Source organism: Cervus elaphus, chromosome 32, assembly GCF_910594005.1.
Source record: "Cervus elaphus chromosome 32, mCerEla1.1, whole genome shotgun sequence".
Taxonomy (NCBI): domain Eukaryota; kingdom Metazoa; phylum Chordata; class Mammalia; order Artiodactyla; family Cervidae; genus Cervus; species Cervus elaphus.
Genome location: NC_057846.1, coordinates 26,869,398 through 26,994,446, shown reverse-complemented (window position 1 = coordinate 26,994,446; position 125,049 = coordinate 26,869,398). Strand labels below are relative to the sequence as shown.

At 41.1% G+C, this 125,049-nt stretch overlaps 4 protein-coding genes, 1 long non-coding RNA gene, 3 other non-coding genes and 1 pseudogene across 9 annotated transcripts; all 9 read right to left on the bottom strand.

Annotated features, from left to right (window-relative positions):
- Positions 1 to 17,284: 17,284 nt before the first annotated feature.
- ASAH1 (N-acylsphingosine amidohydrolase 1) lies at positions 17,285 to 59,438 on the bottom strand. The gene is made up of 14 exons (XM_043893386.1): positions 59,270 to 59,438; positions 34,928 to 34,974; positions 32,928 to 33,018; positions 32,112 to 32,198; positions 28,922 to 29,000; positions 27,090 to 27,164; positions 26,206 to 26,251; positions 25,344 to 25,488; positions 24,754 to 24,808; positions 24,546 to 24,627; positions 20,446 to 20,577; positions 20,215 to 20,338; positions 19,748 to 19,804; positions 17,285 to 17,846 (listed from the first exon to the last, which is right to left on the bottom strand). Exons 1-14 carry the CDS (start codon positions 59,345 to 59,347, stop codon positions 17,757 to 17,759), a joined length of 1,188 nt encoding a protein of 395 aa, XP_043749321.1. The 5' UTR covers positions 59,348 to 59,438; the 3' UTR covers positions 17,285 to 17,756.
- LOC122687766 (protein SET-like) lies at positions 46,565 to 48,173 on the bottom strand. 2 transcript variants are annotated; one of them, XM_043893388.1, is made up of 2 exons: positions 47,301 to 48,173; positions 46,565 to 47,259 (listed from the first exon to the last, which is right to left on the bottom strand). In XM_043893388.1, exons 1-2 carry the CDS (start codon positions 48,112 to 48,114, stop codon positions 47,252 to 47,254), a joined length of 822 nt encoding a protein of 273 aa, XP_043749323.1. In that variant the 5' UTR covers positions 48,115 to 48,173; the 3' UTR covers positions 46,565 to 47,251. The 2 variants fall into 2 exon arrangements, with proteins under 2 accessions (XP_043749323.1, XP_043749322.1); XM_043893387.1 differs by having other exon boundaries at positions 46,565 to 48,173.
- Positions 51,813 to 55,132, bottom strand: LOC122687771. Its single transcript, XR_006339233.1, has 3 exons — positions 54,868 to 55,132; positions 54,613 to 54,617; positions 51,813 to 53,555 (listed from the first exon to the last, which is right to left on the bottom strand). It is a non-coding gene; the product is annotated as an uncharacterized LOC122687771 (long non-coding RNA).
- A 3,250-nt stretch (positions 59,439 to 62,688) lies between the features above and the next one.
- LOC122687769 lies at positions 62,689 to 63,306 on the bottom strand (annotated as a pseudogene).
- An 8,982-nt stretch (positions 63,307 to 72,288) lies between these two features.
- On the bottom strand, positions 72,289 to 72,778 carry LOC122687770 (40S ribosomal protein S15a). The gene has a single exon (XM_043893390.1). The coding sequence runs from the start codon at positions 72,728 to 72,730 to the stop codon at positions 72,338 to 72,340; it is 393 nt and encodes a 130-aa protein (XP_043749325.1). The 5' UTR covers positions 72,731 to 72,778; the 3' UTR covers positions 72,289 to 72,337.
- Positions 72,779 to 79,226: 6,448 nt separating this feature from the next.
- On the bottom strand, positions 79,227 to 94,952 carry FRG1 (FSHD region gene 1). Its single transcript, XM_043893389.1, has 9 exons — positions 94,647 to 94,952; positions 90,571 to 90,641; positions 87,144 to 87,269; positions 85,862 to 85,919; positions 85,418 to 85,532; positions 83,700 to 83,804; positions 81,348 to 81,439; positions 80,538 to 80,648; positions 79,227 to 79,331 (listed from the first exon to the last, which is right to left on the bottom strand). Exons 1-9 carry the CDS (start codon positions 94,706 to 94,708, stop codon positions 79,295 to 79,297), a joined length of 777 nt encoding a protein of 258 aa, XP_043749324.1. The 5' UTR covers positions 94,709 to 94,952; the 3' UTR covers positions 79,227 to 79,294.
- LOC122688164 lies at positions 84,823 to 84,895 on the bottom strand. Its single transcript, XR_006339381.1, has one exon. It is a non-coding gene; the product is annotated as a small nucleolar RNA U2-30 (small nucleolar RNA).
- On the bottom strand, positions 85,012 to 85,091 carry LOC122688165. Its single transcript, XR_006339382.1, has one exon. It is a non-coding gene; the product is annotated as a small nucleolar RNA U2-19 (small nucleolar RNA).
- Positions 94,953 to 103,495: 8,543 nt separating the features above from the next.
- On the bottom strand, positions 103,496 to 103,602 carry LOC122688141. The gene has a single exon (XR_006339359.1). It is a non-coding gene; the product is annotated as a U6 spliceosomal RNA (small nuclear RNA).
- Between the last annotated feature and the right edge of the window lie 21,447 nt (positions 103,603 to 125,049).

Sequence of the window (125,049 nt, the reverse complement as noted above, 5' to 3'; positions counted from 1 at the left end):
AATAAGGGCTAAGATTTTCCTCAAGCTTATACAGCTCAATAGTGAGGTTTTTGCTTCCTTTTCAGTGTGCTAACTGACGTAATTTAAAATCTATTTCCAAAACAGAGTTTTTAAAAGTACTTAACAGAACCTTTTCTGATATGTTCTGGTTGTATACTCTTAAGTAATTTTTCCTTCTTTAGGTAAAGAGGCAAAGTCTAAAGAGCCTTCATTATAATGGATTTTAGATGTGGAGTTTTCCCAGTGTCACTTTCAGCAAGTTATCTTCCTTCTACTACATTTTATTTACTCTTCTTTCTATTCCCTGACTCTTAACTATCCCCAAATCGCTCAAAATGTTGAAGACACAGTAAGAGTAATGGAGTTTGTACTAAAAAATTAGTATTTCAGATAGCTTTTTGGTTTTTGTGTTTGTTCTTTACTCAAGTGTAGTTAATTTACAGTATTAGTTTCAAGTGTGCAACATGATGATTCATTATTTTTATAGATCATACTCCATTTAAAGTTTTTATAAAATACAGGCTGTCTGCCCTGTGCTGTACAGTATGTTCTTGCAGCTTATTTATTTTATACATAGTTGTTTGCACCTCTTTATTCCCTACCCCTGGCTTGCACCTCCCCCTTTTCTTCTCCTTACTGGTAACCACTAGTTTGTTCTCTGTGAGTCTGTTTCTGTTTTGTTACACTCATTTCTTATATATTTTAGATTTCACATGTAACTGATAAGATACAGGTTTTGTCTTTCTCTGACTTATTCTACTAGGCATGATACACTCCAGGTTCATCTGTGTTGTTGTAAATGGCAAGATTTCATTCTTTTTTATGGCTGTGTGTAATATTCCATCGTGTGTGTGTGTGCGTGTCTGTACCACATTTTCTTTACCCATTCATTTATTGATGAGCATTTGGGTTGCTTCCGTATCTTGGCAGTTGTAAATAATGCTGCAGTAAACATTGATGTGCATGTATCTTTTCAAATTAGTGTTTTTGTTTTCTTTGGGTATGTACCCAGAAGTGAAATTGTTGGTCATATGGCAGGTTGTTTGTAGTATGTTTTAGTATGTTTAGTATGTTTTAGTATGTTTAGTATGTTTAGTTTTAGTATGGAAAAATTTCCATACTGTTTTCCATAGTGGCTGCAAATGTGCATTCCCACCAACAGTATACACGGTGTTTGCTCCACATCATCAACAACACCTGTTATTTGTTGTTCTTTTTGATGGTAGGCATTTGACAGGTGTGAGGTGACAACTTGTTGTGGTTTAGATTTGCATTTCCCTGGTGGTTAATGATGTTGAGCATCTTTTCATGTGCCTGCTGGCCATCTGTATGTCTTTGGAAAAATGTTTATTCAGATTATCTGCCTGTTTTTTAATTGGGTGGTTTGTTTTTCTGTGGTGAGTTGTATGAGTTCATTGTATGTTTTGAATACTAACCCTTTATCAGATAAATCATTTGCAAGTATCATCTCCCATTCAGCAGGTGGCCTTTTCCTTTTGTGTATAGTTTCCTTTGCTGTGCAAAAACTTTATAGTTTGATCTGGTTCCATTTGTTTATTTCTGCTTTTGTTTCCTTTGCTTGAGGAGGAGACATATCTAAAAAAATGTTTGGGGGGGACTGATGTCAAAGAGTATACTACCTGCTTTCTTCTAGGAGTTTTAAGGTTTGTGGTCTTACATTTAGGTCCATTTTGAGTTTATTTTTGTATATTGTGTAAGAAAATGTTCTAATTTCATTCTTTTATGTGTAGCTTTCTGGTTTTCCCAGCACCAGTTATTGAAGAGACTGCCTTTCCCCCATTATGTATTCTTGTCTCCTGACCTTATGCGTGTGGGTTTATCTCTGGACTCTGTCTGTTTGCACTGAGCTGATGGGTCTGTTTCTGTGCCAGTACCGTGTGCTTTTGGTTACTGTGGCTTTACTGTGTGCTCTGATGTCAGGGAGGGCGACTCCTCCAGCTCTGTTCTGTTTTCTTAAGATTGTTGTGGCTGTTTCAAATAGGATTAGGTTTTTGGATTACAAAATTATAAAATTTACAAAATTATAAAATTTTCAGTTTTATTTGGGTTATGTCACATGTGATTGCCCTTTTCTTTTTCTTCTCCCTATCTGCCTTTATATTCTACCACTACCACTTGCCAAATTTACGTTATACAGGTGTCTAATAGATTAATTTTTAATAACCCTTTTTTGTTACCCATTATTTAATTCTATTGTATTTCAGTATAATTTCTGATAATAGCTGGAAAAATAAGGTGTATTTCAGGATGTAAATATTTTCTAACCAAAGAAATGTCTTCTATTTCTTGTTTCATGTGATTCTGAAATTTATTATTTGATAGTGTCGGTGGTCAGTCTTAGATTTTCATCTAGAAAATTTCTGTACCTTTCAAGGAATTGTCGGGGTTTAAAAGCTCGGCTTCATATAACATTGTGTAGTTTAACTTTTTTTCTTCTATCAGTATTAGCAGTTATTTAAATATATTAGAGCCTTTATATTCTTTTTACAGACAGTATTTGGACAACTATTCTAAACAAGTAATAAAGAGATAGTATGACTGACATTTGGAAACATACGATGCATAAAAACATACTGTTATAGCCCCTTCTATTCCTTTTTCCTATCTGCAAAATGAATTATCCTGGATCCAAGGATGCTCTTAGTAATTACATTAGGTCAAATGGTAACTGTTTACACCTTTCAAAGGAAGATTTATGAAAAGAATTAAAAATGGAAATTAATAACCATTTGTCACTGTGAACAGGAAAGTGTTGAAAACCTGTAGTCTGTTTTTGTTGTATAACAAAATTGGGATTATGTTACAAGGGTCCATGTGACCTTAACTTTTTTCAGTCATTTCATCATCTGTGAGACTCTGGCCCCTTCCATTGGCATGGTGACAACCTGAAAAGAAAGTATCCTTTTTTGTTGTTACTTAATAGAGGCCTTTCTGGGCATGTTCCCCAAGACAAACTGCAGGGGATGGGAGAAAGGTGCTACTACAGAATAACAATTTTTCTGACTACTCCCTTTAGGCTTTGTAAAACCAAAGTCAGATGGTATATAATCTTATCCTGCACCTTAAATGCAAACAACCAAATGATGTTTAAAATTTTTAGTCTTCTGACTTTGGCATTCTAGAATTTCTGTATGGTGAGATTTATGAAATGCATATGAAAGAAAGTACATAGAAGTTCTTAGAACAAATGTTGTTGGCACTCCCTGAGACCTAATATTTAGATTTCTCAGTTACATTTTGTAACCTGGGTGATCGCATCTGTCCTCATAACTTGGTTTTCATTCGTAATCTGCCTGCTTCTAAGTTTATATGTCAGTACAACCTCCCTCACGTCTCAAACTCTAGGTTCTTCTTTTGACTATCTGGTCAATTCTTTGAACTTGATGTGTCCAAAACTGAGCTTTTGGTTTCTCCAAATCTGATTTTTCTGTGGTTTTCCCATTAATTAAATGGCATTTCATCTTACTTTCTCAAGAAAAAATCCCTGAAATTATCTGTAGCTCTACGCCCAGATCCAACTAAACAGTGCTACCTTTAAGATATAACTAGAATCTAACCAGTTCTCAGTACCTCTTCTACTACCATCTGTATTTAAGACCCCCGTATCTCTTGACTGGATTATTATGGTGGTTCCTCAGTGGGCCCTACCCCTTCCTTCCCTGGCTTTCTGTGACCTAGTCTCATCACAGTAGCAAGAGTGTTTCTGTTCAGATGCTGGTAGCTTTTTCTATTTCATTTCAAATAAGAGCAAAATAGTCTTTCAAAGGCCCTACAGGACCAGTTCTCAACCTCTACCTGACTTCTCAGTTTCCCCATTATTCATTCAACTTGAGTCTCAGACTTTTTGCTGTTTCTCAAACATGTGCTGTGGGCCTCCTTCCACTTCTGGTCTTTGCGTTTGCTGTTCTCTCAACCTAGAATGCTTTTCTCAGCAATTTAAATGGCACACATTTAGTGATGTCTGTGTGTATCCAACTTAAACTTACAACTCAAACAGATGACTCTCCCTTGCCACTGTCTTTTTTTTTTTTTTAGTCTATTACTTACCAACTAATGCTTTTTTACTTACTTTCTGTTTTCTCTTTACCCTGTAATTAAGGGGAAAGGGCAGGAATTTTTCTCTGCTGCTTCTGTTGCAATATAACTAATTTTTAGAGCAGATCTTGGCATATAGAAAGTGTTTACTGTCTATGAATAAATGATTAAATTCCGTTAGTGTTTCAAAGAGAGGTTCAAGTTGTTACATTTTACTAAGTAGGATTGGCTATCTCATTTAATTATGGCAGATTCTTTTCCACTTCAACAATTTTGTACAGAACAGTGTAATAGTCCTATAACAGTATATTTCAGACTGAAATACACTATAAAATAGTGTATTTCCACAAATATATTCCTAGCTATTATTTTTCAAATTTGCTAATAGGTCATATGCCTTGACAGATATGATCAAAATGAATATAGAATCATTTATAAAATGAAGTGAATTCAGTGATAACGACAGTAGATTTTAAACCAGTCATTGGAAAGTCATTCAAAAAACCAGGTTTTTATTCAGATTTAAGAATATCTACTAAGGGTTTCTGGGAAGGGACTGAGAGACACAGCTACCCAACCCCCTCCGCCTTACCCATTTGGTACCACCTGTAAGTTTGGCAATATGCACCAAGGTTTTTACATATTTATTTATGTCCTTTGACAGAGCAATTCAGTTTCTAAAAGTGTATCCTGAAGATAAGTTGTAAGAATTCCTTTTATATTCTAGATAATAGTCCTTTGTCTTATATATTTGTTTAAATTATTTCCTCCCAGTCGGTGGCTTGTATTTAATTATGATTTTTTTTTTTTAATGTTTGGTACTTTGTATCCTAAGGAATATTTATTTGCCTGTGCCAAAGTCATTGAGATTTTTTTTTCCTACTTCTAACGGTTCTACAGTTTTAGCTTTTACATGTAGGTGTATTGTTCATTTTGAGTAATTTTTTATATGATGTGAGGTAAGGATAAGATTTATTTTCCTCCCATATAAAGATATATGGGAGCAAACACCATTTGTTGACAAGACTGTCCCTCTCTGTTATGAACTATCTTGTCACCTTTATGGAAATCGGTTGGCCATGTGTGGATCTGTGTGTGGAATCTCTGTCCCACTCATATATCTAGTCTTACTAGATATATCCATGTCACTATTGAAGTTTTTTAGAGTAGGCAATGTAAGTCTTCTAAGTGTGTTCTTTTTTTTCTCAAGAACTTTTGGCTATTCTGTGTCCGTAATCTTGCATTTCCAATTGTAGAACTGTCTTAGTTTTCATAAAAAACAGGCCGGGATTTTAATTGGAATTGCATTGAATAAATAGACCAATTTGAGAAAGTTAAGAATGTAAACGATACTGTTTTCCATTCCATGAACACTAGCTTTCCAGTCGTTTAGGTTTTCTTTTGGCTCCATACAGAAATTTAGTTTGATTGTATTTGTCAACTTCAGTAACAGGCACTACTTATGTAATAACTCAACTGACCTATTATTTGCTGGACTTTGGCTGCTTACAGAATTGTGGCATTGCTGATTTCAGTGTCACCAGTTTGTGAAAAGGGCAGTGGTTAGGTAGACTTTTGAAAGAAACTGTTTCACCAACAGAGGGTAATTATTGTTAAATCACCATGACAGTTTACTGCTTGGTGGCTAAATTAACCCCCATGTGGGAAACAAGAATAACTTAATGTTAACTCTTCTTCAAAGCAAATGGATTCCATTCTGTCTACCTCTCTATAAATAATAGAGGCCAAACATCCCAAGTGTTCAGTAAAGATGGTTATGAGGATACAAGATGTAGGAAGAAAAAAGGGCAGGGCCAACCTTATCAGTCGATTCTAACCTTAAAGGCAAATGGAACCTTGCTTGCCTTGTCATCTTCCTGTTATTGCCGAGAGTGGCCAAGCAGGCAGAGGAGGAGAAGCAGTACGAGTGTGGGCCTCTCCCGCCTACAGTAATACGCTGGTCATATAGGAGGTCGGAGAGCAGGACAGTGTAATCATACTCAGTTCAGTTCAGTTCAGTTCAGTCGCTCAGTTGTGCCTGACTCTTTGCGACCCCATGAATCGCAGCACACCAGGCCTCCCTGTTCATCACCAACTCCCGGAGTTTACTCAAACTCATGCCTATCGAGTTGGTGATGCCATCCAACCATCTCATCCTGTGTCGTCCCCTTCTCCTCCTGCCCCCAATCCCTCCCAGCATCAGGGTCTTTTCCAATGAGTCAACTCTTCACATGAGGTGGCCAAAGTACTGGAGTTTCAGCTTCAGCATCAGTCATTCCAATGAACACCCAGGACTGATATCCTTTAGGATGGACTGGTTGGATCTCCTTGCAGTCCAAGGGACTTTCAAGAGTCTTCTCCAACACCATAGTTCAAAAGCATCAATTCTTCGGGTGCTCAGCTTTCTTCACAGTCCAACTCACATCCATACATGACCACTGGAAAAACCATAGCCTTGACCAGATGGACCTTTGTTGACAAAGTAATGTCTCTGCTTTTTAATATGCTATCTAGGTTGGTCATAACTTTCCTTCCAAGGAGTAAGTGTCTTTTAATTTCATGGCTGCAATCACCATCTGCAGTGATTTTGGAACCCAAAAAAATAAAGTCTGACACTGAGTCCACTGTCTGGCCATCTATTTCCCATGAGGTGATGGGACCAGATGCCATATCTTAGTTTTCTGAATGTTAAGCTTTAAGCCAACTTTTTCACTCTCCTCTTTCACTTTCATCAAGAGGCTTTTTAGTTCCTCTTCACTTTCTGCCATAAGGGTGGTGTCATCTGCATATCTGAGATTATTGATATTTCTCCCGGCAATCTTGATTCCAGCTTGTGCTTCATCTAGCCCAGCGTTTCTCATGATGTACTCTGCATATAAGTTAAATAAGCAGGGTGACAATTTACAGCCTTGACGTACTCCTTTTCCTATTTGGAACCAGTCTGTTGTTCCATGTCCAGTTCTAACTGTTGCTTCCTGACCTGCATACAGGTTTCTCAAGAGGCAGGTCAGGTGGTCTGGTGTTCCCATCTCTTTCAGAATTTTCCACAGTTTATTGTGATCCACACAGTCGAAGGCTTTGGCATAGTCAATAAAGAAGAAATAGATTTTTTTTTCTGGAACTCTTGCTTTTTTGATGATCCAGCGGATATTGGCAACTTGATCTCTGGTTCCTCTGCCTTTTCTAAAACCAGCTTGAACATCTGGAAGTTCTCACAACTAAACCACAAACATCTTGTACAGTTTGTCAGCAAAAACAAGGCCATTTCCTACTTGGTATTTTGCAGAGAATTCATTTCTTCACGTTTTTTTGGGGGAGGGGGGTGGCGGGGTGGAATACCATGGGGTGTATAGTTATATATATTCATTTTGCACCACCTCTCGTGACATTGTGTATGTTGACAGCAAGGTTTATTTTTTTTAATTTTATTATTATTAATTGTAGTGGTTTTTGCCATACATTGACATGAATCAGCCATGGATTTACATGTGTTCCCCCTCCTGATCCCTGCTTCCGCCTCCCTCTCCATCCCATCCCTCTGGGTCTTCCCAGTGCACCAGCCCTGAGCACTTGTCTCATGCATCCAACCTGGACTGGTGATCTGTTTCATCCTTGATAATATATGTTTCAATGCTGTTCTCTCTGAACATCCCACTCTCGCCTTCTCCCACAGAGTCTAAAAGTGTTCTGTACATCTGTGTCTCTTTTTCTGTTTTGCATATAGGGTTATCGTTACCATCTTTTTAAATCCCATATATATGTGTTAGTATACTGTAATGGTCTTTATCTTTCTGGCTTACTTCCCTCTGTATAATGGGCTCCAATTTCATCCATCTCATTAGAACTGATTCAAATGAATTCTTTTTAATGGCTGAGTAATATTCCATAGTGTACGTGTACCACAGCTTCCTTATCCATTCGTCTGCTGATGGGCATCTAGGTTGCTTCCATGTCCTGGCTATTATAAACAGTGCTGCGATGAACATTGGGGTGCACGTGTCTCTTTCAGATCTGGTTTCCTCAGTGTGTATGCCCAGAAGTGGGATTGCTGGGTCATATGGCAGTTCTATTTCCAGTTTTTTAAGAAATCTCCACACTGTTCTCCATAGTGGCTGTACTAGTTTGCATTCCCACCAACAGTGTAAGAGGGTTCCCTTTTCTCCACACCCTCTCCAGCATTTATTGCTTGTAGACTTTTGGATAGCAGCCATTCTGACTGGTGTGTAATGGTACCTCATTGAGGTTTTGATTTGCATATCTCTGATAATGAGTGATGTTGAGCATCTTTTCATGTGTTTGTTAGCCATCTGTATGTCTTCTTTGGAGAAATGCCTGTTTAGTTCTTTGGCCCATTTTTTGATTGGGTCATTTATTTTTCTGGAATTGAGCTTCAGGAGTTGCTTGTACATTTTTGAGATTAATCCTTTGTCTCTTTCTTCATTTGCTGTTATTTTCTCCCATTCTGAAGGCTGTTTTTTCACCTTGCTTATAGTTTCCTTTGTTGTGCAAAAGCTTTTAAGTTTCATTAGGTCCCACTTGTTTATTTTTGCTTTTATTTCCAATATTCTGGGAGGTGGGTCATAGAGGATTTTGACAGCAAGGTTTAAATGAGACATCAGTGATTGGCCAGGCCCTCTGAAGGCCATTTCTGCTGAGTAAGGATATTTTTTATATTAAAAACACCATGAATTCAGCAAAGCATCAGATCCATCAAGGAAAATTATATAGATAATTTTGGGTAGAGGAGATTAATTTGAACTCTTTCTGTTCTTATATACAATTACTGATGGTTTAGTATTACAGTGGATGCCAGCATATCTGACAAGTTGGTTTTCACTGATATGTTTTAAAATCTACATCTGTCACTGCAGAATGTTAGGTCAAGTTTATTTCCCTGCCCTTATTACCCTTTCCTCACACTTTAACTACAATTCAAAGGAAAGGATGAAGAAAAGAAAGCATATGTGGATATTGTTCAAAACGTGTATACTTCATTGTTACAAAAACTTTTAAAACTGAAATATAATCATTTACAATATTGTGTTAGTCTCAGGTATATAGCAAAGTGACTTTTTTATTTGTATATGCATATTTTTATATTTTATATATATATTTTTTGGGGGGTTGGCGCTTCCCTTGTGGCTCAGCTGGTAAAGAATCCGCCTGCAATGTAGGAGACCTGGGTTTGATCCCTGGGTTGGCAAGATCCCCTGGAGAGGGAAAGGTTACCCACTCCAGTATTCTGGCCTGGAGAATTCCATGCACTGCAGAGTCCATGGGGTCACAAAGAGTTGGACGCGACTGAGCAACTTTCACATATTTTCCCTAGTTATTACAAGGTATTGTAGCTCCTCGTGCTATACAGTAAGTCTTTGTTACTCATTTATTTTATATATAGTAGTTTGTTAATGCCATACTCCTAATTATCCCTCCTGCTGTTTTCCTTTTTGGTGACCATAAGTTACTTTCTGTCTGTGAGGCTGTTTTTCTTATATATAGATGCATTTCTAGTGTTTTTTTAGATTCTGCATGTAAGTGATACAACATTTGTTTTTGTCTGACTTACTTCACTTACTGTGGTATTCTCTAGGTCCATCCATGTTGCTGCAAATGGCAGTATTTCTTTTTTATGGCCAGTACTCCGTGTGTGTGTGTGTGTGTGTGTGTGTGTGTCCATATATGCTAACCCAATCATCTGTTGATGGGCATCTGGGTTGTTTCCATGTCTTGGCTATTATAAAGTGTGCTGCAATGAACATTGGGTGCATGTAGCTTTCAAATTAGTTTTCATTTTTTCTGGATATATGCCTAAGAGTGGCATTGCTGGATCATATGGTAGCTCTATTTTTAGTTTTTCAAGGAAACTCCATACTGGTTTCTGTACTGGTTGCGCCAAGTTACATAACCACTGACAGACCAGGAGGGTTCCTTTTTCTCCACATCCTCTTCAGCACTTATTATTTGTGGGCTTTTTGATAATGGTCATTCTGACCAGAGTGAGATGGTACCTCATTGGAGTTTTGACTTGCATTTCTAATAATTAGCATTGTGGAGCATCTTTTCACGTGCCTATTGGCCATCTGTATGTCTTTTTTGGAGAAATGTCTTTTTAGGGTTTTCTAGTCATTTTTTAATTTGGGTTTGTTTTTTTTTTTTTTTTTTTTGAAACTGAGTTGTGTGGACTGTTGTATATTTTGGAAATTAAGCCCTTGTTGCTCACATCATTTGCATATGTTTTCTCCCAGTCCATATCTTATCTTTTCATTTTGTTTATGGTTTCCTTTGCTATGTAAAAAACTTTTATGTTTGATTAGGTCCCATTTGTTTATTTTGGGGTTTACTTTTTTAGCTTGGGAGACTGATTTAAGAAAATACTACTACTATTTATGTCAGGGAATGTTTTGCCTATGTTCTAAGAGTTTTATGGTGTTACGTTTTACCGTTAGGTCTTTAAATCATTTTGAGTTATTTTTAGATATTGTGTGAGGGAGTATTCTAATTTCATTGGTATTCATGAAGCTGTCCCACTTTTCCAGCCAGCACTGCTCGCTGAAGAGACCGTCTTTTCTCCATTGTATGTTCTTGCCTCCTTTGAGGAAAATTAATTGATTATAGGGGTGTGGGTTTATTTCTGAGCCCACGATTTAACCCGGTGCTGGCTCTTCTAAGGACAGCTAGACAGCTTTCCTAACAGCACAAAAATAGATGTCACTGTCTCTACAAACAGAGGCCAGAGAATTCTATCCAGTTCCAAGTAGTAGCCAAGTCTAGCTTCAGGCCCTAGGATAACTAACTCTAGCAGCCCTTGCCTGAAGCAGTGATCCAGTAAATCCTTTTGATGCCAACAGCTTCGTCCTGTGACACTGTAGGCACCGAGGGAGTGTGCAGCAGGGAGCAGGAGCTGAGGGAGAAAACGGGACAGGGGATTCTTCATGTCTTCAGATCTGCAAGACCTTGCCTTTTCTTTTTTGCTCAACATGGTATCCACAATTGCTAGCAGACCACCCATGTTGTTGAATGTGCTCCCAAGTACATTTTTAACCTTATTTGAGGGATTATTGTGAACTCTGTGCAACTTTCTAAGTTTTTACATAGGTGTACACCTGTAAGACCCTTACCACACTCAAGATAATAAACATATCTGTTGTCCCCCAAAGTTTCCTGAGGCCTCTTGGGAATCCTTCCGTCTAGCCTCTGCCCCACTTCACCTCACCTCCAGGCAACCACTGATTTGCTGACACTGTTGATTAGCTTGCATTTTCCAGAAACTTACATAAATTCAACTATACGGTATATAAGTTTGTCTGGCTTTCTTCACTCAGGGTATTAGAGATTCATGTTGTTCAGTTGCTCAGTTGCATCCAACTCTTTGTGACCCCATGGACTGCAGCACACCAGGCTTCCCTGTCCTTTGCTTGCTCAAACTCCTGTCCATTGAGCTGGTGATACCATCCAACTATCTCATCCTCTTTTGGCCTTCTCCCCCTGCCCTCAATCTTTCCCATCATCAGGGTGTTTTTCAAAGAGTTGGCTCTTTGCATCAGGTGGCCAAAGTATCGGAGCTTCAGCTTCAGCATCAGTCCTTCAATGAACATTCAGGACTGATTTCCTTTAGAATTGACAGGTTTGATCTCCACACATGACTACTGGAAAAACCATAGCTTTGATTATACGGACCTTTGTCAGCAAAGTGATGTCTGTTTTTTAATACACTGTCTAGGTTTGTCACAGCTTTTTTTCCAAGGAGTAAGCGTCTTTTAATTTCATGGCTGCAGTCACCATCTGTGGTGATTTTGGAGCCCAAGAAAATAAAGTTTGTCACTGTTTCATTTTTTTCGCCATCTATTTGCCCATGAAGTGATGGGACTAGATGTCATAATCTTTAAGGTTTTTGAATGTTGAGTTTTAAGCTAGCTTTTTCACTCTCCTCTTTTCACTCATCAGAAGGCTCTTCAGTTCCTCTTCACTTTCTGCCATTAAGGTGGTGCCATCTGCATATCTGAGGTTATTGATACTGAGATTCATGTAGCATGTATCAATAGTTCATACCTTTGAATTGCTGAATGTTACATCGTATGGACAAAAGGAAACCACGAGGTGGCGTTTGGGGGTGCTTCGAGGAGCGCTGGTTCTCCAGTGGAGTTTTCTTGGCCATGCCTGGTCAAGCTGTGACTGTTACGGAGCAGTGGAAATGCGCAAAAGGGCAGTAACTAAAAATGCTAAATCATATCAGGTTTTAGTACAGTGTAGCCTTTTCCTTATATTTTAGTTTTTAGTGTGCACAGAGGAGTTACCCTGGGCACTTACTGAGCTCCCTGGGCAGGGACGTGGGACTCATGCCACAATTGTTTTATTGTTTGGGGGCATGTCCCCTGCTTGTGTTGCATGGTTTTGCTGCTAAGCAAACAAGCTTTCTTGAGTGATCTGGAATTCAATGACTCAATAGCCAAAATGGTTGAATTAGGTAGTTACTATCTCCAAAATGACTTAATTTACGAAACGATAATTACAGCGCCCTGGATCCATCACTCAGTGTTGAACTTGATGACTTATAATGTGAAGTGAGTTGGTCACAAGCTGTTTATTCTGTCTAGGTGGAAAATACTGTTTTGGCACATCGGGCTATAGCCAGGAGTCATAATTCTTGATTTCTTCCCACCCTTTCAGATTTTTTAGGTTTAGAGGTCTTCTGTTGGGTGTCTTCCCTCTCCTTTTCAGTTGCCCCAACACAGGCACCTGTTACCAGTACTCATAGTGGACCCCTCGCCAAGTTGGGGAGTGGTAGGCCACCTGACCCCATGTCCCCAGGGATGTCTTTGCAGAATGTGCCAGGGATTCTCTGAAAATGGATCTGGTAGTAGAAACAGAGGAATTGTAGCCTCACCCTTACAAATGTGTTCACTGATGTCATTTAACTACAATTACTGTTTGCATGTCTCAGGAAAAGCCATTCTCCCCACTGCTGGTGGAAGTGCATAAAGATTCAGACATCCTGGAAGGGACTTCAGTACTGTCATACAAAATAAGTGTGCACCTAAACACATCTTTTATCTGTTACCTGCTTTTTGTAAGCTTTCATTCCAAGTATGTTCACTACAGCATTACTTATAATTGCAAAGCCATGAAAATAAATGTCCACAAATTGTATTTTAGAATCCTACAAAGAATTTTAAAATATGATGAAAATTGATAGTGACATGGAAAGAAATTCATACTGCTAAAGAAACAACGAAAATGAGCATAGGACATGGACACAGCAGAGTTTGTGTGAGGGGTTACCTCCTGGGAGAGAAGCAGAATTAGAGTGAAATAAAGAGATTTTTGTTTCTTTTGTTTCACTGAAGAAAATAAACTTTACCAAAAGGAATAAATTACTATATTGTTTGTATTTATTTATTTATTTTTTTAAAAAAATATTTTTATTTATTTATTTGGCAGTGCCAGGTCTTAGCTATGGCATGTGGGATCTAGTTCCTTGACCAGGGATCGAACCCAGGCCCTATGCATTGGGAGCATGGAGTCTTAGCCACTGGACCACCAGGGAAGTCCCTATTGTTTGTATTTATAAAAATAGTAAGATAACATAACCCAGTGGTTATAGGAGCCATGAAGTAGTTCAGTGGTGTAACTGAAAAAAGTAGGTCTGACAGAAACTTGATGTGGTATCTGCACACAGACAAATCTTTTATTTTATATATCTGGGTTACATAACCTTACTAATAAAAATTTTAAATTATTATTAAATCTTGTGGCCATATCTAAAGCAGAACATGAAAAGAGAAAACATCCTTTCTAAATAAATTTGTTGTTAATGTCATGATAAAAAATTGACCTAATTTTTTAAGCTGAACTCTTAAAATATTAACTCTGTAAAATACTGTTGTTCACAGTGCTATAAGTTTTAAATGTGTTTTAATTTTAAGAGGGAAAAAGTAACTCTACCTATAAACTAATGGAACTGTCAAAAGTAAAATTATAAAAAATACTTCAGTAAAACGTACACTTCTGTTTTCTAACTACCTTAGCAAAGCTGCAGTTGGTTTTTTAAAAAATTTTATTTCATGGTATTTTACACAGAATAATACAACAAAGGATAATTACTTTGGTTAAAATTCTTATAAATGACCTGAAAATTTTACTAGATCTTCTGTTTTTAATGGCAAATTTATCACTAAGTAGCTGAGTTAAAAAAAATTAAAAGCACTTCTATTCAACCCTTGAAATCTAGGATCTAGCTGGATAGTCTATCAATTCTATGATTTAAAAGAAGAAAATAGGAGCTGTAATCTCTTTTAGATAATCACCTATGATTAAAAAAAATCCTGGCATATTGAAAGCTTTAAGGAGATGATAGAAAAATATATTCTATATCAGATTGCTTTGGCCATGGCAGATTTTCTACATGGAAATGATTTGAAAAATAAAAATTTCTACTGGTTTCCAAGACAACAGTCTTGTTCAGTACTTATTGATTTGTTAGATTCCCTTATTCTTTTGGTTATAAAACAGCCAAGCCTCATTCCTTGGTCTGTGGCTGCCCTAAAAATTTGGCAAATATCAAACATCTTCCATTGGGCCTTGATTTCTTCCTATTTTAAATACAGGGAAAGGAAGCGGCGGAGCGAAGACTAGAACCCGAGTCTCGTAATGCCCAGGGATGCCCCTTCCCCTATGTAACATAATCGCTCACTGGCAATGAGAGTTATTGCCAACTCTCATTGGCAATCGTTTCAATATTGAAACTATTACATAGATAATAACTCAGTATCCTTAAAGGCAAACAGTAGTGAAAATTTTACTCATTCCATCTAGCAACTGTAAATTAACAGGAAAAAATATATATAATCTATTTTCTATAGTTCAGACAATAAACTTAATTCTCTACTGATAATATCAGGGCGAGCCAGTGATTAAGTGTTAGTTACACAATGAAATACTTATTCTCAGTAACTAAAATGAAAAGTCTTACTTATTCCATTTGGTGATAACGGTCCATTGTAGCTTGAGTACATGAAAAAACTGTTATTAGCATCAAGGTTTTCTCTTGGTCATTGGTCCTGCAAGTAATGAGGTTGCACTCAACCCACAAACACCTGAGCATACATGGTCTTGCACTTGACTTGTTAGAATTCCTCTCTCTTATCATTATACTTTGAAATAATGCTATCAACCCTGTTTCATATCTTGTCTATATGTGGGAGCTGAAATTATTTAGCCCAGTGGGCTACTGTAGGGCATAACTTGAATTAACTGTTTTCCTGAGATTGATATAGTGTTGGTATTGAACTTAGGAGTTACATGTTTTCAAAACATATTTACAGCCTGTGTATCCCGGTGTTATCTGTGTATAACAACTATTTGCAACTGACAGGCTGTTTGGAGGCATTTGAGCTACTGCCATAATTGCTTTTAACAATGCACGTTATTTTGCTTCCTGCAAATTGTCATCATTATTTTGAAATATTAAGAAAATGTTTGATTAGATTCATCCACTTAATGTCTGTGAATAAAGCAAACTACACACCTGGATATCAACTGCCTGCTAACCTGAGATGCAGTTTTAAGTCTGGATTCATAAAGCTAGAAGAAACCTTGGGGGAAAACTGGGTTTAAACCCTCACTGACAAAGGCAGGCCCGAGGGGGCAGAATGGTGGGGTGGCTTGTCCCAGGGTGCGCCACTGGGTGGTCAAGAGTCAGAGCCCGGCCTCCGGGTTTCATCCAGAGCTCTGTGATGCTGCTTTCCCCTTTGCTCATGTCGTGGCACACAGAGAAAATGACATGGTCCTAAGACACGCTGAGGAAAACTGCAGGGGACATGGGACTTCATGAAAAATTCATGACATTTTCTATTAAAAAATTATGAAACGTGTAAATGACAGAAAATTGTTAAAAAATCCTATTTTTAACACACAACCTCCTGTAATTATCCTTGCTTCACTAAGGTAACACTAGCATCGCTGCAGTTTGGTGGAAGCACCTCCTCTGTCGGGTGAGAAGCTGGCTTTGGACACCTACACGCTAGGTTGATAACCAGTGAATTACAATGAGTCATGTAAGACTGTGATCACTTAGTCATAAGTTCAATAACCCACTTACCTAACCCTGTAATGTTAATTCAAATATACTCAGCTTGGATTTCTCCATAGCCGCCACCCTCAAACCAACACATACATATACACTCAATCAGCATACATAACTGCTGACGGACACTTCTTCCAGTGACTACTGAATGTCACGAAGACAGCTGCATTATGCAGAAATGAAGTGGCTACAGTCTTGCCCAGCTGGCATACATTTCAAACTTGACTGTGAAAATATGAAAGGTGAACAAGTTCTATTGGCACTTATAAATAGACTGATTTCTGTAAAGCATTTTTAGTAATTTACCTTTAAAAATATACATACTGAGCACAAGGACAAACTAAAAAAACGTATTCAGTGATATGAAGAGTTAAGTAATGGTTCGTCTCCTATTTTCCATTTGTCTTTTTTTTTTTTATGTTCATTTTTAAAAATTTTATTAGAATATAGTTGATTTACAATATTATGTTAATATCAGGTGTACCACAAAGTGATTCAGATATATACATTCATATATTCATTCTTTTTCAGATTCTTTATCCATATAAGTTATTGCAGAAAATTATTGAGTAGAGTTCCCTGAAGATTTTTTAATCTTCACCTGGGCAAATTCTCTATTTGCTTATGAAATACAAATTTCAGTTATTGTATTTTTGCCCAGTCCATTTGTCTTTGACCTGTTATTTACTGTTGATTTACAGAACCTAGGACTGTTTTTGAAATTTAATAACTTCCTGGGGTTAGTTGGAGGCTAATTATGAAAAAGGAAACACCTCAGTTCTGAGTATAAAAGCCTGCCTTGCATACTGGTTACTTCAAGAACCTGTGCATGCTAAATAAATAAGTCTTTTCAGTTGTGTCTCTCTTTGTGACCCTATGGACCATAAGCTGCCAGGCTCCTCTGTCCATGGGATTCTCCAGGCAGGAATACTGGAATGGGTTGCCATGCCCTCCGTCAGGGGACCTTCCCGACCCAGGGATTGAACCCGCATCTCAACATCTCCTGCATTGGCAGGTCGTTCTTTACTACTAGTGCCACCTTCTATTCAGAATCAATGTGATGTTCATGAGGAGAAACATACAGCTGAATGCCTGTCTCATCTCCAACCAATCAAAATTAGTGAAATACACAGCTGTCACAGCAGAGACAATGGTGTACTGACTTTAATAGTAGTTAGAGCCAGGAGGAAAAGACAAAAACATACAACAAATACGTAGATAAAAGTGAAAAACTGAGTAACGGGGGCTATTTAACTTACTCACACGGAGGTACAGGACTCAGTGCTCACAGGGAATCTTGGCTTTATTCCATGGAGGAGGGTCCCACCACAGTTTTAGTTGCCTATCCCTGCCCCCAAAGGTCAGACCAAAGTGAATCACGGTAAATTCTAGATGACTGCTGTACTTCACCGAAAGAAGTTATCTGTTACATAGCAATCACCTACATTATGGCAAAAACAGCCTGTGAACTATAAACATACTCAGCAGGACAAGCTCACGCCTCAAAGAGAAACTGCCCCGACTCTCTGGAAGGAGATCGGACGGCCGCTCCGCTCAGCCCCACAGGAGCTCCCGTCCCGACGTCACAGAAGGCGCGTCCTGTAGGCCAGGTGTGTGCTCACCACCCGATGCAGGGGTCTGGGCAGTCCCGCAGGTACGTCTCAAACTGACCTTTGGTAACATCTATCAAGACTGTGTATACCGTCAGCTGAAAGAAAAGTCAACTTTTATTTTAAGGATGTTTTCAGTTTTAAGATGACTCTACTTGTATTAGCATTTCTTATGGAACTGCTTATGAAGTTACTAAACATTAAATTTCTTGTTGCCCTATCACTGAGTTGTGTCCTACTCTTTGTGACCCCATGGACTGCAGCACGCCAGGCTTCCCATAATGGATATATATGTGTGTCTGTGTGTGTAAAGACACAACAAATATAAAGATCAGCATAATAAGTCAATGAAAACAACTGACTTCAACAGAACCATTACCATGTCATAAATATAAACAGGTGTGGGAGATAATGTTCACTTCTTTACAAGGTCTTAATTCTGTGCAGTATACTGCTTCACAAGCAATGTTTTAAGGCTCACTTAACGCTCCTCATGGGAAACAGATGGGGAGACAGTGGAAACAGTGTCAGTGTCAGACTTAATTTTTTGGGGCTCCAAAATCACTGCAGATGGTGACTGTAGCCATGAAATTAAAAGACACTTACTCCTTGGAAGGAAAGTTATGACCAACCTAGATAGCACATTAAAAAGCAGAGATATTACTTTGCCAACAAAGGTCCGTCTGGTCAAGGCTATGGTTTTTCCAGTGATCATGTATGAATGTGAGAGTTGGACTGTGAAGAAAGCTGAGTGCCGAAAAATTGATGCTTTTGAACTGTGGTGTTGGAGAAGACTCTTGAGAGTCCCTTGGACTACAAGGAGAACCAACCCGTCCATCCTAAAGGAGATCAGTCCTGGGTGTTCACTGGAACGACTGATGCTGAAGCTGAAACTCCAATACTTTGGCCACCTCATGCGAAGAGCTGACTCATTGGAAAAGACCCTGATGCTTGGAGGGATTGGGGGCAGGAGGAGAAGGGGACGACAGGATGAGATGGTTGGATGGCATCACCGACTCAATGGACATAGGTTTGAGCAGACTCCGGGAGTTGGTGATGAATAGGGAGGCCTGGCGTGCTGTGATTCATGGGGTCGCAAAGAGTCAGACAAGACTGAGCAACTGAACTGAACTCAACTCAACGCTCCTCAATGCATACTTAGCAAAGACCAGTGGTGAAACTGTGGAGTATAAAAAGCGTAGCTTTGGCTTTCCTTATCCTGGAAGCATTTCTCATGCAGTAAGGGAAACACTGCAGACAAGCAGGTTAGAAGGTACACACCCAACTCACACAAGAATCTGTAAGTAACCCAACTGTGAACTCAAGTAAAGATGGTGTGGGCAAAATGAGATGTTAGGGTCAGTGGGCAGAGGGAAAGCTTCCCTCAGAAGCCAGGTTCTCATCAAAATGCTAATGGCCAGGACACATGGAGGCACACTCATCTTAGGGTTCAGCAAAAGAAGGCAAGGAACAAATGGGAAAAATCAGAGGGATCAGAAACACGCAGGAGGGGGGCTATTAGCAAACTGGATGATCAGAAGACTTTTGCATATTTTAGCTGAAGAGAAGGGAAAAGGCTATACTAACGTTTAAGGAAAAAACCTAACCCACTAAGACAGAAAGCTGTCTGAAAATAACTTCAGACTTCGTTTTGTCTAGTATTAGGTGTTAGTTGCAGCATACAGCATTCAATTCCTCATGGACGGAGAAGTCACTGATAACATGCTAAATTCAATCCAAATGCCATGTAAGTAATACTGGAAATAATACTCTGACCAAACTGGATATCAAGCTGCAGTGACCAACTTCTTTGTTACACTCCAAGAGTTTCAGTTTTGGTCACACAAAAACATTTTAAAAAAGCAGCCTTAAGCCGAACATGACTGGGAATTCTAGCTCTCATTGATCCAAGACAAAGGGGAAAGATAAAACGTGGGATCAAATTCTTTTCCTAAAATCAAATACACACACACACACACACATATATTTAAAAAAATACCTTGTTGAGGACAGGTTTTGTTGACAAGACATCATACATGGTTGCAAATGAGATATTCTAAAACACAAAAATAGTTAGTACATTAAATACAGATGTTGGCAGCTTTATCCACACAAATGGGTCATTAGACCAAGATATTCTTCAATCAACCTCCCCCAACCCCCGTAAAAGAATTCCCCTGGGGTCACTGTTGCAGGTGATGATTCTGATATAACACGCTTGCTTTCTCTTCCTCCCCTCTTGAATTGCTGACATTCAGCCCCACAGAGTGGTAGCCACCATTAACAAGGGGAAAGCACGGCAAAATTTTGCTCTTTACATTAAAAACAAAAACTCGGTGGAAACTGTCCAGAGACAATGACTGTTAGGAGGTTTATAAATTCTTTAAAGGCCAGTGAAAAATGTCAGAATGGAGATAATCTTCTGTAGTCACCATTTCTCTCATATGTATGACACTGGGAATGTACCTCTTGGGTTGTCTGGTTCAGACACATCTTTGCAGGTGTTCTGCGATCATCAAGGAAGAAGGGATTTTTCCATCGGTCATAATTTGTTTGTACCACATACCATCTACCCTGCTTGGGGTCGAGTCTAGATACAAAGAAAGAGATTTCTCCTAGGTTTCACGCCTTAAACCGACACATACGTTCTGTCTATGCTTTAGTTTCTGCTTGTTTTGCTTGAGTAAATGTACTTACTCATATATATCCAGAGACTGTGTTCTGTCTCGTGTAATCACACAACCCTCCCCAGACTGGTTGCCTCCCAGGATAAAGTATGCTGGGGCCAATATCTTGGTTTTGGTCAATATATTCTTGGTTTCTTCATAACTACAAAGAAACATTTAGAATAAAGGAAACACTTTTAGTTGACCTGAAATGGAAATTTTTAGCTGTGGAAACTAAAGGAAGACATCTGAGGAACATTTTTCTAAAAAGGATAGTGAACAATGGCTCAAGGAGAAACAGTCCCTCGCTCCTCTGCAGTGAAACAGTGAGATCTGAAATGTTCCCTCAAACGTGAAGGACGAACGAAACATCCTCAGGAGATCATCATCTACCCTTACAGTCTATATACCTTTCACTCAACAACAGGACTAGGGAAAATAATATAACATATTTTATTACTTGAAAATCAGAGCTATCAAAAATGGAAATGGATTTTCAAAGAAGACTACTAAATTGTACGCCCTGGAAATCATTAAAAATAGGACTCATGCCCACATTTCCTCTAGGTCATTTGGATGGTAGTACTGGCTAAAGGCAGTTTTGCTACTACCAGATTTCTATACCAGCACAGAATATAACTTCTAGATTAACAGGTATTATGAATTAAATGAAGATTTTTTATATAAAATTCTTTTCTGTATGGATGGGGAATTGTTTGTATAACAAGAAAACTTCACAGATGCCTTTCACAGATACACTATCCCTAGCATGTTTTAAATAAGTAATTTTCTTGCTGTAAACACACACACACACACACACACACGAAGAATTCCATGTGAGTGTCAAAAAGGTTCACCTAAGAAATTCTGAAATAATTTCTCAATGGAAGATAAAGCTCTGAAGTATTTTAATATTAGTAATTTAAAAGAAACTACATTAAAAGGTTCATGTACCAAGATGCAAAAATGGTTTCAACATCCACAAACTAATCAATTTGATACACCCATTAAAACAATGACAGATAGATGAATGGATGAAGAAGTTGTGGTACATATATACAATGGAATATTATTCAGCCATAAAAAAGAATTTGAGTCAGTTAGAGTGAGGTGGATGAACCTAGAGCCTGTTATACAGAGTGAAGTAGGTCAGAAAGAGAAAAACAAATACTGTGTATTAACACATATGTATGGAATCTAGAAAGATGGCACTGATGAACATCTGCAGGGAAGGAAGGAAGACAGATACAGAGAATGAGCCTGTGGACACAGTGAGGGAAGGAGAGAGTGGGACAGGTGGAGAAAGCAGCATCGGCACACACACTACACCTTAAAGCAGAAGCCGGTGAGAAGCTGCTCTATAACACAGGGAGCCCAGCGTGGTGCTCTGTGATGACTTAGATGGGGGTGGAGAGGGAGGTTCAAGAGGGAGATGCTGCTGCTGCTGCTGCTGAGTCACTTCAGTCGTGTCCGACTCTGTGCGACCCCATAGATGGTAGCCCACCAGGCTCCCCCATCCCTGGGATCCTCCAGGCAAGAACACTGGAGTGGGCTGCCATTTCCTTCTCCAATGCATGAAAGTGAAAAATGAAAGTGAAGTCGCTCAGTTGTGTCTGACTCTTTGCAACCCCATGGACTGCAGCCTATCAGGCTCCTCCATCTGTGGGATTTTCCAGGCAAGAGTACTGGAGTGGGTTGCCATTGCCTTCTCCCAAGAGGGAGATGATATGTGTATAATTAAGATGAATTGCATTGTCATATGGCAGAAAACAACACACTATAAAGCAATTTTCTTCCAATTAAAGAATAAAAAAATGAAGGATAAAAATATGATCTTAACAGATGCATCTGACAAAATTCAACATCTCAAAAAAGTGTGTGCAGAGGGAACACACCTTAACATAATTAAAGGCCATATAAGAGAAACCCACAGTTAACATTATACTCAATAATGGAAAGTTAAAAGTTTTTCCTCTAAGATTAGGAACAAGACAAACTTGTCCACTCTCACTATTTTTATTCAATATAATATTGGCAGTATTAGCCAGAATAAGGCAAAAAAAAGAAATAAAAGGTATCCAAATCAGAAAGGAAGAAGTGAAACTGTCACTATCTGCAGATGACATAATACTATAATAAAGACTCTCCACCAAAAAAAAAAAAACTTTTAGGAATAATATATTCAGTAAAGTTTCAGGACATGAAATCAGTATACAAATATCAGTTGTGGTTCCATACACTAGTAACAGGATCAGAAAGAGAAATTAAGAAAATGGTCCCATTTACAATCACATTCAAAAGAATAAAATACATGGGAAAAAATTTAACCAAAGAGGTGAAAGACCTGTACACTGGAAACTGTAAGACACTGATGAAAGAAGTAGAAAACGCAAATAAAGATATTCCACGGTCATGGATTGGAAGAATTAATGTTAAAATGTCCATACTACCCCAAAGAAATCTACACAGATTCCTTGCAACCTCTATCAAAATTCTAAGGGCATTTTTCACAGAAATAGAACAAACAATCCTAAAATCTGTATGGAATAACAAAGGCCATGAATAGCCAAAGCAATCTTGAAAAAGAAGAACATCTATATTTCAAACTGTATTACAAAGCTACAGTAACCAAAACCATGCTTCTGGCATAACAACACATTGATCAGTGAAAGAGAACGGACAGCCCATAATTAATTTATGAAAAAGGAACAAAGAATACACACTGGGGAAGAACAGTCTCTGCAAAAGACGGTGTTTGGGAAACTGGACAGCTACACACAAAAGGATGAAACCAAACCACCATCTCACACCATACACAAAAATCAAAATGTGTTAAAGATTTAAATGTAACACCTGAAATCATAAAACTCTTAAAGGAAAACAGGTGATACGCTCCTTGACACGGCTTGGCAAAAATTTTTAGATCTGCCACCAAGACAAAGTAACAAAGACAAAAATAAACAAGTAGGACAACGTCAAACTAAAGAACTTCTGCACAGCAAATAAAACCTTCAACAAAATGAAAACGCAACCTACTCAACTGGATAAAATATCTGTAATTCATACATCTGGTAAGGATCTATTTTCCAAAATGTATATAGAACCGACACAACTCAATAGCAAAAAACAGACAATCTGATTTAAAAATGGACAAAGGGTCTGAACATTTTTCCAGAGATGAGATACAGGTGGCTAACAGGTACACAAGAAGTTGGGAAATGCGAACCAAAGCAACGATAAGGATCATCTCACATCTGTCAGACTGGCTATTATCAAAAAGACAAGAGATAAGTGTTGGCCAAGATGTGGAGAAAAGGGAACCGTGTGGAATTGGGTGGAATGTAAACTGGTGCAGTCACTACGGAACCACCAGTATGGAGGTTCCTCAAAAAACTAAAACTACCACACGACCTAAGCAATCCCACTTCTAAGTAATGATCTGAGGACATGAAAACACTAACTCCAAAAGATATTCACACCCCTACATTAACTGCAGCATTATTTATAATAAGCCAAGTTATGGAAACAACCTAAGTATCTAAGGATGAATGGATAAAGAAAATGCAGTATATATACAACAGAATATTATTTAACTATAAAAAAGAATGAAATCTTGCCATATGTGACAAAATGGATGGGCCCTGAGAGCATTTTGCTAAATGAAATAAATTAGACAAAGACAAATACCATGTGATCACACTTAGAAGTGGAATCTAAAAGCAAAAAATAAAAAAAAATTCACAGGTACAGAGAACAAACTGGTGGCTGACAGAGGTGGGGGCAGGGTGGTGAGAGATGGGTGAAACGGGTGAAGAGGGTCAAAAGGTACAAAATTCCAGTTATAAAATAAGTCCTGAGGATGTCATGCACATCATAGTGACTATAGTTAATAATACTGTGCTGAATATTTGAAAGTTTCATAGAGAATAAATCTTAAAAGTTCTCATCACAAGGAAAAAAACCCTAACTGTGTGGTGACAGATGTTAACTAGACTTATTGTGACCATTATGCCATATAAACAAATTATCTAAACATTTTATAGTGCACTTCTTATACTAATATGTCAATTATACCTCAAGGAAAAATTAAAAAAATAAAAAATCTGATAATAAAGCAACCAAACAGATTACCTTGTGCTATTTTCTAGAACTGATCTAATGATAAACCCTATCCACTGGGCATCTTTCTTTCCCAAAATCCATTCTATGACACCTGGAAGAGATAAAACACACACAGTGTCACAGGACCTAGAAGAGATTAAACTGTTAATCATAAAGCACAGCCTAACCGTCTTCTTAAAACAGCTATGAAATTCCCATTTAAGAACTGTCTACTCACCCATAAAACCACCATCCATACTGAAGCGTTCATTGAGCGTAACACTAAACAGTCCCTGAAAAGAAAACGAAGCAGTGAGGTCAGAAACCTGCACCATCCTGTTTAAGGCCCTCTCACTGTGCTCTTTTAATCCTGTTATATCAGGGCCTAGATTGGGGACTTTGGGGTGTGGGGGAGAGAAAAAAAATCAAGGCATGATACTCTCACCTTCTGTTAACAGCTTTTTTTAGAAGGTCAAAGCATTTTTCACATGTAGTGTGTGAGATAAGTAGATGGATGTTATCGGCCACACTTTTCCAACAAGGAAACTGAAGTGCAGGGACTTAATGACTAACTCACCTGAGGGGCAGAGCCATGGCCAGATTCCAAGGTTTACGCTCACAGCCCTAGAGACCTACCATGGGCTTTAGCTCCACAAAAGGCTCAAAAATCTTCACTTCCTCCTACTCTTCTCTACCTTGTGAGCTAAAGGTAACAAGAAGTACAATGGGACGAACTGGGGCTACACATTCTTTTCAGGTTCTCATTTCCTTAGACTCCATCATGCACACAGAGCTCCCTGTAAAATCTGGTAACAACAGATTCCTTACTGGTTTGAATCCTGTTAACATGCCCACATAGCCAGCAAAGGCTGTTGCCTTGAAGAGAGTTTTATTGTTCCTTTGGAAGTCCAAATTCACTGTTAAAGGTTTTAGTTCCTCAGTTACGACCCAAGTATCATTATTTATATTCCACCTACAAAAGACAAATTTCAGTGACATTTAATAACAGTGACAATAAGGATGAGGAGATGGTCAGGCATGATGCTGTGTGCTGGGCTTAGTCGCGTAGTCATGTCCAACTCCTTGCAACCCTAAGGACTGTGGCCCACCAGGCTCCTCTGTCCAGGGGAATTCTCCAGGCAAGAATACTGGAGTGGGTTGCCATGCCCTCTTCCAGCAGATCTTCCCAATCCAGGGATCGAACCCAGGTCTCCCACATTGCAGGTGGATTCTTTACTATCTGAGCCACCAGGGAAGCCTGGTCAGATATTATACCAGATGCTTTACCGACCTAATCCCCAATGATCAATATTCACAAGGATTTTCCAATATAGGTAAGCTTTAGCTTCCATTTTCCGTAAGATAAAACAGGATCAGAGAAGTTAAGTAACTCCCCCAACATGACACAGCCTATAAATAGCAAATCCCAGATAATATTTAGGTCTCCAATTACAAAGCACTGTCATATTTTTTTTCAGGAAGGTAAAGAAGACACATGAAATAGAATGCTATTCTTTTACTCTCAACTGAATAGGAGCATGCTTAATCTGGTCTCAAAACTAAAGAATCTAGGGTTTTTCTTTCTGGTCATATACTGGGAATGACTTGGTACTTAACTTTTTCATCAATGTAATACTACCTACTGTTCTTAGGGATTGAGACATACCACATTTTTTTTTTTTTTAGTTACCCAAGAAATAATCCAAAATCCATGTTTCGCCCATGTAGTAGATGACCTAAATTGAAAGCAAGCAGAAGAGACATGTAACAGCAATTATGACAGGATGATTGATTCTAAACCAAAGCTGGACACTTAATTTTGGTTAAGTGATATTCCTAACTGTTCAATTCAACAGTAAGAATTAAGTAGCACCTAATATCACAAGCCTTAACAAATGAAAAGGCTGTCTCTGTCACACTGGCCAGATTCCCCCTCAGTACCTGAGAGCACAGGGCTGCAGGTAAGGTTAGAAGATGGGGAAAGATCAGCAGCCACGATTTTTGGTTCACCGTGACACAGTCCTCCTCAGACGAAGCTATCTCGGCCTCACCTAATACGACTTACCAACACGCTTCCCTTCAGGGATTGTCACCTACAGCTATACCCAGAGTATAGGTCAAAAAATAACAGTGAATCAGGGTACATCACCCTGGGCCTTATAATCTAAGGACTTGCCAGGAAAAATGTGGAAAAGTGAAGCTGGTCTACACAGGGTCCCTTGGCCGGAAAATGATGGGAGAATCTCTGTTCTGCCCTGTGAGTACTTAGATCAAATTATAAATAGGCGTGTAAGTAGCCTATGAGGGAAAGTAAGAATGTTTTCAGCACTGAAACAATTCGTGCAAGGGGTGTGCATGCCTAAATTAAACTTTAATAGCCGTTACAGTGATCTTAAAATAAGAACAGTTTTCAATTCACTTTCAAAAACTTAATCAAGATCTATAAAACCCTATGCAACATGCACATATATGTATAGCAAGTCTGTGTTTTACAAGTTCTAATTTCATTTCAGTATTTTTCTTCCATTTTGTTTCTTTGTACCACCCACCCTCCCCCAGTACACATTCATTTACCTTCTTTGTCTTCTGTTATTATTGAAGTACAAATGGTAAAAAATTCATAGAAAATATTGAATAAAATAATCTCTCCTATGAGAAAAAAAAGGAAATTTTCTGGTCAATACACAGAACCATGACATTGTTAGAAAATTCTTTTCTAAGAAAAGGTGTAACTATTGTCATCATGTGAGTTTTTGCTTGGGCAAATGTTAAGTGTCTGCAGATAATCTGAGTGAGCCTGCATGGCTGGTGGGGTAGGGGTCTCTCTCTCTCTGTCAAAGGCACTATGGGAATTCACTGAGGGAAGGATAGCCTTTTTAGTAAACAGTACGGTCAATTGGAAAGAACTTGAACTTTGATCCCTAACCAATACCATATGCAAGTTAATTCAAGATACACCATGGGCTTATATGTAAAAAGTAAACAAAAGTCATAGAGAAGAAAACACACAAGAATTATGTTTTGGGGGTATGCAAAGATCACTTATGTTAGTCGCTCAGTCATGTCTGACTCTTTGCGATCCAATGGACTACAGCCCACCAAACTCCTCTGTCTATGGAATTCTCCAGGCAAGAATACTGGAGTGGGTAGCTTATCCCTTCTCCAGGGGATCTTCTCAAACCAGGATCAAACCCAGGTCTCCCGCATTGCGGGCAGATTCTTCACCAGCTGAGCCACAGGGGAAGCCCAAGAATACTGGAGTGGGTAGCCTATCCCTTCTTCAGTGGATCTTCCCAACCCAGGAATTGAACCAACTGGGGTCTCCTGCACTGCAGGAGGATTCTTTACCAACTGAAACACTGTGGCTCAGCTGGTAAAGAATCCACCTGCAATGTGGGAGACCTGAGCTCAATCCCTGGGTTGGGAAGATCCCCTGGAGAAGGGAAAGGCTACCCACTCCAGTATTCCAGCCTAGAGAATTTCACGGACTGTACAGTCCATGGGGTCGCAGAGTCGGACATGACTGAGCGACTTTCACTTTCTTTACCAACTTGAGCTATCAGGGAAGCCCCAATTAAACCATAATGAGTGAATATAACACACTCAACAAAATGCCCAAATAAAAGAGAGTGACACTATCACACGGAGAATCAGCAAGTGGAAAAAAGTCTTTTATCAATACTATGCTAACTGTCAATGGTTACAATCGCTTTGAAAAACTGGTTGGCAGAGACTCCAAGGCTAAATTGCTCAACTACCCTATAACCCAGGTCATATCCCAGAGAAATCAGTGTACATGCCCATAAAAAACATGAACAAGAATGTTCACAATTCAAATGTGAAAATGACAAATATCCAAGTCATACTACCTATAATGGTATGTGCAAGAAACCAGACAACAGTTCACATTGTTTGGCTCTATTTGTACGACGTTTAAGAGGCAAAACTAACCTAAGCTGAAGTCCAAATAGTGGTTACCAAGAGATTCAGAATTGTGCAGAATGGAGCAGGCTGGATTGCTGTAAATTGTTTCTGTATCTTGTTCTGAGTTGTGATTAAATGCAAGTATGCATGGGGAGTCCCAGGTGGTGCAGTGGTAAAGAATCTACCTGCCAATGCAGGAGATATGGGTTTGATCTCTGGCTTAAGAAGCTCCCCTGGAGTAGGAAATGGCAACCCACTCCAGTATTCTTGCCTGGAAAATCCAGACAGAGGAGCCTGGCAGGCTACAGTCCATGGGGTCACAAAGAGTTGGACATGACTGAGACACACACACTCCTGGATATTAAAAATTCTACTGATCTGTATTCCTAAGATCTGTGTACTTCACTGTATGCATTACCATACCCCAATAAAAAATTGGGGGTACTTTATTAAATTTTGTAAAACTGCAAAGTGAACTTTACCTAAAGGGATTTCAGTAATAGCTGCAATTCCCTTCAATTCCTCCTCGAAAGGGCCAGGCAAGTTGCCAAGCAGACCAGGCTGAAAAACAAACACATTAATAATCATTCAACCTCAAGTGTGGCTTTGAGATTTGGTTCTTTTACATATACTCTGTATTAGCCATTGTTGCCACAATAGGTGATCAAAGCTTATTTTTTTTTGCCTAAGGGGTTAAAACCCCTGTGTTTTTAAAAATTAATTGAGCCAGAGCTCTGGGGCAGGCAGAGCTGAGGGCTCAAGCTCAGGGCTCCTGGAAGCGGGTCTTCCTGCTGCATTGTTTCAAAGACCCTCAGAGGCAGAGTCAGGTAGCCCAGAAGTTGGGTCCCTTGCCTCTTGTGAATTGTTCTGGGGCTTGGTCTCTCTAATGCGAAAAGAAAGAGAACTCTCAGGGTGGTCTGCAAAGAGAGTGGGGAAAGTGAGCACCAAACCCACGATGTGATTAGCGTATCAGCTTAATCTTGATTACCCACTACAGCTCTGAGACAGAGGAAGTCAAAAAAGAGCTCAGAAAAGGGAGAGAGAAAGCAGAAGTCGTTCTCTTCCTTTTCACTGCAGCAGCTGAAGGTGAAAGAGCTGTGTGGATGCCTTTAAAGGTATTTTCTCAGGCTGTGTGCGAGTGTGGGACATAATATCCCCAAAGAAGACGCAGAGCAGGAGGCAGAAGACGAGGAAATGGCAGCTTCTCAGGGACAGTTGACATTCCGGGATGTGGCCATAGACTTCACTCAAGAGGAGTGGGAATGCCTGGGCCTCGGTCAGCGGGCATTGTACACAGACGTGATGTTACGGAACTACGGGAACCTGGCCTCCTTGGGATTGGACACGGATGAATCTCTAAGAACACAAATATTCCTTTCTCTGATGAACAGGACTTGTAGTCTCTGGGCTGAATCTGGTCACCTTTCTGGAGCAACTGAACAATCCCAGGAGTATAAGGAGAGTGGAGACAGCAGCCAGATACCAGCTGACTCGACATCAGCGAATTCATACTGCGCAGAGACCTTAATCATTGTGTGAGTGTGGCCAAGCCTTTATTTGGAGTTCAGCTTTAACTGCACATCATCAAATCTATGCTGCTGCTGCTGCTGCTGCTAAGTCGCTTCAGTCATGTCCGACTCTGTGCGACCCCATAGACGGCAGCCCACCAGGCTCCCCCGTCCCTGGGATTCTCCAGGCAAGAACACTGGAGTGGGTTGCCGTTTCCTTCTCCAATGCATGAAAGTGAAAAGTGAAAGTGAAGTCGCTCATGTCGGACTCTTAGCGACCCCATGGACTGCAGCCTACAAGCCTCCTCCATCCATGGGATTTTCCAGGCAAGAGTACTGGAGTGGGGTGCCATTGCCTTCTCCGCAAATCCATACTAGGGAGAAACGATACACATGTACAGAATGTGGCAAAGCCTTTAATCAGAAATCAATGCGCACTACATGGCTGCGAGTTCATACTGGAGAGAAACCTTGTAAATGTGCAGAATGTGGCAAAGGCTTTAGTTACAGTGGCCGTCTCTCTAAACAGCTGAGCGCACACACTGGAGAGGAAACCCTAGTAAGGGAACAAGTGATGGAAGGGGTTTGTCCTAAACATACCTCAGAAAACACGAGTGTTTAATACAAGAAACCTATGGAGATGATGTAACACATATGTAGAAAGGTATTTAATAAAAAATCAAATGTAAATAAACATAAGAGACTGCATATTAGAAAGTATTCCATCAATACTTCTTTTCTGAAGTTTCTCTGAAGGAGAATTACTGCAGGGAGTACTCCATAGTTAAAACTCACAGAAAATGGATATATTAGCATGGATCATGAGATGAAGACTGATGGTTAGAAAGTTAGAATGAATTATTAGCAATGTATGCTTGTTTATAATGACGTGATTTGAGATTATTTGAAATGAATGCAATACAACACTCAGATAATCCATACTATGCTTCGTTTCTAGTGTGTATGCAAACATGGGTTTTTAATGGTCTATGCTTCAAAGATTAACCTTTTTATATTGTGTTGCAACCATTTCTATCTCTACTCCATTAGAAGATGAAGGATACCAGAGTGTAAAATGGACAATGTGGAGGTGTTTGTCATTGATCTGAAATATCTCTGGAGGTTGCCATGATGTAAGTGCTCATGGAATCTTTTCATGTCTTAAAGTAAGACAGAAGTTGGTTATAAATTTTCAATAGTTATATCACTTGAATTGTAAGAACACAATCACATTTCACTATACTATTGATGGATCTTTATAATAAAAACACAAGTCATGAATGTTATATAACAATGTTGAAACAAAGACAGGTTCTGTGATCACCAAGAGATGTATTAGAATCCCTTCCTGGAAAAGCCACGTAATTAGTGTATATCATATTTCCTAAGTGTTTCCTAGGCTTTGTTTTGTAAGCCATAAAAATCAGAACCCTCACATCATTATTTCAGAAAAATGAATATCTCTGTGCTTTTGATGTGTATTTATTTAATCATGGATCATACCATAGATTTATTTCAACTGTGTGAAATTAACACATGGCTGTTAATAAAAGTGAATGGTTTGTAAAAAAAAAAAAAAAAGAAAAAAAAATTAATTGATTAATTAATTTTTGGCTTTGCTGGGCCTTCCTTGCTGAGCTTGGGCTTTTCTCTAGTTGCGGCAAGCAGGGCTACTCTCTAGGTGCAGTGCGAGGGTTTCTCCTTGCGGTGGCTTCTCTCGTTGCGAAGCGTGGACTCGAGGTGCGAGGGTTAGGGTAGCGGTTGGAGCAGCAGATGGAGCAGCAGATGGAGCAGCAGACGGAGTAGTAAATGGAGCAGCCGTTGGAGCAGTAGACAGAGTGGTAGTTGGAGGAGCTGTGGCCTGCAGGTTTAGTTGCCCCATGGCATGTTCACCCACAAACCATTTCTTTTATAAATACATTAAAGAGCAACAAACTGCCGAAAATTACCATGCTACTTTATGTCTTGTAATACTACCAAGCACCAGAATTTTAAGTCCCTCTGAGGTTTTAACAGTAGTCTGAAATAAAAGCAAATTTGTCCAAGCTCCTTAGAAGAGGCTGTCAAATTATGCCTTTAAATAAGTACAGAGCCTTCGCTGAATCGTGTGTACATGTGTCCATGTGTGTCTTTAACATTTATTGTAGGAAATAATATTTCTTACCAACTTTTGATCCACCAACTGTACAATTTTTCCACTTGGCACAAATGCATTTATTATATTCTTCATGGAATTCACTATAACTTTCAGCTGAAAAATAAATTTAAAAATTGATAAGAGACATAAGGAAGTGTTGACATTTAACATTAATCTTGATATAGAAAGTATCTGAAGACCACTTCAGAAGAAGCTTGTAATTAATGTACATCCATGTTTACTAAATGATTAGCCCTGTTTTGTAAATCACAGTAATCATAATTGTCATTATATCACACTGATCTGTATACCTAAGAACTGTGCACTTTACTGTATGTATACCATACCCCAATACAAATTTTCTGAAAGCCTATAATCTGTATTTTAATCAAGAACCACACAATGAGTTACAGAAGGTTTTATTTCGACTATGTATGCAATGAATATATATTAATAAAAAACTGAATGCTTTTTAACCGTTAAAAAAGATTAATTTTTGTGTAACAAAAGACAGATATAGACTTTTGACTTATCTACATGTAGCTAAATACGAGTACTATTTAAAAACATATGTAAACAAGACATATCTTTAACATGACATGTGATTAACTTTAGATGGTAATATATGATATGAGATAAAGAAACAAAGGCAGAGGCTAGTAAAAATCGAGACGCTACAGAGAAATGACATCCTCTTTTCTCTACTATCATTTATTATAAATGGCAGAGAACCATGGAAAGCAGATTCTTAAAGTACGTGGTACATAGTATCATGATGTGTTCTTTTAAATACAATTATATTCAGTCAAGTCAGAAATAAAAGATTTAAGAATCACACCCTACCGCTGGTGCTTTGACCACCATCAATTCATGCCATCTTTTGTACGGTGGTAAATCGAGATTTATGGTGAACCACGGAACTGGACCCCTGTAACTGCAATGAGAGGTGTATCATCTTGAAATGTTTAAAATCAGTTTCTTGATGATGGTTAGATAGTTACACCATTATAGGTATGTTAGAGACATATTCTTAATAACAACAGAGAAGTTGGTACTCAAACCAAAATTTGCAAAAAAGCTCCTTTTCCACTCAGCGCTTCTGTCCTGGGTCATTTATACAATGCCATTTTAGAAATCCTAAAATGGAATTACAGCATTATAGGAAGGTTAACACATAATGGTGATAGGTAAAATAATCAATTTTGGCTCAATAGCTTTATGTAACCTGAATATCACTGCCAGGAAATATATGCCTTTCCCCATCCTAAATCTCTACAAAAATTAAGCCTAGGCTCTGGGCACTTCTCCAGTTGGTTTCCCAGTCTCAGAATTCCCTCTCAGACAGTCTCAACACTGTTGTCAAATCATTGACTCTAGAGCTGGCTTCAGTAAGGTCCCTTTTTAAGCCCCCAGAATGGCAACACAGTATATGAGCTTCCCACCATTTTCTTCAAGAACCTCACTACTGACTCAGCCATGCTACACTTCCTACCACACATCCTCTCTTCTCCGTTTTTGTTTGTTTTTTGCTATGCTGTGCAGCATATGGGATCTTAATTCCCCAACCAGGGATCAAACCCAGACCCCTTGCATGAAAGCACAGAGTCTTACCACTGGACCACCAGGGAAGTCCCCACATTCTCTCTCCTCACTCTTCTTAGTAAGTCCAAGCCAAGTCACTGTTCATCATATCCATTCCCCGAAGTCCTACTCTTCAATTTACACATAGCCATTTCTACTGTGAGGACAGTAGCAACATCCACTACCTGATGAGTGGAGCCAGGGCTGAAACCCTGATGGATGAACTCTGCAACTCTCCTGTCACCACAGAAACATGATCCCCTGGCACCTCTCACTGGTCTGAAAGAGCCCTTACAGGTGTGCCACTCAGTGACTGCTGAGCTCAACGCTGCCCAAAACCAGCCCGCATTTGCTCCTTCACTGCCCTGCCCCGGAGAAGCAAAAGGTGCAGCCTGGTGGGAGCTGCAACGTTACCAGGCTCTTAAACATACAGACATAAATCCAGACTGATTTTCCATGGTGGGGGTGGGTTAGGAGGGGATGTGTTAGTTCCTACAAGTCACAGAATTGGGGTCCTACTTATACTTCTGTAGTCACGAATAGGAATAACCCTTCGGTTAAAGCATGCCTTCTGTCTTCCTTTCTCTGCGGCAGGCTACTTTCAGTGCAAGGGAAGAGCGGGGAGGAAACGGTGACTCTTCCTGACACCTCTTCCTTCTTTTTCACATTCTGTACCCGCTGGGGTGGTGAGCCATTCTTAGGTTTTTCCCTATTTAGCCACGCAGGATTTGAAAAGGCCAAAACCCTAAACTAAAAACATTAATGTTCAACACACTAAAACATGTTATTGGCTATTCCTATGTTTTCCAATCCTGTTTTGGCCTCAATAGTTTTGATGATCATGGGCAGGGTTTATTTTTTTTTAAAGTTTCATGTGAGATGCTGCACTCTTTTGCTTCAGCATGATGGGGTGGTTTATACTCAGGCATCACAGAAAATCACAGGTCACCTCTGCATTTGTCAGCATGAGAAAAATACTTAGGGGAAGATAGAAGAATTTAGTGGAGAATGCTAATCCTTTTTTTCTCCCTGATTTTGATGGGCTCAAAATGGGACATTTCATCATGGGGTATTTTCTTCACATTTGTTCAAAGTCTTAGCCAAATGCATACCACACAAACCTCAAGGGAAACAAAATCATCTCAGGATAGAAGACATGACTTAAGTAACATGATCTCATTACTTCTATGAGATCACACTTAACATGGAGAGAAATCTCCAGGAAGGTCAGAGTAAATCCTGCTCGTCTGACGTTTACTCACGTGGGCCCAGAAGGAGGATAAGTTGATTTTCTGCAGTCTTCGGTCCACTAAAAAACAAAGACAAAAGTTTCAGAAAAACAGAGTAGGAAATCTGCAAAGACAGCTGGCAAAAACAAAATCAAGCATGATTTGTCATTTTAGACCATTGCAATGCCTCTTAAAAGTCTTTTCCTCCCATGAAAACTTCTAAAATCTCAAACTTAACTGCATTTTCAGTCTCTTCAATTTGCCCTATTTGCCAGGTATTCTAGTTTGGCTTTTCGACTGCAAATACACTGAGTTAAGCGGAAATACAATACAGATGGGGACTTCCTTGGTGGTCCAGTAGTTAAGACTCTGCACTTCCAATGTTGGGGGTGCAGGTTTGATCCCTGGTCGGGGAACTAAGATCCCACATAAATGGATGTAGACCTGAGTCACTCTGCTACATCTGGAACTAACGCAGCATTGTAAATCAACCATATGTCAATTTTTAAAAAATTAAAAAAAAAATGCAGATGGAGGGAGTTCCCTGGTGGTCTCGTGGTTAGGATTTTGGGCTTTCAGTGCTGTGGCCCAGGCTTAATCCCTGGTGGGGGAACTGAGATCCCAAATGCCCCGTGGTGCAGCGGAAAGAAGGAAGAAGAAACTAGAAGAACGTTTATGACACCCAGGTTGATTTATCCCTTGCCAGGATCTGATATTACTTATGAGGTAACTCTACTGCAAGAAATCTGCATCCTAAACCAGACTTTCAGGGCACGGGGCCAGGCCCCTTTGTTAGGTAGTCAGAATAGGGAAAAAGAGTCCAAAATGGCGGTGGCTAAAAGACCTGGAAGGGGAAAGCCCGGGAAAATAGAACAAAGGAAGGTCCGAGGACCAGAGTGAGAACCTCAGGTAAAACAAGCAACGCTCCTGCCTAGGCCCAGTTTACATAAGACAGGCCCAGGGACAGAGAAACATATAAAAAGCAGAGCCAAAGCCCTCTTCCCTCTTTTCTCTCTCTCTCTCCTGAGCAATGGGGTGATCTTCTCTTTGCATCTTTGGATCGACGTGCCCTCACGCCTCGAAGATGGATTTTCCTGCTATTATCTAAATAAGTAGAGCTGTGACACTGAGCTGTAACACTGATTTACTTAAGAGCTATAACACGGTCTGTCCTCTGAGAGCTGCGACCCGCCGAGGGGGCTTCAATGTCCGTCACTCCAAATTTTTGTTGTGACGAGACAAAGAACCGAGGAGCATACACTCGCCTGACGTCTATGGTGCCGTGACTCGGATATAACCTGGCTGAAACAACCTCCACGCGGAAGAGGCCAAGCGCAGCAGGAGCCCAGCTCAGCAAAGCTCCTGTGGCAGAAGAGGAACGTGAAGAAAACCCAGCGCAGGGGAAGGCCCGTCGTGCTAGAAACTGGGGCAATGAAAAACGAACTCAGCAGAAAGCCCACGCGGCTCAGCCTCAGATTCCAACAGACCTCAGGTTAAGGTAGGAGGTCCTAGCTCCTATGGCTGGAGGGACATGCCTAACAAAATCTTAACTCCTTTAGAATCTCTCTTTTCTTGTTTCCTTGAACCCCGCGAACAGGCGGGCGGCAGTGGGCGCAATTGAGGGACTCTGGAGAGGCTACTCTTAGGTATGTCCCAAAGGCGCTATCTGCTGGGCCCCAGCAGCTGTTACCCAAGCCGGTGGGGGTTCTTCTGTCCCTACTCTTTGTGCCAAAAATCAGGCCAATGAAAACTGTGAGCACCGGTCAGATATCTAGCAAATTTTCCAGTAGGCTATGAAGGGGATCCCTTGGCACGTTTTTCCCACTGCTTTTTCCTCTTTTCCTTCAGCTCTTTCTCCCGGGACTCGAGCCCGACCAAAACCCAGGATGCCCGGCTCAGGCTCTGAGATCTTACTGCAAAAATTCAGTGAGAGACAAAGTGATAAGTGGGAGGTGGATTTGCTAAAATCCAGAGAGAAGCGCCCGTTCTACAGGGTACGGCCATGGAATGTGGCCTAACTAAGTTTTGTGAGCGGGGCGAATGCATATGCTAATGAGCAGGAGGATCATCCCAGCCATTGGGGAACCACCCACTCCTCCCTCTGTTGACAGTGCCTTAGAGCTGTTCTGCCACCTCTGGGTGTGTCTTTTGGCTTACAGATTGGGGATTTTGCTCGAATTTGACTTGTCCTGATGGACCCAATTGATTTCCATCAATTTATGTTATACCCCCATGCTATGTCATTCTTTCAAAGGTTGTGCTCTGCCCCCCTTTCCCTCCTGTTTCATGCTCCTTTCCTCAGCCCCATCCGGGCCCACAATGTTGCCTCTACAATCTTCTAGAGGGATAACAAAAAAATAGCTGGCCTTGGGAGAGAAGAACTGTATAATATCCAACCCCTTAGTCCTACCTAGCATTGGTCACACTGGAGACCTTGGGGACACCCAAACTCCAGCCTGGGGGTCCCAGAAGCTCATCACGCCTTGACCTGCCTAGGGATCTGGTCCTCGAAAGGTTGTCACGCCTCAACCTTTCGGGGATCCTCTAGTCCCAAGGGTCCCAGGAGATTGTCATGCCTCGACCTGCCCAGGGGCCCAGTTCTCGGGAGGCCGTCACGCCTTGACCTGCCCGGGGATTCGATCTCTAGGAGGCTGTCACGCCTCAGTCTGCCTGGAGATCTGCATCCTGACCCGGGGATGCCTGGCTCTCAGGTTGCGACAGTACTAGGTAGGATGAGCTTACATCATGGTATCTTCCCATCCACAGTGGACAAACTAGCAATGAGTTACAACCCCTTAATTCCACCCAGCACTGGTCACGCTGGAGACCTTGGGGACGCCCCAACTCCAGCCCGGGGGTCCCAGGAGGTCATCACGCCTTGACCTGCCTAGGGATCTGGTCCTTGAAAGGTTGTCACGCCTCAGCCTTTCGGGGATCCTCTAGTCCCAAGGGTCCCAGAAGGTTGTCACGCCTCGACCTGCCCAGGGATTCAATCTCTAGGAGGTTGTCACGCCTCAGCCTGCCTGGAGATCTGCATCCTGACCCGGGGACGCCTGGCTCTCAGGTTGCGACAGTATTGGGTAGGATAAGCTTCAAAAAGCCTATTAGTTTTTTTCTTTTCCTTTTCCTCCCTAACATGACTGTTTTTCAGATGGGAAATAACCAATCCACTTCCCGGCAGATGCCCTTGAGGTGCATCCTTGATAACTGGAAGCTGTTCGATCCTCTTAACTCTGAGGAGGAGTCATTTAAAATTCTTTTGTGCCACTGCGTGGCCACGGTATCCACTGGGGGACGAGGAACACTGGCCCGAGGATGGGACTTTAAATTACAATACCATCCTGCAATTAGAATTATTTTGCAAAAGACAAGGGAAATGGACAGAGATCCCCTATGCCCAAATTTTCTTCAGACTGAGAGATATGAAGGAACTCTGTCTTAAGTATGGGATTGTTGTACACCCTAAAACTGAGCCCACTAGGCAAATGGTGTTAGGCACAGGCAACCAAGAGAAGGAACTCCCCCGTGAAGGCTCACCTCCCACAGCTCCCGAGTTGCCTGGTGCTTCTTCCTTGTATCCAAGCGTGTCCCCATATCCGGGAGCACCCCCTCCACAAAAGCCAGCTTGAGTATGTCCCTTAGTTGAAACTGGAGGAGAATTCGGACCAACCCGCGTCCATAAACCCTTCTCCCTCTTAGAACTAAGACAGATCAAACAAGACCTGGGAAGCTATACAGATGACCCAGGCAAATATATAGATACGTTCCAACATATTACCTTGGTCTTTGACTTGACATGGAAAGACATCATGGTCATATTTAGTCAAACTTTATCCGACCCTGAACATACTAGGGTCTTAAAGGAAGTCCGGAGGTATGCAACAGGGCTTCACATGTCAAGCGATAGATACCCAGTAAGGGAAACTGCAGTCCCCTCCTCCAATCCTAACTGGAATTATAATGACTCTGAGCACATCTGGGAAGGGATCATTTTCTAATCTGTGTGAAGGCAGGACTGAAAGCAGCCCAGCAAAAAGTCATCAGCTATGCCCGGGTCTCAGCAATAACTCAGGAGCCCAATGAGAACCCCGTTGCCTTTCTAGAAAAGCTAAAAGAGGCCCTCCAAAAGTTTACCAATCTGGACTTAGACTCTTACAAGGGACAGGTGATTTTAAAGGACAAATTCCTGTCCCAGTGTGCATCAGACATCAGGATTAAGTTACAACAGCTACAGCAGCAGGACTCTGCTGCCTCTGTAGATGAGATGATCCAGACAGCCCCCAATACCTTTTATAACAGAGAACAGGAGAAGGAGGCCAAGGCCCAGGAGAGGGAGAGAAGGAAAGAGACAAGGCATGCCCAGGTGCTGGCCGCCCTCCAGGGAAGCCCGATGGCACACCCCGAGCCCTTGAATGACAAGGCACGAGGCAAATGCCTAATCTGTAGACAGGCGGGGCACTGGGCCAAAGAGTGTCCTAACCGTGACAAGTCTCCTAGAACAGCTTGCCACAAATGCCATCAACTGGGACATTGGGTGGCACTCTGCCCTGGGGACCCAAGAGCCTCAAGGTCAAGCGCCAAGCCTTCCCTCACGATGGTTCAAGAGGACTGAAGCGGCCCGCTCCAGCCAGCGCACCTGTCACAGATAACCATCACGGCTGGAGCCAAGGGTGCAACCGGATGTGGCAGGTAGGTCCGAGAATTTCTTGGTTGACACAGGGGCTACCTACTCTGTCTTGATCTCCTACTCCGGAGCCTTCTCCTCCCAAACCTGTACCATTTTGGGTGCTACAGGAAAAGCAACTACTAGAAGATTCACCCAAGCACTTCTTTGTTGCTGGGATGGACAAATATTTTCCCATCAGTTCCTGGTGGTCCCTGAGTGTCCTACTCCCTTAATGGGAAGAGACATATTCACTAAACTGGGGACCACCCTTGTGATGGGAAGCTTTTCAGCCCCTAGGGCCCTACAGCTTCTGCTTACTACTGAGGAACCCATCACACCTCCAACAGAGAGAGAACAAAGACTATGGGAGGACAAAATTAACCCCCAGGTGTGGGACCAGGGGATTCCTGGACGAGCCCACCAAGCTGAACTGGTCATCATTGTCCTCCGAGATCCCACGTGGTTTCCTAACCGGAAACAATATCCTCTCAAAAGAGAGGCTCGAGAGGGACTACAGCCTTTAATAAATAAATTCCTTGCTTGTGGGCTATTGGTCCCCACCAGTTCGCCATGTAACACACCAATCCTCTCAGTAAAGAAAAAGGACAGAACCTGGCAAATGGTTCAAGATCTTCGGATCATAAATGAAGCTGTAGTCCCCCCTCCATCCCACAGTACCCAGTCCCTACGTAATCCTGGGAGAAATCCCACCCAGTGCCAAGTGGTTTACAGTCTTGGATCTCAAAGATGCGTTTTTTTGCATACCACTGGCTAAAGAAATCCCAGTATCTTTTTGCCTTGGAGTGGGAGGCCCCAGGAGAAAAACACCAACAGATGACTTGGACAGTATTACCTCAGGGGTTCAGAGATAGCCCCCACTTGTTTGGACAGGCCCTTAGCCGGGATCTCCTAGATCTGGACCGGGGACCTAATGGGAAAATACTACAATATGTAGATGACCTACTAATCTGCTCTCCAGATGAGAAAAGTGCCCAACAACATGAAATTCAGGTTCTAAACTTTTTGGCAGAAAGGGGATATAAAGTCTCCCGTGCTAAGGCACAGATGGTCGAGACAAAGGTCACTTACCTGGGAGTTCAGATTACACACGGGTCCAGGATCCTCTGATCGGGTACAAGGAATCCTCCAGTTGCCCTCCCCCACGACTCAAAAACAATTGAGAGCTTTCCTGGGGCTAACTGGGTACTGTAGAATCTGGATACCCAACTATGGTCTAATTGCCCAGCCCTTATATAAAAGCTTAAAGGGACGAGATGATTCAATCCCACAAATGTGGGGAACTCCTCAAAAGAAGGCAGAGGCTACACTAAAACAGGCCTTCACTCAGGCACCTGCCTTGAGGTTGCCAGATCCAAAAAAAGCATTCCAACTTTATGTCCCTGAAAGAGAGGGAATAGCCTTGAGGGTGTTAACTCAAAGGTTGGGATCTGAGCCCCAGCCTGTAGCTTACTTATCTAAGAGACTTGATCCAACCACCCAGGGCTGGCCCCCCTGCCTTCAAAATCTTGCAGCTATTGCAATTATGATAGAAGATGCTTTAAAACTCTCCTTTGGGGGCAAACTATTTTTACCAGCCACCAAGTAAAACAACTCCTAAATGGGAGAGGCCATTTATGGATGTCTGATCAAAGAATCCTCAGATATCAAGTAATACTGATGGAAAATCCAGGCCTCACTATATCCCCTTGTGAGGTTCTTTACCCAGCCACCCTCCTGCCTACCCCCGAGGGCTCTCTCCCCTTTCACTCCTGTCTAGAAACCTTGGACCACTGGACAAAACCCCGAGAGGGATTGTCAGAAGATCCTCTGACCAATCCTGAGGAAATCTGGTACACTGACGGAAGCAGCTTTGTCTTGGATGGAAAAAGAAGAGCCGGATATGCAGTAGTCTCCAGTTTTGAGATCATAGAGGCTAAGCCACTGCCACCAGGTACTTCAGCCCAATTAGCTGAGCTCATAGCCCTGAGTCGAACTTTAGAGCTGGGAAAAGGAAAAAGAATAGCCATTTATACTGACTCCAAGTATGCCTTTCTGGTGCTACATGCACATGCAGCTATTTGGAAAGAAAGGGGCCATCTGACCACCCGAGGGTCCCCAATCAAATATGGTGATCAAATCCTTAGACTCTTGGAGGCAGTCCATCTGCCTGCTGAGATTTCAATCTCCCACTGTAAAGGACACCAAAAAGGGAGCACAGAAGTGACTCAAGTGAACCAAGCAGCCGATCAGGCAGCTAAGAGAGCAGTGTTACAGAACCATGACCTAATAGGGGTTGCCACCTTAGTTCCACAGACTAACTTGCCAGAAACTCCTTCATATACTGAAGGTGAGACTTTTAAAGCTAAGAGTAAGGGCTTTCAAGAAGATCATATGGGGTGGTTCCAAAAGGAGGGGCTCCTTTTTCTGCTTGGGAACCTCCAATGGAAGTTGGTTAACTCCTTACATGCCACCACTCATTTAGGAGAAAAGGCCCTCCAAAGATTACTAGAAAGGTCTTTCAGAGGAACAGGCTTCCAAACAACTATAAGACAAGTAGTCTCCTCTTGTCCCACTTACCAATTAAACAACCCCCAAGGAGCTCGAAGACCCCAGCTGGCCCAGCCTGTCCAACGACGTGGGGCCTATCCAGGAGAGGACTGGCAGATGGACTTCACCCAGATGCCAGTTTCTCAAGGGTATAAATATCTATTAGTCATGATAGATACATTCACAGGATGGATTGAAGGCTTTCCCACCCGGACTGATAAGGCTGAGGAGGTAGTAAAAAAACTGCTCCATGAAATCATTCCAAGGTTTGGTCTGCCCAGGTCATTACAAAGTGACAATGGGACATCATTTACTTCTAAGATCACCCAAGGAGTCTCTAAAGCATTGGGCATTACTTATTATCTCCATTGTGCCTGGAGGCCTCAGTCTTCAGGAAAAGTAGAAAGGGCCAACCAATTCTTAAAATCAATGATAAAAAAGATAACCCAAGAGACCTCCCTGGGATGGAAGGAGGCTTTACCAATAGCTCTCCTCCGTACCCGTATTGCCCCTAAGGAACAGGTTGGTTTTAGTCCTTATGAGATGCTATATGGGAGACCTTTTGTTTATGTCAATGACCTCTTCCTAGATCCAGAGGTTCAGACCCTCCAGTCTTATACCATGGCCCCTGGGCAATTCCAACAGGATATACGCTTGTGGGGTATGAACCAGGACCCAAAAGACTCTAAAGACTCTCCACTATATGCTCAAGGGACTCAAGTCCTAATTAAAGTCTGGAAGGATGGGTCCCCAAAGGCTCAACTCCAGCCCACATGGAAGGGCCCCTACCCTGTAATACTTTCTACTCCCACAGCAGTCAAGGTGCCAGGACATGACTCCTGGATTCACTACTCACGAGTCAAGCCATGGAAGAAAACAGAAGAGGACACTCAATACACCTGTGAGCCCCTGGGAGATCTCAGATATCTATTCAGAACTACAAATGAGTGCCATTCTATTGAACACCCCCAAAATCTAGTTTCTGGGGATAAGATTTCTCAAGACAGCTCTAAAGAGCCAACACAGCTTGGCAGAAATAATACTCCAAAACAGACAGGAGATAGTTCTTCTGATCTCTGAACAAGGAGAGACTTGAGCCATCCTGGTGATGTAAATTTAAAATTGGCTAATGCCCCTACTAGTCCTTGTTATGCCACACTGATGCTGCTTATGACTGTCCCATGTACTGTCAACTGTCTAACCTGTCTTGTCTCCGCCCAGGTAAAGCTACGACACGCAGCGCCAGTTCAACAAAGATATAAAACTACAGCTAACCACGAAAAACATCAGTCACCCTTAGATGGACACCGCTATAAGGACTCTGAGGCCTGAGACTAGCAAGAGGGGGAGGCCCAGTGCCCCTCGCCGTCCCAGTTCAGCAGGAAGTAGCCAGAGAGACCTTGATGCCCCTATTCCCAAAGAATTGGGCCTCCCATCTCTTGAGGGGGGAATGTTAGGTAGTTAGAATAGGGAAAAAGAGTCCAAAATGGCGGTGGCTAAAAGACCTGGAAGGGGAAAGCCCGGGAAAATAGAACAAAGGAAGGTCCGAGGACCAGAGTGAGAACCTCAGGTAAAACAAGCAACGCTCCCGCCTAGGCCCAGTTTACATAAGACAGGCCCAGGGACAGAGAAACATAAAAAGAGGAGCCAAAGCCCTCTTCCCTCTTCTCTCTCTCTCTCTCCGGCGCGATGGGGTGATCTTCTCTTCGCGTCTTTGGATCGACGTGCCCTCACGCCTCGAAGATGGATTTTCCTGCTATTATCTAAATAAATAGAGCTGTAACACTGAGCTGTAACACTGATTTATTTAAGAGCTGTAACACGGTCTGTCCTCCGAGAGCTGTGACCCGCCGAGGGGGCTTCAATGTCCGTCACTCCAAATTTTTGTTGTGACGAGACAAAGAACCGAGGCGCATACTTCGCGTGACACCTTCACACCCTGGCCCTTCAGCACCCCAGCCTCCCTGCTCAGCCACATGCAACCACACGCTGTGCTCTCTCACTGTTCATGCCTGTGCAAGCACTCGCTTTGCCTTCTGCCTACAAAGCCCACTCTCCACCTTGTAAACTTTTGGCTCCAACTTCTAAGATCCAGCTCAGATGTCTGTTTGGTGATGTCTTCATCTACTTGCCCTGGGAGAACAGCCACCCTCTCCTCTCCACTCCCTCAGCACACGTACACATCTCCCTTGCCACCCTTCTGAGGTGCACTGTAATCCTCTGTATCTCTTCATGACCAGACTGTTCTTGAGGTGTGTGCAGAGCCCCAGCGAGGAGGCCACTGCTGAGATAATGAGGGAACGAGACTTTTTAGGGAACATGGTTTAGTCTCAGCAGCAAAACAGAAATGGTTCTCAATATAAAATGATTTTAAAAAATCCACACTGATTTATCATTCTTTTATTACTAGTCTCAAGATGCCAAGATGCATTCATCTTCTTTTTGCTGGAGACCCAATATTGCAAGAGAAAAAAGAAATTGTTTTAAAGAAGCATAAATTCACAGTAAGAAGAAGGTGAAGTAGGAAAGGAAACTACTAGCACTGTAGTTTAAGCTCAGAAAATATATCTGCAGCAAATTTGTGTGGGAATGGAAATCTCACATCCTGTTTTAAGTTTTGATCTCCTGGGAAGTGTATAAGGTAGTCTGACGTTACCTGATATTCAAACATTAATTGTCAAAATACCACAAAATACTGTCAAAATGTGTTTCTCATATAAATACCATTTTGTTTATAATTTTTGGTTGAACTCATTAAAAAACAGCATTAAGTGTAAACTTAAATTTTCAAAGGCTATCATTAGAACTTAAGTTCCATTTCACATGATTGGAATATAAAATATTAGATATTAAATAGTATCGATTTGACAGTTCAGTATCAAATTAGCACAAGCTAATTTTCAAAACCAATCAGTGTTCAATACGACTGACTGAAGGTGGTTCTTACTCAGAAAAATTTCAGTCTCAGTCCTGAGTTCAGAAGTTGTAGTAAACCTGCACTGCTGCCATCAGGGGCAGGACAGTCAGGATGCAAAGCATCTGTTTCTTACAAAATTCACACAAGTGAAAAATCTGTGACAGCAAAAGAAGTTCATGGTTGAATAACAACAACATGATAGATTTAAGTATGTTCCACAAAGTACCTGCCAAATTAACTATAAAATGAATAACCATAAGCTTTAAACATCTGGCATTTTCAGAAGTTTTGTACATTTGTCCAACTAAGCCTTTTTTCTGCTCCACCACTATTAATTGTTACATATCATAGCAGATTCCACTTCAGGTTTTAGTGAACTACTAAATACCCAAGTTCTCTGAAAACACCCTTGGCCTGCTATTGCTTTATGCAGACTATTCAAAAAGACTAATTCTTTAGTCTCAAACTTGGCATCGGATGCTAATAAGCGATCAGTGTCAAGAGTCAAGAAGATAACTGGGAATCATTTGCCTTGTTCCGTAATTGATCTTGACACTGCTGCTGAAGCCCCAGGCAGCAGCAGTCTTCGGCTGAAGGCTAAAATAGTGTGAAACAAATTTTCTCGGGACACATTTCTTCTACTTCTGCCATCAAATGTGATTTCACCAACTCACCTTTAGTAAATGGCTTTCCTTGCTTTGCTTATAAATAAACTACCTGGAGACTTACTTTGGTTGCAGCCTCATTTTACTTTTTAATATTTGTCAATAAATTCTGCAGTGATGAGATACTCTACATGTTGTTTTTCTGATCACTTTTTTCCCTAGGAATTGGGAACACTGATATCTGCGTGGTCTTGCAATGTCAACATACACTGTTTTCTTTGGATACAACTCTAGCGTCACTGTGTAATCAACACAATGCTCTGCCAGCTAATTATCAAGAAAACCCCTACTCTGCTTGGCCTCAAGGGCACATCTGAAGTCCATTTTCCTTGTTACGATGTGGTAGGCTTAGCCTCGTAATTTTCTTAAAGATTAAAATAATGTGATGCGTCAATTCATGTGGCACTTAAATGCAGCCGAGTTGTAACTGCATTAGCATCATTTCGAATGATGCATTAGTGTCATTAGAAACGCAGGGAACAGCACTGAAAGCCAGGAGCCCACTGCACTCAGGCTCTTCAAGGTCAAGCCAACTGCTCCCGTGCTGCAGCAGCCCCAGCCAAAACGCAAACAAGAGCACCCGTGGGCCAATAAAGCTGAGCTTACGGACCCTGACGTGCGAACTTCATGAAATTTTTACACGTCATGAAAGATTAATCTTCTTTTTTTTTTTTTTTTGTGTACACATTTAGTTTTATTGTAACAAAGCAACTTGTACACTTTTAACGTTTAAAACTGAGCATCATCTTTCCTTTCCAGTGAAACAAAAAGAAAAATCTAAAAATAAACAGGAACAAAATTACAATAGAGAATGTCAATTGCAAATAAGATCCTACAGGTTCTGCTGATTCTCCCATCGAGTGGCAGGGCTCAAGTCATCATTAGGAGAGAATTTTATTTTAAAAGTGTCATCTTAAACTGCAAGGATGTCCGTTAAACATCACAATTAAACATGCCAAAGGAGAAGCCATGTTGTCAAAATGCCCACTTAACCCACCCAACATCTCAAACCCACCCTTTGCTGACCTTCTATAACCCCATTTTTTTAAGTTTTTTTTTTCTTTTTTTAAACAAGAGAAAGTAGACAGATACATGTTGGTAAATGCTAACTGTCCATATTCACATAGAGACACAGTGTAATCTCTGAGCCCAATATACAGAGAAAGGAGGAAAAAAGCTAGAATTCTATGCACTACTACACAGGGGCCTAGCACCCTCCAGCTTCCAGCAGAGCTAAGGGAGCAGAAGGTTTTTCTTTTTTTCCCACAGAGCATGGTGGTGTTGATTCCATAGTTTTTGTTGAGACAGGAAGGGATAAAAATGAATTTGAAACAGAAAGGGGTAGAGATTCTTTTCCCACTGAATTCTGCTCAAGATATTTCCCCCCTCCCCAAATAAGTTGTGAACCATGGTATAAAGGAGAAAAGAGACCTCAAAAACAGGGCGACTGAGCACAAGAGGAGGAAAAAAAAAAAAAAAAAAAGACTGCAACTTGCTCCCAGGGACTGGAGAAAATTAAAAAAGGTTGGAATCCATCAGTGTTCCATTAGTCATCTTCTCCTTCATCTTCCTCTCCTTCCTCCCCCTCATCATCATCTTCATCTTCTTCACCTTCATCCTCATCCCCTTCTTCATCAATATCTTCCAATCCTTCCTCCTCTTCATCATCGTCGTCATCCTCTTCTCCTTCCCCTTCCTCATCATCCATGTCAGGAACCAAGTAGTACTGTAACGGATTTGGCCAAATATCATCTTTGATGACCTCTCCTAATTCATCTGCACCTGCATCAGAATGATCAGTAAACCAGGTGAAGAAGCTTTCTGGTTCCTCATGCTGTCTCTTCCTGCTGGCTTTATTCTGTGTTTGACTTGATCGTTTCGTCAAATCCTTTCCAGATTTCCATTTGATTTCAGTGGACTTTGAAGATGGGTCACCACTCTCATTCAGATGAAATTCTTTGGAGAGAATTTTATTTTCGAAGTAAGGGTTTTCATCAAAATAAAAATCTATTCTGTAACCTGATTTAATGTCTTCAAATTCTGTCACTTCAACTCTTGTCAAATAATGCAGCGCCTCTTCATCCTCCTCCCCAAGCAGTGCAGACACTTGTGGATGGTTAACAAATGTTGTTACCCAAAAATTGGGGATTTTGGCGATCAATTCTGACCTCTTCTGAAAAAATGGTTGGCGGAGTTTGTTATATTTCTGTTCTACTTTCAAAATCTCCTCACTGGCTTGTTCATTAAGTCTGTCTATTTCATTTTGTACTTCATCAATATGTTCAATTGCTTCTTGCTGTTCTTTTTCTTCCTTCGGCAAATTTGAAGAAGCAGATGCCTCATCTGGCCTGGAGGCAGGAGTCGGTCTGGCTTTCTTCAGTTTCTTTGCTTGGGGTGGAAGAGAAGACTGGTGTTTGGGGGCCATGCTGGGGAAAAAAAGCCAAGAACCCTCCCAGGAGAAGAAAGAGGAACTGCGAGCTCAGAGAACTCAGATTAATCTTCTTTTGATTCCCTCCCAACTTTTTTTTTTCCATTTGTACCCTTTTAAATTTTATTTTGTTTTTTAACTTATTTTATATTGGAGCATAGTCGATGAACAACATCCTGAGAGTTTCAGGTGGACCGCAAAGGAACCATCCATACACATACACGTATCCATTCTCCTCGAGAGCTTCCCTGTGGCTCAGATGGTGAAAAAATCTGCCGGCAACGTAGGAGACCCGGGTTCAATCCCTGGGTTGGGAAGATCCTCTGGAGAAGGGAATGGCTACCCACTCCGGTATTCTTGCCTGGAGAATCCCATGGACAGAGAAGCCTGGTGGGCTACAGTCTATGGGGTTGCAGAGTCGGATACGACTCAACGACCAACACTTTCCCTTTCACACTCCCCCTAGCTTTTGAAGGACATAAAAATACCGCAAGTTTGCAGACCTTACAAAAAGAGGTACCAGACTCTAGTTTGCCGACCACCACTCATGGTACTGACATCCAAACAAGCTGTTTCTGCTAGATGATTTCTTCAGTTTCAGTCAAGGCAAACCCTCTGAGGTGGTATGAAAGTGTTAGTCGCTCAGTCGTGTCTGACTCTTTGCAACCCCATGGACTGTAGCTCTCCAGGCTCCTCTGGCCATGGAATTCTCCAGGCAAGAATACTGGAGTGCCTTGCCAGCCCTTCTCCAGGGGATCTTCCAGACCCAAGGATCAAACCTGGGTCTCCCCCACTGCAGACTGATGCTTCACCTTCTGAGCCACCAGGGACGGTGGCATGTTTGTGGGAAAAAGAGACAGAAGCGGGAGAGACACTGTATGGGTTTACTGATTTGCTCAGCTGCAGTGGCACGTGCAAGTCTGGATGCAGAGGTTGGGAAGGGGGTTGTCATCTGTTTACTGGCCCCTCAACTGAACTCTCCTTTCATCTTCATTATTCTTATTCTCTAGAATAAATGTTACTTCGAGCCAGGAACCTCTCTGGGATCTCCTTTCCTCAAAACACCTTTGTCTACTTTTTTCATCAGTCAAAACTCCTGCAAGGGTTTTCCTTGGTATATATACAGAATGGAATACTTACTCAGCCATGAGAATAAACTAGTGGTTACCAGTGGGGAGGGAAGGCGGGAGGGCAATATAGGGGTAGGAGACTAAGAGTTACAAACTATTAGACATAAAATAAGCCACGATGATATACTATATGAGGCAAATAATATTTTTTAATAACTATAAATGGAGTATAACTTCTAAAAATTTTAAGTCACAATATTACACACCTGTAACTTAAATAATACTGTACATTAACTATACTTCAATAAAATCATAACTGTGGAAATAAAAAGGATAGGAAAACAAAGGTGAGAAACTTTCTCCCAGAATAGAAAAAATTATACAGAAAACACAGGAGGGGGGAAAAAAAAAAGAGATTTAGAGAATCAGTGCATGGAGTTCAACACTGATTAACTGGATTTCCAGAAACACAGCAGAGATAATAAAGAGAAGAAAGTGATGAAAGAGGTAATGTAAGAAAAATGTCTATAGCTGAAAGGAGATGAGTTCCGAAAATGAAAAGGCCTACTGATTATTTGAAATAATGACTGAATACAAGGGCCTTCAGTCAGACACATCACTGAGATATTTCAAAATGTAAAGGATATTGGGACTTCCCTGGTGGTCCAATGGTTAAGAATCCACATTGCAATGCTGGGGATGTGGGTTCTATCCCTGGTTGGGGAACAAAGATCCCACAAGCCACAACTGCTGAGCCTGCGAGCCACAACTAGAGAGTCTCTGCACAGCAACGAAAGATCCCACAGAAGTGTTTGCTTCTGAGATGGAAATTCTAGTTCGAAAAGATACATGTGCCTTAAGGTTGACAGCAGCACATTTACAACAGGCAAGACGTGGAAGCAACCTAAGTGTCCATTAACAGGAGAATGGATAAAGAAGATAAGATATGGAGTATTACTCAGCTATAAAAAGGAATGAAATTACTTCTATCTGCAGCAACACTGATGGACCCAGAAATAATCATACTAAGTGAAGTAAGTCAGAAAGAGAAAGACAAATATCATGGTATCACTTATATGTAGACTATAAAGAATAATACAAATGAATCTACTTACAAAACAGAAACAGACTCATAGACATAGAAAACAAATTATAGTTACAAAAGGGAAAAGGGAGGGGTGTAGGGAAGGATAAGTTAGGAGTACAGGATTAACAGACACAAGCTACTATATTTAAAATAGATAAACAACAAGGATTTATTATATAATATAGAGAATTATATTCAATATTTATAATAACCTATAATGGAAAATAATCTGAAAAAAAATACATGCATAACTGAATCACTTTGCTGTACACCTAAAAACATAATACTGTTCAAAAGAACAGAAAACACAACAACAAAAAGAGTTTGCTTCCAGAGAAGAGGGATGGGGTAGAAGGAATGAGCCAGAGATGGCTTCTTTTCATCATAAAGCTCTCTGTATTATTCGATTTCCTTTAACTATGTACACTCTGATACACATTTTAAAATATCAAATTAAAAACCTGCATGATTTCAGCTATATTATGTGGAGGATTTTCAGAGACTGATTCCCTGACATGATTTTAAGTATTTTTAACTGTCATTATCTAAAATTATTTTAAAATAGTGATGACTGCAATGGAGTGCAGGGTCCTCTAAATCCTTGTTTAGTGAAATGTTTAGCGTCCCCGAAATGTTTGGACCCTGAAAAGCAGCACTCTACTTAAGAACTCAAACTGCAAATTTTCCAAACACATCACTTAAAAAGAAGGGCAGGTGTTAACTTCAGAAATGCAACTCTTACCTCATCCTAACTTACTCATAAGATTCTTCTAAATATCAGACCTTCAGTTGAGTATAAAATGTGATCTGATTCACAGAAATCAAATTTATGGCCCTTTTACTACATTCCAAGTTTTCAGGAACTTTAGGGTCATGTGCTGGATGCAAGGCCCAGCTCGGTCAGGGACTAACCGAGTCCCAGTGACAGTCCCAGTCCAAGCTTCCCCTGCTTACTCTCCCAGCTTCCCACAGAGATAAGAATAAAATCTCAATTTATTTCCTAATAGGGAACAATCTGTATTTCCTTCAGGGCTTTTTCAGCTCAGTGAGTTAATGAAGTGTAAGGAGACTCATTTTTCCTAGTAATTACATCTGCATGATCTGGGTTGCAAAGCCAATAAATGAGAAGGCAATGGCTCTCTGTCAAATATGAAAGAGTTCAACCGGTCCCAGAGGTTAAGACAGTAACCCAGTCATCACACATGCAGGAACCTGAGGCTGATAAGCCACTGTACCATGATAACCCTGGTAGCGATAAATAAACACTGAAATACACAGACATGAAATCTGCATGGAATTTGACCATTAAGAATTAAGGGTAAATGTGACTGTAATTTTTAAAGGTAACAGCCACCAGATCAGGGTATTTCAGGTGGACACCAAGTGCTGTCACCAAAGTAATTTTTAAATTTTTAATTAATTTTTTTTATTGAAGTAGAGTTGATTTTACATTATTATATTAGTTTCAGGTATACAGCATAATGATTCAAATTTTTATCAATTATATTACATTTAAAATGATAAAGTATTCACTTTATTCCTTGAACTGTACACTATGTCCTTGTAGCTTATTTAATTTACATACAGTAGTTTGTATCTCTAAACCTCCTACCTCCAATTTGCCCACCTCTTTCTATCTCTCCACCGGCAACCACTAGTTTGCTCTCTGTATCTGTGAGCCTGTTTCTGTTTCGCTACATTCATTTATTTATTTTTTAGATTCTTCATATAAGCAATAATCTATGGTATTTTTCTCTCTCTGACTTATTTCACTAAGCATAATACCCACTAACAACAGTCATTTTAAACAAAAAAATTAGATTTGGGGTAGAATGAAGACAGTTACATTCTCACTGTCAAGGGGAACTTCTATAAAGAAAGACGGCTTCAAAATCTGTGTGTAGACTTGAAATAAAATTACAGTGAGCTCATTTGTTATTTACAGATTCTTACTATCTCCAAATTTAACTACAGAAGATTTTAATAACAGACAAGTTTATCAGGGTAGGCAAAAACTTAAACAGATGATAGGTAAAGAATGTAACTAGATGATAGGGAGTGATATTAGGTAGTCTGCATGGTATACTGTGCTACTTTGTCAAAGGGTTAAAAAACACAACTAATTTAAAACCTCAGTCTCTCTCACCTGTGTGCTCGCTCTCTCATTTTTGTTTCCTAAAGCCAAAGAAAGTGGTGAAAATGTCTGTAAAATGTTTTGTAAATACTTCCTGGTCAGCAAATTTTCTAATTATTCTGGTTATTTGATAAGAACTTGAGACTCTTTGAAATTACTCAGTCGTAATGTACTCCCCACTCACTTAAAATATATATATATACTAACTACAGAGCTACTTACATAAGTATATTTAGGAAAATAACATATAAACTGAAAATTCTTCCATTAGTAACCCAACTGCCCCATGCCTAAAAGAAATGACACCTAGTCCAGCTCCCTAAAATATGAGTCCTGCCAGATGAGAACCTCAACCAAATGCGTGCCTCTAAGATTGTATTAAAGAATTCAGAAAGCCCTCAAGTGCTTGTCTTATTCACATAATCAGAAAAAGGCAATGAAAAGAAATTATATAGCACACACCAGAGTTCTTACCTTAGGAAAAGAAGCTGAACAATTTCAACAAGGCGATTTCAATTCAATTCTTTAATTCACCAACAACTATTTTCTAAATAAGAATTGTCTCTTAAGATGTTCTCTATGTACAACAGCGCAGACACATTCAAGACGTTCTTGAACAAGAAAAGGCCTGTTTCTTGCATATGTAACAAACTCTAATAAGCATACAAAATTTTTCACTTGTTTTCTGACCTTTGATGGGATGGTACCTTATTAAACTGTGGATATTAAGACAAAAAGAATGTGAACAAACTCTTCATAAGGGCAGAGACCTCCAGTGTCCAGATCACAATCTGGCACAGAGTAGGTGTGTAGTATCTGTTGACTAAGCAAACAGATGGTACCTGTGTATCTCTTCCTTTAAAGTACTGGGGTAAAGGTAAATGCAGGGCAATAAAGCTGGCCGGACCAGAGAGAGTTTATGTAATTTGGGGAGACTCTGAAAATCAATGCTAAGAGCTGATACAGTGGCTAACATTCACAATATTTGTTACTCACTTCAGAAGCTGACACATAAAAGCAAGCTCGATTCAGCAATTCACTATGGAGACAGTGTGGTTAATTTTCACATAGTTTTAGGAATCTGCTTAGATTTATTACTGAGAACCCATCTGTCAACACAGGAGACATGAGACAAGGGGTTCAATCCCTGGGTCGGGAAGATCCCCTGGAGGAGGGCATGGCAACCCACGCTCCAGTATCCCTGCCTGGAGAATGCCATGGAGAGGAGCCTGGCGGGCTAGAGTCCACGGGGTTGCAGAGTCGAACCAACTGAAGTGACTTAGCACACACGCACAGTCTGAGTCCTTTCCTCCTGATTACTCCAGAGGCTACTGCAATCTATTTTCTGCTCCCAACACTGCTCTGGCCAAGGTGGCCAACGACCTCTCAGTGCCAAGGACAACGGACATGAGACATCTTCCTGGCCTTCAACACGGGCGGTCTGTCCTGCTCGTTCCCTGAGCTCCCCTAACACTTGCTCTTCAGTTCTGGCCGCTGCTCTCACCTCGCCTGTTCTTCTCTACCTGACATATACATGTCCCTGGGCCTCTTCTTTTCTTCTCTCCTCTCTGCTTAATGTTCACCTGCTTCAGCGGGTTTCAAATAATATGCCTACAACTCCCAATACCCTCTCCTGAGCTCCAGCCCCAAATGCCTGCTGGAAAGCTCAGTGTCTTCTGAAATTCGACGTAACCAGAGTGAAAATTATCTTCGTTCTTCCCTCCTCCTGTTCCCTGGTAGTGATGCCACCGTTCACCCAGCTGAGCACCGGAAAGGTGCCTGTCCCTCACCCCATCCGACCCTTCCTTCTGCTCATTCTACCTCCGAAATCTTCTCTGGAACCATCCACTTCTTCCTTTTTCCACTGGCACAACCCTCCTGCAAGTCACTCAGTTTTCTCCCTTAGTCTCCTCACAGCTACCCTACTTACTCCCTTTCAATCCAAACTGATCTTTCGAAAGTGAGAAATTTATCACATCTTGTTTAAAACCAGTCAACAGCTTCCTGTGCTTTTTAGGATAAATTCCAAAATCCTCAGTAAGGTCTACGAAGCCCTGATGATGTCATCTCCATCTCCCCCTCTAGACTTTTCTTGTACCATTTCTGTCACCACTATCTCTTTTTAAATATATATATTTTTAAATTTTTACTGAGATAATATTGGTTTATGAAATTATGTAAATTACCAGTGTATAATATTATACATCTACTTCCGAATGTTGTTGTTGTGTCTGACTCTTTGTGACCCCATGGACTATAGCCCATCAGGCTCCTCTGCCCATGAAATTTCCCAGGCAAGAATCCTGGAGTGGGTTGCCATTTCCTTTTCCAGGGGATCTTCCTGACCCAGGGATTGAACCCACGTCTCTGGCACTGGCAGGCAGATTCTTTACCAATGAGCCACCAGGGAAGCCCCTACTTCTGCATATATCACCAAAATTTTAGTTTCAATCCATCACCAGAGGGTTGATCCCCTTTATCCAGGTCACCTTCCCTCTGCCCTTTTTCTCCTCTGGTAACCACTACTCTGTTGTCTGCATCTATGTGCTTGGTTTTGTTTGGTTTGTTCATTTATTTTGTTTGTTTTTATATCCCATATGTGAATTAATCATATGAGACCTGTCCTCTGATTTATTTCATTCAGCAGAACTTCAAGATTCATACACATTATCACACATGGCAGGATTTCATCTTTTCATGGCTGAGTAGTATTCCACCATGTGTGTGTGAGAGAGAGGGAGGGGGGAGAGAGAGAGATTTTTATCCATTCATCCATTAATGGGCACTCAGGTTGTTTCTGTATCTTGGCATTGTAAATAATGCTTCAATGAACATAGGAGTGCAGGTATCTTTTTGAATTAGTGTTTTCATTTTCTTTGGATAAACACCCATAGATGGGATAGTTTGTCACCATCATCTTTGCTTTTTTTTTTTTTAACTTTTTGTGACTGTCTTCCTTTTTTTAAATTTATTTTTAATTAAAGGATAATTTCAATCTTTTGGTTTCTGCCACACATCAACATGGATCAGCCATAGGCATACATGTGTCCCCTCCTTCTTGAGCCTCCCTCCCATCTCCCACCCCATCCCACGCCTCTAGGTTGTCACAGACTCCAGGTTTGAGTTCCCTGAGTCGTATAGCAAATTCCCACCGGCTATTTTACATATGTTAGTGTGTATGTTTCCAGGCTACTCTCTCCATTCGTCCCACCCTCTCCTTCCTACCTGCACCTGCCATGTCGGTGAGTCTGTTCTCTATGTCATCATCTCCACTATTGCCCTGCAAATAGGCTCATAGTACTGTCTTTCCAGATTCCTTATATATGTGCTAACATATGATATTTGTTTTTCCCTGACTTCCTTCACTCTGCATAATAGGTTCTAGATTAACCCACCTCATTAGCACTAACTCAAGTGTGTTTCTTTTTATGGCTGAATAATATTTCATTGTATATATGTGCTACAGCTTCTTTATTTATTCATCTAGGACATCTAGGTTGCTTCCATGTCCTACCTTTTGTAAATAGTGCTGCAGTGAACACTGGGGTACATGTGTCTTTTTCAATTATGGTCTTCTCAGGCTATGAGCCTGGTACTGGGATCATTGCATCATATGGTAGTTTTATTTCTGGTTTTTAAAGGAATCTCCATACTGTCTTCCATGGTGGCTGTATCAATTTCCATTCCCACCAACAGTGTAAGAGAGTTCCCTTTTCTCCACATCCTCTCCAGCATTAATCATTTGTAGAATTTTTTATGATGGCCATTCTGACTATTGTGAAGTGATATTTCATTGTAGTTTTGATTTGTATTTCTCTAGTAATGAGTGAATTTTGATTTGCATTTCTCTAATAATGGTTTTTCCAGTAGTCATGTGGGGATGTGAGAGTTGGACCTTAATTAATTAGTGATGCTGAGCATCTTTTCATGTGTTTATTAGCCATCTGTATGTCTTCTTTGGAGAAATGTCTGTTTAGGTCTTTTGCCCACCTTTGGATTGGGTTGTTTGTTTTTCTGTTATTGAGATGCATAAGCTGCTTGTATATTTTGGAAGTTAATCCTTTATCAGTTGTTTCATTTGCTACTATTTTCTACATTCTGACGGTTGTCTTTTCACCTTGTTTATGGTTTCCTTTGCTGTGCAAAAGCTTTTAAGTTTAAATAGGTTCCACTTGTTTTTGTTTTTATTTCCAATATTCTATGAATTATTCCATATTCTATGATCGTCTATGGGTCATAGACGATCTCACTGTGATTTATGCCATAGAGTGTTCTGCTTATGTTTTCCTCCACCATTATCTCTTAATAGAATCAAAGAATAACTCAAGATCTTAGAATACACCATACTCTGAAAAGCCTCAAAAAAATGGAACAAAATCCACAGATGTTCCAAATTCAATGATTTCTGTTTTGGCTTGTAGTTCCCACTATCATATTTATCAAAAGCAGTTCTGAGATATATTTTGTAATTCTGAGGCAACAGTTTATCACAGAGTGATTCAAAATGAAAACCTGCTTATTCCTGTCAAAAGATGAGTCACTGACTTTTGTGAAGTTCTCCAAATCCTCTCGGCCAGTGGCTCCCAGATTTTCTAGATCAGTTAAGAAACTGACAGGAGCCCAGCACAAGGGAGTCCCAATTTATTCTCCAAAGTGATGATATTAAAACAAACAAAAAAATTCACACACATAAAAGAAAGAACATTTTAACAAAAATTGAACATCTGCAATCAGAATAAAAGCTAACATTCTAATTTAATAATTTTATGGCCTATTTTTTCTCATTTCATTAAAGATTTGTGAAAGCAGTTTCCCCAACTGACACCAGAGGCTGGACTAGACTTTGATAACCACTGTTTCAGATAAAAACTACTAAGTTCATGGAGCATGTGTGCATGCTCAAACATGTCCGACTCTTTGTGACACCCCACCGACTGTAGCCCACCAGGCTCCTCTGTCCGTGGGATTTTCTAGGTAAGAATACTGGAGTGGGTTGCTATTCCTTTCTCCAGGGGATCTTCCCAACCCAGGGATCAAATCCACGTCTCCTGCATTGGCAGGTGAATTCTTTACTAGTGAGCCACCTGGGAAGCCCAGATTCATGGAGGGGCTATTGATCTTCTTGTTCTAAAAATACCTTTTAAAGTACTTTTGCTTAAGTACTGAAAAAGAAAATAAAAAGCATTCTCTGACATTTGAAACTGTTCTGAGGTCCACAACTCGACCTGTCAGTATTAGCACTTGCTGATCTGACACTCAAAAGCCAGGCCATTTCTGTTCTCCTGTTAGACATAATTGACCTCACAATACCTACCTCAGCGAAGGTTAAGCTGAGGCACGATAAAATGATGCAAAGTAAGCCCACTTCGTGACTCTAAGCTCAGACAAAAAAAAAGGGGTACCTTGCAACTCACAAAACATGAAAGACCCTCTTCTACTGCTAACAAATGACGTTCTTCACTCAATCATAGTGTCACCTCACTCTCTAAAAGCATCTGATCCAGAGTAAACCCCTGATTCCTTAGACCTGACCCTGAAACACACGAAGTCCAAATTATAAAACAGGTTTCTCCTAACACCCTTTCTCTGAGAGGCCCAAGAGTTGCTCATGGCGAGCATTCTCATTCACCGTGGAATAATAAAACCAAGGTTTTTCAACTATAGGCGTGTTTCCTTTGGTCTTTGGCTGAAAGCATTGACAGTATCAAACTATAAAATTCTTTTAAAATTCTCATAATCCCCACCACTTTATAGCAAATTAATTCCCTACCCTTAAAATTAATTCCCTAGTCCTTAAAGCAGACTAATTTTATTTTTCCTTATAGCCTTCCAACCCATGCCCACTGTGTATTTTTCTCTTACGGAAATCACTGTGCATACCATTTTGTTTTCTGCTTTTACTTGCTTTATCTTGTGTCACTTTTGAATGGCTGAATATTACCTCACTATGATTTTATTCTTTAAAGCACTTCTCCGTAGAGAAATAAAAGAATAAAGAAGGCGAATGCACACCTTGCTTGCAATATCAATATCCTACTTAAGCCGTCAGGAGCAGCCTTATCTAGACAGTCTTAAGTCACATGCACCCAAGTTCCTACTTATCCCATCTGTCGACAAAGAAAAATGCAGTCTTACGGTTTTTCGAGAAGAGAATTATGCAAAAGCACCAGACTGGGTGTCCAGAGGCTTGAGTTGTCACGCATCCGAAAACAAATATGTGACCTCTGGCTAGTCATTGACTCACTCGGCGATTACTTCCTCCCTTGTAAAGAATGAAACTGGTTCCACATTTGCTCTTGCAATATTAAGTCTGTGTTCCTGCTACTTCCCTGAGGGGGAAAGAGCCACAGGTCTGGTGGTCACTTGACTCGGGTGGGCCTGGACTACTCCCATCGCCCTAAACGGGGATGCCTCGTCCTTTCCGAGGGCCCTTCAGATCCTTAGTTACTACCTCTCCTTCAGCACCTCGTCACAAGGCAGAGAAAGCCAAAGTCCTCAAACAGCTCGTAACTTAATTATGTACACAGATCAACTGGGACTCTTCCTCAGTAGTTCTATAGGCGCGTGGGAAAAGTACACTCAGTCAAATGTGAGGGTGTGCAAACACAACCGCCAGTCTGCAGAGATGAGGATTTCCCCTCAAAGTTTCTTTGTTCCAGCTTGTACCGAATCGACCAGGGGTGAGGCTCGCCAGCCCGCTCTGCACCCAGGCCTCTGCTCAGAGACACACGGATCCCTGTAAAGATGCTGCCAGGGGTCGATCAAGCTCCGCCTGCCTGGCATCTGCGCGTCCCCCCCAACCCCGCCCCGCCCCATGCTCCGGCGCGCCCCTCTCCGCCTCCTCGACTCCAGCTCACCCACCGGTGGCACCTGCTGCGCAACCAAGCAGGTGACGGTCCCGCTCAGCAAGATGAAGATTAGACGACTCCAGCCTAGCATCCTTCCAGCCACCAACGCGCTGCAAAGGACTTCTGAGGAGGCCGCTCGAGGCACCACCTGAGCGCCGAGCAGGCCACGCCCCCCGCCGCCACGTGACCCGACAGCCGGACCGCACCAGGCGAGGCGTGGGCGGGGGGAGATGGGCTCCGGGAGAGGCAAGGAGAGGCCCTGGATTTTCAGTGACGCGGCGGGACGAGGGAGCCTTCCGAGAGGAAGAACAAACCCGCAAGATGGAGGGTGAGCGCTCGAGTAAGGACCGTGGTGTTCGTCCCACCCCCTGCACCGCAGGTAGTGGTTGCGCCCAGCCCGAGCTCCAGCCCCAAGCCCCGCCCCGGCGGGTGCGGCTGTGGAACTTTACTTCCCGCGAAGTCCCTCACAGAGGGCCGCGCCCTCCTCAGAGATTGGGGGTGGGGGTCACCTCCCCTTTCCCGGCCGGTGCCGCCGCGCACGGTCCTCGTACGGCCCAGGGCGAGGTCTGCACTCGGCCGCTCGGTACCAATTGTCCGTGAGATGGGCACAAGGCACGAGAGTCTCAAAACGCAGCGTAGCCCGCGACGGCGACCGGTCTTTGCCCTCTGAGGAGAGCAGGGCCCGAAGTGAGTGAGGTTATCGGTCCTGACCGTGGAGTCACCCGACGGCTGTCAGGGGCCAGGAGCGGGGCATAGTTAATTCTCACGGATGCTCCAGGCTGTGAATTTACCCATTTAGGCTTTCGCCTCTGAACTGACAAGCCACAGAATTTAGGCTTCGGTTTACTCGCACTGAGACAACAGGTGGAATGCCCAGGTAGGACCGAGAACCTTCCTTCCGTGGAGTGAAGCACCTGTGTACCTTCACCTGCTGCAGTGAGAGGACGCATGTTGGCAAAACCCAGGTGAACCTGGGAGCAGGGTAGGCGGGCAGTCTGTTTTAGCCTGCACCTGGAAAACAAGCTTTACAGGTGTATTTGCTTGGCATGCGTGCGGTGTTTGGACACTGTTGCCCTAGTCGGATAAAATGTGTTAGTCGCTCAGTCGTGTCCGACTCTTTGCGACCCCGTGGACTATAGTCTGCGAGGCTCCTCGGTCCGTGGGATTTTCCAGGCAAGAATGCTGCAGTGGATTGCCATGCTCTCTTCCAGGGGCTCTTCCCGACCCAGAGTTGGAACCCAGGTCTCCCCTATTGCAGGCAGATTCTTTACCATCTTAACTATGTAAGTTCAATAGAAAATCCTGAGCTCTCCGTCCCACTTTCTGATTGAACCTTTTTGACTTCCAACTGGCTTTTTTTTTTAAATGCTTCAGTAAAATCAGAATACTGTCACTGAAATCTTCATATATATATTTTTTCTTATGTAAGTTTGAAATTGTGGTTTCAAACTTACCCATTTGTATCACTTTGTTAGAAAAAAATCAGTGTTTTTGCTGGAGATTGGGAAATGAGAATTTTGATATCTGGGAACATTTATTCAAGTTTTTTGTTTTCTTTTTTTTGTGGTAGATGACAGGATTCCTCTCTCTGATGAGGGAAGTTTGACTTTTGAAACATATCACATGATTAAAGTAGTTCCTGATGCAAAAGTGAGCAAGAAGATCATGGAAATGTTCATTAATTCAAACAATATTTACTGTCCACCTGCAGTGTGCCAATCATTTCTCCAGACACTGAGGATAAGCTGAGAACAAAAAGGACAGAAGGCTCCTCCCTCATAAGGCTTACATTCTAGATGAGAAACGGACAATAAGCATCAAACCCAAGGAAATTTACTTAGGATGTTGTTTTTGTTAAGTTGCTGAGTCATGTCTGGCTCTTTGTGACCCTGTGGGTTATAGCCCGCCTGGCTCCTCTGTCCATGGAATTCTCCAGGCAAGAATACTGGAGTGGGTTGCCAATTCCTTCTCCAGGGGGTCTTCCTGACCCAGGAATTGAACCCACCTCTCCTGCATTGGCAGGTGGATTCTTTACCATTGAGCCACCTGGGAAGCCCTTACATAGGATGTTAGAGGGTAATAAACATTACAGAGAAAAAGCAGAGTGGTGGAGAGGGAGTGGGTTGAGAGTAGGAAGAGTCACAATTTAAGTAGAATGGACAGGACAGGGGATTCCCAGGTGGTGCTAGTGGTAAAGAATCCACCTGCCAGTGCAGGAGACCTTAAGAGGCACAGCTTTGATCCCTGGGTTAGGAAGCTCTCTTGGAGTATGAAATGGCAAACGAATCCAGTATTCTTGCCTGGAAAATTCCCTGAACATAGGAGCCTGGTGGTCTACAGTCCATAGGGTTGTACAGAGTTTGACAGGACTGAAGTGACATAGCATACAGGGACAGGAAAAGCATTATTGAGAAAGTGATATTTGAGCAGAGATTTGAAGGAGGTGAGGAGTTAGTTTTGTGGATGACTAGGGAAGAGTATTTCAGACAGAGGGAGCAGCCAGAGCAAAGGGTTAACAGAATGTGCCTGGTATGTTTGGCTATAGCAAGGAAGTCAGTGTGGGTGGAGCAGAAGGAAGAGGGATTAAAAAAGTGGGTGAAGTCTGAGAGGTCTGGAGGGGTAGGGCAGGTTATATAGGTCATAAGGAGCTATTGTGAAGACCTGGGCATCGCTCTATGCAAATATGTAAATAGGTTGATTTATCTTGGACCTTAGAATAAACCTACAAAAAAAGAGAAAAAAATTAGAGGATTCCCATCTTTTATATAAATGGCTATTTGATTTGAAATCATCTTTTTTTTGCATTTTATGCAAAAATTCAGGTTTTATTTTTTACTAATTCTTGGTGGGAGCTGATGTCGAACTGAAAAGCAAGCAGTAGTAACTTTTGTTTTCTACCTCCTAGCTGAATAATAATACACATAATGTGGCATTTTCAATAGGCAAGACTTTTTACATTTCACATTAGAATACATTACTCTTTTCTTGAATAAAATGACCCAGTTACTAAAGAAACCATCTTTGGGGGAAGTGTTTAATAAGCGTATTTTATTTAAATCAGGGGCTTACCTCTTAGCTCAGTCGGTAAAGAATCTGCCTGTATTGCAGGAGACCTGGGTTCGATTCCTGGGTCGGGAAGATCCTCCGGAGAAGGAAATGGCAACCTACACGTGTATTCTCACCTGGAGAATCCCATGGACAGAAGAGCCTGGCAGCCTACAGTCCATGGGGTCGCAAGAGTTGGACACGACTTAGCGACTAAACCACTATTTAAATAAATCCTCTAGTAGGAAATGGAGAATTCATTGCCTTTACTTAGAAGAAGGCTGTGTAAGTAGTTACATGTCACGTTTATTTGTGCCGCTCACCAGCATTTCCTTATTGGAAACATTTTATTTTCCATATCACAGTTCCCAAAAAGACTTTCAGGTTTCAGAATTCTGTATCTCCTTTGGCTTCCTTCTCTCTTGATTCCACTCAGGCTTTATTAATGGTTCACTTCGTATCATCTCCATCTTTGTAAACTTTCTTTAGAACGTTCATTAATTCCTCGCTAGGATCTGTTTCAATGTCATAGGAGGTCTAATCTTTCTCTTTGCATTTTTTTCAACCTGAGTCAGGTAGTTCCACTGTGTGTTTTCTGCTTTGTTTATGTAGATAACTGTATCTGCCTTGAACTTTTTTGAACTGCCTTCCACAGAGATGGGTTTCAAGAGATTGTTCATAATCATGGAGTAACTCTTCCCATTTAAATTCTTTACCAAAAGATCAAATGACCTCTCTGTGAAATGTACCTGCACGTTCTCAGTGAGCACTTGATGAACTGCAGTGAAGTTAATGTAGATTTTCATACACTTGTCTGACTGATCCCATCCATAATTACTGAATTTCACTGTATATGCTGTTTTAATAAGAGCAACCACAGCAGCTAGCTTTTTGTTTTCTAAAAGTTTTGCTTTCCTCTGTGATTTCTGCTGCATCTTGTTTTTGATTTCTGTCTCAATCTTGGATTTTTCAGCTGTGAGGGGATCAGATACTCTTTTTCTGGTGGCTTTTCCCAGCGGCACTTTAAGCTCTTCTATATCTTTCTGTAGCTCTTCCTAATTGAAGCCATGGTTGGGCTGCGGCAGGCAAGGCCCCAGCTGCAGTGGCAAGGGGCAAGAACAGGAAATGGCACCCTGAACATGCTCACCCCGAGCGCAGACTGCTCTGGCATTGATCATTCATCTTTTTGAAAAAAAAAATTATCAAATAAAAGATTCTTTAAATTCTGTGGTGCTTTATAACTTTCAAAAATTACACACACATGATTTCATATAATTGCATTATTGCCCCTCCCCTTTCACTTCTCCCCAACTGGTAACCAGTAGTTTGTTTTCAATATCTTTGAGTCTACTTCTTTTTTGTTTATTAACTAGTTTGTTTTATTTTTCAGATTCCACAATATGAGTGATAGCGTACAGTATTTTGTATTTCTCTGTATTATTTCACTAAGCATTATGCTTTCCAAGTCCGTTTGCCATTTTACTACAAATGGCAAAATTTCCTTCTTTTATATGGCTGAGTAGTATTCCATTGTATATATTTATATACCAGTACTTCTTTATCCATTCATCTTGATAGACACTTAGGTTTCTTCCATACCTTGGTCATTATAAATGATGATGCTATAAAGATAGGAGTGCATGTATCTCTTCCATTACTGTTTTTTGGATATGTACCCAGAAGTGAAATTTCTAGGTCAAATCAATTCAGTTCAGTCGCTCAATTGTGTCTGACTCTTTGCGACCCCATGGACTGCAGCATGCCAGGCCTCCCTGTCCATTCCCAACTCGCAGAGTTTACTCAAACTCATGTCCATTGAGTCCGTGATGCCATCCAACCATCTCATCCTCTGTCATCCCCTTCTCCTCCTGCCTTCAATCTTTCCCAGCATTAGGGTCTTTTCAAATGAGTCAGTTCTTCCCATCATGTGGCCAAAGTATTGGAGTTTCAGCTTCAGCATCAGTCCTTCCAGTGAATATTCAGGACTAATTTCCTTTAGGATGGACTGGTTGGATCTCCTTGCAGTCCAAGGGACTCTCAAGAGTCTTCTCCAACACCACAGTGCAAAAGCATCAATTCTTTGGCGCTCAGCTTTCTTTATAGTCCAGCTCTCACATCCATACATGACTTTTGGAAAAATCATAGCTGTGATTAGAGGAAACTTTGTTGACAAAATAATGTCTCTGACAAAATAATGTTGCCTTTTAATATGCTGTCTAGGTTGGTTGCAGCTTTTTTTCCAAGGAGCAAGCATCTTTTAATTTCATGGCTGCAGTCACCATCTGCAGTGATTTTGGAGCCTAAGAAAATAAAGTCTGTCACTGTTTCCCCATCTTATTTGCCATGAAGTGATGGGACCAGGTGCCATGATCTTAGTTTTCGGTATGTTGACTTTTAAACCAACTTTTTCACTCCCCTCTTTCACTTTCATCAAGAGACTCTTTAAAACTAGGTCATATAGTAGTGACCTAAAAATAGAGCTACCCTATTTTTAGTTTTTGGAGAAACTGCCATACTGGTTTCCACAGTGGCTTCAACAATTTACATCCCCACAAACAGTGTACAAGGGTTTCCTTTTCTCCACATCCTTCAAGATCATTTATCTGAGAGCACTTTAAACATGTTACCAGGGACTTCCCTGGTGGTCCAGTAGTTAAGAATCTGCCCTGCAATATGGGGAACTAAGATCCCACATGCCATGAAGCAACTAAGACTGTGTGACAATGAAAGATCTCACATGATGCGATCTCACAAGATCTCACAAGACCCAATGCAGCCAAATAAGTAACTATTTAAAAAACACATCACCAAAAAAAAGAAAAAAAACCACATCACCAAACACATTTCTTTTTTCCCTACAAGAGGATGTTAATTGCCCATTAGACAGTCTGGCAAAATCAGAATCTTTACGCAGAAGATTTGTCAATTGGCATAATATTCTTAGACATGATTTTCATATAACTTTGCATTTAACTTTCAATACTCTATTATATACCTTTGATTCTGTTTTCAGACAAAATTTAAATCAAGTTCCTTAACATTACGCCGTTTTATGCATTTTTTTTTATTATACCTACATCTTTTTTCTTAACCTACTCAATTTTTCGGTACTAGAAATGTACAGAAGGAAGACCAAGGCAAATTGTGCAGACATGTGAAACTTCATTGTGCTTTATGGCACATTGACATATTCATAGAAATGGTATTTAAGTGTACAAATGATTATGTTGGAAAGGGTGGTTCAAGTATTATCTACACAGCAAGCATCAAGAATAAGACTTGGATAACCTGTTTAGTATGAAGAGTCGGCATCACTAATCAAATTGTTTATCAGAATAGCTGAAGTTCTTGGCAAGCTGTGGACTTTTTCTAATCTCCTACCTAACATTACTGGGTTCCTGAGGTGGAGACTTGATTTAAAATCATTGCAGCTTAACCTCCCAATCCTGAATAAAATCTATCACACATAACATATTACCCAGAACAGGTATGACTTGATTTAATCAAGCTGAATATTCACAGGTTTGCACTAAAAAAGCAAGAAATATGGAAATAACAATCCATTAAAAAAAACAAAAACATTTTACCAGAAGTATTTACCAATGAGTTGCTTAATTAATTTAAAAAAAGACAGTATATCTAAAATGTAATCTGAGTTTCAAAGCTTTGATTTTTGTCCATATTTTCAGGAAGAAATCTAAAGAAAGATAAAACAGATGGAAATAAGAAGTCTTGCAAAACTGTTAAATGGTTCCTTCCCTCCAGCAGTTTTCTTTATCACACTAAATAAGATTACTTGCTTTATATGTTTTGCTTTTATATAGAAAAACATGTCAAATTGTTACCTTTGACTCAAGGTATAATGATATTTTATTCTGTTACAAAACTATAAGTACTCCCATTTAATCTAATTGTCCCCACATATGATGTCAAAGTCAAATAGTTATCTTAATTATCCCTCACTTTGCAGTTACCTTTCTGTTTCTTTGTGAAATGTTTTTGATGTCTTGTTGAACCCCTGACACCACAGGCATGTGCAAGTCTGAAGAGTCACTTTATAAAAAAGTCCTTCTGTCTCTTTCTTCTTTCTTTGATAAGACATACGGTTCTGACCTGAGAATTATTATTATCATTTTTAGTTATTTATTTGGCTGTGTTGCATCTTAGATGTGGCACGTGGGATCTTCTAGTTGCAACTTGCATGCTCCGGACCCCACTGGCTCAGTATTTGTGGCTCATGGGTGTAGTTGCCCCGAGGCATGCAGGATCTTTGCTCCCAGATTAGGGATCCAACCCGCATCCCCTGCACTGGAAGGCAGAGTCTTACACCGGGAAAGCCCTTCTGACGTGAAAATTGTCAATTCAGTTCAAATCAATAATTGCTAAATACATCTTTTGTTGTTCTGATTTCATATTCCTGCATAGTTCCCTTTTATATCAGTTCAGTTCAGTGGCTCAGTTATGTCCGACTCTGCGACCCCATGGACTGCAGCACGCCAGGCCTCCCTGTCCATCACCAACTCCTGGAGTTTACTCAAACTCATGTCCGTTGAGTCAGTGATGCCATCCAACCATCTCATCCTCTGTCATCCCCTTCTCCTCCTGTCTTCACTCTTTCCCAGCATCAGGGTTTTTTCAAATGAGTCAGTTCTTCCCATCAGGTGGCCAAAGTAAACCATTCTAATTTCCTGTTCAATGCTTCCAACCAGTTGTTTCTCATAAGTTTGTGGTAAATTCATTTATTCTCTCGATAAACACTAAGCACTTTACATGCTGGCTGACTAGCAAAAAAAAAAATGATTCCTGCCCTGTCTTATGGGAGAGGAATTCAATCTTATCGGAGAGGAAAAATGAAGATGGAAGGGAAAAGTTAAACCCAGTGACTGTCTTGTAAAACAACAGTAGATTTTGCTTATTCAATGCTCCACCCTCTGGTTGAATATAGTGGCTGTTTCACCAACCTTAGTTCCACTCCTCCATTTTGCAGCAGCCGTGTGGTTTGGATGAGCCATAGCCTCATCCTTAGGCCCATCTCGAGGTAGGCCCTTGTTGGCCTGATATTTTAAGGTTATCAGAGTCCTCTTGCCACCATGCTTGGTTTTGGTCTGAGTCACTCAGACTCCTGAATTCAATAGGCCATGGTTTGAATCTCAGGGCTTTTGCTCTATGATTGAAGCAATTGTCTTTTTTCTTCTAACAGGAAAGAGTAAGCTGTTAGTCTCCACTGTTACTGGCATTTATGCTCTAAACTTGAAATGAGCCATTTACGGATGAATAGATACTGTGGACAGCAGAGGAGAGATGGAAAGAAACTGGGTCATTATGACATCGTTTAGCGACTAGATCAACCAACCACAGAGCCTGTCCGGCAACCGGACTCTTTGTTACTGTGAGCCACTACTCTTGTTTATCATTTAAGCCAGTTCAGGTTGGTTTGCTTGCAAGTTGAATTGTTGTACCTGATAGCATCTTAACTGCTGTACACATAGAAATAGGTCTGTTTACCTTCTCAAGAGCAGAGGAGAATTTATGAAGCTATATATTTACAAAGCTATAACACAGGTTTCAAGGTCTCTACTTGCTCAGGCATCTTCCAAACTTTCTACCTAATTTTACACTTGTAATTTTGGACATGTTTCCTTAAAGAGGACCATCCAAATTGTATAAGCTGTAGGCCTTACAAAACCATTAGATATTTTGGAAGAGAAAATTTTCATCTTTCTCCCCCATCCCTTTAGCATGTTTCCCTAGGGGAAGGGTAACTCACCTAACTGGTAGATAGCCAGATGGGTCACTGTATGTGTGTGGCCTGGCTTCTCTAGCTCTCTCATTCAGATCTGTCTGCCCATAGTGGTCAGCCCTGCTGACAAGAGCAGAAGGAAAAGTAGTTGCTGCCTTTGACTTTGTCTTCCAAAATTGCCACCTATCCAACAAATTTTTAAAAGTATAGTGTTGACACAATGGCTGTGAAGACTCTGAAGAAAGCATCATGAAAGGGTGGCTCTGGGAGACACTGAGAGAAAGTAATTTAACAGTGGAGGCTTTTGTACATACTTGCATCTTCTGCCCCCCAACCTAGCCTACCCTGCCCTTGGTTTACTCCCTGTCATGTTACAAATTGTGCCCCTGAGAAGCAGTTTGCATTTGTCAAATGACTGAGTGCATAAATTCATTCCAGAGGAGAAGGAGTTGGTGCCCCATCTTGGCCTCAGGTCCCAGCTGTCTTCTCTTTTCCAGCTTATCAGTAGTAAAGCTGATGTTGATTCTCACCTGATGCCTGTGTGCATTTCTCAATCATTTCCCAACCAGGAAAGGTGAGGAGAATGATTCTCACCCTGAAATGACAACATAAGTCAGCAGTAGCAATTATAGTACCATATGTATAAGAAGTACTAAATGACCTACTAAAAGTACCGAGCAGATCAGTATGAGTCGTTAAAGATACACATGCATGCAGGGCAGAAATAGAGGCATAGATATAGAGAATGGACTTGTGGACAGAAGTGGGGGGAAGGAGAGGGTGGGATGACTTGAGAGAGTAGCATCGAAATATATATATTACCATGTGTAAAATAGATACCTAGTGGGAAGTTGCTGTATAACGCAGGAAGCTCAGCCCAGTGCTCTGTGATGACCTAGAGGAATGGGATGGGAACTGGGGGTGGGAGAGAGGCTCAAGAGGGAAGGGGATATGTGTATATTTATGGCTGATTCACATTGTTCTATGGCAGAAACCAACACAACATTGTAAAGGAATTATCCTCCAATTAAAAGCAAAAGATACACATGCAGTAAAATAGGAATTCCTAATCAAAGGTAGTTTACAACTGAAAAAGAAAATACTACTAACATAAATAGCTACCATCTTATGAGGTCAACCACAATTCATGTATATATTCTACCATGTATATTATGTATATTCAGTTATATTGGATTGCATCATATGAAATTGCAGAATTGGCAATTTTATATGGGCTTCCCTGGTGGCTCAGTTGGTAAAGAATCTGCCTGCAATGTTTGTAGGTTAATGACTGGTTGATTGTCAACACTTTTATATGGTCAACCTCGTATTACTGACACCCCAAACATTCACAATTATTTGACTTGGCTTGGAAGCTGGGGCCATCACTCAAGATCATCTGTAGACCCTGATGGCTCCTGCTTTTCCTCACCCTTTGAAGATTTTCCACATCTAGCTCACTATCACTCTTTTAAACATGATTCCTGTCAGTATTCTTACTGATTGCAATGTCCACAAAAACAATTTTTCCAGTATTCTGGTTTTTCATGGTTTTTTGACCTCTTCTCTTGCAATGACCTCTTCTCTCTTCTTTTTTTTTTTAACCTCAAATGCCCAATTCCATTGTCATGTCTTCAACATTGGAGCACTTCATTTTATTTCTGAAATACCACTCTTTTTTGATTCTTATATTTCTCACTGAACAAGTGTATTCAATATCCTCTGTTGGTTTCTATTTCTCAACTGACCTCTATCTGTGGGGTGCCCCAGAACCTGGTCTTCAGATTTCTTTTTTTCTTTACCTATGCTCTCGCTTCCCTGCTTAGTATCTTTTCAGTGATTTCCCATTATTCCTACAGTCAAGTCCAGAATTCTCAACCGTTGCTCAGAAGGCTCTGCTTAGAAACCAGATTGCTTCTGATTTTCTCTCTGGAAGGCATTATTGCTTATCATACCCCCTCAGTCATTCCCTTTAAAGCAGTTCCTCCAAAATGCCACACTTTTTCTGCCTCAGTGTTCCTACTCACTGGCTTCCTATACATGGAATGCTCTTTCTCATGCTTGTCCTTACATATGTAACTCCTGAGAGTTCAGCTTAATTATGCCCTCCTTAGAGAAGCCTTCCCTGACTTACAACTGTCTAAACCAAGTTTGGTCCCTGTTATTCGGTTCTCAGCTATCCTGTACTTCTCCTTGTCAGTTGTTTGTACATATAATTGTTCAGTTATATATTATTTGTTTGAAGTCTGCCTTCCTTAATCTGTAAATCCTCTCAAGACAGGGGTCATGTCTGTGTTGTAATTATTGCATCTGTAATATCTGGTGCAATGCCTGACATAATGATGGTGTATAATAAATGTATGATGATTAAGTGACTGATTATTTACAGAACTCAGGATCCTAACTTCTCTAAGTAACGAAACTTTGTGGGGAGCACACTTCAAATTCTAACTGGAGTTCTACAAGCCTGTCCTTTTCTCCTGTTCCCTCAACCACACTGCTTTCACTCTTTCTCTCTGTGGTATTCGTGGTTTCCAGGCTTCTTGTAGAAAGTCTGCAGTTTTTGATGGGCATTGGAAGAAGTGTGAATTCTTGAAGCCAGACTGGATCAAGGACCTGGGGAGATACACCTTGGGTATTGGGCTTTTATCTCAGAATATCTTTGAAATAAGCTTTCTTTCTGTTCTCCAGACTCTAAAATAAAATTTTAGGGATCGTCTCATTGTTCTATTAAAGATACAAGATTCACAGTTCTATACTTCATTTAATCAGGATCACGTAGGAAAAGATGGGATCTATTCCTGGATGTTAATATCGCACCTGTATCTCAAATCTGAAGGACTGGTATCTGTGAATTATAGGATATGCATCTATTCAGTCAAAGTGATTAAAACATATAAAGAGACATGGATTCAATCCCTGGGTAGGGAATGTTCCCTGGAGGAGGAAATGGCAACCTACTCAGTATTCTTGCCTGGAAAATTCCATAGACAGGAGAACCTGGCAGGCTACACAGTCAATGGGGTTGCAAAGAGTTGGACATGACTGAGCACACATGCACGCACACACAAGAAATAAAACACTACTTAAATCTAATAATAGAGAGGGCTTGGAACTGAGAAGGTATATTTCAAAATGTTTAAAAATGAGAGGTGTTCTTGTTAAAAGAATGAGTGGTAATGCTCCTGAAGAGTCATTCCATGTTAGAGATAAGGATTTCCAATCTAGGAAGAACGTAGCGGAAGCACAATGCTTAACCTCGCTGGCCCGTAGTTAATTTAAGGTGGAGCGAAAGATCAGCTGAGCTTTAGGGTAGCTTTAACTTAGTTAAGCTAAGCTTTAACTGCTTTAAGACAGTTCATTGAATGGTCAGGTTACTGTCAGTGCTGAAGTTGATGAAACTGAGGATGGGAGGCTCCGTGAAGAGAAAGACTGAGAGCCAAGTTCCTGGAGGGTTGAGTATGCTGATGAAGAGCAGTGTGGTACTGCAGAGGTAATGGGTGTGGATGGTATGTGCTTCAAGGCCTGAGCTGATGGGTGGGGATAATGAGAAGCTTCAAACCTGGCACTTGGGCTGTGGTGCAGGATTCTCTGACTCTGGGTGCACAGGCATGCAAGCTGAATTCAGCTTGAGAAGAGTCAGGAGGGGCATTTTCATGGGAGAGTCAAGAGGAAATTTGTCTATTAGAAATTTTTGTTTATACCTCTGCTAAATGCTTAAGTCTTTGTCCATTTTTCTGTATTATGGAAAGAGCGTACCAGTGAGGAATGAAAAAGGCAGTAAAAGGAACATGGAAAAAGAAAAGTTGGTAATCATAGGTTGGCAGGTGGGAGAGGTTGAAGAGTCTGTGATGGACATAGAGAAGGTCTCCCAGACATCAGTTTTGGACTAAAAATGAAAAACAAGGGGGCATACAAGAAGCTTTCTGTAGGAATTGGGGAATAAATTATTTCCCAAATAATAAAAGTGATACACATGCATAATTCCTGCTGCTCTGCTTTAAAGGTGACCTATACTAGGAAATGGCAGCTTTCTCCAACATTCTTGCCTGGGAAATCCCATGGACAGAGGAGCCTGGTGGGCTACAGTCCATGGGGTCATAAAGAGTCAGACACGACTGAAGCGACTGAGCATGACATGTACAACTTAAATTTCCAGGTGGTACAGTTAGTTAGGGAACTAAGATTAGAAACCATGACTTGATTCCTTACCTTGGAGTCTACTTTTCTTTAAGTTTCCACCTTTCTTTTTTTTTTTTTTTCCTCTAAGGCATTTTATTTGTACGTATTACATCCCTAGAAAAAGAATCCAAGGATTTTCCCTCCTGTATGTTTTCGTCTTGCTTCTTCATGGTCCATGATGCCAGCTGAGGTTGTCAGTACAATGAAACCAAACTGACGGGATGGGAGCAGGTTATTCTGCCATTTTTCTAGATCTTTGAGTTGCACATCAAATCTGGGGCTGATCACTCCACACTTATTTAGCCTGCCTGTGAGGTTCACAACAATTTTCCCAGCCCTGTGATCATCAATGATTTCAAATTCGCCAATGTAACCATGCTTCATCATCACTGTTAGAAACCTGACGATGACCTTGGAGCACGGCCGAATAAGCACCTGGCGTTTGCCTCTCTTTTCGGCGTTGTTGATACTCTTGAGAGCATCAGCCAGGACATTCATGCGCACCATTCTGGCGGCACGGAAAGATGGCGGAAAGAGAAGTTTCCACCTTTCTAAAGGAGTAAAGAGACGTGCTTTATTTTCTGTATTCTCTCTCTTAAAATTCCACTTAGTATCTGAGGACCAGGATTAAGAAATAGCATGATGGAAAAATAAACACTAATTAGTAGTGCAACACTCCTTTTTTCTCTGCTAGCAGCACTCAGAACAGGATTGCAAAACCTTATCAGGTTTGCAGAACACTGAGAAAACACCTACAGATTTTAATTTGCAGGTCCTTGCTGTACAATCTGAAAAGAAAAATCTAGGGTTTTTTTTTTTTTTAATGCAATACAAAAGCAGGGCTAAAACACAAGGCCAAATGAAAAGAATGCTTACTGTTTCTCCATCATGGAAAATAAGCCTCGGTAATGGATTGAGAGAAGTAGCCCAGTGGCAAAATATTAAACAGAAATAGATCAAATAGCGCCAGAGATTTTCCTAGGGGTGAAGTATTAATACATAGGAAATGTCATAAAATAAAACCTGCCTTAACACCATTTCCCTTAATGAAATATGCATAAAAAACACTTGTATAAGATGTTAATATTAGGCGATCTGTAGTGAAGAGTATAAAGGAAATCTGTACTATTTTTGGAACTTTTCTGTAAATCTAAAATTATTCAAAGATTTTCTCCACCTCTCTCTCTGGTGTGAGGACACAGTAAGAAGGTGTCCAGCAAACCATGAAGAGACTCTCACCAGGAACTGAATCAGCCAGCACCTTGTTCTTGGACTTACCAGTCTCTGGAACTGTGATAAATAAATGTCTCTTGTTGAAGTAAAAAAATAAAGTCAAAACAAAATAAAAACCAAAACAACACCCACATAAACTCACTATAAACTAATAGGTGGATGAGGAAAAAGAGAAAGTAAAGGCATGAAATTACTCTTTTTCTCATTGTTACTAATCTTTTAATTAAATGAAATGTATTTCAAGATGAGTGAGTCTGAAAAAATTATCACAGAGGTTACCTGCGTTAAATCCCTTAGGCTAATGTTGATAATAATAATACCATAGAAGAACAATATCTTGAAAAGTCATTTTGATGTTTTTCACCTGTTACGAAAGCTATCATGCCATAATAATTTAGTTAATAAAATATGATGTTAAGCTAGCATATTTTAATAATTCTTCTGCATCAGAAGAGTTTGGAGCAATTGAGTAAATATAATTCCTGCAAAAAAGAGTTGAAGCTATGGATTGATTAGTGTCTACACTAGAGTTGACCCAGGAACTCCACAGCATTTGGGTGGATATTGGGCCATCTGGTACGCTGAGTCCATTTTAGGACTTCAGTCCTATTTTGATATTTGAATATTTTATTTTAACTATTCTTTCTGTAAGATGTTGACTTTTGTATCTGTATCTAGGAAAGTCCAGGCAGGTCCTTAATTTGGGGAAGAGTGGGCAGGGAGTAAGAGTTTGAGTAAGTCATGGTGGAGCAGCTTGACTAGACTAACCCTCTCATATGACAGAAATTAAACTTTGGACAAAATAGTAAAAATTATCTAAAGGTAATGGAGAGTGACCAAAAGTATGTAGAAACTTGAGGGGAGTTAATTCTAGTAGGAAGGACTGATGCTGAAGCTGAAACTCCAATACTTCGGCCACCTCGTGCGAAGAGTTGACTCACTGGAAAAGACCCTGATGCTGGGAGGGATTGGGAGCAGGAGGAGAAGGGGACAACGGAGGGGACTGGATGACATCACCGACTTGATGGACATGAGTTTGAGTAAACTCCGGGAGTTGGTAATGGACAGGGAGGCCTGGTGTGCTGTGATTCATGGGGTCGCAAAGAGTCGGACACGACTGAGCAACTGAACTGAACTGAACTGAATTCTGGTAAAAAGGAAATCGCATTCTTAACATTTTTTTCAACTTAGGGCAAGCCCTAGGCAGTGCCACTAAGAGTCATTAATACTCATACAGAAACCTTACTGTTACTAAAACTTAAATCTTACTTGAGGAATCTGAGGACAGAGTTCAGAGGAACTAAATAGTGTAGAAATGAGGTGGATGAAATCCTGAAAAAAAGGAGAAAGTTACAGAGGGTAGCCACACAGCTCAAATCTCTCACTAATCTCAGAACTCCACATCCTTGGGGCAGACTTCACGCAGCCCAGCTAAAACTAAAAGAATGGAAGGGAGATTTCAGTTGTGGCTCACTGTGGGGAGACAGAATTTGGAGCTTGAGATCAACCAAATTAAACAATATCAACAAACAACTACTAAATTATATCAACAAAAATTCTTAGAGGGACAAAACAGAATCCAGTTTCTATACTATATTATTCACAGCATCCAGGATACAGTCTAATTAAATCAGACATATGAAGAACATACTAAAAAGGAAAGGCAAGCAGTGATGACTGACCCAGATGTTAGAATTAGTAGACAAGGATTTTTAAGGGAGCCATTATAACTGCCTAAAAACAAAAACACCAAAAAGACTTTTAATGAATGTATAGGAAATTTCAGCAGAGAAACAGAAATTTTAACAACAAAGCAAAAGCCACAGGAGGATCAAATGGATTCTAGAAGTGAAGAATAGTGTCTGATGGGTTTAACAAAAACCCATAAAAAAAAAAAAGTGATGGGTTTAACAGCAGTTTGAAGATGATAAAAGAGTGAGAGTCTGTGAACATGAAGATATAAAAATCTTCAAGATGATCTAATCTGAAAATGTGTGAGCAGTCAAAATAGGGTGTGGGGAGCTTTTTCTTTATTTGTACTTTTATTGTATATAACCTATCTTTTCATAAATTTACTAGACTAGTTAAGTCAGGGGAATGTTTAATCAGAACGCATCTTTAAAAAAATTTTATTTGTTTTGGGTCTTCGTTCCTGCGTGGACTTCCCTCTAGTTGCAGCAAGCAGGGGCTATTCTAGTTGCCGAGCACTGGCTTCTCATTGTGGTGGCTTCTCTTGTCGCAGAGCAGAGGCTCTCGGGCATGTGGATTCCGTCGTTGCAGCTCCCAAGCTCTAGAGCACAGGCTCAACAGTTGTAGTGTAGGGGCTTAGTTGCTCTGCCGCATGTGGGATCTTCCCAGGTCAGAGATTTAACCTGTGTCTCCTGCATTGGCAGGTGGATTCTTTACCACTGAGCTACCAGGGAAGCCCAGAATGTATCTTGATTTTGACAGTGCTTTGAACAAAATTTCTCAAGATATGCTCATGTACAAGATGAAAAATGTGGACCACATGGCTCTCTGCACTTTCATTCTTGATCTCTGCCACTCTCCTAGGCCGACTTCAGTGCTATCATGGGGGCTGTATAAAATGCAATGCTCGAAACAGGGAAGGAACACTCACCTGTTACCTGTGATTTTTTACTTCCTTGTTATCCTCCTTCACTAGTATATAAACTCCATGAAGGCAGGAAGTGCCTATCTGTATCCTCCTAGTTGCCAAGACCTGAAATTAACTCCTGCTCTCTTGAACAGGGGCAGAAACTGGGTTAACATGAAGATGAGCATGGTGACAAGAAATCCAGGAATGTATTACATTCAGAAATTCAGGTTAACAGAATGTTTGTTTCAGGGAAATCAGTCAGCTGGCAGCGGGTCCCTAGTGCCAAACTGGTGTTGGAAATAAGACTTAAGTCTCTTGTGTGCTCGGAGAAGGCAATGGCACCCCACTCCAGTACTCTTGCCTGGAAAATCCCACGGACGGAGGAGCCAGTGGGCTGCAGTCCATGGGGTCTCGAAGAGTCGGACACGACCGAGCAACTTCACTTTCACTTTTCACTTTCAGGCATTGGAGAAGGAAATGGCAACCCACCCCAGTGTTCTTGCCTGGAGAATCCCAGGGACGGGGGAGCCTGGTGGGCTGCCGTCTATGGGGTCGCACAGAGTTGGACACGACTGAAGCGACTTAGCAGCAGCAGCAGCAGCTCGTGTGCTTAGTTGCTCAGTCATGTCCAACTCTTTGTGACACCACGGACTGAAGCCCGATAGGCTCCTCTGTCCATGGGGATTCTCCTATGGACAGAGAACACTGGAGTGGGTTGCCATGCCCTCCTCCAGGGCATCTTCCCAATCCAGGATTGAACCTAGGTCTCCCGCATTGCAGGTGGATTCTTTACCAGCTGAGCCACCAGGGAATCTCAGTCTCTTGAGGGTAGTGTTTCTCCAGGTGTGGCTCAGAGGCCTGCTTCAGAATTACCTGGAGCGCTTGTTAAAAATTGGGGGACTAATCTTAAATTTGTTAAGCCTGCATCTCTAAGGATGGGTCTTGGAAATCTACAGGTATCCTAGACAATTCTTATGTATATAAATTTATTTTTAGGGGTTGGGGAGCTGACAAAAGCAAGGAATAGACTAAGTCCTAGGGCAGGTTTCACAATCTTGGCACCACTGGCAATCTGATTGGATAATTCTTTGTTGAATTATCCAGGGGAGGGGGGCGGTGCTGTCCTATGCATTGTAGGATGTTTAGCAAGTATCCCTAGTTTCTAATCCTCTAGATCTCAGATTACCCCTTCCTCTCCAGTTTTAACAACCAAAAATGTCTCCAGACACTCCAAAATGTCCCATGGGCAAAATTGGCCCTGCTTGAGAACCACTGCTTTTGGGGATCAGAAGGAGGAGAAAGCGACACTGGAGAATGTCCAGCTATTGGAACTGGGATGCCATGTTAAGGTGAGAGCTACAAGAGTTCCTCTACAAGGCTTGTAGTGTTGGTGGCTTAGCAAATTTTTTGTAGAGGGGCCATGGGAGTCTAGAGTTGGTGACAGATGGAATATAGAGGCTGAGAACTAGACAGGGTGTCACACCAGGTTTTGGTCATGGCTGTGTGCTGGAATCAACATGGAATTGGAAAAACATAAAAATGCATCAGCCAGTCTTAGCTCTACTGAAGCGGAATATCCAGTGAAGTCCAGGTACTTGGTACACAACCTGGATTCAGGAACACTCACAGGGTTAGATGACATCCTGAGTACTGTGTTCAGGAACTCAGGAGACAGTTCAGTTCAGTCGCTCAGTTGTGTCCGACTCTTTGCCACCCTATCAACTGCAGCACGCCAGGCCTCCCTCTCCATCACCAACTCCCGGAGTTTACTCAAACTCATGTCCATTGAGTTGGTGATGCCCTCCAACCATCTCATCCTCTGTCGTCCCCTTCTCCTCCTGCCTTCAATCTTTCCCAGCATCAGGGTCTTTTCAAATAGGTCAGTTCTTCGTATCAGGTGGCCAAAATATTGGAGTTTCAGCTTCAACATCAGTCCTTCCAATGAATATTCAGGGCTGATCTCCTTTAGGATGGACTGGTTGGATCTCCTTGCAGTCCAAGGGACTCTCAAGTCTTCTCTAACACCACAGTGCAAAAGCATCAATTCTTCGGCGCTCAGCTTTCTTTATAGTCCAACTCTCACATCCATACATGACCACTGGAAAAACCATAGCCTTGACCAGATGAACCTTTGTTGGCAAAATAATGTCTCTGCTTTTAAATATGCTATCTAGGTTAGTCATAGCTTTTCTTCCAAGGAGTAAGTGTTTTTAATTTCATGGCTGCAGTCACCATCTGCAGTGATTTTGGAGCCCAAAAAAGTCTGTCACTGTTTCCACTGTTTCCCTATTTGCCATGAAGTGATGGGACCAGATGCCATGATCTTAGTTTGCTGAATGTTGAGCTTTAAGCCAACTTTTTCACTCTCCTCTTTCATTTTCATCAAGAGGCTCTTTAGTTCTTCTTCACTTTCTGCCATAAGGGTGGTGTCATCTGCATTTCTGAGATTATAGATATTTCTCCCAGCAATCTTGATTCCAGCTTGTGCTTCATCCAGCCCAGCGTTTCTTTCAGCCCAGAAGGAGACAGGCTGGGCATAAAACTGCCTGGGCAAAGCAGACCTCAGCAATGCTTAGTGTCTGAACCTCTTTAATAGCTCCCTTTCCATCCCACAAGTGAGGATGAAAGCATTATATACATATCTGTTATGGCTAGATGATCCTAAATAGGGGATTTCCCCAATTTTACTCTTAGCCTCTGTTCTGAACCTACTTGCTCTTTTGTGATGTTTCCTGTTTTCACCCCACTGCTTAATACAATTTCTTTCTCTCTGTCCAGCACCCTCATCCTGATATTTGCTTGGCTTGTGTATGATCTGGGCAGTTTCAGAGGTAGAATCAAAGTCCTGCTGATGGACTTGGAGTTTCTAACTTCCTTTTAAAGGTACTGATCAGACACCTATGTATTAAGAAATGGAAAGTAAGACTGTAAAGCAGTAAGACAGCTTCCACAAACTGCACAGGAAACATTAGTTTCATAGAGTAGAACTTTATCCTTTTGACAAGAAATCCAGAAAAGAAAAAAAAAATTTCGTGCCACTTTCAAAGTTTCATTTCCATGTGAAACACTGCAGTTAACTAAAGTACCTCCATGGAGAAGCTCAATTAAACTTGATTAATCTTAGTTAAATCTAGCTACTGGTTCAGCTATAATTACAAAACAGCCCAATAATTCTGTAAAAACACTGATTTTATTATTCAGAAAAAAACAAAAGGAGAAGACAGAAATAAAAATCTTGGTTATTTGCAGTATCTATCAGCTTTCAATTTGGCTCTCCTGTTTAAACAAAAAGCAAATAATAAAAAAATTAATCTATGTAAAAACATGTCATGTAATAGTCACCTGCTACTAAAATCATAAACGTGTGTTCAGCAATTGTGTCTTCAATTTTAGTTATTATCTTACCACACCGCTTATATAAAATATTTTAATTAAAATGTTTACTTCTCAATTGTATGTTTCATAATACATGGGATTTTATTCTTACGAAAAAAACTTTTCCTAATCTTTAACTCATGTTGCCTAAAGGCTTTTAAGATCCAGAACAGCAATTTTAATAGCCTCTGAATTTAAGCATGCCCTAAACTTCTATTTAATAAGGTGGGAATGTTGTATTATCATAAGTGATAAGGGTTACAAGACACAGACCTTATTCTGTTTAAGTCCATATCCTGATTACTTTTTATTGCCTATTCTTGATTTCCTAAAAATAGGTATGTTAATATGCTCAGCTGGAAATAATCATTACATCATTTGCTGTCTTCAAGTAGTCACTTGATCAACTGGTTAACAGGAAACACCTGATAAAGAACTGTTATCAAGTAATCTAAAGAAATATCTTAAAGCTAACTTTGCAACATAAGACTTGAAAAGTGGCAGATTACCAAATTCTCTTCTGATATGGTGCTTACTTGATTTATACTTGCAAGCTCATAGCTAAGCCTCTCCAACCATTTTACTAATGTTGGAAATCTAGGCCACTACTTTCTTAAATAGGAATACTAATAAATATTAATAATTTGCTGTGTTGAATATATTGCACATGTATGAACTCAACAAAGTGCTTCAATTTTATACTTAGAAATTTTAAAACTGATTTTTATCTCATTTTTTGAAACCTGTACTACTTTGAAACCTGAACCCACTGAATTTTAAAATTAGTCAAACTACTTCTTTCTAGCCCAGGTTTTAACAGTTATAAAAAAGTTGATGGTAAATGAATTTATGAAGTAGTTTCAGTCAAACCTGAATTGCTTGGAACAAAATATATAAGCACTTGGGACCTGGCTATTTCCAAATACTTTTTCTTGGTGATCTTTTCCCAGACTTAAAATATCCCTTTTAAGGTAGTACCACCACATTCAAAACTTAGAAATAAAGACAAAAATTTTAAAATTACAGTAATTAAGAAAAGAACATGTATTTATACACCATTTCTATTGGCTACTGAAAACAGCTGGAAATGAATAAAAATTTACTTACCTGTCCAGAAGTGTTTCATGCAAGAATCCATCTTTCCGGGCCTTTTTCAGAATTTTACTGTCTTCTTTACTTATTTTAAGCTTGTGGTCTTGGAAGCTCTGGAATTTCTTTCTATTAAGAAAATGCCTTTCTTGAAAAATGTCTCAAACTTTGATTATACATGTTTACTAACAAGCTTACAAATATTTAATTTTCATTTACTTAAAAACACTGTTTTTCTCAAATAACTTACAACTTTTCAACAACAAAAATGACCTTTCTATCCCACCATCAAGAAGGCAGTTGCCTGGGTAGCTCTACAAACTTAATTAACACTTGGGAGTGTTGGCTGGAGTCTCCTGTGTCCTGGCAACGTTTGACAGGCTTTATGTACTGACAGTGACAGCAACTCTACAGAGCAGGGCTGTTGTTGTTTAGTTGCTAAGTTGTGTCTGACTCTTTGCGACCCCATGGATGGTAGCCCGCCAGGCTCCTCCGTCCATGGGATTCTCCAGGCAAGAATACTGGAGTGGGTTGCCATGCCCTCCTCCAGGGGATCTTCCCGATCCAGGGACTGAGCCGGCATCTCCTGCTTGACAGATGGATTCTTTACCACCGAGCCACTGGGGAAGCCTTGAGCAGGGAGAACAAACCAGTACAGGTGACGGGACTGTTGAAACCTGAACCCTTACAAGAGGCATTCAGCTCAGCGCCCTGTCCTAGAGTCTACATTGTGCTGTCTTTTCTCGTCTTTCAGGTCTTTTATTTTAGGTGTCTTGAGAAGCATGTCACTGCCAAACCTATTATTCTAAAAGAAAAAAAAATACCTACACGTAATTGATTTCACACTGTTTGACATTTCCTTTGTCTTCTTCTGGAATATCATCTTTTTTCTTAGTTTCTCTTTCAGCACAGGATCTGATCTATATATTGGAGATGAGAACACAGAGGTTACACTTTTATCTTCCCCTGTCCCACCTTACTTATTACAAAAGAACATTCTAGATGATTTCTTATACAAAAGAAGAAAACAACTTGGCAGTTAGATTCAGAAAAAACAAGTTCTAGGTATGTTTTTATATATATATATGTTACTTACATAAATAATTGCTATTATATGTTTCCTTAGAGCCCTTACATTAGAAAAACTAAAGAAAAAATTACTTGAAAAGCATTTTACAGATCAGTTTTACTATGCCAATTAGGCAATAATTTAACTAGTTTAATTTTGGCTCCATAAGTAAATACAGTAGAATCAAATTATCCTGCTATTTAGTGTTCACTTCATAACACTGAACATGGTGTTAGCTGTTTTAGTATGCACAGGCTATTACCAAATGCTTCAAATCTTTTAACATAACACAATTTGTTTTTACCTAATTGGAATTTATCCCTTTTAAATCCTTTTACCTTCATAAGTTTTGACAAATACTATCACCTGCAATAGATTAACTGACACAGATACAGCAATCAAGATCAACTGAGTAGGGCAAAGGGCTTCCCTGGTGGCTTAGACAGTAAAGACTCTGCCTGCAATGCAGGAGCCTGGGGTTTGATCCCTGGGTGGGGAAGACCCCCTGGAGAAGGGAATGGCTACCCACTCCAGTAGTCTTGCCTGGAGAATGGAGTGGGGCAGGAAGGGGATAGAATTCAGGGCCAAGGAACTGGCAATCTGCAACCCAAAGGATCGACATCTTGAAAGTGATCTCTGTGGCTTAAAGCACATTCCAAGATTGCTTCGAAAGTTGTGAGCAATAATAAGGCATGTGCAATTAATATGTGCGCAACCACTCTGGCTGGAGGAGTCCTCAAACAACTGTGGAAATTCTGGGCCAGGCCTGTGACACTATACCACCCTTGGCAGGAAGGGATGTGTTCTGGTAGATAAGGCCAGCGTATGAAGGTGGACGCTGACACAGACAAGCAGAGCCTGCAGTGTGGAAGGGAGGGTGGACAGAGTCCTGGATTATCACTGCTCAGAGGTTCCAGGTACCTGCCTAACCAAACAGGTTAGGGAAACCTGACAGGTACTTCATATAAAAACAGCTGCAACTGTTGATAAAATAGAGCATAATTTTTTTTTTTCTTCTGTAGATGTGCAAAGTACTGCTCATAGAGTTGCACTGTTTGTCTTCAATAATCATACTTTTATAATGTAATCCAAATAAATAATTTAAACATGACACAAAAAGTTAAATATAATTACAAATGAAATAAAGAGTGGGATCTTAGTTCCCTGACCAGGGACAGAACCCGTGACCCTGCAGTGGAAGCTTGGAGTCTTAACCACCGGACCACCAGAGAATGCTCCACCAGCATTTTTCTAGTGACTTGTTTTCGGAGAAGCGATGTGCTGTGGAATGTAACTTCTAGGGTCAGTTGGGCCTGGGTACACATTCTGTCTCCACTTTAGCTGTGTGACTTCCTGCAGTGACTGATCAAAACACTGAGGATTTAAGGAGGGTTAGAGGCTGTTCCTCCCCTGGACAGTTAAAAGGTAACAGTTAACTACCTTAGGGGAACACTAAAGACAATCTCGCATGTTCCTGAAGCTACTTGCTTTAGTTTTATGTACTGAATAACTGAAAAACATTATGACTAACACTTTTAAAAATTACAACAAAAGAAAATCTAGGTTTTAGATTTAATTTTTTTTTGGACATTTTTAGCAGTGAAAATGGCTTTTGAGAAAACCATGGCAGATATACTAAAACTTCTAATTCCTGAGCTATCTAGAATGGTATTTCTTTCTCCATCAGTCAACTCCAAATGATGAAATGAAGAGTTACTGGTATTAACATTCTTGTTTTAAAAGATTAGTGATATTTTTCGAGGTTAGAAAGAATAGTGTAAGACTGTAAAACTGAAGATTATGAAAACTGAAAATATTTAAAAAGTAAAAAATATATGACACAGAACTTAAAACAAAATGTATACACATACTTGATAGACATGTTTAAGTTATGATGATAGTAGAGAAAATGTAACATGGATTTTTATGCTTTATTTATAAGGATTAGGCCACTTTAAAAAAGGCTTTTTTTCATTTCTTTGTGCCTTCCACCATGGCCCTCACTGATGCATTACACATGGTGAGTGTGGAACAGACTGCAACATTTTAAAGAGATGTAGTCATATCATATATGTGACGTGTACTAGTCTATAGAAAATGCTCATGATTACCTTTATCATTTCTTCTTCTCCTGCTGTTTTACTTTTTGCTTCTATATCACCTGCTTCATTGCATCTAATAAAACAGCTATTGGAGGCCAGTAAAGCCATTTTCCCCTAAATAAAACAAAATAACAAGTTATAAGAATATCTGCAAAAGAATTCTTAAGTCTTGAGATTAAACTGATTTCTTCCCAAATCTAAAAGGAATCAGGAAAGAGAATGTGAAGAAAACCTGGAAGATAAAAAAACATAGAAAAATAAATCAAAGTCATTTATAATCTTACTACTCAAAGATAATTACATTAAATACTTTTAGTATATTCTATTAGATTTAGTAGGACTAAATTCTAACTATATGGACTAGAATTATTTCCTTTGGCTGCAAAGATTTATTGGGATATAATTGATTTAGTCAGTTTGTTTTAATTAGCTTTAAAGCTAATTTCTTTATAAAGAAAATAAATTATAATGTATTTTACTCAAATAGCAATATTTTAAGAGTTTCCTCCATAATTAGAAAACATAAAAAAAATCACAGTTGAAGTATAACCAACTATACTTCCATAACATTAAAAAAAGAAAGAAATGCAGAAAAAAACAGAAAAGCTAGCCTTTGATGCCTTTGAATTTATTGCTCAGCCCTTTTAAGAATCAATGTCTGAGGGACTTGTGGGTGTAGGAAGAATTTAATCTATCATATCCATTGACCAAAGTGCTAATAATATCGGTTTGATTTAATTTCTTATTTGAGGGAGTGAGGATTGAGTTTTCTGTCATCTGCATGCCTCTTGGTGCGCTGGGATGTGGCTGTGATTTAGTCCAAGGTGATTTAAATCTGTGCTGCTGATTTTTCCGCTGAGTCCCTTTTCTGTGTTAAAGTTTTACTTGTTAAACCAGGGACTTTTAAGTCTTTCTTTAAGATTTTAAAACGTAGCGTCTTCCCCCAAAATAAAGTGAAATGAAAATCCCTAAAGTTCTGTATGACTGGTAGTATCTGACTCATCATATTGCCTTATGATATGCTGGCCTCTTCTGTTGATATAATGAGAAATAGCTATTCGGTTTCTTTGCCAATTAGAAAAAAATGTTTTGTTTTTGCTATTGAATGTTTCTTTCTTTTTTTTTTTAATTCTGAGCTCAGATCAAGTGTAGAAACCTTCACAGTTATAAAGGTCCATAGTAATAAAACCTTTTCATCATTGCTCAGAACTCATCAGCCTTTCATACACACACACTCACCCATCAATAAAGTTCTCAGTAATCTACTGTCACCTTTACTCACACACAAACACACACACACTTTATTTTAAATTCTTTAGCTTCTCAGAACTACAGAGATCATGTATCAGGTAGACTAAAAGGTCTTCTGATGCTCAGATTTGGCTATTTTCATCATTGATCCACTTCAGTAAGAGCAGATCTCAGAGAACTGAATGAGTTTCTTATATATTTTGGACATTAACCCTTTAACAGATATCTAGCTTGTAAGTACTTTTTCCCAGTTTACAGCATGTCTTTTCACTCTGTTGATTGTTGTGTTTTTTTTGCTGTGTTGCACTATTTTTTGAGATCTTCTGAAGGTTATGAATTCACGTTAATTTGTAAAAATTTAATGCATTATATTATTGCACTACTTTTTTGTTTTGTCTGAATATATGCTCTTGTTGACTGTTAGAGACTTTCTCCTATGCTGAGAAGGAGCTTGTAAAAAAAACAATAGTACTTACATCTTGAAAGACGGGTTCCCACTGCTCTCTAGGTCCAATTGCATCTGAACGCCCAACAACAAGTCCGTCTGAATTTATACCAAGGTATTTTCCATAGCCAGATTTCAGGGCAATTCTTCAAATTAATAAAGTAGTTAAATGTTAAAAACTGAGAGAAAATTAAATATGGAACATAAAAACGTGTGTATAAAATTTAGATTAACCACAGTTCCAATGTTCAAAAGCCATGTGTGGCAAGTGGCTACCATACTGGACAAGTGGTTCTGTGTATACCGTTTAATATTCAACTTTTTAAATACAAGTACTATATAATACCTTATTTTATGCAGCAAATATTTTCCCAAATTCATTATTCTTCAAAAACACCACTTTTAATGGATATATCCTATTATAATGTACCATCTTGTATTACAATGTATTAATTATAGTTCAACTCAAGCTTACCTGGAATCAGACAATTTGACAGCTGTAAACTGCTCTGGAGGACTAGGGCCCTCATCAACTACAAGAGAAAACATTTTGAAGTAAATTTGACATTTCTTATACATGTAAAAATACTCTTTGGCTTAAAAAAAAGTAGTTCTTTTTCTTTTAAAACCAAATGTAAGAATATTATATTATGTAATTATAATACAGTATATGGGCTTCCCTGGTGGTTCAGACAGTGAAGAACCCATCTGCCAACACAGGAGACGTGGGTTCAATCCCTGGGTTGGGAAGATCCCTTGGAGTAAGAAAAGGCAATCCACTCTAGTATTCTTGCCTGCAGAATCCCATGGATAGAGGAGCCTGGCGGGCTACACAGTCCACAGGGTCACAAAGAGTCGGACATGACTGAGCAACTTAACACATAATATAGTATTCATAGTATCAAGAGTTACTTTATCTTCAAATGCAGCTCTGTTAACGTCTTGATTCTAGATCATCGAGACTCACTTTGGACTTCTGACCTCTAGAATTGTGTGACAGTAATAAATTTGTATTATTTTAAGCCAAAAAAAAAAAAAAGAATACTTAATCTTCTGTATGTAAAACTAAACTTTAGTTTATTTAAAAAGTCTCTAACAGTCAATGAGAAGCGTATGTTAAAAAAAAAAACAAAAAAACTAAAGTTTAGTTTTACATATCTAATGAGATAGGTCAGCATGATGCTTATTTATTTAGTTACTTCCAAGATACTATCTCCTTGCATTTTAAAATGCAGTCAGCACATAGACAAATAAGCACTTAATGTTGAAAAAACTAAAATGGTTTAATTTATTCAAGGGATGACCATTTGGACAAAAAGCTCTTTGTGATTTTCTAATTACTTTGTGTCTCATTAGTGCTTCTTCCCAGGGGCTAAAAGAAAAGAGAAAACGTCAGATTAACAGTGCCCCGGGTTAGCTGTGGCAAAAGGTCTAAAGAGTGAAGGAATTCAAACTTTCGATTCATCTAGGTTTTCTTTTTCTTTCCTTTTATTATTTCAATTATTTACAATAGTTTTGATTGCCATGGATACCCTTTTGGAATTACACAGAATGTTTTCAAATGCTTACACTGCAAAGAGGGAGTTGCCAATAACTGGTAAATAGTGAGGAAGGAAAAAAGTGGAAGAGTCAAATCAATGGATTCACTCCTTTGGCATGTATTTGCAATTAGTTAGGACTTGGTGTAAGTGAATTAATGCCATAAAATATTAACTTCAAGTGGCCTTTTCCATCCCATTGCCTCTACAGACACAAACCTTCTTTATGTGGAGCTCCCAGTGTAAAAAGTCCATTGTCAAGTGCATGTATGTAGGTTCCTTTATCCATTTCAATTGCTATGGTTCCTGAAATCTCACCAAAGTTCGTTACTGTCCACCAGATTCCTAAAAGATAAAATCAATCACTTAAATTTACATTTTGTATTTGTGACAGAAGGTTCTTACTTGCTGCTGTTGTCATTATAACTTTTTTTAAATTTTGCAGTTCTAGAGTAGTTGGATTCAGAGAGATAAAAAACAGGATGGTGGTTCCTAGGGACTAGAGGAGAGGGAGGTACAGGCGTTTATAGTTTAATGGGTGTAAAGTTTCAGTTTTGTAAGATGAAAAAAAAAATTCACCTTGAATTGGAGACGGAGGGTGGTAATGGCTGCACAGTAGTGGGAATGCACTTACTGACACTGAACTGTACACTAAGAAAGGGCTCATATTAAGTGTGTTTTACTACAATAATTTAGTGAGAGGTGTGCACGATAATTGAGTTATTTCTGACTTAGTTATAATTGTTGTCAGTAAAAAAAAAAGCTTTACTCAGAATCATTATCAACATCCTATGATCATTAATTCTTTCTTAAAAATGTAGCAGTTAGTGAAATAAAATTATTTGTATTTTATATGTTCTGTGCTATACTGACCAAGTACACTTCATGTTGACTCTCCCCAAATGACCTAGATTCTAGATTCAGTACAGTTCTGGAAAATCCAACAGGATTTATTGTAGAAAGTAATACATTGATTGTAAAATTTATATGGAAATACAAAGGAAATACATTTAAGGGACTAGATCTGATAGACTGCCTGAAGAACTATGGACGGAGGTTTGTCACATTGTACAGGAGACAGGGATCAAGACCATCCCCATAGAAAAGAAATGCAAAAAAGCAAATGGCTGTCTGAGGAGGTCTTACAAATAGCTGTGAAAAGAAGAGAAGCGAAAAGCAAAGAAGAAAAGGAAAGATATTCTCAGCTGAATGCAGAGTTCCAAAGAATAGCAAAGAGAGATAAGAAAGCCTTCCTCAGCGATCAATGCAAAGAAACAGAGGAAAACAACAGAATGGGAAAGACTAGAGATCTCTTCAAGAAAATTAGAGATACCAAGGGAACATTTCACGCAAAGATGGGCTCGATAAAGGACAGAAATGGTATGGACCTAACAGAAGCAGAAGATATTAAGAAGAGGTGGCAAGAACACACTGAAGAACTGTACAAAGAAGATCTTCACGACCCAGATAATCACGATGGTGTGATCACTCACCTAGAGCCAGACATCCTGGAATGTGAAGTCAAGTGGGCCTTAGGAAGCATGACTATGAGCAAAGCTAGTGGAGGTGATGGAATTCCAGTTGGGCTATTTCAAATCCTGAAAGATGATGCTGTGAAAGTGCTGCACTCAATATGCCAGCAAATTTGGAAAACTCAGCAGTGGCCACAGGATTGGAAAAGGTCAGTTTTCATTCCAATCCCAAAGAAAGGCAATCCCAAAGAATGCTCAAACTACCGCACAATTGCACTCATCTCACACGCTAGTAAAGTAATGCTCAAAATTCTCCAAGGAAGGCTTCAGCAATACATGAACCGTGAACTTCCAGATGTTCAAGCTGGTTTTAGAAAAGGCAGAGGAAACAGAGATCAAATTGCCAATATCTGCTGGATCATCAAAAAAGCAAGAGAGTTCCAGAAAAAACATCTATTTCTGCTCTATTGACTATGCCAAAGCCTTTGACTGTGTGGATCACAATAAACTGTGGAAAATTCTGAAAGAGACGGGCATACCAGACCACCTGACCTGCCTCTTGAGAAACCTGTATGCAGGTCAGGAAGCAACAGTTAGAACTGGACATGCAACAATAGACTGGTTCCAAATAGGAAAAGGAGTATGTCAAGGTTATATATTGTCACCCTGCTTATTTAACTTATATGCAGAGTACATCATGAGAAACGCTGGGCTGGATGAAGCACAAGTTGGAATCAAGATTGCTGGGAGAACTATCACTAACCTCAGATATGCAGATGACACCACGCTTATGGCAGAAAGTGAAGAGGAACTAAAGAGCCTCTTGATGAAAGTGAAAGAGGAGAGTGAGAAAGTTGGCTTAAAGCTCAACATTCAGAAAACTAACATCATGGCATCTGGTCCCATCACTTCAAGGCAAATAGATGGGGAAACAGTGGAAACAGTGTCAGACTTTATTCTTTTGGGTTCCAAAATCACTGCAGATGGTGACTGCAGTCATGAAATTGAAAGATGCTTACTCTTTGGAAGGAAAGTTATGACCAACCTAGACAGCATATTAAAAAAACAGAGACATTACTTTGTCAACAAAGGTCTGTCTAGTCAAGGCTATGGGTTTTCCAGTGGTCATGTATGGATGTGATAATTGGACTGTGAAGAAAGCTGAGCGCTGAAGAATCGATGCTTTTGAACTGTGGTGTTGGAGAAGACTCTTGAAAGTCCCTTGGACTGCAAGGAGATCCAACCAGTCCATCCCAAAGGAGATCAGCCCTGAGTGTTCATTGGAAGAACTGATGCTGAAGCTCAAACTCCAATACTTTGGCCACCTCATGCGAAGAGTTGAAGAGTTGACTCTGGAAAAGACCCTGATGCTGGGAGGGATTGGGGGCAGGAGGAGAAGGGGACGACAGAGGATGAGATGGCTGGATGGCATCACCAACTCAATGGACATGAGTTTGAGTAAACTCTGGGAGTTGGTGATGGACAGGGAGGCCTGGCGTGCTGTGATTCATGGCGTCGCAAAGAGTCGGACACGACTGAGCAACTGAACTGAACTGAACAAAGGATCTACAAGACTATAAAGAAGTACAGTATAAAGCTGGGAGATTCACACCACCTGATTTCAAGACTTTATGAAATGACAGTAATCAAGACAAATATATCAAAAGAACAACAGACAAACTGCAGGAACAGAGTCCATAAATAGACTGACATATATAAAGTCAACTGATTTTTGACAAAGACACCAAAGCACTTTGTTGAGAAAGGAAGTCTATCAGTATGATATCTGGATATCAATATGATGAAAAGAGAGAAAATAATTTGTATACTGTATTTGGTTTAATGATATTTATAGGTATCAGCCCTTTAAAATGATCTATCAGAATCTCTGGGCTATTAGGTAGTCTAACGATGGCACCTATGAAGTCAGAGACCTGTGTGTCCTCTCTCCTGCGCTTTGTTTTGACGATGAAGAAAAGGCATCAGACATCAACCATGCTAGAACATAAAAGAAACCTATAACTCTAGTATTTGAGCATTTTAGACAAATGTGAGTCGGCCATAAATTCCTTCGACTTTCTTTTTACTACTTATCTCTACTAGGAAAATATTTTTAAGGGGATCTCAACCAATGCTAACTTTTCTCAGAATGAAGTAATAGAAAATTGACTCACCAACAATATCAAGCTGAGTTTCTTCATCTTCTTCTCTTTTTCTCTTCTTCTCTTTGCTCTTTTTCTTCTTACTACAGGGGATAATTTATATAGATGAGTTTAGATATATTGATTTGCATACTAAATATTATCCGATGGAATCTTAGAGGACTCTTCTAAGATGTACACTGGTATATAAATTACTGATATATAACAATATACCTTGATATACCCTTTTACTTCTAATACAGAGAAGTTACTTCTGATTCTGTTCGTATTGTGTTGCAGTTAAAGAGAACAGACTCTGGAGCCAGACTGCCTTTTAGAATCCTGATTCTGTCATTTCTTAGCTCTGTGATTTGTTTGGAGAATTTACTTAATTTGTCAATGTCCCCACCTATACAAATAAGGATAACAATTTAACCCAACTCTTACTGTGAGGATTAGGACTTAAGGCATAATCTTCATACATTACTTGTGAAAATGTAAAACAATGCAACCAGAAGAGTTTGGAGTTCTTGAAAAGTATGGAATTAGGTTTATGGAAACCATTGGATCTAACGATTCTCCTCCTAGGTGTACACCCAAGAGAAATGAAAACATAGGTCCGCACAGAAACTTGCATAAGAATATTCATAGAGGGGAGGGGGTGGGTGGGGGAAAAAAAAAAGAATATTCATAGCAGCATTATTCATGAGAGTCTCCAAAATGGAAACCCAAATGTCCATCAACTGATGTATGGATAAACAAAATGTGTTATATCCATATAATGGAGCACTGGTGGTGGTTTAGCCACTCAGTCGTGTCTGACTATGTGCAACCCCATGAACTGTGGCCCACCAGGCTCCTCTGTCCATGGGATTTCCCAGGCAAGAATACTGGAGTGGGCTGCCATTTCCTTCTCCAGAGGACCTTCCTCACCCAGAGATCAAACCTGCGTCTCCTGCATTGGCAGGGGGATTCTTTACCACTGAGCCACCTTCAGTTCAGTTCAGTTCAGTCACTCAGTGTCCGACTCTTTGCGACGCCATGAACCACAGCATGCCAGGCCTCCCTGTCCATCACCAACTCGTGGACTTTACCCAAACCCATGTCCATCGAGTCAGTGATGCCATGCAACCATCTCATCCTCTGTCATCCCCTTCTCCTCCTGCCCTCAATCTTTCCCAGCATCAGGGTCTTTTCCAATGAGTCAGCTCTTCGCATCAGGTGGCCAAAGTTTTGGAGTTGCAGCTTCAACATCAGTCCTTCCAATGAATATTCAGGACTGATCTCCCTTAGGATGGACTGGTTGGATCTCCCTGCAGTCCAAGGGACTCTCAAGAGTCTTCTCCAACACCAGAGTTCAAAAGCATCAATTTTGCAGCGCTCAGCTTTCTTTATAGTCCAACTCGCACATCCATACATGACTACTAGAAAAAACCATAGCCTTGACTAGATGGACCTTTGTTGACAAAGTGATGTCTCTGTTTTTTTAATATGCTGTCTAGGTTGGTCATAACTTTCCTTCCAAAGAGTAAGCATCTTTCAATTTCATGACTGCAATCACCATCTGCAGTGATTTTGGAGCCCAAAAGAATAAAGTCTGACACTGTTTCCCCATCTATTTGCCTTGAAGTGATGGGACCAGATGCCATGATGTTAGTTTTCTGAATGTTGAGCTTTAAGCCAACTTTCTCACTCTCCTCTTTCACTTTCATCAAGAGGCTCTTTAGTTCCTCTTCACTTTCTGCCATAAGCGTGGTGTCATCTGCATATCTGAGGTTAGTGATAGTTCTCCCAGCAATCTTGATTCCAACTTGTGCTTCATCCAGCCCAGCGTTTCTCATGATGTACTCTGCATATAAGTTAAATAAGCAGGGTGACAATATATAACCTTGACATACTCCTTTTCCTATTTGGAACCAGTCTATTGTTGCATGTCCAGTTCTAACTGTTGCTTCCTGACCTGCATACAGGTTTCTCAAGAGGCAGGTCAGGTGGTCTGGTATGCCCGTCTCTTTCAGAATTTTCCACAGTTTATTGTGATCCACACAGTCAAAGGCTTTGGCATAGTCAATAGAGCAGAAATAGATGTTTTTTCTGGAACTCTCTTGCTTTTTTGATGATCCAGCAGATATTGGCAATTTGATCTCTGTTTCCTCTGCCTTTTCTAAAACCAGCTTGAACATCTGGAAGTTCACGGTTCATGTATTGCTGAAGCCTTCCTTGGAGAATTTTGAGCATTACTTTACTAGCGTGTGAGATGAGTGCAATTGTGCGGTAGTTTGAGCATTCTTTGGGATTGCCTTTCTTTGGGATTGGAATGAAAACTGACCTTTTCCAATCCTGTGGCCACTGCTGAGTTTTCCAAATTTGCTGGCATATTGAGTGCAGCACTTTCACAGCATCATCTTTCAGGATTTGAAATAGCCCAACTGGAATTCCATCACCTCCACTAGCTTTGCTCATAGTCATGCTTCCTAAGGCCCACTTGACTTCACATTCCAGGATGTCTGGCTCTAGGTGAGTGATCACACCATCGTGATTATCTGGGTCGTGAAGATCTTCTTTGTACAGTTCTTCAGTGTGTTCTTGCCACCTCTTCTTAATATCTTCTGCTTCTGTTAGGTCCATACCATTTCTGTCCTTTATCGAGCCCATCTTTGCGTGAAATGTTCCCTTGGTATCTCTAATTTTCTTGAAGAGATCTCTAGTCTTTCCCAACCTGGGAAGCCCTTAATGGAATATTATTCAGCCATAAAAGGAATGAGTGCTGATACAACATACATGAATCTTGAGAATGTTATTCTAGGTAAAAGAAGCCAGATACAAAAGGCTGCATATTGTATCGTTCAGTCGTGTCCGACCCTGCATATTGTATGATTCCATTTATATGGAATGTTTATGAGGCAAACTGATACAGACAAAAGGTGGTTAGTGGTTGCCAGGGTTTAGGGGATGAGCAGAATGTGGAGTTACTGCTAATGATGGTGGGCTTCCTCCTAAGAGGATGCAAACGTTCAGCAACTCAACAGTGTTGAGCCTTGTGAATACACTAAAACCCACTGAATTCTACTTTAAAAGGGCGAACTTTATAGTATATGTAGTATGTCTCAACAATAAAAAACCCGAGTGACTTTAAAAAAAGTTAATAGGCATTGCTTACAACAGTTTTTGGCACATATGAAATGCTTTATGTGTTAATTATATTGATAGTTATAATGATTACAAGACACACTTGTTTGCATTTTCATCACAAAATAAGCTTTCAGAAGCTAACTCTCTCCTCCCTCCTATGAATTCAGGCAGTAACAGTTTCGCATGTATTCAGGATAAATTCTTAATCCCAGACCCCTAGGCAGAGTTCTTAAGAGTAGTGGCTTCAGCTTGCTTCTTGACACTTTCCTTCCATCCCATCTAAAATTACCGAAAACTCTTATCACTGGGACCAGGATGAAATGCTCAGCATTTGTGTAAATTGATCAATCCTGAGCAAATCTACTAGTTAAAAAAGAGGTGTAGGTATGAGTGAGCAGGTATCTTTTCCTAAAAAATCTCATACTCATAAATCACCAGGGTAACTTCTTCCTCGCGTTTGGCTCTACTTATTTACTGTACACATCACCTCGTTTAATCCTCAAAACAACCCTTTTGGAGTATCACTAATCCCCTCCCAAGAGGAAGCTCAAAGATACTGACGAACCTGCCACAAGATTAGTAATTGGTGGAGTCCAGGTTTGAACCCATAGCCTTTTCAAAATCCGTATCTGCATATTGCATTAAAATTAATTTTTTTAAAAGGTGGCAGTGAAGCCATGTTGAAAAGAGTTATCCCTAATAAAGGGAGTTACTGTTATAATCCACACGACCAGACTAACACAGTCCTACCAAGCATAGGAATGGAGGTGGGCGTTCATCAAGGGAAATCCGACTTTGTGGCTCCTGGTCCCCCAGGTGCGCGCAACATCTGTGCATCCCGGCAGGAGGCCAGGCCCAAGGACCGGGAGCCTGAATGACAGCTACCAGCGGCCCCAGGATACTCGCCCCAGGGAGGGGAAGGCTGAGGGGAGTCGAGAAAGAGGGCGAGAATCTCCCACGCAAACCCGCGTCCTTACCTCTTGGCCTTGGTTCCCTTGAGCACGAGTTTGGTGGACTTCACATAGGAGTATTCGGCCATGGTCGTGGCAAAACACGTGAACCGGAGCCGGAGCAGGCGAGGGAGGCACAAAAGTGGAGACGGCCCGAGCTCCCCGAAAACGCACTCACCAGCGGAGTGGGCGCGTCTCCCCCATGTCCCTGGCCTTTTTTCACCCCAACGTCAACTCCCAAATAGAATTCCACTTCCTGTTTACAGCCTGGGTACGGCATCCGCAGAGGGCCGAAATAGATCCAGATTTTTTTTTTTTCTTCTGGCTGCGCCCTGAGAACGGGCTTTTCCGAATGCGGAAGCCAGGGAGACGCGCCCTCTGGTGGACGTGGCGGGTCTCGCAGCCGAGCTGGGTGTCTGGAGCCGGTCTGGAGAGAGTCCGCCTGCGAGATCTTGGGAGGAGGCGATAATTAGATTAGGGATGCGATGACTCAATCTACCCTCCGGAAGCGGCTCAGTGGACTGGTCCTGACTGCGCCGCAGCCAAGGGTTGGGCCCGCGTGTGAGGTGGGGTCGTTGAGTAACACAGGGCGAGTTGTTTGGCCTTGGGCGACTTCACAAGCCTTCTCAATTCCGCAAACGTTTATTGTACTGTTCGTACTTACGGAGACTCGAGTAATGCAGAGGAAACAAACGGAATAAAATAAAAGACAATTAAGTGTCAACGTTTGGGCGGAAGATTTCACTAGCGTTGCAGGATTTTGGGTGGAGATGGGCAGGCGGGAGACAGGGAAAGCTAATCCATTCAGAGGTCTTTCTCCATATAGGGTGGGTCTTAAGAGGCTCACACAGCTTCAGTCCCTGCTCCCATCTCTTCAACAGTTTTATAATCTACTTCCCTGATCCCATCGTCTCTTCCTTCCATACCATCTACTGTAGTGCCAAGTGATCCCTCTAAAGAAACAGCTGATCATTATCCCCCCTGTTTTTGTTGTTGAATCTCTTAAGTCCTATCCCACTCTGTGACCCCATGTACTGTGGCACCTACGGCTCCTCTCTCCTCTACTGTCTCCCGAAGTTAGCTCAAATTCATGTCCATTGAGTCATTGTGCTATCTAACCATCTCATCCTCTATTTTCCCCTTCTCCTCTTGCCCTCAATCTTTTCCAGCGTCAGGGTCTTTTCTAGTGAGTCGGCTCTTTGTAACAGGTGGCCAATGTATTGAGGCTTCAGCTTCAGCAACAGTCCTTCCAATGAATATCCAGGGTTGATTTCCTTTAGGATTGACTTGTTTGATCTCCTTGCTGTCCAAGGGACTCTCAAGAGTCTTCTCCAACACCATGGTTCGGAAGCATCAGTTCTTCAGCCTTCAACCTTTATGGTCCAACTCTCACATCCGTGCATGACTACAGACATTTGTCAGCAAAGTGATATCTCTGCTTTTTTAATATGCTGTCTGGGTTTGTCATAGCTTTTCTTCCAAGGAGCAAGGGTCTTGTAATTTCGTGGCTACAATCACCATCTATAGTGACTTTGGAGCCCAAGAAAATAAAATCTATCACTGCTTCCCCCTTTTCCCCCTTCTGTTTTGCACTGGGGAAGGAAATGGCAACGCACTCTGGTATTCTTGCCTGGAGAACCCCATGGACAGTATGAAAAGTCATTATCCCTAAAGTCTATTAAAGGGAGGCCTCCTGCTTTCAGGAGGGAGAATTCTAGTGCACTTAGTGAACTGGTGATCTTGGCCTCTTTCCCACCACGGAACCCATGCTGCCTTAATCCCAGCCTCACAGACTGATTGGAAATGCTTGAAAGTTCTGCCTTTACTTGTCCTGCCTAGAATGCTGCTCTAGCTGCTTACCTACCTTTATTTCCTTCAAAAAGCCGTCTTTGAATGACTTCCTGTGTTTCCCCAAAGAGCCTTCATTTCTCATCCTAAAACTTAACTGTGTGCTTTTTAAAGCACAGGAACCACGTGCTTATTTATCCTTGTCTCCTTTACACCCACGACCAATGCCTGCTTCACAATAGACCTTGCCTAAACATCAGTTAAAATATTAAGATTCTAAAGCCTGGTGTATGATAATGGAGGGAGCGGAAGAGTGTGACTTGACGAGGTTGGGCTGTGACAGAAAGACAGAAGCAGACGGGCTGGGTGAGAAGGAACAGCAGGCCTTTGGATGTCAGTTTCTTGTCTCCTACACCACTTGGTGGCAGGAAAATACAAAAGACGTTTTGACTCAGGGTCTGATCCTGAGGGCCTTTATCTAAATAAATAATGTGCAGTGAGATGTGATATAACATATAACTAAGAGTTTAGGGCTTCCCTGGTGACTCAGTGGCAAAGAATCCACCTGCCAGTGCAGGAGACATGGGTTCGATCTCTGGTCCGGGAAGATCCCACATCTGCGTGCGGAGCGGCTAAGCCATGTGCCACAACTACTGAGCCTGTGCTCTAGAGCCTGAGTTCTGCAACAAGAGACGCCACCGCGATGAGAAGCCCTCAAACTGCAACCAAGAGGAGCCCCCACTCACTGCAACTAGAGAAAGCCTGCGTGCATCAACGAAGACCCTGCACAGCCAAAAAAGTAAAAAAATAAGAGCGTAGCTGCTGGAGATAGCCTGCTGCGGTAGACAAACTTTGCTGCCTTTCTGAGTGTGATGACTTTGTAAAGTTGTGTGTGTGTGTGTGTGTGTGTGTGTGTGTGTGTGTGTGTGTGAAAGTCAGTCGTGTCCCACTCTTTGCGACCCCATGGACTGCAGTCCTTCAGGCTCCTCTGTCCTTGGAATTCTCCAGGCAAGAAGACTGGAGTGGGTTGCCATGCCCTTCTCCAGGTTATCTTCCCTATCCAGGGATTGAACCCAGGTCTCCCTCATTTGTAAGTTATATAACCTCCACATAACTGTGTTTCTTCTGCTGTAAAATGGGATATCTCCTAGGGTAATGATGAATATTGAGAAATATAGGAAAAGACTTTTTAAATTTCTGATGAATTGTGCATCATAAATATTAGCTATTATTATTAGCTATCAAAGTGCCCTGAGAAAGGTATAAGTGAAATGTTGTAGCAAGCTATTGTCTCTTGTCTTCCAGGTCTGAGGTGATATTTCATTGTGGTTTGATTTGCATTTCCCTAATAATAATCTGTAGCTGAAACTCCAATACTTTGGCCACCTCATGTGAAGAGTTAACTCATTGGAAAAGACCCTGATGCTGGGAGGGATTGGGGGCAGGAGGAGAAGGAGACGACAGAGGATGAGATGGCTGGATGGCATCACCGACTCGATGGACATGAGTTTGAGTAAACTCCGGGAGTTGGTGATGGACAGGGAGGCCTGGCGTGCTGCGATTCATGGGGTTGCAGAGTCAGACACGACTGAGCGACTGAACTGAACTGAACTGAATAATTAGTGACATTGCCTTTTCATGTACCTGTTGGCCTTTGGAAAGATATCTATTCAGTTCTTTTGTCCATTTTAAATAGTTTTTTCTATTGAATTTCTTATATATTTTGAATATTAATCCCTTAACAGATGTATGATTTGCAAGTATTTTCTCCATTTCTGTAGATTGCCCTTTTATTTTTGATGGTTTCTTTTACTGTGAGCAACTTATTAAAAAGTACGTTGTAGTCCCAGCCATCAGCACCACTTTGTGGACAAATAAGAAAATGGCTACATTTTGCTCAAGTAGCATCAGTTCTGGAGAAGGCAATGGCACCCCGCTCCAGTACTCTCGCCTGGAAAATCCCATGGATGGAGGAGCCTGGTGGGCTACAGTCCATGGGGTCGCTAAGAGTCCGACACGACTGAGCGACTTCACTTTTACTTTTCCTTTCATGCATTGGAGAAGGAAATGGTAACCCACTCCAGTGTTCTTGCCTGGAGAATCCCAGGGATGGGGGAGCCTGGTGGGCTGCCGTCTATGGGGTCGCACAGAGTCGGACACGACTGAAGCGACTTAGCAGGAGCAGCAGCAGCAGTTCAACTCAGTCGCTCAGTCGTGTCCAAGTCTTTGCGACCCCGTGGACTGCAGCACGCCAGGCTTCTCTGTCCATCACCAACTCCCGGAGCTTACTCAAATTCATGTCCATCGAATCGGTGATGCCATCCAATCATCTCTTCCTCTGTCAAGCAGCATCAGGTTGTGTTAAAAAATTATCCAGGCTGAGCTATCAGAAAAGCTTAGTCCCAACCAACAGCACCACCTTGTGGACAACTAAGAAAATGGCTGCATTTTGTTCAAGTAGCTTCTGGTTGTCTTAAAAGTCAGTCTTGTAAGTAAGTAAGTAAGTAAGTAAGGAAAGTCGCTCAGTCGTGTCCGACTCTTTGCGACCCCATGGACTGTCGCCTCCCAGGCTCCTGGTATTTTCCAGGCAAGGGTACTGGAGTGGGTTCCCATACCCAAATGAACTTACTTGCAAAACAGAAAGACATTCACAGACTTAGAGAAGGAACTTAACGGTTGCCAGAGGAAAGGGATAGTTAGGGAGTTTGGGATGGACATGTACACACCGCTGTATTTAAAACGAATAGCCAGCAAGGACCTACTGTATAGCGCATGAAACTCTGCTCAATGTTACGCGGACGCCTGGATGGGAGGGGAGTTTTGGGGAGAACGGGTGTGTGTATGTGTATGGCTGAGTCCCTTCACTCTTCACCTGAAACTGTCACAACATTGTTGATCGACTATACCCCAATGCCAAATAAAAAGTGTAAAAAAATGATAATAGATGTGAAAGCACTTTGATATCTACTAAATTCAATAGAAGCCTAAAAGATTATTACTACAAAAGGCAGGCATGTGTTGGGCAAATGTGTAAAAAAGTTAAGTGTTGCTTAAAAAAAGTACCCATAACCAAATTTGGAATTTAGAAAGCATCCTTGAAGCTGTATTTAGAGGATGTGTTTCCCTGAATGCGCTTTGAGATCATTTATAAATCTCTATCAGCAATACTATGCTGTCCTCTAAATACAAATATAACACTATTCATGTAGAAAGCGCTTCAGAAACTTGAAAGAACTGGTGTGTTGGTTTTTTTTAACACCATCTGATGTTACTTGAGCAAAATGTAGCCATTTTCTTATTTGTCCACAAGGTGGTGCTGTTTCCCTACCAATAAAACAAGGCAGCCGATCCCAGGAACACGAGGGACTCAGGATATCACTGTAGGTCCTTTTCCATTATTATTAGGTTTTCAGGGTGCAATTAGGTTTGTCCCATAGAAGAAATGTGTAGTTTTTCTTACAGAATCATGGTTTATGATTTAGTACAAAATTTGGCATTTTCAGAGTGAAGATTTCTCTTTTTCCCTTATAATTTCATTTATAATAATTATATTTTTAGTGATACTAACAGCTTCATAAAAACATCATTATATTATACACCCAATGACTGTGAAATCATTTGCCTTGAAGCACAGTGAAATCATCAATCACCAAACTGGGTCTGAAATGGGCCATTTTAAGAAAGCTATTTACACTCTAATTTGCAAATTGGGATTTTTTTTTTTTTAATTAAAACATTTTTAAAATGTACCAACTACAGTTGCTTAACAAAAGTAATGGTTCTTTTTATGGTAAGGAAATAAATTGAACTCTGTGCTGGAAAGTGCTGAAGACAAATCAGCTTTCTTTATAAATAGATTTTACTGCTGGCTTAGAAATTACCTTCTGTGCTTTTCAGATGATGGAAAAATGAAATCAGCTTCTGTTTGCACTGTGCAGACGGCATATTTACTGTGTCCCTTTCAAGAGGATTATGGAATGTTGGGAGGTCAGGATTCTCAAAAAAGAGAATTCTAGGAAGTGGCAAAATGTGAAAATGCAAATAAAGCAAGCCTGGTTGTTTCATATATATACTTAGTATATATGCTGCTGGATTGGAGGAAAAACCCTGGATGGGGAGCCAGCAGGTCATCTTGTTCTGACTTGGACGGACTTGACTTGATCTGCTGTTCACTGAAGGCCAAGGCTGATGGGGCATCAGGTTGACTGGCCTGGCCATTGGAACTGGGAGAGAAGCCACTGGCCAGAACACGTGGTCATGGCCACGTGTTCAGAGTCTGGTGCTCAAAGCTAACTCAGTTCAGTCCCTCAATTGTGTCCGACTCTTTGCGACCCCATGGACTGCAGCACGCCAGGCCTCCCTGTCCATCACCAACTCCCTAACCTTGCTCAAACTCATGTCCATTGAGTCGGTGATGCCATCCAACCATCTCCTCCTCTGTCATCCCCTTCTCCTCCTGCCTTCAATCTTTCTCAGCATCAGGGTCTTTTCAAATGAGTCAGTTCTTCCCATCATGTGGCCAAAGTATTGGAGTTTTTCAGCTTCAGCATCGGTCCTTCCAATGAATATTCAGGACTTACCTCCTTCAGGACGGACTGGTTGGATCTCCTTGCAATCCAAGGGACTCTGAAGAGTCTTCTCCAACACCACAGTTCAAAAACATCATTTCTTCAGTGTTCAGCTCTCTTTACAGTCCAACTGTCCATACATGACTACTGGAAAACCTCACAAAAAGAAAAAGCTCAAAGCTAAGCAGGGCGTTAATGGCAAATCTGACACCAGCATGTAGGTGTCTCAGCTGCAGCTGAGACTCCAGTCTGGAGGGAGGATTAATCATCTTGGAGATCCAACACAACCCACAGAGGTGTGCTCCGCAGATGCTGGCTGGCGAGCAGCACGGGGATGCTTCGGTCCGGTTGGTAGAGGCTCTTTGCTAGGCTGTTTGATAGAAACATCCTTCAGGAGCAGGGCCATGCTCTTCAGATGTAGGCAGAGGTTTGGCTCCTTGGAGCCGTAGCCCTAGAGCTCATAGTTCAAGGGAGGAGGGAGGAGACAGCATCTCACGATGACAGGTGATTGCATTTAAACTGGATTAAAAAAATTTATTATTTATTTTTGGCTGCACGGGGTCTTCGTTGCTGCACGGGCTTTTTCTAGTTGCAGTGAGTGGGGGCTGCGCTCTGGTTGCGGTGCGCAGGCTTCTCATCGCAGTGGCGTCTCCTGTTGAGAAGCTCGGGCTCTAGGGCCCACGGGCTTCCGTAGTTGGCGATGTATGGGCTTAGCTCCCGCGTGCCATGTGGAATCTTCCCGAACCAGGGATCGAACCCATGTACCCGGCATTGGCAGGTGGGTTCCTATCCACTATGCCACCAGGGAAGCCCTAAACTGGATTTTTTTTCTTTTTAAGAGAATTCTTATGTCTTAATCTGCTTGGGCTGCTATAACATATTATCGTAAACATGAAACTGCTTATTTCTCTCAGTTGTAGGGTCTGGGAAGTCCAAGATGAAGGCAAATTCCACGTCTGGTCAGGATCTGCTTTTTGATCTGCAGATGGCGCCTGTCCTCACATGCTGAGAGAGCTCGCTTCCTGTTCCAACAAGAACAGGAATCCCATTATGAGTTCCTCACCGTCATGACCTTACCTAAACTAAATCACCTCCCAGAAGGAAAGTTTGTAATGCCATCCCATTGTAGGTTAGAGCTGTAACATATTAATTTTTCTTTCTTTCTTTTTTTTTAAAATTTATTTTTATTAGTTGGAGGCTAATCACAATATTGTAGTGGTTTTTGCCATACATTGACATGAATCAGCCATGGATTTACATGTGTTCCCCATCCCGATCCCCCCTCCCAGCTACCTCCCCATCCCTCTGGGTCTTCCCAGTGCACCAGCTCTGAGCACTTGTCTCATGCATCCATCCTGGGCTGGCGATCTGTTTCACACTTGATAATATACATGTTTCAATGCTATTCTCTCAGATCATCTCATCCTCGCCTTCTCCCACAGAGTGCAAAAGTCTGTTCTATGCATCTGTATCTCTTTTTCTGTCCTGAATATAAGGTTATTGTTACCATCTTTTTAAATTCCATATATATGCGTTAGTATACTGTATTGGTCTTTATCTTTCTGGCTTACTTCACTCTGTATAATGGGCTCCAGTTTCATCCATCTCATTAGAACTGATTCAAATGAATTCTTTTTAATGGCTCAGTAATATTCCATTGTGTATATGTACCACAGCTTTCTTATCCATTCGTCTGCTGATGGGCATCTAGGTTGCTTCCATGTCCTGGCTATTATAAACAGTGCTGTGATGAACATTGGGGTGCACGTGTCTCTTTCAGTTCTGGTTTCCTCGGTGTGTATGCCCAGCAGTGGGATTGCTGGGTCACATGGCAGTTCTAATTCCAGTTTTTAAAGAAATCTCCACACTGTTCTCCATAGTGGCTGTACTAGTTTGCATTCCCACCAACAGTGTAAGAGGGTTCCCTTTTCTCCACACCCTCTCCAGCATTTATTGCTTGTAGACTTTTGGATAGCAGCCATTCTGACTGGCGTGTAGTGGTACCTCATTGTGGTTTTGATTTGCATTTCTCTAATAATGAGTGATGTTGAGCATGTTTTCATGTGTTTGTTAGCCATCTGTATGTCTTCTTTGGAGAAATGTCTGTTTAGTTCTTTGGCCCATTTTTTGATTGGGTCATTTATTTTTCTGGAATTGAGCTGCAGGAGTTGCTTGTATATTTTTGAGATTAATCCTTTGTCTGTTTCTTCGTTTGCTATTATTTTCTCCCATTCTGAAGGCTGTCTTTTCACCTTGCTTATGGTTTCCTTTGTTGTGCAAAAGCTTTTAAGTTTAATTAGGTCCCATTTGTTTATTTTTGCTTTTATTTCCAATATTCTGGGAGGTGGGTCATAGAGGATCTTGCTGTGATTTATGTCGGAGAGTGTTTTGCCTATGTTCTCCTCTAGGAGTTTTATAGTTTCTGGTCTTACATTTAGATCTTTAATCCATTTTGAGTTTATTTTTGTGTATGGTGTTAGAAGGTGTTCTAGTTTCATTATTTTACAAGTGGTTGACCAGAAAAATATGGAACGCTTCATGAATTTGCATGTCATCCTTGTGCAGGGGCCATGCTAATCTTCTCTGTATCGTTCCAATTTTAGTACATGTGCTGCCGAAACGAGCACTGTAACATATGAATTTTGAGAAATCACAAACATGTAGACCATAGCACCTCATCTGATAAGATCTAGTCCCTAAAAATGATGTGAAATTATGACTTGATTCTTGTCCAAACTGTCTGCCTGGATTTCTTAAAAACAAAGCATACTTGACTATTTCCTCAAAAGATTCATTCATCTATGCCACATTATAGTTACAGAATTTTTACAGAATTACATCCATGAGACTTCTAATAGCTTAATATATCATAGGAGGCTTTAAAACATTACAGGTAAAGCATATGCTTTGAAATCACACCATAGAATTTGTAAACAAATCCACACAAAACCCTTCTGTTGGCTCCTCTTACTGGTCCAATTTTGCTGAGGAACTAAATTTGAGAAACTTGCCCAAGATCACACAATCAATAAGTGGTAGAGCTGAAGTGTGTATCCTAAGTCTCTCTGAGTCCAGGATCTATTTACCTTTGTCCAACACTGCTTTTTAAAGACCTGGATAATGCTATCATTCTTCCTTTTGAAATCTCACTTCCTTCTGGGTAGCAACTTAATCTGTGAAGAGGGAACCATAATACAGACAAAAAAAAGTTCTTTGAAATCTTCAGTGTTTGTGGTGAGGAATAGTCCTGTGGTATTGTCAGTGGGGAAGCACCTTTTGAAGGCTCTCTGTGTACCAGTTCAGTAAGAAGTAGAGATGTTACTATTGGCTTGTGCAGGACAGAAATCCCACAGCTTGTACCCTTCCCTTCCCTTTTACTTCATCTCCAAAGGACTTTTTATACTTGGTCAAGTTTAAGGATCTTTTATGAGCCCCTGGGTAGACATTGAGCTTTCCCAGATCTAGGTAAAGATTAAAAAAAAAAAGTTATTTATTTTATTTGGCTGCACTGGGTCTTAGTTATGGCATGTGGGGTCTAGTTCCTTGACCAGGGATTGAACCCGGGCCCCCTGCATTGGGAGTGCAGATTCTTAGCCATTGGACCACCAAGGAAGTCCCTCTAGAGACTAGGTAAAGATTTATGGGCAAGCAGAAGAGTTAATGTAGCTTGCGACTACTCCTTTTGGGAAAAAGTTTAATCATTTCTTTCTTTGAATCCCCTTCGTTCCCTCAAATGCTGGATAAAATGCATCTGCTTTCTAATCCTTGTCAGCAGAGGATCCACTCTCTTTCACTGAACACACAACCAAAAACAAATAAGAAAGAATAAAATGAAACCTAGGCAAGCTTCCCAGGCATCCTCAAGACCACTCTCTGTCTGGTTGCTGTCCTCATCCTCCTCTTGACAGGTGTTCCATCCCTTTCTCATAAGAGAGTGTCCAGATCTAAGACTTGGGTCTGACCTTTGGGAGAAGTAGGTGGGAGGAGTCTCTGGCTTGCTTTGGCATTTGACCAAGGACTTCCCTGGTGGCTCAGATGGTAAAGAATCTGCCTGCAATGCGGGGGACCTGGGTTTGATCCCTGGGTTGGGAAGGTCCCCTTCAGAAGAGAATGGCAACCCATTCCAGTATTCTTGCCTGAAGAATCTGGTGGACAGAGGAGCCTGGAGGTCTATAGGCCACGGGGTTGCAAAGAGTTGGACATGACTGAACAGATCACACACACACACACAAAACAGAGTCCTTCAGCATTCAACTCAGCTCAGTGACCTCTCTGTGTATTTGGGGAAAATCTCCAGGTAGTAATAAACTGTTATTTTCCTGTGCTTTGTTGTCTGTACATATATATCTTCCTTAGGGACATCATGTGGAGATGGGTTCTTTGGCCAAATACCATCTTAATCACTGCCATTATGACGACTTGCTCACCCTTGTGGAACTGAAATCTAAATGGAGATGGAGCGAACAAGTACAGTGAGCCAATTATGTTACGATGTCAATCTTTTCGTGTCTTCTTAGGGATATTGATTGTTTCCCCCCTTGTTCACCAAGTTCTAGGCTTGGTGATAAAAGGGATGTTTTGATCTGCAGCAAACTTCCTGATTGGTTAGCAATAAACTTGACTGCCTCCCATAAGACTTCTGGGAACTATCTCTTGTCTCAATCAGAAATTCCACTATTTGGAGATGTGCGTGAACTGGGAAGGTTGTAAATGTTTATGGATTACCTGCTGTACGCTCAACCCTATGTTAAGCACTGGATGTGTTAAATAATTTTGAACATCTTCATGTTCAACCCTCACGACAATACTCTGATGTTCTTTTTCTCCCCCGAGTTGTGGTGAGTGGGGGCTACTTTTAGTTGTGGTGCACAGGCTTCTCATTGCGCTGGCTTCTCTTGTGGAGCACGGGCTCCAGGGCGTGTGGGCTCAGTGCTTGCAGCTCCCCGGCTCTCGAGCACAGGCGCAATAGTGTCTCATGGGTGTGGTTGCTCTTTGGCACGTGGGATCTCCTGGATCTGGGGTTGAACCTGTGTCTCCTGCATTGGCAGGTGGATTCATTACCACTGAATTTTATTTTTTTGGGCTCCAAAATCTCACTGCAGATGGTGACTGCAGCCATGAAATTAAAAGACGCATACTCCTTGGAAGGAAAGTTATGACCAACCTAGACAGCTATTAAAAAGCAGAGACATTACTTTGCTAACAAAGGTCCATCTAGTCAAGGCTATGTATGGATGTGAGAGTTGGACTATAAAGAAAGCTGAGCGCCAAAGAATTGATGCTTTTGAACTGTGTTGTTGGAGAGGACTCTTGAGAGTCCCTTGGACTGCAAGGAGATCCAACCAGTCCATCCTAAAGGAGATCAGTCCTGGGTGTTCATTGGAAGGACTGATGTTGAAGCTGAAACTCCAACACTTTGGCCACCTCATGCAAAGAGTTGACTCATTGGAAAAGACCCTGATGCTGGGAGGGATTGGGGGCAGGAGGAGAAGGGGACGACAGAGGATGAGATGGCTGAATGGCATCAGTGACTCAATGGACATGAGTTTGGGTAAACTCTGGGAGTTGGTGATGGACAGGGAGGCCTGCCGTGCTGCGGTTAATGGGCTCTCAAAGAGTCAGACACAACTGAAAGACTGAACTGAACTGAATTGAACTGAGCCACCAGGGAAGTCCCAGCTGCTTGGTTTTGGCAGAGACACAAGGCAAATCTGGGGTCAGGAGGCCTGAGCAGGCCACCGGGAAGTGGGCAGGGTCCAGGGAAGTGTGGCGCTGGTTGTCTAGGACACTGGCCGCCTTTGGGCTGGAGGCACATCACAAAACCCCACTCTGCTTCCCTCAGATGCTGCCCAGGTCTGCTGGAGCTAAGAGAGCTCTGAGAAGGACCACTCCACGGCCTGAGTGTGGGTCCTGGGCTGCCTCCCCTCATCAATATCTTGGCCGATGGCCATACACGTGGGGGCTATTTGCCTGGCTTTCTCAACCCATGCCAGAAAGCATGCTTTTGAAGTGGTTTGGAAAGCTCTGAAGGAGACGTGCTTCAGGTATTGGCGTAACTGCCAAAGAGAAAAAGATTCTGCTTTTCATCAGCTGCTTGCTCCAGTGGTCTGTGTCTCTCCGGCACCTACTGCTGATGGCCCTGTTGGGCAGGCGTACAGGTCGTGCAGCGGAGGGTGAATGGCAGCTCAGGATTCTTCCTCCCCATCCCAGGCTGGGCGGCCAGCAGCCTTACGATGCCGGGATGCTCCAGCGCAGGTAGGCTGGAGATCAGTGGCCACTCTTACAGTACAAGGTTGGACACTCTTTAGTTTCCCCAGACATGGGAATTGGCAGGGCTTGAGAAAGAATCACTGGCAGGAAGTTCATTTTCTTTTCCTGCTACCTTCCCCAGCCGTAAAACTAAAAGCTTTTTACCTAAATCATGTTTGGGATCTCCAGGGAGTTGGAGAGCAGTTCCTCCAGAGTTTTTCCTAATCAGAGTTCAGTCCTAGCGATCTGAGAGTTCCAATAGTCTATTTGAATTGGAAAAAAGCTGTTCTAATTGATGCTTCTCATAATCTCTCCCGCCCCCAGAAGGCTTCTGATTTTTGTATCTTTAGGTTTTCCCCACTCCCCCTACCAAACCTCAGATTCCTGAGTGAAAGAAAGCCTTTCATTTTGAATTTCATCATCTCTCACTTAATTAGAACTTCATTCACCTATTGTGCTGGGTTTAATGTCATCCCTTTAAAATAAGGTTCCCCTGAGCTTTCTCTGTCTGATCCAGGGCTATGTAATTCTTAGGGCTTCCCTGGTGGCTCAATGGTACAGACTCTGCCAGGAGACGTGGGTTCGATCCCTGGTTCAGAAAGATCCCCTGGAGGAGGAAATGGCAACTCACTCCAGTATTCTTTCCTGGGAAATCCCATGGACAGAGGAGACTGGTGGATATAGTCCACGGGGTTGCAAAGAGTCAGACATGACTTAACAATTAAACAATAACCTTTTAAAAGGCCTTATCTCCAAATAGTCACATTGTGAGGTCTTGGGGATAGGACTTCAACACATACATTTTGGATGAACACAGTTGAGACATAACAGTCATCAATAGCCTTCTTATTTTTCAGTTCAGTGGGATCTGAGGAATTTTCAGTATTAAACCTCTTCCTCTTTTCTTGGCGGGGGGTGGTGGGGGTGGGGTGGGTGTGCTCCTTTGATTCTACACTTGGGTGATTTTCTTCCCCTCTCTTTGGCTCAGATCCTCCCCCTCCTCCCTGCCATCTCCTTTCCTTACCTCCAAACTCTAAGTGCTAGAATTCCTCGGGACTTCGTTCTGGGTCCTCTTCTCTTCTCACTTGATAAAGACTTTAAGATTTTAATAATTCCTATGCCTTAAATATCATTTGAACACGTATGACTCTCAGATGTAAATATGTACTACAGACCTTTCTTGCTAAGTGCCAGAACACTAGGTCCAGCTGTTGTTGTTTCTTTTTGTTTTTTAAGTTTCCACTTGGATTTTCACAGTCATACCTAAAATCAGAACTCAGAAATCTTGAAATCTATCCCCAAATGTTATGTCTCTTCCTAAATCTGTTCCCTCCTGTTAGTTTGCTTCTTATCCAGCCTTCTTGTTCTTCATAGAAATAACTTTCATTTACCCACTTGCTTCTGCCAGAATTGAGGAGTAATGCTTGATGCTTCTTTCTCTCGTCACACCTCTATAGGACCACTTGCAATCACGTCCTGTTACTCTCCTTCAGAAACACGTCCTGACGGCAATCTCCTTCCATCCGCATGAGTACCTCTCACCCAGTGAGTAAACAGAACTCCTCCTTCCAACTCCATGCCCCTCCAGTTCATTCTCTACAGAGCATCCAGGGAGATCCTTTAAAGATTTCAGTTAGATCTTATTTATTCTCTGTTTAAAGATCATTAACGGTTTCCCACCCACAAAATAATTCTGCTAGATTGCAAGCTCTAAGGCTGCTATATCCTTTTGGAAATAGATCTTGCCAAGATACTTTTCATTTGGTTTCATTTAGTAATTTTTTTTAAAAGGTAAAGTGCTGCTACCTTATCATTGCCAATGAAATTCTGCTTACAGTTGTTAACATGAGTTTAAATTGACATGATGGGCAACTGTCTTTGGCATATATACATGACAGTCCTTTTGTAAGGCTTAATGAGTATCAGGTAAAGTTACAAGCAACAGCGTATTTAATCCTAATAACACAAAGACTTCTGTATTACTATTCTATTTTTACAAACAAAAACCAAATATAGATTAAATAATTTGCCTGAATTGCAAAAAGAAAAAAAAAAAAAAAGCTTGCTTTGTTTATTTCTGTTTCCCCAGAGCTTAGCCTGGTCTTCCCTGTGGCTCAGTGGTAAAGAAGCCACCTGCCAATACAGGAGATGCAGGAGACGTGGGTTTGATTCCTGAGTTGGGAAGATCCCCTGGAGGAGGAAATGGCAACCCACTTCAGTATTTTTGCCTGGAAAATTCCATGAACAGAGGAGCCTGGTGAGTTACAGTCCACGGGGTCCCCCAAAAGTCAGCTATAACTGGGCACAAGCAGACAGACAGAGACTAGCCCAGTGCCTTGTATTAATACCTAATAGGCACCTGACCCAGTGACCCAGCTCTCGTCTACCTTTTCAGCCTCATCTTTCATGCCAGTACTCACCTGTCTTGGTCACTGCTCTTCTTCAGATCTGTCGCTGGCCTGGTCCAGGCTGCCTGGGCTGTGGTGCACCCACTCTCCCTTTGGCTGGATTCTCTGGTGGCCTGGATACACTAAGTAGTGTCCACGATCAGAAGCCTGGGCATCCTGGAAGCGTATTAGGACTCAGGCCCCACCCTAGACATAATGGAGCAGAATCCACACTTTACCAAAGTCCTCAGTGATTCACGTGCACGTGAAAGTGTGGCCTCAGCCTAAGCGTTAATTAGAGAGACCTTCCCCAAATGACCAGTATAAGTTCGTCCGAGTAGTGGATTCACTCATCGCATCTGTGACGCCCAGAAGGGAAAGGAAGCGAGACACGGGGGAGGAAGGCAGGGGAGCTGAAGCCTGCCAATCAGAAGCTGTTAAACTTTTAACTAAGTCTGACCTTTCAAAAGTTTCGGATTTATGTCTGTGTCTCCTCTGCTGCCCTGCATGTGGGATTGTCGGTACCATCTTTCTAGATTCCATATATATGCATTAAAATAAGGTATTTGTCTTTCTCTTCCTGACTTCACTCTGTGTAATAGACTCTAGGTTCCTCCACCTCTTTAGAACTGACTCACATGTGTCCCTTTTCATAGCTGAGTAATATTCCATTGTATATGTACTACAACTTCCTTATCCATTCATCTGCCAATGGGCATCTAGGTTGCTTCCACGTCCTAGCTATTGTAAATAGTGCTGCAGTGAATATCAGGGTACAAGTGTCTTATTCAATTTCTGGTTTCCTTGGAGTATATGCCCGGTAGTGGGATTGCTGGGTTGTGACTCAGTGGGAGAAGGAGAGGGTGGGATGGTTTGAGAGAATAGCATTGAAGCATATACATTACCATATGTAAAACAGATAACCAGTGTGCATTTGATGCATGAAGTAGGGCACCCAAAGCCGGTGTTCCGTGACAACCTGGAAGGACAGAGTGAGGAGGGAGGTGGGTGGCAGGTTTCAGGATGGAGGGGACACGTGTATATCTATGGCCAATTCATGTTGATATATAGCAAATACCATCACAGGATTGTAAAGTAATTATCCTCTAATTAAAATAAATAAGTTAATTTTAAAAATCCACAATGGAAATTGAAATAAAAATTCAACGCAGAAAAAAGTTTTGGATTACACAGAGGAACCTGTGAAATCTGTGAACAGTATGAATTGATTTGAGCACATAGAAAGTTGCAAGAAGCTTTGTTTGCGTTAACAGACTTTTGAGTCCACCCTGGAAACCTCTTGATGTAGTTGTTTTGTGTTGATTGCCACACTCTGACACCACGGGATAAATGCTCAGCAGTGAGTCACAGTCACTCTGGGTTTTCCAATATTTCACTGATCCGTGGCTGTGCATTGTAGAAAATCTGGCTGGGCACCTTTTCTTTAACGTGATTGGATTCCAGCTTTGGTGCAAGTCAATTGTTCAGTGTTTTGTTGCAAATACTTTAGACGTTACATCGCTGACCGATTGATTTGTGGTTCCTGGGGCCTTCTGTAGATTCTGTAAGAAGCCTCAAAATAACATTATTGCAGATCTCCAGCACGTTAGAAAGGGCATGCAATGAGTGTTCAACCAATGAACGAAGCCATGGTTTGTGACGGAGAGACGAACGAAAACACAGTAATTAAAACTAAACACCATCGTAACTTACCGCTGAGAACATTTCTATAGTGTCGTACATGTATACTTTACTTGTAAAATATTTTGTTGCTTCAATTGCCAAGTGTTTCAGGATTTTATGGTGCCAAAATGTTTATTAATTTAACTAGATAATTTGTTGGAGTTTTTCAACAAACTAAAAGTGTTGGCAGAGCTGTCATTTTAAAGTACAATCCCACGCAATCTTTCAGCATTACAGCTGCTCCTTATTTGTTTAAGAATAGAGCTCATGAATGCTCAATCGGAGAGGAAAGTGGGGTGCAGGTGTAGTGCCATTTAAGGGTGATGGAGGACACATTTGACATCTTTTGCATGATCTATAGGTAAAGCAAGCAGAAGTTATAATCAGCCCTCTGTCAAATCTACATAGTTTAAAACTTTGCAGAGCTTTATTGGACATTGAGGGAGGAAGTTTAGTAGAAATCTAAGGGGATGAGAGAGGGACCAACATGTGTTGATTGCCTTCCATGCTGCGGCTGCTGGCTGCTAAGTCACTTCAGTCGTATCCAACTCTTTGTGACCCCATGGACTATACCCTCCAGGCTTCTTTATCCATGGGATTCTCCAGGCAAGAATACTGGAGTGGACTGCTATTTCCTCCTCCAGGGGATCTTCCCCACCCAGGGACTGAGCTCAATGTCTCCTGGGGCTTCTGGATTGCAGATGGATTCTTCACTGCTGACGGGAAGCCCTGCCTTTTATGGGGTACTCATTTACTCATCACATCCACCCTTTAAGAGGGGATTCATTTATTCCATTTTACTCAAGTGAAAAATTAAGCCTCACATGCATGCTTTTTTTTTTTAACTCTTGGTTACACGTTAAAATCATAGGAGTAGCATTAAAAAACCACATTGTACACGTGTTAGGATGGCTATTGTTAGAAAGTGGAAAATAACAAGTGTTGGTGAGGATGAGGCGAAGTGGGAACCCTCATGCATGGCTGGTGGGAATGTAAAGTGGTATAAGTGCTGTGGGAAACAGTATGCTGGTTCCTCAAAAATTTAAACGGAGTAATCGTATGAGCCGGTGACCACACTTATAGTAGTAGTAGTATTAGTTGCTCAGTCGTGTCTGACTCTTTGCAACTCCATGGACTGTAGCCCACCAGACTCCTCTGTCCATGGGATTCTCCAGGCAAGAATACTGGAGTGGGTTGCCATTCCCTTCTCCAGGGGATCTTCCTGACCCAAGGATTGAACCCAGGTCTCCTGCATTGCAGGCAGATTCTTTACCATCTGAGCCACCAGGGAAGCCCAATCACATTCATAGATTGGTATATATCCAAAATAACTGAAAGCAGGACTCAGAGACTTGTATATCCATGTTCATAACAGCATTATTCACAATATCCAAAGGTAGAAATAACCCCATAAGTCCATTTATGGATAAATGAATAAACAAAAGTGGTATGTACATATAATGGAATATTATTCAGACATAAAAACAAATGAAAATTCTGATACTTGCTACAACATGGATATGGAAACATGCTAAGTGAAGTAAGCCAGACACAAAACACAAATATTGTGATTCCACTTACATGAGGTGTCTAGAATAGGTAAATTCATAGAGACAGTAAGTATAAAGAGGGTTACCAGGGGCTGGGGAAATGTGGGGATGGGAAGTTATTGTTTAATGGGATAGGGTTTCTATTTGGAATGATGGAAAAGTTCTGAAGATGGATGGTGGGGATGGTTGCTAAGCATTTGAATGCACTTAATGCCACTGAATTATTCACTTACAAGTGGTTAAAATGTTAAATTTTATGCTATTTATGGGCTTCCTCTGTGGCTCAGCAGTAAAGAATGTGCCTGCAAAGGCAGGAGACGTTGAGTTCAATCCTTGGGTCAGGAAGATCCTCTGGAGGAGGTTAGGGCAACTCACTGTAGTATTCTTGCCTGGAGAATCCCATAGACAGAGGAGCCTGGCAGGCGACAGTCCATGGGGTAGCAAAGAATTGGACACAGCTGAGCATCTGAGCAACAACAATAATCTCCAAGATTATTGGTTATTGACCCATATGACTGCCTAGAGATGAGAGGACCCCTAAAATCTCACCAGTCATCAGGTATTAGTCAGTCAAAAATATCTCTGTGTTTGCTAAAGCTGGGGGTGGGAAAAGAGTAATGAACAGAGCCTGAAGCTACTCCAGAGGCCCCTTACCCCAGGGGCTGGGAGCGGTGAGGGAAATCAATGCTTTACATCCTTTCTTGGCCTCTACTACTCTATTTCTCCCTGTTGGCCCCTGTGGCTTCCCCTGGGGTCTGAGTCCTGAGCCATCCTTAGTCCTAATCATCTCCCTCCACCCCTTTGAGTGAAGGAGCATGGTTTAAATGAGGCTGCTGAACTGCATTAAATTGCACCAATTCAGGAATCTTGAGGAGTTCCATACTGGCTTCTGACACCAGAGAAAGAATGTGGATGCTCTCCTCTTTTATGCAAATGTCACTGTGTGCCATCTTGATCATGTTTTTCCTTGCACATTATGTAGACATGATGTCTATCCAAGCTGTCTTGAATTTGGGTCTTATTTCTGGATATACATTTCACTTTCCTCTAGTGAAAAATACAGAGCTAGACTAAACAATCGGCAGAGTTCTTTTTTCTCCTGGTGCCTGCTAAGTCTAGTGTCGTTCTTTGGCTTGGCCAAGCCTGCCTTCTTCTTTTCATCTACTTTTTCCCCTCTGATGGATCCGATGTATATTAAAACTTATTTATTTTTTACCCAATAGATCTTTTATGAGAAGAAGGGGGCGGCAGAGGATGAGATGGTTGGATGGTTTCACTGACTCAATGGACATGAGTTTGTACAAACTCCGGGAGATAGTGAAGGACAGGGAAGCCTGGTGTGCTGCAGTCCATGGGGTCTCAAAGAGTCAGACATGATTGAGCAACTGAACAGCAACAGCCCAATAGGTCTTTTTATGAAGCTGGTCTCTGATAATGTTTCTGTCAAGGATAATGAGAAATAGGCAAGACTGAATATAGTTCAATGTATCTTCCATTTATTTAATAGGAACATTCTGATAAGAAAGAAAAAGTGCTTCTTTTTAACTCATCCTTTAATACAAGGTAGAGCATGTAAAGAGAAATTAGATTCCAGAATCCCAAATCTATTAAACTTGGGTATCTTCTGACTGATTTTTATTGAAGGCTTTCTTGTATGTTTTGCTACCAGCTGACTGTTAACTCACTTGCTCCAAATGGAATATAGTGTGGAACCAGCAAATGAAGATCACAGGGCCTGCTGGGGCTGATAATGAAATATTCAGGAATTTTTGTGAGTTGGTTATTAGACTCCTGGGAGCTTGAAGTCAACCATGATGGGAGTATCTACACCACGCATGCATGCATCTTTATTCACTCTCAGTCGTGTCTGACTCTTTGTGACCCCATGGACTGTAGCCCACCAGGTGCCTCTGTCCATGGAAATCAGCAAATGCCACAAACCCAGACTCTCCCCACCCCCACCCTACCATGATTTACCAGGACACCACTTTTATCCTCCTTGTAAACACTCAGAATTCCTATGAATATTCCTAGCTCTTCCTACACTCCCTGTCTCACTTAGAATAAGCCAAAGCATCTACAGTGGCCAGTAAAGCCCTAAACGAGTGGATGCACCCCGCTCTCTAACCTGCCTCATCCTGTTCGCCCCACTCCCAGGACTGTTCTGCTTCTCCATGTGGAGAGGCCCTTTTCTCATCAGGGCATTGTCCCCGCAGTTTGCCTTTTTTTCCGGAACACCCTTTCCTCAGATACCTGCCGACCTGGTTCCTCACCTCCTGCAAACCTTTGCTCGAATGTCACCTTCTCGGGGCTGCTGCTGTTTTTCAGTCACTCAGTCATGTTCGACTCTTCGTGACCGCATGGACTGCAGCATGCCAGGCTTCCCTGTCCACCTTCTCAGCGAGATCATCTGTATTCATTTTTTATTACTGCTGTGGCCAGTTAGTACAAATTCAGTGGCTTAAAAGAACACACATTCTCTCCCAGTAAGGGTCTGTTTCCTTACTTTCCCAGCTTCTAGAAGAGGCTCATGTTCTGTGTCTCATGGCTCCCTTCCAGGCAGCAGTTTATCACTCCAGCCTCTGTCCTTACACCTCCTGCCTCTGTCTCTGCCACCTGCCTCTTTCCCTCGTAAGGACCCTTGCAATCACACTGGGCCCACCTGGATAACACATGCTGATCTCCCCATCCCATGGTCCTTCACTTAATTGCGTCTGCATAGCCCTTTGGCCCTGTGAGGACATGGATATGTTTGGGCATCATTATTCTGCTACTGTGCCTTCCTTGTCCATCCTGCTTAACTTTGTACCTACTCTCTCTCAGAATTCCTAATCTCTTTTTCTTGCTTAATTTTCCTTTGTACACATTGTTACCTGCTAGAACATTATATATCTTGCATATTTATTTTGTTCATGCTCTGCCTTCACCCACTCGAATGTAATCTGAACGAGGGTAAATATTTTTGTTTTATGTCATTGCTACATTTTCACTGCTTATTAACAGTGCCAAACTCATAGTGAGTATTTTATACACACACAGAGATATATTTGTATAAATGAAATAGGTACAAGACTTTGGGAAAAGAAACGGATGTGACTTGATGGGGGCAGCGGGGTAGTTCCTCCAGTGATGAAAAAAGTCCACGTGGTTGACCTTCTAGAGGAAGCTGAATAGCTCCAGAGATCTCCCAAGTCAGAACTGCTTTGTCTCCATTGAAATACTTGCTCAAGTTCTGGTTTCTCATCTTTTCTCTCATGTTTGTGCTTGCTCTTTCTCTGGAATATTCTCAAATATTTTGTATTAGTTTCAGACTCTAGATTATAAACCCCTGAAGGAAAAAAAAACATTTTCTTCTTGTTTGTTCTATAATATTTCTACTGTTTGCATAGTGTTAGATATTGGGTATGTGGGTGCCTAATATTTCCTTTTCTGATTTTTTACCTTTTGTTTCATATAAATCAGTTTAAAGGGCGAAGAGGACCAATGTCTCAATTATTTGTGGGTTTTTGGAGGGCAGGTGTTGGGGGAGCTGTGAGGCATTTGCTCTTAGAAAAAAACTTCTTTGTGTGGTAAGTATAGCTTCCTAGCTTGGGTACAATCATAAGAAAGTTGAAATTTGAAGTCTAGAATATACCTTCAGAAATGGTTTTTCCGTATGAGATTTCTTTGGTTGATATGTGTGAAACAACAAGTGTAGCTGTCAATAACTAAATCCATCAAAGCCACAAACTTCAAGTACTACTATAAACATTTCTGTTAACTCTGGATGAAGGTGGGGTGATGGTATAAGAGCTAAGTTTCACTTCAAACATTTCAATTTGTCAGTGTGAAGGGTAGAAGGATTTACTTTTCAATGATCTATATTTTAAGATGTTGAGATTTTTTCTTGATACTCATCTTAATCTGTTTTGTTGTTGTTGTAATTAGTCGCCAAATTGTGTCCAACCCTTTTTTTTTTTTTTTTGTCCAACCCTTTTGCAACCCCGTGGACCATAATCCCGTAGGCTCCTCTGTCCATGGGATTCCCCAGGCAAGAATACTGGAGTGGGTTGCCATTTCCTTCTCCAGGGGATCTTCTAGACCCAGGGATCAAACCTGCATCTTCTGCATTGTAGGCAGATTTTTCACTGCTGAGCCACCAGGGAAGCCCAATCTGTTTAGGCTATAGGCTACTAGAACAAAACTACCATAAATTGAGTGGCTTATAAACAACACATATTTATTTCTCACATTTCTGGGGGCTAGGAAGTCTGTAATTATGGTGCTGGCAGATTCAGTGTCTGATGAAGTCCTGCTTCCTCATAGATGGACACCATATAAGGGCACTCACTCTGTTCATAAGGGCTCCACCTTCATGACCTAGGCATCTGGGAAAGGCCCCACCTCAAAGTTCCATCGCATTAGGAATTTTTTTTTTTTTGTCTGTGTTGGGTCTTAGTTACAGTATTTGGGATCTTTGTTGTGTCATGTGGGATTTTTTTTGGATGTGATGCATGGACTCTCTAGTTGTAGCACGAAGACTTAGATGCTCCAAGGCATGTGGGATCTTAGTTCCCTGACTCGGGATCGAACCTGTGTTCCCTGTGCTATAAGATGGATTCTTTACCACTGAGCCACTAGGGAAGTCTGAGGAATTATGTTTTGAACACATAAATTTTGGTGGAGGGGGCACAGACATTGAGACTGTAACAATACTTATGGAGAAAATAGAATTCTTACTAGCATTTTCAGCTCCAAGTTGAGAATAGATGTTTTCATACTTGTCCTGCTGTGGTCTGAGACTCGGTACCATGGATCTTCCTGTGGTCTACTTACAGATTAACCAACACACTTAAGGATTAGCATGAAATCCTCACTGAGCATTTATGGTAGTTACATTTTACTTATTCCAGAACAAGGGAATAGAATGGTGGCTCAGATAGTAAAGAATCTGCCTGCAATGCAGGAGACTGGGGTTTCATCCTGGATTGGGAAGATCCCTTGGAGAAGGGAATGGCAGCCCACTGCAGTATTCTTGTCTGGAGAATCCCATGGACAGAGGAACCTGGGAGGCTACAGTCCATGGAGTCACAAAGAGTCAGACACGACTGAGCAAATAGCACTTTGACTTTCCTTCCAGAGCAAAGTTGATATATGATGAAAAGCGGAGTATTTTCAGTGCCTTCTCAGGTATTATGACAAGAACCTTCCTTCTAGAAAAGCATTAGGGAGCTGTGAGGATGCTGCGTGCTATGACATCCTTTGCCTTCAAGGCATTGTGTACAACTTGAATCGATTGGCAACCTTATTAAACACAAACAAACAGTAAAATGAAAGCCGTTTATCTGAAACAGCAGGTTGGAAACTTCATTTGTACTTTGACGTTGTGTCACTAACACTGCCAAAACTTTGCTGCACCAGAGCAAGGCATGAATTTTTCATTGCCCAATAAGCAAAGTCTTTAGAGTTTCATGGTAGCTTCTCTCTAATAGAGCTAATATGTTGAGCATTGTGGACATTCTGCTTATGGTTGCCAAGGATAACACAAAAAAACTTGCTTTGAATGATACTATAAAAATATTGAAAGAAATAACTTTGATATAGGAACTAAAGTTGAATTATGTGCTCCCTATAAAGTCACTTAAGATGGGAGGGGGAGGGGGACCTTTCAAATTTATTTTAGATAGTAGATACAGACATCTTTATTGGATTTATCTGGAGAAAAGGAAGAAAAATCCCCAAATTATCTGTCGGGTTGACTTGTATGTGGCTCAGCCTTATTGACCTTCATTGCCACCCATCTCAGCCCTTCCTCTTTAGATTCTTTGTCCTTACTCTGACTTCACGTTTAGAGATGAAGCTCAAGTGAGTCACATGTACTAATTGTGCACATTTATCAACTTATTCCCAGGATGCTACCATTGCTCATAAAACATTTTGAAGATTCTTCTGTTGGCTTGGTCTTCAGAGCTGGTGATAAGACGTGTGATGAAGTCAGTCTTACTGATTTAAGCTGCCTTTTAGGGTCACATACAGTGGAACTAACATGGATTTTGAAGTCTCATAACTTCAGAATCCAGGCTCTGTTCTCAGTAGACATGTGAAGTCTTAGGCAAATTGTTTAAGCTCTGTGAACCTCATTTTCTGGTTGCAGCAACACATACCTTATAGGGTCAGTGTGTGGATGAAATGTGGTCACGTGTGTAATACTGTGCCTTCTTTCCCTCCTTCTGTTTTCCTTGCCCCTGTTTTTCCATCCAGGCTTACTCTGAGGTTGACTTCTGAGAGGTTAGATACACAATCAAGCTTGGTGCTTGCTAAAAGATGAGAAGCTAGACTTGGATGTTAGGACACTGGGGAATGGTATCTGTGATGCTAGAGGGCCCTGCAAGTCCTACAAGGAAAGTGAGGCAGGTCAGGAGAGTGGGAAGTGATGCTCTGAAGGCTCCCTGGACAGTCCCTGGCATCTCTGGTCAAGGCATTATTAGTGCTGAGTTGTTTGAAGCCTGAGGTTGTGGCGGATATTAGAAAGCCTGAGGTCATGTCTGACTCTTTGCGACCCCATGGACTGTAGCCTGCCAGGCTCCTCTGTCCATGGAATTCTCCAGGCCAGAATGCTGGAGTGAGTAGCAGTTCCCTTCTCCAAGAGATCTTCCCAATCCAGGGATCGAACCCAGGTTTCCCACATTGCAGGAGGATTCTTTACCGTCTCAACCACCAGGGAAGCCCTTGCATTTGAAGCCTGAGGTCTTGGCAGATGTTAGAGATGGATGGTAGTTATTGCCTTGTCAAGAGTCTAGAGGCTTTAAGTTCAGCTCTGTCTTCTGTTTTAGTCAAATTAATGGGCAATTAAATTTCCTCCTACATTTCTGATCAGGTCTCTGTTTCTCCACTATTTCTCATCTGCAAGGGCATCTTCTTAAGGCAAATGGAAAAGTCTTGGTGCACCTGGGGCTGGTAGGGACTCTATGCTCTTTCTTCTTCATCGTCAAAGCCATGGGTTTCCAAGGCAAGGACGGAGCCTGGTGATAGCAGTATGGCAGTCATATCCCTCATTTTTGAATAAATAAAACCCGTATACAATTTCATCTCTCACTTACTTCACTTATTCACTTGTTCATTCATTCAACAGATTTATTCATGAAGCAGTTGGCCTGGAAAGAAAGGGCCTTTCCTTAGCATCAAGGGGGAAAGAAGAGAGACTATTCATATATTTAACCCTGATTTTGTATGACTTTTGACAGTTTCTAAATTAAAATAAGATTTAACTTGGAAGGGCAAGAGCTGCTATCACTGGAAGTATTAAAACATCTAAAAAGATCGACACCGAAAGAACTTGCAAAATGTTTTTATTTTTTTTATTTTTTATTTTTTTTTTTTTTAAGAACTTGCAAAATGTTTTTAAAAATGACTACCCATGTTGCAATTACTGTGTAGCATTCCAAGGTTTCAAAGTGTTCGACCAACATTGATTAGTATCCTCTGTGTGTCTGGTGCAGGACAACTGTAATGGGAGTCACAGAATGAATTGGAAAGTCCTTGACCATAGGCACTCAGTTACCATCTAAAGGTTGATAACCTCAGAGAAAGTACTTCATGCTTTGGGTGAGAGGATGCAGTCAGCAAGTACGTCTGGTAAGAGAAACAGAGACGCTTTCATGGAGATCGCACTGTTTGAGTTAGTTCGGAAGAACGAGTAGGATGTTATTCAACAGATGCGAGGGGTATTTTGTTAGTTACATGTCCTACTTCAGCCCCTGTTTGGAATTTCTATTTCACTGGATCTTTAGAGATACAAAACTCACATTTTGTATCTTGGCATAAGAAGAGAGGATCGATTCTTTGTGTGCAGTACTTTTCACAGAATTTCTTTGTGTTGCCAAGCTTACTCGTAGAGCTGAAGCCTGTCAGAGCTCTCATAACAAATGCATGATTGAACTAAATTATAACCCTTCGCCTCTGCCCCTGGAGCCTTATGCTACCCAAGGCTCCCAGTGGGGGTGGTCTGCCTTCTGTGATTTATTTGCAGACCAAATGATAAATAATTGCAATTCCTGGGCTTAAACCAATAGCAGGGGTCAGAAATTATTTAAACTTTGTGATTTGCACTTATAAATGCTGTCTTCCAAAAACTGTTATTTTTCTAACATGCATGAATATACTGAGCCATAGGAATTTTCTTAGATGTAGGGAGGTAATGAAAATGCTTTATAAATTGTTAAGTCCTAATATTGTTATTATTAGAGATACATGTTATTGAAATGTTGGCTGATTTTAGAAAGTACAGAGATCTTTTAATTGTGAAATTATTTTGAAGCATGCAGAAGCATTTTGGAATGCTTTCCCTTTAGAACACTGTGTCTGGTTTTTAAATTCCTTTGATTTATACTTTTAGCATTGTGTAGATTAGCAATGAAGTGTATTATTGTCCTTGAGATGTAGTAATATTTTTGTATAAATCTTTAATCTATCAAGGAAAAGGCTAGAAAAATAAATAGAATCACAATTGTCCCATCATTTTGAAGAATGATTTAAGACCATAGGAAATACTGACTTACTTTTTCCAGAGAGGCAACTAATTTTTTTGTATTTTTACTTATAGCCAAATTTATCCTGCCTACCTTTGATTAATTGAAACAGTATGTTATCATAAACCTTAACAGAAAAATTCTTCTTCTTCTGTTTTAACCAGAAGAGAAATGTGAAATGTTTTGCTTTCTTGGATCTGCTTTCTGTGTCTCAACATCATAAAACACTCTTGACACTTCTATAATGTTTAGCTTCAGTTTTTTTCTTGGTTTAAACAATCAAAATGAATTACTTGAATTTTCTCCTCCTCCTGTAAAAAATGGAACCTAATTTATCCTTCTACTTCCAACCCCTGGGACCATTCCTTTTACCTCTGTAGTCTCTATTATTTCCACCTTGTTCAGGTTGGGAAGTTGTAAGTCTCCTTACACCCCACCCCCTCCTGTATTCTCCCTTCTAGTTTCTGTTTATTCTGCCTTCTAGAAATCTCTTACGTCCACTTTATTTCCATTTCCACAGTTGCTGCGTGTTTAGACTGTTTTCATTTATTGTAAGAGATTCCTCCTGCCCATCCCCAATTTATATTCTTTCTAAAACGTGATGTGAGGTGATGGTGTTGTCAGTCCCTCACTAAGAAACTTTGCACGGGTCCCTGACACAAACACCAACTCTTTAATATGTTCAGATAGTCTTCCAAGTTCTGACTCTCAGTTATTTTCTGAGCATCTGATTCTGCCAAGTAATCAAGTAGCTTTTGCATCCTATTTTGCATCCTCTTGTCTTCTGTTGCAGACCTCCACCCCTTTCCCTCTCCCTCTCGGCCACCTCCCTCTTATTTAAACTTCGATGGGTTAGCTGGTGCCTGACGGTTTTATTGAACTTTGTACGTCCCACCTGTTGTGTTTTCGGGTACGTGTACACTCCTGGATTTTGTCTTTCCACCTGGCTTTGTTTGTCGCTTGTACAGTCTCTGGCTTATCTGCCTGATTCTGGTTGATTATGTTCCTTTTAAGTTTCATATCTACTTGTTCTCTCAATTATTTTTTAGCCTCCCTAGACCAGGCTCCTTGTCTTGTATCTATAAACTGCTGTTGGCTTGAGAGTGGCAGTGTATTATTTATTTTTGAGAAGAGGAGAAATAATTTTTTAATTGAAAAAGCAGTTGATTTACAATGTATTGATTTCTGCTGTGCAGCAAAGTGCCTCAGTTATACATATATATATAACATACGTAAGTATATGTGTGTATAAGTTATACATATATATTATATAGTTGTTGTTTAGTTGCCAAGTCACGTCTGACCCTTGCGACCCCATGGACCATAGCCTGCCAGGCTTCTCTGTCCATGGGGTTTCCCAGGCAGGAATCCTGGGTGGTTGCCATTTCCTTCTCATGGAAGTATGTTTTTAATCGAATTATTTTGTTGCTATAGGTCCATGATAATGGTGCAGTAGATAAAATGGATCTTTGAGTGTGTTATGACTTTACCTTGTGATCCATAAATAAATATTTGTGTTATTACTGATGTTATTTTCTAATGGGAGGGTCAAGGAAGGCAGGGTTTTGTTTATTTTAATTTTATTTATTTTTTTTAACATCAAAACCATTTTGTATTGGTGTGTAGCCAATTAACAATGTTGTGATAGTTTTAGGTAAAAAGTTAAAGGACTCAGTCGTACATATACATGAAAGGAAGGCGGGGTTTTGGCCACTGATCTGAGTTTAGACTTTAACTTCTCTTTCCTGTTTGTGATCCCTGCTAGAATTCTGAATTTTCAGTGCCACTTGGTGGCCTGATAAATAGGAATTTTGTGTTACTATGAACTGAGCAGCATTTCAGCATTTGACTATAGTATCATCACTTCTGTAGGTTCAAAATGTAAAAGAAACCTTCATCTTTTAACCCAAGAGTATCTCAGGTTTCAGTCCTTAGCCTCTTTCTATCTAGACTCATCCCCAAAGAAGTCCAATGGTATTAAATGTCATCTACACGCTGAAGACACACAAATGTGTATCTCTAGTTTCAACTGCATCCTAAGCTCCAGGCTCATATATCTAACTGCCTGCTAATTCTTGCCTCTTGGAAGAGTCATAGACAATTCAAACATCACATATGCACAGGAAGATTCTTGCTCCCTTGCTGACATCCTTGGGCCCCATACCTGCTCTGCCCTCGATCTTCCCCATCTCGGCAAGTGGCCACTCCATGCTACCCGTTGCTGGGCAAAAAAGCTCACCTTGACGCCTCTTTACTTTTTACACCCAAACCAGCAAACACTGTTAAACTATATTCGAACCTCACTTTTCTCACCACATCTATTAAGTTTACTCTACTTCCCTCTGTACATCATTTTCCTGGGTTATTAAACAGCCTCTTAACTCATTTCTCATATATTCACTCTTGCCCCCTGCATTTTATTTCTTCACTCATCTGCCTTTTGAAACATGAGACAGATAATATTTTCTTTTTTAAAATTTTATTTTAATTTTTAATACCCAAAACATTTTTTATTGAGGTATAGTTGATTAACAATGTTGTGATAGTTTCAGGTGAAAGTGAAGGGACTCAGCCATACATATACATGCATCCATTCTCCCCCAAACCCCGCTCCCATCCAGGCTGGCACATAACATTGAGCAGAGTTCCCTGTGCTATACAATAAGCCTTTGTTGATTATCCATTTAAAATATAGCAGTATGTACATGACCTTCCCAAAGTCCTTAACTATTCCTTCCCCGTAGCAACCATGAGTTCTGTTTTCTAAGTCTGTGAGTCTCTTTGTGTTTTGAAAGTAAGTTCATTTGTATCATTTCTTTTTAGATTTCACAACAAGGGATATCATGGGATATTTCTCTTTCTCTGAGCCAGATAATATATTTTTTTGACAGATAATATTTTCATACGCTTAAAAACTTGCAATCATTTTTCAGATCAAAGTAAAAGTCACTAACTTGCCACAGTGAACAAGGCTTTGGATCATCTCATTCCCTGACTCTTCCCTGATCTCAAGTCCAATCAAGTCCCCCTCTTCCATGGTAATCCTCTAAGATGCCAGGCAGATGTGCTTCTTCTGCCTCAGGGCCTTTGCACTTGTGGGGCCCTTTGCCCAAAAAACTCTTCCACCAAGTATCACCCATGGCTCTGGGACTTCCCTGGTGTTCCAGTGGCTAAGACACTGTGTTCCCATTGCATGGGGCCTGGATTCAATCCCTGGTCAGGGACCTAGATCCCACATTCCACAACTAAGAGTTGTGGCTCCGGCATGCTGCAGTGAAGATCGAAGATCTGCATGCCAAATAAATTAAAAAATTCCTTTTCCATAAAAAAGGGCCAGATATCACCATAGCTCACTTTCTCTCTCTTTATCCAAGCCTCTGCTTAATATTACCCTATCATCAGGGGAGTTTTTTCTGACTCCTTCATTTAAAACGGTATCTTCACCATCCTCTAGTCCGTTTGTTGTGGTTGTTCAGTTGCTAAGTCGTGTCTGACTCTTTGCGACCCCATGGACTGTAGTGTGCCAGGCTTCCCTTTCCTTCACTGTCTCCCAGAGTTGTTCAAATCATGTCCATTGAATTGGTGATGCCTTCCAGCTGCCTCATCCTCTGCCGCCCTCTTCTCCTTTTGCCTTCAGTCTTTCCCAGCTTCAGGGTCTTTTCTAATGAGTCGGCTATAGTCCCTTATTTTACTTTATT

Coding starts and splice junctions, on each gene's coding strand:
- LOC122687766 (XM_043893387.1), bottom strand. CDS start 48,114: ATGGCCCCCAAACACCAGTCTTCTCTTCCACCCCAAGCAAAGAAACTG.
- ASAH1 (XM_043893386.1), bottom strand. CDS start 59,347: ATGCTAGGCTGGAGTCGTCTAATCTTCATCTTGCTGAGCGGGACCGTC. Junction 29,001..32,111: donor AGTTGGTGGATCAAAAGTTG/GTAAGAAATATT, acceptor TTTGTTTTTCAG/CCTGGTCTGCTTGGCAACTT. Junction 24,628..24,753: donor TATGGATGGTGGTTTTATGG/GTGAGTAGACAG, acceptor TATCTCTTCCAG/GTGTCATAGAATGGATTTTG.
- LOC122687770 (XM_043893390.1), bottom strand. CDS start 72,730: ATGGTGCGCATGAATGTCCTGGCTGATGCTCTCAAGAGTATCAACAAC.
- FRG1 (XM_043893389.1), bottom strand. CDS start 94,708: ATGGCCGAATACTCCTATGTGAAGTCCACCAAACTCGTGCTCAAGGGA. Junction 90,642..94,646: donor AAGGGAACCAAGGCCAAGAG/GTAAGGACGCGG, acceptor TATCCCCTGTAG/TAAGAAGAAAAAGAGCAAAG. Junction 80,649..81,347: donor CAGTGTGAAATCAATTACGT/GTAGGTATTTTT, acceptor TTTTCTTAATAG/AAAGAAATTCCAGAGCTTCC.